Source organism: Alexandromys fortis, unplaced genomic scaffold, assembly GCF_014885135.2.
Source record: "Alexandromys fortis isolate MF-2015 unplaced genomic scaffold, M_Fortis_MF-2015_v1.1 scaffold_1, whole genome shotgun sequence".
In the NCBI taxonomy this organism is placed as follows: Eukaryota; Metazoa; Chordata; class Mammalia; order Rodentia; family Cricetidae; genus Alexandromys; species Alexandromys fortis.
The window spans coordinates 2134478-2256602 of record NW_026067927.1 but is presented as its reverse complement, the minus strand read 5'-3'; the positions used below and the strand labels follow the sequence as shown (position 1 = coordinate 2256602).

Below are 122125 nucleotides of genomic sequence, written 5' to 3'. Positions count from 1 at the left end.
AAAGAAATCCTCTCTTCAGTTGTTGCTATCTGGTCACAGCAATAAGAAGAGTCACTACTGTCCGCTCTCTTCTGTCCCTTCCTCCTTCTCTCCTTCCTTCCTGACACTAATGTTCCCTGATCTACAGTCCTGGACAAGAACAGTCCTAGGAGTTAAAACTATAGTGACAAATCAGACAGTTCAAGTCCCTCCTTGAGCTCAAGAAGAATTAAAAGCGTAGAGAGAAACAAGCAAAATAAATACAACATGGACACACTGGTAAGTGTTCTGAAGAAAATGCTTATACGGTGACAGCCATAGAAAGTCCCGCAAGGGCCTTGGATGTTGTTCAGAGGCACCTTCTCTGAGGCCTCTGGAGCTGAGATACAAAAAGATCAGGAGGCCTCAGCCTTGTGAGCAGCTGAGGACTGACTGGGTCAGAGGGAGCAGCAGTATCCACCAGTGTTGGTGGGCAGAGGCTGGACATCAAGAAGGCCATTGCATGCAAGGCGCAGATAAGGAGGTAGCTTGGTTTTCCAGCTCCTTTTGGCAATTCCAAGGGGTAGGATTTCTCTCTCAAATTAGTAAGGAATCCATCAAGAGTGTTGGAACTGAGCAGCCTGAATCTGTGTTTAAAGGGTCTGGCCAGTGGCGTGGTGCAGGGACAGGGACTTGGGTGGAGGAGGGGGCCTGATGAGCAGGTTTTAGAGTAGTCCAGGGGAGACAAAGGAGAGGAGGGAGATAAGAGGCTCTTGTCCTGGGCAGAAGGAGAAAGCATGATTGTGATGGTATCCTCAAGTCACCACCCAAGAACAATCTTTGACAATCAGGCTTGAAAATGTATAAGGCAATGCCGACAGGCTGGACAATGGCTCTGTTATTTGACCTTCAGAGATGCGATCCTACTGGCTTGGAAACCGGTGCTCCAGGGAAAATCTCTTTCTACCTTTCAAGCGAGGACCATTCAAAGGCCGCGAGACCCTGAGCCCGCATCTGTGAACATCACACATCGCATCTGACCGTTTCAAGAGCGTGTATCCCAACCTTGATCCTGTCAGCAGGAAGCTGACTTTCCATGTGTGGAACAGAAGACACGGCTTCATTTGAGAGGCTTTCCGTGTTAATTCCCACAGATGATATTTTTAAGGCAGAAGCCCAAGCTCTGCCTTTCCCAGCATCAACATCCCCCTTGTTAATCACAAAAAGAAAAATTACACAGCTCCAACGCGCCGCCGTTTACCCACTGCGTCTGCATGGGATCGCTCTTTGGACCTCGGCTTTTCCCCCTGTGTGATGGAGAGATGGTTTCCCAGCATTCCCTTCTGCTCTTACATCCTAAATTCCTTCCGTAGAGAGTCACCAAATGATGGATGTATTACCTATGATGCGGAGTAGCAGAGACCATTTCCCCAAACACTGTGCCTCCAGCCCCATTGCGTCCTAGAACACAGAAAGGAGGAGAGCCGGGGGCAGGGTCACCTGCCTGCCACAAAGGATTCCCTTATTGCCCTGTAAATACGTTTCCATACTTCCAATAGCTTCCGCTCCTGTTTGGTCACCTGAGAGTCTGTGTGAATCCTTTATTATTTTCTAATTGCTTGATTTCCATTTCTTTCTTATTTTTTCCCCATGTTACCTTCAGAGTGAGTTTAGTTCAATGACTCATCCGTCTGACTTCTTTTATTAATTGATCTACCCTTGAATAATCTCATACACATTTATTACATTGAGGTCATATTTACCCCTCCCACCCTGTCTTATTCCCTTCTTACCCCCATCATCCTCTTTATTCCCCAAAGTCTCCCGACCAACCTCTATGTTTCTTTGTTTAGCTTTGTTTCTGTTCATGAGCCCCTGGGCTTAACCAGGACTACCTACGTAGGTGTGGGGGTGAAGTTGTCCCCAAACAGGGACTATTGTTAGCCAGGAGATTGGATGGCTATTGTGACAGATACACAATGCTTTGGAAGGCAGCCCATCCCATCTTTTGATATCATGATTGATAGGTTAGGATTTGTTTCCCTACATCTCTGGCCTAAGATCCACACAGAATGGTAACAGACACCCAGATCAGTGAACTGACATAGAGGACCCATTGTGTAGACTGAAGCGGCTACCCGTTACAGATGGGGAATGGTGACTTCTGCCCAGAGGACCCATAGAGGACCAGTGGGTTGACATACAGGACCCAGATGTAACTTTGAACAACTTCAGCTACCTGGTTTTTGACAAAAATGTGACATACACCTTGGAAATAACACAGAATCACCAACAACCAGTGCTGGGGAAACTGGGTATCCACACGTAGATGAATTAAATTAAATTCTTACTTCTTAGCCTATACAAAAATCAGCTTTCAGTGGATTAAGGACCTCAGTGTTTGTGGTTGGAGTGTACTTCAATATATGAGCAGAGGCATACTTTCTGAGCAGAATCCTGGCTGTGCAGAAAATAAGGCCAACAGAGCCTAAGGAAACTGCTGCCCAAACCACACATAGCCAGTGAGATAGGTCAGTGGATAAACCTGAGCTCCATCCCAGGACCTATAAGACAGAAAGGGAGAACCTGCCATTACAAGCTGTCCTCTGACCTCGACACACACGCTATGGCTAAAGTATTCACGTGGGGGCACATACACACATTCATTCATTCGTTCATTAAAATACAATTAAAAAGGCTTTTCTTTTCTAAGACAGTTTCTGTACAACAAGGAAATGGTCAAGGCCGTGAAAAGGCACAGAACAGGAGAAACTCTTGGCCAGCGATATAGCCGATAGAGGAGTCACTTCTAGACGAAACACGATAAAAGCCCCACTTGACATTTTATGAATTTTAGACTCCATATCCTCTGTGCCCATTTCTCCTCCCAGTTCCCGGAAGCCAGACTTACATTTAATTAGTCTGCGGTGATCACAAAACACAACGCTGTCAGTCCCCTGTGTTTCCCAAGCCCGTGCCTCTAGAATACAGTACTGCTGGCCCCGTTATTGTCCTGATAGAGCCGTCTTTAGAGACAAAATATGAAGAAATCACAACAAGCTGTGCCCGTTAACACAAGTATGTCATGGCACAACTTTCCGGAGCAGAGGGGACTCCAGAGCCCTTCCCTCCACTTAGCACCCCAAACACTAACCGGTTAGCCCAGGCCTGGATTCCTAGACACACAGAGTGGGGTGGGCACTTAAACGCAGCCCACCCTCGCTTTTGGCATCTGTGTTAGGTCGGGGTCTGTTTCCCTACACCCTTGGCCCGTAGAGTCACACTGAAGAAGCTGATACACAACCACCCTGCAGACATCTGAAGGTAGGAATGACAGCTCTTCCTGCCTGATGGAGGTGGGTCTTGTATCTTATCTGTTGATTTCATTGGTTAATAATAAAGAAACTGCCTCGGCCCTCATAGGACAGAAAATTAGGTAGGCGGAGTAGACAGAGGAGAATTCTGGGAGAAAGAAGCTTAGTGAAAGAGTCGCCATGATTCTCCCGCTCCAGTCAGACGCAGGTTAAGATCCTCCNAGCTTAGTGAAAGAGTCGCCATGATTCTCCCGCTCCAGTCAGACGCAGGTTAAGATCCTCCCTGGTAAGCCAGCTCGTGGGCTACATAGAATATTAGACATGGGTTAGAACAATATGTAAGAGCTAGCCAATAAGAAGCTGGAACTAGCCGGGCCAGGCAGTGTTTAAAAGAATACAGTTTCCGTGTAATTATTTCGGGGCATTAGCTAGCCATGTGGGCGGCCGGGTGCCAGGGACGCAGCCCTGCTGCTCCTATTTCAACACCTGCCCCTCATCAGACCATCACCCACCCTGCTTTCTCTTCATCGGGCCTCTCTGTTTCTGAACAGGTCTTAAGACACTGGTTCCAGAATTGCCTTTGGAAGTCAACAGTTGTCAGGATGGCAAAGCTCATTACCAAAGAGACTATGGGGACACATTTCTTCCTTGCTTCAGCCATTGATGTTCTCAGGCTTCCTTCACCCAATTTGCTCTGATTGTATCCCTGTGAAACATAAGCACGTGCCCTGCACGACCATCCTGAGAGATCTTCCCCTGTTCTATCACCAGGGACAGGCCGTAACCATTGGTGATCACTCAGAAAGATGCCTGAGGGTCACTAAGTGGCTGTGGCATGTCACGGTGCAGGGTAGATCAGGGAAGGACTTACACCTCTGTCACAGGGAATCATCAGCCAGTTCCTTGCTGACCTACTGGAGACCCAGGCATGTTTTATTGTTTTATCTAGTGCGTTTCCAGTTGAGAGATTCTGTATAAAACATCTGAGTTTCTGGCTTCATATAAGGCTTTGGGGCTCTGTTTGGATACCCTGAATTTGAGGGAGGGCGTGAGTTCTCCAGATAGCCTCAGACTCCTTATTTCCCACCTGCCTTGCGTCTGTGCTCCATCTTTGAGATGTTTGAAAGTTCACAACCCCTGTTTTTGACACATCTCCCTCCTCACACCCGCTCTGCCCCAGGATGATGGCACAGTCTGGGGAAGCGTTATTATTGTTTCTGTGTGAGCATTCAAGACTTCCTTCCCATTTCCACCTACCTCCTAGCCATGACTGGCATGCCCCTGCCTATCTGAATGTTGCAAGTCCAGTTGGCCCTTGTCTTTGTACGTTCCGCTCCCTTAAGGCACCCCTCTCCACCACGCACTCTTCGCTGTCTACTAAACACGAGCCCTGCAGGATCAGCTTTCAAGTCATTTTGTGCAGTTACGTGGTACTGACCTCCCTCAGTCTCTCTAGCACTATTGGTGTTGTTGTTGCTCCTGCTTTTACATATTCCCTGCACACAACAAGAAAAATCGATCCTTAGCAAAGCTCACACTATGCATAGTGACATCAGACTGACTCATGCGACACAGGAGAAAATGGATCTGATCACGGTTGACAAGATTCTTAGAGGACTTTAGAGGTGCAGTGTATGTCCAGGCTCAGAGTGCACTGGACATCTATCCAGATGTAACAGTCACAGGCATGCTATAAAATGCAGTGTGTGCCCAGGCTCAGGGTGCACTGCACGTCCATCCAGATGTAACATTCAAAGGCAAATGATGAAATGCAGTGTGTGCCCAGGCTCAGGGTGCACACAGAGACCATCCAGATTTAACATTCAGAGGCAAATGATTAAATGCAGTGTGTGCCCAGGCTCAGGGTGCACTGCAGGACCACCCAGATGTAATGTTCAGAGGCAAGTGATGAAAAGTGAGATGGGCTGAACAAATTAGAACCAGACTCCAAAGTGATGCCCTTGGGAGACTTGGCAGATCTTAAAGGGACGCCTGGAGTTGGGAGGCTGTGAGCCCAGACACAGCTGACGCAGGACAACGCATTCAGTGTCACTTGTCAAGCACGTGCATGGCAAGTTCACTCTTGGATTGGCCAAGAATCTCAATTGCTACACTTTCACTGGGAACCAGAAGGGTTTAGGAAACAGTTCTCATGGGATATCCAGAACATATCTAGGTGTCCACAGTAACTGAAACTGTCTCCACTTTTACAAATGAGATATGCCCAAGGACTAAGGACAAATTCTAATCATACTGCCAGATGAGAAACCTGTACCATGAAATCATGGCCTCTGCCATCTTAGGGGACAGGAGCTGTTCTGTGAGTCAAGGCTGGAGTTGTCCTCATTTCCTGAGAAGATAGAATCTTTTCTCCAAGATAGAGCATGGTGTTCATCCCTCTTCACCAGATAAAACAAAGTCCCCACACAACGTAGTTCTGGAGCACAGAACTCCAAGTGCAGACACAGAGGACGGAACCCAAGTGCAGACATGGAGGAAGGAACCCAAGTGCAGACACAGAGGACGGAACCCAAGTGCAGACACAGAGGACGGAACCCAAGTGCAGACACAGAGGACGGAACCCAAGTGCAGACACAGAGGATGGAACCCAAGAGCAGACAAAGAGGATGGAATCCAAGATAGAATCCAAGAGCAGGCACAAAGGACAGAACTCAAGCGCAGACACAAATGGGTAGATCTTGACAGGACCTTCCTCTAGTGAACTGACTTCTTCTAAATATGGAAGAGAACCTGACAACTATTGGTCTACATCTTCTGGTTGGTTGGTTTAGGTTGTGTGCTTTCCACAAACTTCAAGATCTGAACATTTTTCCTACCCTACAACCTCTTCCCCAATACATGCTTCTGAGGTAGGGTACAACACACACAGAATGAGACCAATTGAGCGTGTTATTTTAGATGCTGAATATTGAAGAACAGGAGGCCCCAGTTGTTATGTCTCTTGTGAAGGACTGATGGTGAATAGTGTCATCATAGCTGGAGTATTGTGAGATCAAACATCAAGAGAAGCCAGAGACTCAGGGCCCAGGCTTGTTCTTTTGATAAAAAACTAACAAAAAGAACCAATGATAATCTTTTTTGAGGGTAGTGCCCCCAATGTTCTCATTCCCTCTCCCCTCCCCTCCTCTTGTAGGTTTAAAAAATACCCAGGTTTAATGGGATTCCTGCACTCTAGGGTGGCCCTGAGGGGGAACCGGGAGACCACTAACTCAACCACAGAGAGGAAGAAAAAGAGACCACGTGATCCTCTTTTGGGAGTTCACTTAAATACTCTGTGGGAGTGGTCCTGATCCCTCCCTGGCCTGCTGGGATTTGGAGTCCAGACCGATACAATTCTCAGGGCTGGGGGCTGGGATAGATGCGAGGGGATGGGGTCTACACTCCCAACTTAACAATGAGCAGCAGGAAACTTGGTTGGCTACTCCTGAAGAGATGCAGTTGCAGCAAACCCACCTCTGAGCTCTGGTTGTATCCTCCCTGACCCGTTCCTTCCTCAAGCCAAACCTACATGGTTCATTCAGATAATGATGTTTAATTTTTTTAATTATACTCTAGTTTTAGGGAGTTTGGAAGGGAAATTTGGTTCCTATTGGACTTGATTTATTAGTAGATGCCAGAGATATATTTAAAAGATACGGTTTAGCTTTCTTTTTTAATTCCAGGAAAACCCAAATGACTGACTTTGGTTCAAGGATTCAGAAGTAAACTTCATTCCTTTTCCTGAGTTTGGAGTTCATCTTCCCTCACTAAAGGGTCCCACTGGACGAGACTGAGAAAAATGCCTGTCCTGAGGAAGGTAGCTTACAGTCCTCAGAAGATGTCCCCAGGATGTGAGCCCCCAGCACACAGTAAGCACTCAGAACACCGCTCCCACCTCCTGTCTACTCTCATTCAGGCAGCCCCAGCATCAACTCAAGTTCATTCCCCTGTCTCTTTTCTCCCCTAAGTCCTTTGGAGGTGGTTGGGCTAATAAATATCCATCTCTCCCACCTTCTGGGGGTATCTCTAGCCCCCTCCACATATCTCCACATATCTATGAGAGAACGTCTTAGGACACTAAAAGGACGGCCAGGCAGAGATTTGTGCAGGAGAAACATCAACTTATACCATCCAGATTCTTGCATTTTCAGAAGCTCACATGATCATGTTGGCCAAAAGAAAAACTTAACAATGACATAAATGATATATGTTTTCCCTTTATTCTCTTGTCTGTATCTCTCTCTCTTTCTGTTTCATACACACACACACACAAACACACACACACATATGCACCTCCCCCCACACACATACCGTTAGTCTGATTTTGATCGTAACACAAAAAAGAAAAATTACCGATGGAAAAACTGAGTCACGGAGAAGGCAAAACCCATAGCAATCCATGAGGAAACACAGGCACTAACACCAGGAGTTGTTCATTACAGCGCCTGAGAGCAAGGCACACTGTGCAGAAGGGATGGAGGGGTACTAAGCTACTAAGCCTGAGGACCTGTCCACATCCATGTCACCTGGATTGTGTCCTTACCCCACCGGCCTGTGCTGCCCATTCTGGGCTCCTATCCCCAAAGTACACATACATCCTGTCTCAAACCTGTCTATCAAACTCTCTTGGGAACAAACAAGGATTCTTTTTTTTTCAACTCCAGGACACTCTCTCCCACCCTTAGTACAGGCTCCACCCTGGAAAGCCCTGCGTCACTGCCTGGGGCCTGGTGACCTCTGCAGGAACTCCTCCATAAATGCACAGACAATGGCACAGGAAGCACCATCCTTTAATGTGCCCGAGGGGCTGCATTCATGCTCCTAGAGCCTCTCTCCCCGCCTGTGGCTTCAGAGTCCTCCCCTATGTCATCTTACAGTGGTCACAGCAAGGCCCTGGGTGCGCGCGAGCCGGTATGATCATTTCTCTTTCCGTGTGTGGAGACAGAGATGCGAAAAGACTCAGTGGCCTTGGGCTGCTGTGTCCCTGAGGTGGCAGTTAGAGATCTTGGATTCCTAGACTTCCTCTGGCCTCAGGGTATGGAACTTCTGTCCCCAGTGTTGGGACCAAGCAGTCGGCTCAGTTTCTTTGTTTGTAAAAGAGACCCATCAATCTTTAGAGACTTAAGAGATCGCTGGTGTGCAAAAGCCAGGTAGATTCTATTGATGGTATTTTTAGAAACTTTTAAACAAAGTCAAACTTTTAGGTACCATTACTGCAATGACCTTCTGAATCAGTGAATGGCAGAACCCAGTGAGGGCTGAAGGAAACTGACAGTTATTAGCAACTCTCCAGATATACCCCCACTGCACCCCTCCCCCACTCTTAGGCCTAGCAAGCTGCAGAGCTCTCCACAGGGTGGTCTGAGTCACTCACGTGAACCGTCCCCTCAACCGTTTGCCATCAGCTAAACTCTGAGTGACGTCTCCAACTTGCACACAAACGCTGCAGGGGAATTGATGGGAGGGAGTAAGCTGCCACAGCAGTTTGGGGGACCATCCACCCTCAAGCTGGGTCTCCGTCTCCCTATCATTTAAAGGAAGAGCAGGTCTGTCTCGGGCATTTTTTCTATCAGGATTTTCAGTGTTTTGTTTGTTTGTTTGCTTTTGTTTTCAAGAAGCGGTTTTCAAGTCAGGAGTATTTGGTTACAGATTTGAAACACCGTAGCTAGGGTAGGTAGGCAAGACATGCAGGACTGGATGGACGCAAATGCGGCAGGACTTGAATGAAAAGAACATCTTGCCTGTACAGGCACAGCCAAGATCACGACAGGGCTGAGGAACTGATCAGATGCCACATTTACTGAAGTGTATTACAGCGTCTACCTACTGTTGTGGCAACGTGCCTAAAATAGCCAGATTACACTGAGGGAAGACTTACTTGGGCTTACGGTTTCAGAGGTTTGGTCTGTGACCACTTCCGGCCTCCGGTGAGTCCAAGTCTCATAGGTCTAGGAAACCTACTCTCCTCATTGCCGCTGAGAAGTGGGGGGGGGGGCGGAGGGGTCCCCACATCCCCTTCAAAAGCATTCCCCAAGGATTTAGCCTCCACCCACTAGGTTCTCCCATTTCCCGAAGGTTCCATGGCCTGGCAATTAGTACCAGGTGTTTGGGGGAACCTTTGGATCCAAAGGAGGCTGACAGGCTGCATCTTCAAAGAGATAAGCTATACCAGGAAGCCATTTTAGCTTTCTATATTTTCCCCCATCCATTTCTTTGGAGATCTGTCAAATCATCAGTTTCCTTCCAGCCTGTGACCTGGAAGGAATTTCAGTGAGCGGTGCTCTGAGCCCTCTGCACACTGTTTACACAAGGCTTGTGTTCACTACTCAAAAGGAAAACAGCTTTTCCTTTTATTTTTTAAAGAACAGTTATATCTAGGGGAACGATTTTTGTCTCAATAATTTCAGCTTATTTATTTTTCCTACCAAATTCTAGCTTGAAACACTAACAAAGCAGATGACTGAGACCACAAAGTCTAAAAACCTTTGTGAATTTATATATTGACTGTTCTTCTATTGAAGAAAACGGTGTGTGTGTGTGTGTGTGTGTGTGTGTGTGTGTGTGTGTGTGTGTGTCTAAGAGAGAGGGGGAGGGAGAGAGGGAGGAAGGGAGAGAGAGAGAGAGAGCGCTATATCCTCCATGACTTCCTCTTCTGTTCCTCCCTCCAGGTTCCTACCTTGAGTTTCTGCCCGACTTGGCCCAATGATGGATTTTAACCTGGAAACATCTTATGAAATAAACCCTTTCCTCCCCAAGTGGCTTTTGATCACCATGTTTATCACTATATATATAATATCAATATAAACCAGGACAGACTTCACGAATAGCACTTGCTTCATCCAGAACATTTTGTTTCGTCTGAAAAAAACACTCCATCCTCCACACCGGGTCTAGCTTCTGCCCATTCCTCCTGTCCCACAAAGCAGAGAGGATTTCCTCATAGCGTTAAGTGCAGCTTGCTTTGTTTCTAAATTAAAAGACTTTAAACCAGTGGTTCTCACCCTTTGAGGGTCGCCTATCAAGTATCCTACATATTAGATTACATTATGATTCATAACAATATAGAAATTATAGTCGTGAAGTAGCAACAAAATCATTTTATGGTTGGGGTCAGTACAACATGAGGAATGAATTAAAGGGTCTCAGCAATAGGAAGGTTGAGAACACTGCTTTAACTGAAGGAAGACAGGGAGAGGGAGGCGGACACCCCTCTTCTGGCTCAGTTACTCCATCATCTCTGTAGCATGCGATTTCACTCCAGTTCACAATTACACCTGTGTTGCTGTGCAAAGTCTCTTGTCTGACTTCGTTTTCTTCTGCTTCCTGTAGCTCATCACGCATGTCACCATGGTTGGATGTCCTTAATATAAAACACTTAGAGCTAGAAATGCTTCTAGATCTTGGAATTTTTTTCATATTATGGAATATTTGCACATACACACGAAGATGCCTTGGGAAGGGACCTGTCAATGCAAAACCAGTTCTGACCTCAAAGACAATGACAGATATATTTTATTCTGATATCAAATATGAGCACACTGGCCCAGGAACTTAGGTTAAAGTTACTTCAATATTCACATTCCAACCTGGCATCGTTTTCATGATGTTTTTATAGTAATATAACAAAGGCATTTCCAACTCAAGGCACATTTGATTTTATAGTGATGGTGATCAGGTGGATTGGGCCCAGCAAAGCAGAGAAATCCTGTATCGGCCTCTGCTGTTACCTGTCATTGGCTTTTGAGCTGCTGCTAGATTTCACCCAATAGTCACAAAACCTTTAGGTCAAATACAGAACTTGACAAGTAATGCCTTTTAAGGGACCTAAGGACATTCCGAGATAATTTGGCTCCGAACATGCAGGGTTCCATGTTTCCACGACCACAGAAGTTCTAATTCATCAACCAGTCTGGGGGTAGCTCCCTCATCAGGAGTTCGACTCACAGGCTTACACTTACATCTTACAACATTTTTACATCCATTTATTTATTTATTTTGTGAGTGTGTGCATACATACACAGGGCATGGTGCGCTCATGGAGGTTAGAAGACAATTTATAGGAGTCAATTCTCTCCTTCCAGCACGTAGGCTCCAGGGGTAGAATTCAAGTCATCAGATTGAGCCAGGGTTAGAACCCGGGACATCAGGCTCAGCCACAAACACCTCTGCCCATTTGTTGACCCCCTGAAGATAATTTTGTAACATCTTGTTAGTGCTTCTGCATGTTCCCCAGGACCTTCTCCTAAGGCCTGGTGTGAACTTTTCCACTTGGGACAGCATGGGTGTGCTCAAAAAGGTTTGACATTGGGGGTATTTTTTATTTCAAACTTCCTGATTAGGGATGCTCAGTGTGTATTCATTTTCAAATATCTGCTTTCTCCACTGTGTCCTGTTTGTCCAGTTCACCACTGTGTCGCTGGCATCTACCCCGGCAGTACACAGTGTGCACAGATATTTGTTCGAAGAATTTAAACCAAGGCAGGTAGGGTGAGTACAGCAGAAGCTGTCTTCCTGCTCACTGCTGCTCCACCAATCTCTATCTTGCATTCTTCCAACCTGGATCACAAGGACACCCGTGTCACCGTTTTAGGTGTCATCTTTGAGGTGACTAGCGCCCTGTACCAGACGTGTGGCCTTTCTTGGGCACTCCTTTGCAGTCTGCAGCCCTCTGCCCTGCCCACACACAGGCTCTTTACAGCTAGCTTCCTCACGGGTGCTTATCAGCTCTGCCCCCGCACACACAAGCACTGACCACAGCGGGAGTGTCTCTGCATTGGCTTGGAATTTATGAGATATTGACGGAGACCTTCGTGGTTAGCCCATGAAGTCAGCCTATAAACTTAATTATGTCTTCCTAGTTTTTTCCTTGTCTTTAGTGAATGAATTCCAATAATGTCTTCAGAATTTCCTCAACGAAGTTCTTGGGAATTTATTTTAGACGATTCACACACGCCACACGCCCTTCTTTAAACCATTTTCTTTTACAGTGGTTGGATAGCAGCCTTGGTCTATTTTGTTCTCTTTCTGAGACAGAGTCTCCCTCTCTCTAGCCCAGGCTGACCTTGAACTCACAAACTGTTCCTTCTGCTTTAGGGTCCCGAGTGCCTGGACTACAGCGGTGAGGACGCCTTGCTCAGGGTAGTGCCCTCGTTAACTGAACCAATTAACCTGTACACCGTTAGGCTAGGGTTTATTTTCCTTTTCCTGTGCCTGGCTTTTCTTGTCTCCATGTGCTGAATACGACTTCCACCGCAACGGTGACTAGGAACATCGGAATCAGGCCTGTAGATTCTTGTCTCCTTCCGGGTTTTAGAAGAATGTTCTCATAAGTGTGCATTTTTCTTTTGGTTTCTGGTACGTGATCAAGTGAAGGAAGTCTCTCTATATACCGAGATGCTTATAATAAGGGGAGGAAGAATTCTGTGAATGTCTTGTTTAATCTATTGTGATTGCTATATCTTGCATCTTCCAAAGCCCACGTGCTAAAGCTTTGCCCCAGGGCCATGGATTATTGGGAGACAGCAGGAGTTTTAGTGGGCGTGGCCCAGCTGAAAGACATCATTAGCATACTCTGGGAAGAGGTGAAGAACCCTAGCCCCCTTCCTTCTTCTCGCTTTTTGCTTGGCATGAAGTAGCTTGAGCCAACATGAAGCACTCCTCACCGTGGTCTTGCTGCCTTTCCACAAGGGTTGTCAAGCCAGATTCTGGAACCTTCAGAACTGTGAACCAAATTCATCTTTCCTCTTTGAAAGTTGGTTTTCATGGTATTGTGTTATAGTAACGGTAAACGGACTAATGCAGTTTCTACACTGTGATGTTTCTTCCCTGAAGAACATAGGCAGACTACTGGACTCCTAACTATTCCTTTCCTGTTTTTTTTTTTTTTTTTTTTTTTTTAAAAAAAAAAACCATGATTGTTTTTGGGGAAGAGTGTTATCATTCAATAATGTGGGGTGACCCGAGACAGGTCCCATGAGGGGCAGTCGCGGGCCACCAGAGGCCTTGGCAGGTCCCCTTGGCGGGTGGGAGACCTGGGTGGGTGAGAGACATACAGATATGCCATCCAGAAAAAGGGCAAAAGGGCGGGGGGGGGGGGGCTGGGGAGAAGGGCAGAAGTGGGGGAGGCTGGGAGTGGGGGAAGCTTTGTCTCTTAAAGGAACAGGGTACCCAAGTGACAGACAAGGCCAGCGGATTACAACAGAGATGACTGTAAATTCACCAGCAATCGTAACACAGAGATTGTGCACTCTGTGTAGCTTTCCCTGGGCTGCCACTTAGCCAAGCTATCCTTCACTGCCACGATCAAGGTGATAGTGTTGACACGGATACTTCCACTACAAGGGTTCCTAATGTTGCTGTTGATAGCTAGTCTACATCCCATTCCCTTCCATTCTTCCTGTCTGCTTGGCCTGTGGTAAACACTGCTCTGTGTTCTATTTTCATAATTTTGTCATTTCAATAATGTTGTGTAAAAGGAATTATCATTTGTCTGTAACCAGTAGGAATTAGCTCTTCTCTTGTGTCATACTGATTCGTCCAGGTTGTTGATTTTATCAATGGTTTGTTCTTTTTCACTCAATAGTGTAAAAATTATTAAATGAGTCTTTTTTTCCAAATTCTATAAAACTTGTGTAAACATGGAATTCCAATCTTTTCCTCACCTCCTAAGACTTTTACATAAATGTCTTAAGGCCCTCCCCAAACTGATAAAATGTTTCTTTACACAAAAATCCCCTCTGCATTCCAGAAATTCATGGCCTAGAGTAGTAACCCCCTTCTCCTTCCTCCTTCATTCCCCTGGAGTCAGTTCTTTAAGAATGGCCAATTGAATGAGACTGTGACAGTCCTTAGCCAATGGGAACAGACAGTCAGCACCTGAATTAGAATAAAGACCAAGTGCATTTCCTGTGTATTTGATTTTCTGAACTTCCCCTCTTGGTTAAAAGTAGAGTTTGTTGTGTCCAGACACTTTCCTTGGAGGAGTGCCTCAAATTTATTTCCTACAATATTCTAAAAACATTACAGTTTATCCACTTCTTAATGTATATTTGGTTTGTCTACACATTTTGGTTATTATTAATAAGGCTGCTACAAATGCTTATGTAAAACTTGTGTGAATAAAAACATTCATTTTTCTGAGGCTAATGTTTAGAATAGTGGTTTGGTCATTGAGTCATTGAGTTTTTTTTTTTTTTTTTTTTTAAGAAGTTGCCAGGTACCTGTTCTCCAGAGTCACAACCAGGTCACACCCGTGACAACATTACATGGGTGTCTAGCGTCCCGCTGCCTTGTCAGTAGTTGATAGTGTCACAAACTCTTATTCTTGTCATTTGCTAAGTATGCAGCAGTGTTCCATTGGGATTTAATTTGCACCTCCTGACATAATAATGTTGGACATCCCTTCATGGACATCCCATCAACCATCTGCTGCATCTCTGAAGTGTCTGCTCGGATCTGTTAACCACATTCTAATTGGATTGTCTTGTTTTTACCAATGGACTTTGGGAGTTCTTCATATATTTTATATATTACTTTTCTAGATATCTGATTTGTAAAAATTTATTCTAAATATGTAGGTCATCCTTCACCTCAATAAGGTCTCATGGAACAAAAGATTGAAATTTTGATGATGCACTGTTTATCAATTTTTGATTTGTGAAACCATGTTTTGAGTGCGAGTCTAAAACTCTATGTCTATTCTTAGAATTCGCTACGTTTCAAATATGCTTTGTCCCCCAGAGGTTTGTGTAATGGGAGGTTGCTCTCCTGTGGTGAAGCTAAAACATGGTACAGTCTTTAAGAGTGGGGCTGCTGTGGGGAGGGGGTTTAGGTCCCTGAGGTTGTGTTCTCAGATGAACTTAAAGTACTCCTGGAGAATGGCCACCCTTTAGCTTCTTGTCCCTCACACATGTGTCCTCTGTGCTTCTGTCTATTTGAGGTAGTTACCCTAGTCAGAGGATACCAAGTGAGACAGGAATATTGGGACACCCATGAGAACAACAGAACCTGTCTTGGGGAGCCCAGGTTCTGGAAAATCAACAGTCACCAAAGTTTGTCTGAGCCAGTGGCTTTCCAGATTTCCAATTCTTGTCTTACCTCAGGAGTTCAAGGTTCTTGTCTTTTGTCCCTAGGATTTTAAAGAATGAAATCCATGGACCACAAAGGATGAGTCTTAGAGAGAAATTTAAGTCAGAGACATAGGCGGGAGCCTAAGGGGATGGGTCTGTGTTGCAGGAGCGGTCTCTCAGTCTCAGCATCCAGTCATATACAGCCTCCAGGAAGATGCTCATTTCGGAGATAACAAAGAGACAGGAACCAGAGCTCCCTTCTGGCATCCCTGGCCTCCAGCAAGGATGTTCTCAGAACCCAACCTGACCGGATTTTACCTCCTGTTCTCATCATCACCACAGCCGATACTGGGCTCTTTGGCTTTTACTCTTGAAAAATAAGAGATTAAGTTACAAGTGCCCAGCAGTGGATATTTTGTTAGAGTAGTAGAATAATACAGAGTCCAAAGAGATCTTAAGCCTACTTAGACAGTTTGGTAGTTTTGCATTTTATTTTTAAGCTTGTGGAAAATTTGAACTAAAGGTGTAGTTTTAGACCAAAGGTCATGTACTTAATTTTAACTAACCTGGACCATGTGATGCTCAAGCAGCTGCTTAAGTAACCTTTCTGCGTATTTCTAGATGAGATTAATATTTGAGTCCACAGACTTAAGTAAATCAGACTGCCCTCTTAAAAGTGGGTGGACCCCACACATTCTCCTAAGGTCTGAGCTGAATAAGAAAGGCCTCCCTAAGAAGAAATGTCCTCCTCCTGCCTGACTGCCTTGGACAGGGACACTGATGTTCTCCTGACTTTTGACCTGAACTGAAACAGTGCCTCCTAGGTCTGAAGCTTACCTTTAACCTCTAGTAACCTGTCAGCTCCCATAATCACGAAAGTTAACTCCTTATTTATAACAGGAGGAGCGGGCTACTTGTCCTCCCGACTGCCTGGCTAGCTTACACCCAAAATACTCACACAGAAACTGTATTAATTTAAACACTGCCTGGCCCATTAGCTCTAACTTCCTATTGGCTAACTCTTACATCTTAGTTTAGCCCATTTCTATCAATCTGTGTATCACCACGAGGTCATGGCCTACCAGAAAAGTTTCAGCACATCTACCTCTGGCTTCGGATCCATGGTGTCTCCCTGACTCTGCTTTCTTCCTCCCAGAATTCAGTTCTGTCTTCTCTGCCTACCTAAGTTCTGCCCTATCAGGCCAAGCAGTTTCTTTATTGACTAAACAATGAAAGCAACACAAACAGAAGGCCCGCTTACACTACTTATTAGCTGTCTATCTGTTGACAAAAAACACCGCCACCTCAGAGGATAAAAATGATACTTTATTCTGGAGCCTAATTGCAGTGGCTATGGTCTGGAAACACAGATTCAAATTTCTCAGAGTCCATGTTCCAGTGTGGTAAGAGTCTTATGCCATTTTATAGTGATACAACAAAAAATACCACACATCGCTTTTCAAATGCCCACAGGAAACACATGAGGCACTGTTTAAATCCACACCGGAAACATAAGGCGGGTTAAAGCAAAGCAGGGCTGAAAGATGGCTCGGCAGTTAAGAGCACTGCTGTTCTTCCAGAAGACCCAGGTTTGATTCCCAGCATCCACAGGGTTGCTCACAATTATCAGTATCTCCAGTTCCAGGGGATCTGATGCCCTCTTCTGGCCTCTGGGGTTACTTCATGCATGTAGTACACAGACACACATGAAGACAAAACATCCATACATATAAGATTAAAAAAAAGGAGTTAAAAAAAATCACTGCCTTTGTAAGCATTTGTGAATGCAGACCATCTCACCACGTGTCCCCCTAGACTCTTCTCCCTTAATGCTAGAAAAACAAAAACAACAACAACAACAAAAAAAAAAAAGCAAGGAAAATTGCTATAGACCTCAGAATATTTGACAGCATCCTTAGCTCATTGGTTGGTTGGAAATCAGGGGTCTGTTCTTACATTCGCTGGATTTACCTAATACTCTCAGGGATGTCAAGTTACATATGGAAGAGGACAATAAACAGCTGTTAAGAAAGTAAAGATGTCCCAGTGTCATTTGGCTCTGGCCTTATCCACATCACTGAAGTTCTAATCAGTCAGATTACAGAAGGTTCAAGGAAGGTGCCACTCTCCTGAGAAATTTTCATTCGCAAACCTCTCATGTACCACCTTCCTTCCGTCTCGGGGAAGTTTTAACCCTCGAGTTTGGGCACGGAAAGCCATGCTAGAAAAAGAGGATTGACGGGGCTTTCTGGAATTTGCTCTGGGTTTCTGGGATAGTTTCTCCAGTGTGATCATATATAAGGATATCAGGGACTCAGTTTCTAGTAATAAAGAGCATGGCAAGGTCATGGCTTGATGTAGCCATGAAGGTGTGGAAAACATCAGCACTGGACTCTCCGAGTCAACTGTTTATGAAGCAAGCAGTTGGCTGCCTATGCATTGTGCAGAGCACAGTCCTCACACTGCAGAATGAGATTGGTTCTTTACTTCTAATGTCAAGGGACAGAAAAAGAAAAAAAAAATATCTCAGGGGTTTGAAATCCCAGCTCAAATACCATATAAATAACCTGAAAACCTTATGTGCCCTGAAGGAGGCTCATCTCACAGGACAGAGACTGCTAATCAGACTCTCAACCCATAGCTAGCCGAACAAGACACAAGGTGAGCTCTTGCCCTTACAGAGAATCTACTATTAAAGTTAAGACACTGGTTAAGAAGGAATGAGTCTTAAACAGTTTAGTGGGGGTGGGAAAGAGAAATAGCTCAGTGATTAAGAGCACTTCCTGCTCTTATAAAAGACACAGGTTTGATTCCCAGCCCCCACATGGTAACTAGTGACCACATATATCTAGTTCTAGGGGACGACAACAGTCTTCTGGTTTCTGAACACTCCCGCATGCATGCGGTGCACATAAATGCATACAGACACATGGACATAAGTAAATATATGAACAAAAAAATCAAACGGACATGTAGGTAGAATCTAATGGAATGGAGACATTTGGCCTCTGAACTTTGACACATTTGGCAGTTATAAAAACAAAAAATTTCCCCAACCTTCCTCACACAGAATGGTAAGATAATTGAATTGTAGAAAAGGAAGTAACAGACCTTTTGAGAATTATTGGACATTGGCTCTGAACCAACACTAATTCTAGGAGACTCAGAACATCATGGTGGTCTAGTTAGTCAGGCTTCTGGAGGTGAGTTGATCAATGCTATTTTAATCCAGTTCCATCTCAGTGGGCCCAGTGGGTCTCAGAAGGGTCTTTCACCCAGTTCTCTTTTGTTTTATTTATTGTACACATGAGAGATAGAGAGAAAGGGAGGGAAAGAAGGAGGGAGTAAGGGAGGGAATAAGAGGAAGGTGGGGCGGAGGGAGAGAGAATACGCAAGCAGGTGCATATATAGTTGCCTTTACTTGTGGCGTCATCTTGCTGGCTCGTTTCCCCAATTTTTGAATAAATGAGAGGTTCATACTTAGTACTCAGTTAAGGAAAAACAGGCTGGGGTCCCCTTGAGAAAAGGAATTTCTGCCTCCAAACTGTACCTGAGTTTATGCTGTAACATCAAGCCTTCCTTGGGTCTCCAGTCTACAAGGGACTTTGAAGATTTTGGAACTTCCAGCCTCTATAGTTGTCTAACAAGTGTTTAAATTCTTTCCCTTTCCCTCTGGATATACATATACACATATTTGTATGTATCTGTACACGTACACATGTACACACACATCTTTTGGGCTTGGTCTGTTTCTTTGGACAGCTCAAACACGATACCTAACATGGTTATGCTTGAAGTGAGTTTCTTACACAGTATACAGTTGTGTATTTCTTTTTTCATTCAAAAGACCAGTTTCTGCCTTTTAAATAGTCCATTTGAAGTATTCACACTCCATTCAGTTGTTAAGATGTTGAGGCTTTCATCTGTCTTTTGTTTGGGTTTGGTTATTTGCTGCTTTTGGCTTTTCTCTTCCCTGACTTTCTGAACATTTTTCTAATTCCATCTCGATTCACTAATAGTGTTTTTAGAGTATCTTTTACAGGTTTTTGAGTGGTTGCTCTGGGTAGGTACAATCCCTTCGTGTCTGAGTGTCACCTACCAGTTTAGGTACACAGGTGTTACTTTGGGGTCCCTTTACCCTCACACATTTATAATGTGACCATCTTCAATACTGCTCCTAGATAAATTTAGAGCTAATCATACAGGGTCATTTCCGATTTAGTTATCAAACATAATTTAGAAAACTTGAGGGTACTGAAACCACTCTCTTCGTTTACCATATCCTTCCCTTTCCCACAATGTCTCATGATTTTTTTTATCATTTCCCAAATTTCTGGAGAACTTTCCGCAGCCATTCATTTTACCAACATGATGGGAATAGCAAGTTTAAACATTGGAAAAGGTTCAACAAAAGAAATACCACCACCACCATGACTGCTTAAACATGAGCCAAACAGGAACAACAATAGCCATGATAGAGTGGACAGGGAAAGCCCAAGAGGCTTCAGTCCTACACAAAGAACCACAGGAGACTAAGGAAGGCTAAGAGTAGGAGAAGCAGTTTTCCTAGGGAAGAGGACACTGCTCTGCCATCCAATACCACGTGGTCAGTCGCAGAAAAAAAACTATAGTCATGTCTTTAGGAACACACACATACACACATATACACACACGTGTGCAATGACAATGAAAAAAGAATAAGGAAAAAAGAGTATGAATTTGAAAGACAAGGAGAAATGGGAGAGTTTGGAGGGAAGAAAGGGAAGAGAGAAACTATAATTATATCATAATCTCAAAAATAAAAGAAGTAATAAAAAACAGACTCCCTAGACACATACAAAAAGAAAGAAGATCACATCTAGGTAAACGATACTAAAATTCTCTAAGACCAGAAATAAGAGAAAAATGTTGCAAGTAGCCTGATGATAAGAATATAATATAGAGATGCCTCTATAATGGGTATATAACGGTTATGAGCCCTGGTCACATTTCCTGAGGGTCCAGATTCAATTCCCAGCACTCACTGGACAACTCACAACCATCTGTAACTCCAGATCCAGAAGACCCACGGCCCCTTCTGGCCTCTACAGGCACTACACATACACGGTATATAGACATATATACAGGCAAAATACCCACACACAAATAATAAGAATAAAATGAAAACAAGAGAATTCATTCCATAGGATAAAACTATGATGAAAATTGCTGTTAATTGTTCATCAGAAACAGGAGGAAGGGTAACAGTGGGATCTCTAAATTCTGAAAGCGCACACGCTCGTGTGTGTGGAGGGGGGCAGGTATAACCTAGGATCATTTATCCAGGAAAAACATATTCTTCAAAAATGAAGACAGAAGCCTAATCAAAACAAAGGAAGCTGTAAGAATCATTTTCATAAAGCTGTGTTGTTCAATAACATTCTGAAGTAATGAAAAGGCAGAGAGATACAGGGGGAGGGAGGGAAAGGAAGGAAACAAGCCAGAAATAGGGACTAGATATGGAAATAAATATAAAGGAGCTTTTCTTCCCCTCTCAGATTCTCTCTCTTACATACAATTTACTGTTTAGAATAAAAATGGTAAACCTGTTCCTTGAGGAATTTAAGACACACACACACGATACTTGACGTCAGCACCCATCATGGGGTGGAATATGTCAAAGAATAAATATCGTGAGCGTCCCGTGTTAAAGGCCTATTATTGTTTGAAGTCAAGCTGCATCAAGTCCATTATACATAAACACACATCCACACATACAGGGTGAGGGGAGGAAAAAAAACTGTAAGGCAGGATACATAACCCAAGACCCATATGGACTATAAAAGACTCATTTCAGATGTATATTATCTTCATAAGTGCACATGGGACATGCACCAGGACATATATCAGACTAAGAAGTGAGTCCCCATACAGTTAAAAGACTCGAAATGGAAAATAAATATATCAGCTGTCACTCTGCATTCTAGTACCCAAGATGAGAAAAACTCTCCTCATTGTATTCCTTAGGCAGAAGATGAACTTTCTTTTTCAAGTCACTCTTATACCGAGAATTTAGCAAACACATTCTTCTCTGCTGAGATGCCTGTTCTGATTCCCCACCACCATAAACAAAGTCTTACCTTTTGCTTCTAGACCCTCTTCCTTAGCAAGCCTGGCACGTGTCCACAGGACAGCTGCAGTCTTCATCCCCTCCAGTGGCCTGAGTCGTGGCTCTTTTTCTGTTTTGGCACTGAGGACCACCCTTCGAACACTGTACCCTCATCTGTGTGTCTGCATTCATGCTTGTGATGGTTAGCATTCTAGAGGTTTTGTGGCGGAGGGGTTCTCAGATTATCTAGTTTCCATGTTTCTGGAAGCCTCGGCCTGACATGTAGTTCCTTGGTTATTTTATCGGTCCAGATTACATTAGCTAAATCAGAAGTCCTCTCATGGTGAGCCAGGCAGCCTTGGGTTTGAATTCCTACCCAGTGCTCAGTTACGTAACTGTCAACAAGAAGTAACTCTCTGACCTTGACTTTTATGTGAGCTTTAGAGACAATAAGTCTAGATTTTCAAGTTTGCTGTGAAGACTTTCTCTTATACCATGCGAGGAACAATAAACGAAAGATAATGTTACCATTATGTTTCCAGCAAACATCACGGGTCAGGGAAACCTAGACACTAGAAAGGGCGGACGGCAAGGATGCACAAGAATAACTCACTTCAGGTAAGTGTAACAAGAATGGGTGTGGGACTGAGAGTGCCCATAGCTTTGCCTAACTGACGACGGGCAATTCCCAAAGACGATATGACATTCGATTTAAAATCTGAACGCATACGACAGTGTGATAACATTACATCATGGTGATGATGGTTACCCAACCCCGTGAATAAACAAAAACAAGCATTGTACGAAATGTGAGCTGCACTGGGTGGAGCTGTTTTTAAAACCCGAAAAACAAAGTCATGGAAGATAGATCAGGGGAATAGTCTATCCAAGAAGGCAGCAGAGCCACTCCGAGACTGGAAGTGGCTTTAGCCAGCTTGCAGGAAGGCAAGAAATTGGGTCGGGGATTTGGTGAGAAAGGAGACTGAGGACAGCTGAGATCTAGCATGCAGCGAGGAGTCAGGCTGTGAGGATCTGTGCACCAGGCTGAATGTTTTCCTTTACCAGTATTGGAACTGCGGTCTTTCCTAAGCTTTAACTGGAGAAGTGATATCTGGCTCATGCTATGAAATGATTGCCACGCTTCCTGCACGGCAGACATATTCACGGGATGGGAGGAGCACCAGCAGGGCAAGTAATATCCCCCAACAGCTGGAATGGATGCCTTGACCCTCAGCTCCACCTCTGGGCTCTTCTGTGACTGCAATGGCACCATGGCAGAGGGTGAGAAGTGGAGAACCCATGCTCCAGCACTAACCCCAGGGGCATGCTTCTGTAGCATCCTGAGGCTCACCTCACCTCTTGTTTACAGAAACCTGGAGAATTCACACAGGAGGGTGGGACCATAACAAAGGACATTTTCAAAGGATAGAGGTGTTGCCCTCCCTAGCCTGCAGTTCCTCTGCCTTACCCATCTCAATCAGGGCTCACTGTTCAGACCATTCTCTCTCTCTCTCTCTCTCTCTCTCTCTCTCTCTCTCTCTCTCTCTCTCTCTCTGCTTTAAATTTAATTTTCTTTTGTGTCTATGAGTGTTTGTCTGAATGTATATTGCTGGTGCTCATAGAGGCCAGAAGAGGGCATCAGATCCTCCAAACTGGGTTACAGCTGTTAGAACCTCCACCTCAGAGCCCAGAACCCCCAAAATGCTCATTTATCTCTCCAGTCTGGGTCCCACAACCATTCTTAATCACATCTGCCTTTTTTTTCCATTTAAGAACGAAGTCACAATATGATATCTGGAACCTACAAGTGAGAAAACACAGGGCAGATCTAAATCTGTAAATCCTGTATAGCAGGCAGCATGGAGCGATACCTCACGGTTAAAAGCACAGCTGTTGGAATCAGGTAAATTCTGACTTAATTGCACATGTAACAACTTACTGAGTTCTAGTGTTTGCTCACTGAAACTAGTGACAGAATACCCATGCTCCACTGAGTGTTCAAATGAGCTACTCAGGATTAAGAAGCAGACAGGACAAGAAGCTGGATCAGACTCTAAACCTCAAGGTCTCTCTCTGGAGATCTAGCCCCTCATTGAGGTTCCATCTCCTGAAATTTGCGTCACCTCTCCAATGGTGGCCAAATGTTCAAATACAGAAACCTATGGAAGGCATTTGACCCCTAAGACATAACAGCGATTTAACCAACAAGACCAAAAAAGCCCAGAAAGTTCATCCAAGTACAGGGAGGGAGAGATTAACACATCATAAATATGTTTGCTTTCCTAGCAAAGGGCTTTCTATAAGTATCTTATCTTCTTTGATAATCGCCATATAAAGACAAAACATCCAAAGGCTTCCATAGCAAAAAGCCTGTCTATTCCATACAGGTCATGTCCCTCTGTTGGAGAAAAACACATTGCCTCCAATTAACTACCCTGTATTTGGAATGATATGATGGGGAGAGCTTCCGAGGCTGTGAATCAGGCAGCTTTGCCGCTGTACCTCATGCAGAGCGCAGAACCCATGCCTTCGGAAGGGAGTCAGTCACTCTGCACTGAACTCCGGGGGCAGAGGTGGGCGGGTGAGATGTTCACTGAAGAAAGGCACTTGTTGCCAAGTCTGATGACCTGGGTTTGCTTCCCAGAACTCACATGGTGGAAATAGAGAACCGAGTACAGTAAGTTATCCTCCGGCATCCACACAAGATGGTCACAGCAGCCTTTGCCCCCACCCCCAAATAAATTAATATGGGTTCTCTGTTTGCTTGTTTGTTTGTTTGAGACAAGGTTTCTCTGTGTAACCCTGGCTCTCCTAAAACTGGCTTTATAGACCAGACTGGCCTTGAATTCAGAGCTCCACCTACCTCTGTCTTCCAAGTGCTGGAATTAAAGGTGTGCTGTTGTAGCGTATTACTTTAAGGTGTGTTACATCTGTTTATGCTCTGGAACATTTGTTTAACCATGTAAAGAGGTGTTGCTTTTGTTTCTGCTGCATTTGTTTGATTCTGTGAAGCTATGATTCTTTGCCTGTCTAAAACACCTGATGGTCTAATAAAGAGCTGAACGGCAGGAGAAAGGATAGGTGGGACTGGCAGACAGAGAGAATAAATAGAATAAGTAAATTAATAAAATGTAGAGAAAATAAATAGAATAAATAATTAGAAGGAGAAATCTGGAAGGAGGAACACAAGAACAAGGGGAACTAGGAGAGAGCAGGATGCTAGGGCCTAGCTACCTAGCCAGAGTAAGAGGGTCAGTAAGATGACAGAAGCAAGAAAAGGAAAAAGCCCAGAGGCAAAAGGTAGTGGGGATAATTGTTAAGAAAAGCTATTAAGAAACGAGTCAAGTTAAGGCTGGGCATTCATATGAAAGAATAAGAATCTGTGTGTGATTTATCTGGGAGCTCGGTGGTGGGTCCCCAAAAGGGACAACAGAGCAGAGAGTAAAACCAGCAGCAGTGTGCGCCCACATCCAGCCGCAAATGTAAGTTAAATATATATCCAGTTAGAGCTATCACCACTGTTCATCACAGCCGGAAGAGGAAAGCTAACCACACGTGATGCAAACAACCGCGGTCTCTAAGCAACTTGGTACATCAAAATCTCCCAGTAGAACTATTTTGATTGAAATATGCTTTGCTTACTAAATGTTTTAAGAAATATCATTTCTCATTTTCCCCTCTACAAATTAATATATATGACCATAGTGGATTGCTAGATTAATTTCTAACCTTCAATCTGAAGAGGAGAAAAGCCCCTCTAGAGGAAATTGGCAGGGCAGGAAGGTCCAGGGCTGCTCAGTAAGAAATGACGGAGCATTCAGCCAGTCAGGTCAAGCTCCTTAGGAATAACCACATGGCACCAGAGAGCTGGCTCAGTGGATGAGAGCACTGGCTGCTCTTCTAGAAGACCCAGGTTTGCTTCCAGCACCTACATGGTGATTAACCACCATCCATAACTCCAGGCCCACAGGATCCTCTTTGGCCTCCATGGGCACTGCACACACATGATGCCCAGACACACAAGCAGGCAAAACCACCCACATAACATAAAATAAAAATAAATGTATCTAAAGACCAACACTACTACAACTTTGGGTAAAGTCTGGGTTTTTTGCAGTAGAGCATAATAAAATAAATGAAAGAAAACGATGAACTACATCCATAATTATGTAAACTCACACTCAAACTGTGGTATTTTTAAGTAAAAAAAGTATATTTGAGATAAACATCATAAAACCAGAACCTTGTAGTTGCCAAGTTTTACATTGCAAATTTGTTTGTTCATTGATGAAACCGTAAAATAGAAACACCATACTGACAGAAGCTGACGTATAAAAACAAGGAAATGATGGGATCATTTCTGAGAGCCTCACAGAAAGCTTCTAATTCCGAATGTTACTCTCCTGTGATTAGTGGATTAACATGTGGGCTTCCTGGGCTTACCTGAGTACGTCCATCTACTGTGTCTGGCAGACATCAGTGTAAACATTACTTAGCATAATTAATTACTTAAGCAATTGCTTCAGCTCCTCTAACGCCTCTTAAAAGTGCTTTAATACACATGAAAAGTAAATAATTACATATTCTTAAGGATAAAACTTTGCTGCTCAAATATCCAAGTATGTATTTAGTTGTTAACTTAGAAAACACCTGCTTCGTGTGTGAAAGTAGTTCAGAATCTTGGCCCTTGATTAAATGTAGTCTTCACCGCGTCCCAGAAACTTCAGAGCCTCAAAAACGGACTTGAAAACTCTAACTTAAGGCAGACTGGCTAGTAGATTCTGAAACCTAGCCAGAGCAAAGCATTTGGTATCAAAGACTAAATGCAGAACAGTAACCAATTATTTTTGTACATTCTTTTAACAAATTGGTCCTTCATTCGAAAGTGCAAATGCAAGTGATATTAAGAGCATGCTGACACGAGTCCCCATAAAAATGGAATTTGGAGAAATTTTCACCTAACATAGAGGGGCTATGTTGCTGTTGGATTTCTGCCTGGCTGTAGACTGTGGCCACGCATTGACAAACCAAGCTTTTGGATTTCTTGGCTGTTGGTGATACATTGGAAGCATCTGTTTTCCATGTGGATAGTTCTGACAAACTCTAAAGTTCGAGAGGAAAATTAAACACAATAAAACTCTCTCTTGAATTGGATGGTAAAATATACTAATTTGACCATTATATAAATAGAACAAATCTGATTTATCTGTTGGGAAAGTGCTACCTTCAGAACCAGCCAACTCAAATTCAATTCAACTCTGTAGCAAACAATTCATTTTCCCATTAGGCAATCACTGTTCCCTTTAATAAGGCAATTCCCACTCAGCTGTGGCCACTGCGGTCATTTTGAAACACGGTCCCTTTTATACTATGGATAGCAGAAAAGGACCTGCTGACCTTAGGAGGCATTTGAAAAAAAAAAACAAACTTGCAATAGAGATGCATCTCAAGGGGAGTGTGCACTCTTAGAAGGTGACATCTAGCTAAGGATGCTCTCCCTGCTCCTGGCCAGTGACCGAGGAAACTGAAATCTAAATGGGAAAATAAACCTGCAAAGATAAAATATACAAAATTCTGCCATGCTTTTCAGATTCCTTATCCTTACTTCCAGAAAGGGAAGCAATGAGAAAAAACGCAGTATTATTATATGTGGAAGAACTGAAAATCATTTGTACTTGCTAAACTCACAGTGTTGACCAATGCTGGCCAATACAGAGGAAGACCAGTGAGTTTATTATGAAAACTGAACTGAAAATTTCACAAAAATATACAGTATTTATTGCCAGTTAAAGCAACCAGTAAGAGCACAATGTAAGACAAAAAGAACTTACTTGATATATGCAGCTTAATAAAAGCATTTTAGGAAGAAAATATGTCATTTCAGTAAAAAAGCTTTCTGTTTTGAACATCATTAGTTGCTAAGCACATGTCCAATGCTGTCAACAAACACCTTCCCAGCGACAGGCAGGAGGAGAGCTTTCCTCACGGGGACACCGACTCAATCGACCTTTTTGTCTGACGCGCCCTCCTCATGCTTCTCAGGGCTGACTTTATTACTAGCCCCAGAGTGAGCTGTCTGGACTTCATCTGGCAACGAAAACACATGGCATGTCTGGAGGTCTAAGTACGTTGTAAAGATCTTGGCATATTCTGGGTGTTTTAGGGCAAAACTTTTGAATTCCTCTGGAAGGAAGAAAAAAGTTCAATAAATTAGGGTGTTTCTTCTTTTGGCATGATGAAACTTAACTAAAGATCTTAACTATACAATGACTGGAGAATACTGTTACTCGACTCAAAAAACTTCTGATGACATCATAAACCGTACAACCACTCTGCAATAGTCAAGTTACAGACACATATTTTTAGCGACTTACTAATTCTGTTCTGAGGTACACAACCTACGGAAACTGTGAAATCCCCGTGGAGACAGGTATGAGAATATTCCTGCCAATATCATTCATAACAGGGAAGAAAGAAAAGAGTTCAGATATCTTTCAACAGCAGCAACGAATGAAATTGTAGCATAGTCTTGGAGCACAATGACCGCAATGCAAGCGAGTGGCCGCCAATGATGATGCATTAGGACTACATGCGCTGAGTGAAAAATGCCAGACACAAAGGAACACAGATTATAAGGGCTCACTTATAGGATGCCCAAAAACGTAGACCAAAGTAAAAAATGTCAACGCTTAGTTTAATAACTACTTAAATTCCTCAAATATTTTGTAAACTTTGGATGAACATAGTATTAGGGGAAGGGAAAGAGTGTGTGTATTCTGAAAAGAAAAAGGTTGAAGTGAAAAACAAAACTAAACTCTAGCCACTGGTAGATCACCAGACAGCCCATGTCCCAGTGGACGGTCCCACACCCATGTGCGTTTGTGCGGTGCTAATCGGGCTCAGTGGTTAGTCGCAAAAAAAAAAGGGGGAAGCAATGTTGGACGGGAGATGCACTGAGAGGGCCTGGAGGGAGTTAAAGAAAGAGACCATGAGAGAGGACTATGCTAAAAATTATCTCTATCTACATATATATATTCAAATAACTGTATTATTTATGATCAGAATATATTATATTAAAATTTTTAATTAAAAAAAGAAAAAAAATCTCCTGGGACTGGTGAGATGTCTCATCAGTCAAGAGCCCTTGTTCTTGCAGAGGGCCTGAATTTGACTCCTAGCATCTACATGGCAGTTCACAACCGTCTATAACTCTAGGACCAGGAGACCCATTGCCCTGTTCTGACTTCTGTGAGCACCAGATATGCATATGGTCCACAAACATCCATAAGCAACTACAACTCCTATACATAAAATAAATAAATCTTTAAAAAAAAATTCCAAACGATTTAGCATAATTCTCTAACAGATTATTAAGCTAACCAAAGTATGGCCATCACAAATAATTTTAATATAGTTAAAAACTATTATTTTTCAATGAAACACTTTGTCAAAATTTGGTGGTTCTGGGGGTGGAGAAAAAACTCAGTGGTTCCCAACCCTCATATGTTAGCTCACAATTAGCTACAACTCCAGTTCAAGGGGATCCGATGCCCTCTTCTGGCCTAAGTGGGCACTGCATGCACATGGTGCGCGCAAACTCATGGAGGCACAGAAATAAACATATACATACAAAAATAAGCTTTAAAAACTGGTATTTAGAATAATAGAGAGTATCATGGAAGCAAATGCCCAAAGAAAATTTAGTTTACATGAGTTTTTGAAGGTTTTTTTTATGACTTCAACAGATTCATAGCCCTCTATATGTAATTATCTAAAAGAGAACACGGGACAGACAAAAGGCCAGTAACTAAACACAGAGTCGGAGAAGTATCTGACCTGATTTCCCCATCCCGTAAGCATGAATAAGCTGAACCTCTGGGAACACCATCAGGGCAATGTAATTAAGTAGTTAGTGTCCCTCCAGCCGGAGGCGAAAGCTTGGGGAAGATAAGCTGGCCTGGCATCCAGGACCACATCAAAGCTAAGCAGGAAACAATCACCTAGGCCTCCACATTTCTGAAAGACCACAGAGGGAAAAGGATCCACCACCATTGTTTTGATGTATGGTTCTGAGCCATCAGGATGAAGGAGAAGCCAGCGCACAGGTCTGTATCTACACCACAGTACCATAGGCCTTCTTCTGTCATGGCCACTCCCTCATGGGGGTTGCTCTAAGATGACAAAGACAAAGGCTGCCCATATAAACTACTACATGGACCTTCATAAGTCATTTGGCTACTACTGCCGTGGTGCCTTGGGCCATACCCCTCCTGCAGTTACAGCCTAGCTTGACTGACTAGCTCACTCAGGGCAGCCACACTCAGAGCAGATAGGAAAGACACTGAGGTGTCGTCAATGGTACAGGCTCTAACGCCAGACTCTTAATTTGTGAACCCTGGCTCTGACAATCTTCAGGCGGACAGTCTTCAGAAAGCTACTTAAATCTTTCGTTCTTCGCCAAACACAGATGTGGAGAAAACAAAAATAAAATAAAATAAAAACCAGGACACTGATTAAACAAGTTTATAGACACAAAATATAAAAAGAGAACCTGGTGTGCGAGTCTTCAATAATTAGCTGTTACTATCACCACCGGAACAATGCTGTAGCCACCATCGGCATTTCTGTTACCAATAGTCAGCCAAGGGAACCCACTCATCTGACTCTCAATTCAAGGCCCCGGATGCTCTCATCATAAATGAGTGGGAATTGGGATTGCCTACTCACCATAGGAAACAGAGTCCCCGTGGGCAATTTCCCTGAAGAGACCGGAAACATCAAGGTCAGGCACTCCAAGAGAAGCCTGCAGAATGGTGCAGAACTCCTGCTCTGTTATGTAGCCGTCCTCGTCAACGTCGAAGAGCTGCAGGGGAAACAGCACACAGAGGTGGCAAAGTAAAGCCTTTAATAATGGAAATAGTTACTGTACAAGATATATATGCATGTATGCATATGCATATATTAATGTATACACATGCAAGAGGGGACAGGGAGAGAATGGTCTCTGCTCTTCTTATAAGACTTAAATGCCTACAGTAGTTTGGTAGTGGAAAGAGACAGAACCAGAATTGGGGCCATGCCAATAGTACGTACTAAAAGACATGGGAGCCCTGGAGGGACCTGATGACTTTCACCCAGGGAGGTCCACAAAGGCTGTCATTACAGTTGGCTCTCATAATGTAAAGAGAAGTTCCCAGATGATAAAAGAAATGGCAGGTGAGTCCCTGGGACTTAAGTCTGATGGAGGAGCTAGATCCAGATCTTGGTGGATGTATAGGGCCCCACCTAATACTTGCAAAGGGAAGAGGTTAATCACTTGCCTTCTGAAGGAGGCCTCTGAAGCAGACGTAGTGTGCAGGACAGTATGGGGGCAGGAGCCTTTCCCGAGCAAGAAGACCAAGTGAGGCTAGGGTGGACAAGCAGGACAGGAAGGACAGATTGTACACACAGCACAGACATAGGCTGCAGAAAAGGTTTGCAGTGATGGGAAGGAGCCAAAGAGCCAGAGTTTTCTAGTTGGGTAATTGAGGAAAACAGGTGTAACTACTGCCAAATGAGATAAGAGCTGTGCCTAGAAAAGTTAAATCTGAGTTAGAGGTGCCAGGAGTAAGTAAGAAAGGGGAAAAAAGAATCAGCTATGAACTCAAGTTTCCAGGTAGAAATTCGGGTAAAAACTGAACCAGGGGCGTGTGCAGCTCGTATGCAGAGAGGGTATGGAGTGAAGAACCAGCCCTGGGCCAGCCACCATTGAGAGGTGGGCAGAAGAGGAACTGAGGCTTAGAAGGATCAGACAAGTGTGTGCCAACTGAAGCTAACAGAGGGTTTAATAGAACAGGACTTGACGGTGGAAACAGACACCAGGCATTAGACAGGTGTGTGTCAACTGAAGCTAACAGAAGGAGTTAGTAGAGCAAGACTTGACAGTGGAAACAGGCACCAGACTACAATGCCAGAGGATGACCAGGGAGAGCCAACTATTTGCTAGATTTGGTAAGTCGGAGATGAGAAGCTTCCAGTTTGAGAGAACCGAAGGGGAAGTGGTAATGAGAGTCAAGGGACAAACAAGAGATTGGCGACGGCAGCTGGCATGGGCATTTCTAAGAAGTTACAGAAGAGAGGGCAGCAGAAATGAGCTAACACCAGGCACGAGAGGCGATTACATTTATAGGTGGAAAAAGCAAAGCAGTGGGCTGGGAAGGCCAACAGCCAAGCAGTGGAAGAGGAGTAAATGCTGGATAACCAATAATCAAAATAAGAATATTTAATTAGAACCTATTCTTTACAGGCACTGGTCAGAGGTATCCAGTTCCCTTTACATGTACGAATCCTTAATGCTCCCAATACACTTTGGCAACAGGTGCCAATGTTAGCCCTCTTTTACATGCGGCAGCTGAGGCCCAATGAAGGTAGCAGGTTCTGTCCCAGGGCATGCAACCTGTAGATGGCAGAGCTAGCAAAAGCTGTCATCAGTACGGAAAGGCCCCAGTGCTTGGCATCTATATTTCTGACAAACGTTAGATCAAAGACATGGAACAATTGCCATTAGTGAGGTCTGATAATCATGGAAGGAAGCACTCGGGAGGCAGAGGCAGGTGGATCTCTGTGAGTTCGAGACCAGCCTGGTCTACAGAGCTAGTCCCAGGACAGGCTCCAAAGCCACAGAGAAACCCTGTCTCGAAAAAAAAAAAACAAAAAACAAAAAAAAAAAAATCATGGAAGGAAGCATAAGTGAATAATTAACAGTGGGTGAGAGAAAAAAAGCCATAGCTCGAAGAAAAGCCATAGCTCGAAGAAAAGCCATAGCTCGAAGAAAAGCCATAGCTCGAAGAAAAGCCATAGCTCCAATTTGGGATTGGTTACCCCAAAAAGGGGAACATGCTTCTGGCCCATTTCCTGCTGTTGAGTTTTTTGTTTAACTGGGGGTGAAGGTGGCTGGAAAGAGATGTGAACTGACAGGTTTTCATAAGCTGTAGACCACAGGTTCCTAATGCATCCTAGACTTCGAACAGTAACTGCCAGGCTCAGCCTCACCTCTACTATTCTACCTGTAGAGCTCAGTGTAAAGAGGAAAGAAAAGATGGGAAGTGAGCTATAATGGGCTTGCCACAGAAAAGGATGTGACGGGATTCTATACACTATGAAAGTATGTAACTAACTGAAAACAATAAATACGTGAAATATTCTCAAAACAAAGCATACCAAAAATCAGCTTCAGATAACCTAGTGTGAGCTAGGTGTGGTGGAACCTGTAATCCTAACACTCAAGGGGCTGAGATAGAAGCACGTCAAGTTTGAGCCAGCCTGGGCTACAGAGTGAGATCTTGTCTCAAAATAATAAAAAAAAAGGAAGATAATAAATACATAAAGAGACGTAAATTAAAACCAATGTAAAGCATGACCCTTGCCATAAGAAAAAAATGAGCTAATTATAGATGTTAAGTCTTCCTTGCTTCCCTCTTCCATCATCAAACCAAGGTCTAGGCTGGTCAAGGTTTTCATGGTTTCTTTAAAAACAGTCATTACTGTGATGAAGGGCCAACTTTTCTATTGGGTCTTTCATTGGCAAACCAAGAGTGACCATTTGCTCAGCTAAACGTGTAATTACACATACAACCCCAAAACAGAAACGGAGATGTCTGGATTGGAATAAGTTAGCTCTATGTGTCATTTCAGGTTTTTGATGAGTAAGTCTAAAAGCTGAAGGTTTGACATTTTGGGAAAGGATCTGCCCCCCCCCCCCCTCGCATCACGCTCATCACCCGTCACCCGGGGTTCTTTACATCCAGTTCGCTCAGTTTAAAACAATCTGCAATGGAAAGTGTCCTCAGGGGTACATCCAATAAGGAGAGAACACCATCCCTGGTGGCCTCTAACACACACACACACACACACACACACACACACACACACACACACACACGGAGTCTTGGCCAGATAGTAGAGAAGGGGAAAGGCTTGTTGGAGCCACAATGGGATCTGTTTTAGAGAAAGCCAGGGAGAGAGGAGGAGGAGGGGGTAGGAGAGAAGTCACTGGTTTTCATGCTACATGGAAGCTGAGACTACCACTGAACAAGACAACGAGTTCAGCTTCGCGAGGTCAGTGGGGAGATGAGGGCAGTTGAGCGAGATGCCCCATGAGCTTAGAACTCGAAGGAAAAGACCACGACGAGACGCTAACAGATCGTGGGTCTCCACTCCCGGGACATGCGCTATGGCGTATAGCGTGTGCGAGCGGCAAGGTCAGTCTGGATCTTTCCTCAAGCTTTGCTGGGGATAAGAAAGACTTCTCCCCTCCTAATTTGGATCCCCGCACTACACTGGAAATATGTCGGATATCACAGTATAAGATCAGCAGGGTAGACTGGGACATTTATGGTGATGGTCTGACATCACCACACAATATAAACTCCACCACTTGAATAAACTCCAGCCAACGGAATGATCTAGCAGATGCAAAATAAGGACAGATCAGAACTTTCTAGATGAGTTAGGATGCGGGGCAGGGAGTGGTATTGATCTATACCTATCTATATCTATATCTTACTTCAGAACTTCAAAAGAGGCCTGAAAAGAAACAACTTTAATTAGCTAAAGCACCTGCTCTTCCATCCTGATGCTCACACCTAGGCTGCTTCACAGCTGTTTAAATGGATGCCTGTGTTTGCTTTAGTCTCAGTGGCAATTGACTTAATCACATTACCCTCCCGAACATGTCACAGCAGATCTATAAACTCGGGAAACAGATTCACCGATTCTTCCAGTAATGGAGTTAGAGTCAACACGTATTTCCAAGGCCAGCCGAGATGTGGTCAGTGGGGTTGGCAGTACCTTAAATGCCACCTGGATGATCTCTTCCGTGTTGGCGGGGTTGCACAGGACAGCCAGGCCGATCACATACTCTCGGAAGTCAATACTGCCGTCATTATTCTGTGAAGACAGCCATCAGTTAGGAAGGCGGTTATCGAATTAGCGCTAATCACACGAGGCGAAGCACAAGCATGCTGTGTAGCATGGCAGCATCATGCGCCGGGACACTGCAAAGAGAAGTTTTCCTGAGAAGGACGGCGAGGGAAGGACCGCCCACTGCCACTTCAGTAGAGTTATAACCAATAATAATGACAAATACTTACCCCTGAGGCCACGTAAAGTGATACACTAACACTCACTGTGGTTCCTAAGTTCGGAACTGCTTTGATGAGGACCCTTTGGGGAAACAGGGACTAAGACTTTAATCCTTAGTGGAAATAAAGCTTTGAGTCCATGGTGCAAACGGTCCTGCCAAGATGGCCTGCACCAGAGGATTCCCAAAAGGCCCTGGAAGGTTAATAAACAACCTTTCTGTTTATTACCACAGAAAATGGAAGTGAAAGGAAAAGGGGACACTGAGGTGTTAATTAAGATGCATTCTTTAGTTTTCTGGCTGACTTTGGAATAAACCAGGAGCTGATATGGCAAACCCAACAACCTCTTGAGGATTTTGAGGGTTTGTGGTTCCAGAAGCACCTGTACTGTGGGGTGAGTGAACACTAAGCCTAACTAGCAGGATACAGACCAGGAAGGGTGTCATGACGACAACAGAAAGCACAGGATGGGGGGGGCTCTGACCCAGGCTGGCACACACATAAACTATCAAGAGAACGAGAGCTTACAATAAAGGGAAAATAGAACGAGGCTTGGTGGTGCGGTGCCCAGTACTCAGGAGGCAGAGGCAGGTGGATCTCTGAGTTCAAGGCCAGCGTGGTCCAAATAGTGAGTTCCAGGACAGCCAGGGCTACAGGGTGAAACCTTGTCTCAAATAGGGAAGAAAAAGAAGGAGAGGGGTTAGAGCACAAGGGACAACTCAGGGGGAGAGAGCAGACACCAGAGGAAACAAGGGAGAATGAGACAAAGATGAGCAGAAAGATGGAAGAGGGAGGAGGTGAGCAGAATTCTAGAAGAATCCTAGATGTGAGCATCATTTTGGCGGCACAACTCCCAAGTGACGAATCTCCCGATAAACTCCCGATAAGCAAGGCCAGAGCAACATTCAATCTCACAGATTAATAAAGGGCGCTCGGCATCATCAAGCATGGGTCTTCATCTAGACACAATCAGCAGGGACATTTGAGAGAAGGGGTGTCTGTAAGGCCCCGACGCGGTGGGAGGTTCTCTGAAAGCACATTTTCTAGGGAGGTCCCCCCCCCCCCCCCGCCTCTCAATAGCCAAACCTCAAAAAGTCAAATCACTTTTTTTCCTATTACTTTATCTTACTGCAGGGCGGAAACTAAAAAGAATAATAATCTCATTTCATGTTCCCACCAGAAAAAGCAGAAACAGAAATTTTAAGATTTCCCCCAAGTATTAGGGTTCATTTCTAAGACAAAGGCTGAAGTCATTCATCTTCTCTATGTGCCTAGAAAACACCTTGAGAATAACTAGACTTAAAAATTGATGTTACTGCTGTATAAGTTACACCCAGCTGGATGCACCTACATGAAGTGTCTAACCCATATCACATACTCCAGGTAGTCACTGCCACAGTGAACATCTGGACGCCACCACCACGGAAGTGTCAAAGAAGACAGCGTACGAAGGAGCACAATATACTCCTTGTGCCATCACCACTCAATTCCCCATGCATTGTACACAATGTTTTTGGTGAGTGTTAGACACCGAGGAGCTCATCTGGACCACGGCAAAATTGCCCAACATAGCTAAGCTTCCTACACAGTTGACTTTCCCTGAGCAAGAATGGCGTCGTGAACGACCAGTCTTCCCTACACCACTGGCCCTGTGAGGAACGCAGGTCAAGCACCACGGCTCTTCTTGCAGAAACAAAAACATAACAGACCCTTCCTATGACCACTAGGAGCAAGGCAATGTGCTAGCGCCCAAATTTACACTAGTATATGGCAGCTAAGCAGTCTTCAGTAGACACATTTTTTGATTGATATGATCATAATATGGTAGACCCTTGACTCACATGAGAAAGAATATGCAGTTTTTCTTTCCAGTAATGTGAAGGAGGAAAAACCAGCATGGAAATTACTTGGAGAGATTATTTTATTGGATTAATAACATACTACTTAGGCTTTAAATCAGTATAATAAACTTCAGAACTGGAGGAAATTGTAGAAACCACCAATGAAGCTGACACGTGTTTCATTTCAAGTTAATAAAACTCACTATTTCTATAACTGCAATTAAATTTAAATTTAATTTGATCATCAACCATTCAAACTTAAGAGTTTGACAAAGTATATTTTTAAATGGACAAAACATTATATAACAACGTGCATTCTTTGAACTTTCATATTTTTGAATCGGTTTTGTGATTTTTTTTTAAAAAATTGTTCCATAAATCTATGGCAGTTTCCTTCAAACTTCCCCAGGAAGAATTATAAACTTAATAACAGCACCTGGTCTTAAAATGTATTTCATAGCTACATGTAAATGAAGAAATAAACCTTTCCATGGAAGGTCCTAGTCATTTCTTCACATCTTTTGCCAAGGCAGAGCTGAGAAATAGCCAGAGAGCTACCCTGAATCACTGCAAAAAGAAGCATGGCCAAGCTTCAGTGAGCCCTAGCTGTGGATTTTGTCCCTTTCCTGGAAGTCAGCAGCATCAGAAAAGAGTATGGGAGGAGGCACAGTGAATCCAGTCACCCAGCACCTTTGACCTGCTGCCCTGGCTTCTAGGAGCAATGGGAAGTCCAAGTAACTCATCTTTATATTAACTGTTGAAATCTCAGGAGTAGGCCCAGGAAGACCACTCTGCAGTTGGTATGGAATATCCCTACTCACTGTGTGAATAAAGAAGCTGACTATTCAAGAGCTGAACAGAATAAGGTTAGACGGGAGAGCCAAACTGAGAATGCTGGGAAGGAGAAGGAGGAGCCACAAGCACATGCAGAGAGAAGCAAGACGAACATGCCATACTGAGGAAAGGTACCTAGACATATAGCAAAGTATAGATAAGAAATATGGATTAATTAACATGTAAGAGTTAGCTAGTAACACCTGAGCTATTGATCGAGCATTTGTAATTAATATTAAGTCTCCACGTGGGAAAGAAACATCCACCAACATTTCAGAACACTGGCTGCTCTTCCAGAGAACCCAGGTTCAATTCCCAGCACCTATATGGCAGCTAACAATGAATTGTTAACTTCAGTCTATGGGGGAAATCTGATGCCCTCTTCTGGCCTCTTCAGGTACTGCACACACACGCTACTTAGACATATACACAGCAAAACATCCACACACATAAAATTAAATTTTAAAAAAATCTCAGGAGGAATAAATGGCCTGATTCTCAGGCATCAGTTTTTCGAGGCTATTCTACAACTTAATGTATTTAGTCATTTAGAATCAGATTTTTTTTTTTAGGATATGATTTTGAATACATCTTATAAGGGGTTATATCCCAAGGACAGTTTTTCTTTTTCCCTTTGTTATGTTACAATGGATAACATCTTTGAGAATGAGAAATAACCAATGCTCTTAGAGTAACAGTCAAAACATTCCCATAAAATATAACCTACTTGTCTTCCTTAAGTCTCCACCCGTGATGACACATTATTCCCTGAGGAACACTATTATTAGGACACTGTCTGTCTCACTTATCAAAACAGCCAAGGAAAGTTGTTCCAATCACTTGGGTATTCCAACTGAGAGTATATTTCTATCACATATATAATAACACTACCCATTTTACTGTACTTAAACTACCTTAATCTACTTAGCATTATGTGAGCACTTTCAAACAGTAATTCTGCCATTCTTCAAGATCAAGTCACATTCAGTACAGGGTCGCTATGGGCATAAAGCTTTAAAACTAAACCATATTCCTAAAGTGACCTTCAAGATGACATACACATCATGAATTTTTTTTTGGAAATATCTTGCTTTTGGATACATAGCACACGTTTTCAAAGTTATTTGCAGTTTTTTGACATGTATGTTTACAGTACAATTTTATACATTCTTCTCACTATCATTCTCAGCTTACTGCTTTGATAGTATTCTTTAATGTTAGACACTCGCTGACAATGGAGTAGATGAATCAGAAGCCTTCGTCACAGGCCATAAGCAGTTTTCCATACAGAAATGGGTAATTTTTGCATGGGAGTTATAGGAGCTGAGACAGGGTCTCATGTAACCAAGGCTGGTCCCAAACTCACTAATTACATAGTCAAGGCTTGACTTGAACTCCTGACCCCAGCCTTTGTCCCAAGTGTGAAGATCATAGACAGGCATGTGACTCCATGACAGCGACGCAGCACATTTTTTAAAGCTGCAAATTAATACTTTCACCTTGAAAGTGAAGTTGCAAACGTTAGTTATTGAATGAAAACTAAGAAATTCAGTCACTGTTCGAGCTCTTGATTCATTGCAACAGACAAAGATTTGCCTGCTTAGGACAATCTTGAGGGTGGACCGAGTCTTCTAGTGTTCACAACGGTGAATGGGGTTACTAGGATAAATTTTATATGAACATAGAAGATGGCAGAAGAGAAACTTGGGCGGCTTCTGGATGTATTTCACGCACATTAGAGGAGAATCATGAAATAGGTATTCCCCAAGCTGGGGACGGAGGGAAATACTTAAGGCCACTTCTATCATGCGATGACAGCCTTAACTTTTATAAGGCAGTTATGATGAAATCTGGAGCGAAAATACAAGTTCTGGGGCCTGCAGAGATGGCTCAGTGGTTAAGAGCATTGTCTGCTCTTCCAAAGGTCCTGAGTTCAATTCCCAGCAACCACATGGTGGCTCACAACCATCTGTAATGAGGTCTGGTGCCCTCTTCTGGCCTGCAGGCATACGTNAAAAAAAAAAAAAAAAAAAAAAAAAAAAAAAAAAAAAAAAAAAAAAAAAAAGAAAATACAAGTTCTGCATTGCCCCTTCTACAACCACAGTGTGGAAATCAAATCAGAAACATAGTCCAAGTCCTGATAGACATCTTGGCAGCTTTCTCCCTTTCCTGGCTACTCTCCTGCTCCCATGTCCGATGTATTAGTGGGTTGATTCTACAACGCTGAGGTTGGTAGGAACGTGAGGTTGCTGGCAACAGCCGTCTCATGCTTACACGCCCAGAGCTGGTCTAAGCAGACTATCAGACCAAGTTAAATTACAAGTTCCTTCAAGAAAGCAGATGTGATCTCTGTGCTTGGCTCAGTTCAGAATTACATGTGTGGTAGTTCATAAATACTACACGAAAGAGGTGTTGGTACACGTGGTGGCCAAATGCCAACCTCTCCCAACATCACTGGGGCTTTCTGACATGAGCTCCAGACCTCTTAAGAGGCCAGCTACATCATTTCCATGGCTACAACTTTATTCTAAGTTAGTGTTTATCTCAGAAGGACTCTCCAAAGTGGCCCAGGATGGAAAGAATGCACTAAACATTGCAGAGAGTGAAAAACACTGAAGACCGGGGAATGGGTGGAGAAAGACTTGCAACCCAGCCTCTTCTGGGTCCTTGGTTTTGCTTGAAGTTGTAACAAACAGCTTGCACCAAATAATAAAACCAGGCAAAGAGCTATATACCAGAAAAGACACGGCTAACTCAGCGGCAGGGTGGTAGGCTCTCACTTTTCCTAGTTTCCCTTTCTTGAAGGGAGGTGGCACCGACTCACCTGCTCGGCAGTTCTGGCAAAGACAGATTTGAAAAGCACTGGGAAGTAAGGTATAATCTACAACGCTTAAGTCTGTCACCTCGGCACTGGCATGACCTGAAGAGCTTAAAGAGGGTTCTGAAGACAATCACTTCATCTGGAGGAGGAGTCAGCCAGGCACTGCTAAAGGCCTCTCCCTGCAACGCTAATCTACGGTCAGGACCTCAAGCCACTGTGAGAAAAGTCAGCAACCTTCGTTGTCTATGCCGCTTCATGTTCCACTTCACTGAGGGTTAATTATGTGTTTTGCCTGGTCTTTTTTTTTCCCCCTCCCTGCCTGTCATTTCCAAAGATAAGCAAAGGAATTTTCCTTGCTCTTAGGTTGGGCAAGATGGGACAAGAGCTGACTAACATCCCCTGGGTGCGCCTGGTTTTGTCTGAAGTAAACATAAGAGTGATCATTTTGGCTCATTAAGATGGCTAAAGACATTCTGAACAATGGGAATACCTTTGCATTCCTCTGGTCCTTGGTTCTTTACAAACACCCAGCACAAAGCTGCTCTGTTTGTCTCACTAGGAAGCAGCCAAAGGATGCTAGACTTTTAGGGAGGTGCTGTCTATTTTTTTTAATAAAATGATAACCCTTGATAAAACTGCCTAATCTTACATTTTTTTGAACGTATTGCTATACACTATAGAAAGTTCTCTGGAAAGTAGACGTCTTCATAATATAAAGACCAGATGTGAAATTATGAGTAAAACAGACATTAATCTTTCCTTCTCGGCTTTCCAAGGGGAAAAACCTAGTCCCTGGATGCTTTCTTGATTTATTCCAGGATGGTAAACAATGCTAATCCATTCATCAATAAGCAACAACCTTTTAAAGTCAACTGGTACTTCCTCATCATATACACGTCTCGTCTCTACAACTGCCTCTCAAAAGTCATTATACAAACTTGGAACGCTTTTTCTCCAAAATTAGTTTTAATTAAGCAGTACAGTATAGATGAATACTATATTATCAAGAAGGAATATGAAGCATTATAAAAGACCTCCCCCCTCCCCAGGAAATGGTAGCTGTGGGTAGAATATGAGCCGTGGTGCACACAGCCAGGCTTTCGGCAGTCCTCTCTTCCATGGTGGGCCTCACCCTCTCTGCACCCATTTCAAGAATACATGGTCAGCTGCAGCCACTCTCGGAGGGACACCTGAATCTGGCCATCCGCATCGCGGTCCAGAGACTTGAATGAGCGAAACATGGCATCCAGCCGGACCAGGCAGCTGATGAAATTGTTAAAATTCATGCTGCCGTCCTCGTCGGCATAGCGGCGGACGACCAGGAGGTAGAGCTGCTCGTTGAGCTGGAAGCCTGCAGCCTGCACAGCCCCGTGCAGCTGGGAGCTTCTGAGAACGCCGGAGTGGTCGCTGTCGTACTGCTTGAAGACACACTGCCATTTCTTGATGTTGTTCCACAGGTACTTAAACTCCTCAAAACCCAGCTTCCCGGTCGTGTCGCTGTCCATGACGGCCACGATGCTCCTGCAAGTGTCAAGGCTGAAGCCGTCGGTCTTCAGATCCTTGTGCTTCGCAAGGACTTTGTTGAGAATATTCTTCAGGTCACTGGCACCCACCTCCATGTCGGGTCCAGCCAGCTGTGCAAACTGTTGCCGAAACCGCCTGACCTCCTCACTCTCCGAGGCCTCCACGGTGGTAAAATGCCGCTGCTGCGGGGGAGGCGGCTCAGGGGTATACTGAGCTGCAGCAGCCTCGCTGATAAAATTGACAATCCCCCCAATAATCCCTCCGATGTTGCCTCCGGCTCCTCCTCCTCCATGACCACCTCCTCCAAGAAGGCCTCCAAGAGCCCCCCCAAGACCCCGATCGGCCCCTTCCAGGATCGCCTTTGCCAGAAACATGCCTGCGGGTTAGCAAGCAGGTGTGAACGCTGCGAAAATCCTGGAGACAGTTTGGAGAGAGCTGCAATGGAGTCAGAGCAGTGCACAGGTGGAAGAACTGGCTTTTCTGTACCTGCTTAAAACTGTACCACACCCCAGGAGATGGTTCATCTCCAACTGAAGTTGCTGAGTTCTGCTGGGTCCTAGCACCAGTCATATTTTCATGGGCCTCAATGAAGTTCTTTTTCCGTGTCTTTAGATAGTCCATGTTAGAATACTAATTTAAATAGGAAATATAAAACTATAAATTGCTATGGCCTTGTGTTCTGACTTTTGCTAGCATCCAAAATAGGATATGAATTTTCCTCACAGGAGAAGGTAAATGATTCAAATCAACTTTTTAACCAAGGAATATTTACTGTTAGGGATCGAACTGAAGAAAATTCTTGGGAATTTGATAAAGATGCTGTCCTTCTTTTAATCCAGAATTCAATTCTTAAAGACAACTTGGTAGGGGGGTCTTCTTCAGTCAAAGTCTCCAGATCCTACCCTCAGAAATTAATTCCGTCTGGAGGTCGGCTATAGGACCTTTAATTACTATTTTGGGGACCTCTTGGAGGCTAACACTTATACAAGCTATGTATGTATATGCCTCTGTGGAACCGGTGGTGCTGGAGTCAGGCATCTGTGAGCTGCTGATTGCCTGTCAGAGGTGAATGCGTCCTCCACAAGAGCAGAATGTGTACGTGTCATAGCCCACAGTGTGAATTCTTATTTGAACGTTTGAAGGAATTCGCCAGTGAAGCCATATGCCCTGGGCCTTTCTTTGTAAAGAAGTTACTGACTTGGGTCCAAACTTAACTCCTTTAGGGCTAGAGGGATGGCTCAGCAGTTGAAAGCAAGTAGTGTTCCTGCAGGGAACCAAGTTTGGTTCCCATCACCCCTATCAGGCAACAATGTCCTTTAACTCCAGTTTCTGGGGATCTGATACCCCTTTCTGGCCTCAGTGGGTATTGCAGGCATATATACATAAACACGCACACACATACACACACACACACATACAGTTACAGATCAAATAAAATCTTTTTTTTTTTTTTTAGGCTGCTTCATTAAGTCATTAAAAGAAAAGGAACCTTAGGTCTTTAGAGGTTTTTCTGAGTCTGCAGATTCAGTCATGGCACGCTAAGTATTTCTAAGAATGACTCTATGTTCGTTGTCTAAGTTATCCAGATGGGTGGCACACGGTTGCTCTTGCACTAATTGCTATTGGTGTAAAATTAGCACTTAGGTTCTCCTCCCATTTCCACTAATTTGTCTGGCTTCCTTGTCTGTTTTCTTTCTCCAATATTACATTTGTGAGATTTAAGTATATATATATATATATATATATATATATATATATATATATATATATATATCTAACAAGCATTTTCAGAAGTCAGTGTGTGGTAGGTGGGTCTCAGACAACACTCTGAGGAAGCCCACCTTCGATATGCTACATTTGAATATACGTCCTCCATGGAGCTTTGAGAGTTCCACTGGTGAATTCAGAGAAAGATGGCTAGGATTTAATGGTTAAACTATTGTATCGCTTAATGACTAAGGAGATAGTTCAGTCAGTAAAGTGTGGAGAAATCATGTAAAAACCCAGGTGCCACAGCACACACCTGCCATCCAGCTCTGGGGAGGGAGGTACTGACAACAGGATCCCTGGGCTTGCTGGTCAACCAGTCTGGCCGAATCAGTAAGTTTCAGGTTCAGTGAGAGACATTGTCTCAAATGGTAAAGTAGAGGGTAAACTGAGGAAGACACCAACATCAACCTCTGGACTCTATATGTACACACACTCACATAGTCGTTACAGTCACAGTTACTCACACACACACATAATTACTTAGTAATTATTTCATTACTTATTTCAAATCTGAAAAATGATAATAAGAGTATCTTCCCTGCCTGCTTTACAATGGTTCAATCTAATTTTGTCTGTATTGGGTCAAGGGCTAGGCGGTTAGGATGCAAAAGTAAATAAGATAGGACTGTCATGCTCAAAGTCAAGAAGATCACAGGGCTGATCGTAAGTGTAAGCTTGTGTCCATTTGCATATTTCTATTACTAATACTAAACAATTAAGATTTCATACATCATAGTTTGGTGTTAAGATTTCATTAAATTCTCCTGGAAGATAAAAACATATTCTAAATAAAGGAAAACTCAGAAAAGGTACCACGTTCTGAAGATGATTCAGGTGATGGGCTTTATACTGAATTAGCAAACTAGCAAAGCTGCCCAAAGAAAATCAAGGATCCCGCTGAGACAAAGGAAAGATAACGCAGACGCCTGACTATGAGTGGAGTCACCTCCCCATGGACGATGACACAAAGGGACAGCATAGCAGACACACAGGGAAGCAGGGGATGCGGGGTATTCGGGAGATAGTCAACAGCAGAGAGCGATGAAAGCCTGCTCAGACACGTGGAAATGATGAGAGAGAGAGCAGTAAATCAGAGCGGGACTGGAAAGGATTGGGGACTACCGTGTAAGAGGGTCCACCTCACAGGTTACTGCAGAACCATCACAGCTCAGAGTGGAGTCACAGTGAGAACAGATGTGAAACTACCGTGAAACTGCACAGTTGTAGAACAATGAGTGTGCGAGCCGCTTAGAGGAGAACGGTAGGTAGCTAGAGAATCGCAATCTCTCCCTCCCTTCCGAGCCAGGAAGACCTTGCCGTTTCAATTCTCCTGCTTCAGCTCTGGAATGTTTGGATTATGAATCTATGCCACCACACCCAACTGACATTATTATTATTTTTCTGTTTTGTTAGGTCATGGAACAATGTCTTCAATATCCTATTTCAGCCATACCCAATAACTGGCCTTATTTCTTAGGGGCACAATGAAATTACTTGTGTGAACACTAAGGAACAAATATCCTTAACTGCGTAGGGAAATGTACACAGAAATGACGGCTTTCCTTTGAAGACACGCACAGGGCTCACTGTGTCTCACACGGATTTATACCTATTTGTAAAGCTTCTTTTTAAGAGAGAAAATTTTTTATTTTTACATTTTTAATTTATGTGCTTTGGTGTTTTATCTGAACATTTTTGGACCATATGCATGCAGTGCCCATGGTGACCAGAAGAGGGAGTCAGATCTCCTAACTGGAATTACAGTTGGGGGCCACCCTGTGGGTGCTGGGATTCAACTCTGAGCCCCCAAGAAGAGCAGCCAGAGCCCTTAACCACTGAGACAACTCTCGATTTTTTTAGTGTTGCAAATTAACTCAATGGCAACTAGTTATCTTATACAATGTACCTCATCTTACATGTTACTTTGTTATTTATACTCTATGAAGAAGGAGGGTATTTGGCTAAGAGTTTGTCGTAAATCATCACAGTGCCCAAATGTATGAAGCCAGGAGGCAGATTAGTGGCAGCCACCTAGGTTCTAGGAAGGAAGCATGTGACAAAAAAAAAAAAAAATCATAGAGTAAATGGCACAAGGCATCATCTGAGCTTGACAGAAATGTGCTAAAACTGATTGACAGTGAGGGTTACACAGCCTGGTAAATAAAGCGAGGGAAGACGCATTCTTGAAGGAAGCGAATAACAGGATTTGGAAATCACACCTTAAGAAGGTAATTGTTCTTTAAATCCATGGTCACAGTTTAACAGCAAAAAGATCACAAAATGTTTAGTTTCCATGGTGCAATTAGCCAGCTCTGTGGCCATGAGGTGGAACTTCCTCCCTTGGCCTAGCTGCTTACCACAAAATGAAGAGAAAGGGTGGAACCTAAGGCCTCAAGTTCTACAGTTGTGTGTCTGGCCTTTTTCTTTGTTTTGGGTTTTGCTGTTGTTTTGGCTTTTTCGCTTGTTTGTTTTTAGAGATAGGGTTTCTCTGTGTAGTCCTGGCTCTCCTGGAACTTGCTATGTAGACCAGGCTGGCCTCGAACTCACAGAGATCCACTGCCTCCGCCTTCTTAGCGTTAGGTTCAAAGGCATGCACCACCACCACCCAGCATGTGTCTGGATTTTCACGTCATGTAACAGTGACAGAAGCAACATTCTTCCATTCATTTTCCTTCTGCTACCTACACCTCTTTCTGATACACACATCTAATCATCTGTACCTTGAGTCTGGTTCTATTAACGTGAAGGGCATGTTACTTTACTCCTAACCCTATGTTTACACGGGGCCTCGCTTTCAAAAGTCTGCTGAGTACATTACTCCTCTAAGGGGGACCTCCAGGTCACAGGAAGGGACTGAGTCTACATGGAGGACCCCCAGTTCCCATCTCAGGTAAAGCCTTTCTGTCAGGTGTGGCCTTAGCTACTGCAAGCGTGATGTGGAGTAGACACTCTGAATCTGGCAATCGTTCGTTGATGAAAAGGTCACGCTGGATGAAATGAAAAGCTTTTCTAGAGTCTATGTGAGCAGGACTGATTTTTCCCTTATGCTGAGCTCTCACTCTGTCCAGCGTAGGGGATGAACACAATCTTTTCCTTACAAAGCCGGCTTTTTACTTCCCTACGCTCTCGGGGGAGGCCAGCAATTGCTCACTTGCTACAGTGCGGAGGTTTGGACTGTTTCAGCCCCTCTTCTGTTTCCTTTCCTAACCTTCCAGGCACCCAGGCACTAAGAATGTAAAAAATATGATTCTTATGTCTAGATACATATTTATAATATTGTAACACTCAGAAAAACACTATGATAGTTGAGATGGGAAAGCCAAGTCCACCCAGGAACTAGGAAGAAATGCTTAGACGGAGGACTGCCAAACTTTCAAGACAACTGAGCAGAAAAGTTCACCTATCCCCTGAGCAGAAAAGTTCACCTATCCCACCCAGAAGTTGTAGCCCTTTCCTTCAAATGATATGGAAATTACAAGGTGACTTTCATAGAGCAAAGACTGCATAGCTGGGCTCTTGTCATACAAACTATGAAACATTGCGTTACTTAATCAAAACTGGCACAGAAGTCAAAAAGATGGGAATTTTCTAGTCTCTCTACAAACATTGAAGGTACCCGTGTCCTGACTTTCACCAGGAGTAAATCCTTGGACCACAGCACCTTGCTTCTAACAGCAAGGGCAAGCCAGGCTGTTTGTTATTATTGGCATCCAAGACTTGCCCTTGGATGCACACCAAGAACAGGGTAGATGGGAAGAAGTTGGAAGAAAGAAATACATTCATTCCACAGAATGAAACAGTAATAAAAGATCTGCAGATGTTTACAACAGCCAGAAAGGCTGGTTTGCCAGAGTGCTAAAGTATATATAAACCCTTCCTGAGTCATACTTAAACAAAAGACATTCTGCTTCCGGAAGATCTCAGGGTTAAACACAGCAGAAATGGAAACATGATACTTGTCAATGTTTTCTAAAGAAGGGAAATAGTAACCATGTAGCCTTACTAGTCACGGTCTGTGTACAGAATCCTATTGGTTAGTAAGATACCGAGCTCATGTCAGACTAGACCCAAGGAAATAGAAATCAAGTTCTCTCATTCTTTTCCTAGTGTCTGTGAGGATTGTTGATATACTACTACTTCAAACTAGAGGAGGAGGGCTAGCGAGATAGCCCAGAGGTTAAGAGCACGGGCTGTTCTTCCAGAGGACCCTGTTTTAACTCTTAGCACCCACAGGGTGGCTCACAGCCATCTGTAAGTTGAGCTGCAGAGGATCTGATGCCCTCTTCTGGCCTCGGTGTGCACCAGGCATACATGCGGGACAATGACATACACGCAGGAAGAACACCCTTACACATATTTTTTTTTCTTTTTTAGTGTAGGAGGATATTAACAAGAGGTACTTTGCAGAAGATGAAATCATCACTGCTGTTATGGTCCTGGCAAGACATAGTTATAGCTGCAGAAATGACTGTCCCATAATTGTTCCTGATTTAGCCAGTATTATTGCTTGACCTCATTAAATGCTCTTAAGTTTCTTCACATGTGCTAGGAAAAAATTTAGTACTTAATTTGAATTATTAGCAAAAAATATTGAGACGCCAATATTCTAAACCATTGTCTCAGACTTATCTGGACGTTTAATTAACTTTCCAATTAATCTTTGATATGAAGAATTCAGTAAATAACCGTGAGTATTAAACAAGCTACATTAAAACCAAAGATAAAAAGAGTCTTTTGTTTTTGTCCCTCAAAGAGATGGGACCTTGCCAAAGGAAATTCCTCCAAACTAGTAAACAATGACAGCTCACCTTTGGAACATTTAAGTGGTCTACAATCAAATATCCGAGAATCTAAAGAACATACTACCAATAGCATGTTTAGGACAAAATGATAAAAATAATTACGCAGTTTTTGTAGATTAGCCAAGAAGAAAGAGTCTTAGGGAAACTGAGAAGGGAAAAGAGAGCAAAGGCACATAGACAGTGGTGGTGGGGTTTCCGCACAACAATGCCCAGCTGCTAAGGGTCAACAGGAACACCCGGCCCGCATTAAGCATTACTACCTAGCTACTGAGGGAAACACTCTTGGAGTTGCTGGACCTCCTTGCTCTCCCATCAAATATTCTCCAGCTCAATCATTTCACTAGACTGAGGAAACAGGCCTGGCGTGTGTGAGTGTGTGCGCAAGGTGTGGCAACCATTACACAACTCAGCTTTTTCAAAACAAAGACACTTCACAGGCACAGACATGCGGCTGCATTAAACACACACACAGACAGACAGACAGACACATACACACAGAGGCACGCACGCGCACACACACAGAGCAAGCGAGTGAGAGAGAGAGACGGAGGGTAGGCAGATAGAGACTATCTAATACATTCGTCATTAATTCTCCACACTATTTTCCCTTCTAATATGCGGCAGGCAGAAGACCAGCTTGGGTACTGAAAGCCAAGTACAGAGAAGCACACTGACGGCTGTAAGGGTGAGGGAAATCTTTCTGTATTGCATGAATTCCTTCCCCAGCTTCGGTGTCTCCCCAGCTGAACCTGCTTCTATTTCTGAGGACTTAGTCTTAAGCTCCCTGTATAGACCGTAACGCTCCAGATGAATCCTGGGCCAGCCTTCATTTCCTTGTCTCTTCTTTGAAGACACCTGCGCAGGGAAATTTCTCCCTATATTTTTTAGAGAAAACAAATTTAAAAGTCCTCATCTCATATCATGGCCTGGAGCCATGTAGCCCCATCTCCACACGGAGTTCCTCGTGTTCATTTTAGTCATGTATATGACTCATATTATGGGACCTACCATATAGTCTTTTATTTTTAGCATAAAATGGAGATCATGCTGTACAAATTGACACTTTGGATTCTTTTTACCAATGTGTCATAAACATTTTACTGTATCATAAATAGATTTTCAAAATCTCAAATGTCCTGATGACTTTCAATGTCTCATTAACTTTATTGTACGAAAGTAAGTACTCAGGTAAACAAGAGGTCAGAAGTCAGTGCCTGCAGCGCTGGGAAGACCACAAGAAAGAGGGTGGAGTCGCTCTACAAAGCAGAGGCAGGACAGCTAAGCAGAGACTATGGGGTTCCACTGCTCAGTGAGGGTAAGCAGAACATAAGCGCATAGGAAGAACCCATGAGTCGGCCAGAGTCAAATCAAACATACACCGCTTAAGGGGCCTAGGAGCAAGAGTGCATGTTTGCATTAGCCATATGGGGTTTTCCAGCACAAAAGGAAATGAATGCCAGTTCTCGTAAGAAAGGCAAATAATAAACAAGTAAAATAAACACGACACCTACTACAATAGGCCATGGAGAAATGTGATTGGCAAAACAGGCAATGGTTCTCACTGGTGTTCTTATGCCCAGGACCGATTGTCTTCTCTCGGCTGGAGTGACTCGATCTGTCGGGTGGTTATTCTAACCCCTGCCCCTTTCGCATTCCCAAATCTTCCCATATTTAAACATGACATAGAAACAGCCAAGGTGTTAGCAGGTGTCACCAATCAGACCTGGAACAATCCTGCATCTGCCCGTGGTGTGGCACCTGAAGTATAGGACAGCTTTTACAAATGTCACTCTAATGTTGATGAAAAGGTCCTGATGCTGTCTAAAGAGGTGCCGCCATCGTCCCCTTCTGTCCCTGTATTTCCTCATCTCCTTCCCTTATTTGTATGTCGCTGCCATATCCCGCCGACTGCAGAAAAACGTCACTGGAAACTGCTTGTGTATGGCTTTTGAGCCGCCGTGAATGCTGCGACGGAAATGTCACAGAAACAGTGGTTATAAAGTGAAAAGCACCTCTGATTTACCAACTTTCATAGTTAATGTCCAATAGTCTTTCTCTCTCACCATAAATCTCCATTGCGCTTTAAGCATACCACGACATTAATAAGCTATTTCACGTAGGCGTGCATGTAATTTGAATATTGTAGCAAGCCCAGAAGAGACACGTAGGGATTTCATACAGAGAAAGGGTGGTGACCCGTATCATGTTAAAGACTAGTTGATTCTACAAGAACACAAAACAAATCACAAGGAAGATGAGCATGCTGGGGGAGGAGAGACACCAGGGATGGAGAAAGCTTGCTCTGTCTTTCATCAGGCATAATTTCCTTGAAAAACATCTTTTCTTGGTGGTGGTAGGTAACTGAGAATTCCAGTATTAAACAAGAGGAAGTCAGACCCCTTTGAGCTCTCTCCCCACTAAACGACAAACCATGGGCAAAACGCAAAGCAACCAACTGCCCCTGAACAAAATGCTAAAGGACTGGTAAAGGTAGTCACAGCTCAGAGGACAACCAGGAAGGTTATGAAGCATGGAGGCCCGAAGGTAGGAGGATGTGTTTAAATTGCCCCTACTGGACACAGGGCAAATACTCCTCAGTTGAGGAACAGTTAAAGGGAACACATTATTGCCACATTCAACCCAGCGGTTGACTAGTAAATACAATATGCTAGGCTAAAGAAACCATAATCGAGATGTTAGTACTATGTGGTCCCATTTAGATGGAGTCTTGAAAATACATACTGACCAGTACGGACAGCAGCATTTATTAACGATAAAAGGAGTTAAAGGTGGGAGGGGAGTTAACTAGAAATGGATAGCTCTACAGGAATTATTATTTTAGTATATTTTTAGACTAGAAAATTTAAGACTATTTGTCTTAAATGTAATGGAAGCAACAGGTTTCTACGCATGTGCTAACTTAGAATTATAACTAAAAAAGTTCATTTTAACACTTCATATACTAAAATAACTTTTAAAAGAAAATCTGAAATCTTGATAAATTTTTCCTAAAGAAACTTTACTGATAGGTCAGTTAACTAGCTGCACACAATTACATATTTACAAACGTTGAGGAGTTTAGTTGAACTCTGTCCGGCAATTTCATTTAAAAATAAAACCCACTTGGCCTTCATCCATTTTGGAGACAGTCCAGAAATGTTCAGAATAGAACACTACCACCCATGTCACCAACGTATTATAATAATAATAATAATAATAATAATGACGATGATGAATGTATTCTACATACATTTAAAAATTCCTCTCAATGACGTAAACATCTCCAACTCTACATCGCAGTTGTGACTACGGCAGTTTTCCCTTCTGAACTGATGCTTAAATTAATAAACACTACTAATGTTGCACTACGTATGCCCCCAGCCCTACTTAGTAGTCACACTAAGGGGAAAGTCAGTTCATGACATCACACCACACTGGTTCTTCTCGCACCGGTCTGAGAAGGTTGTCAGTGCCTGCTTTGAGGTCTGCAGGAACAGGCTGAGAAAAACGTTCAAGATAAATTTGAACATACCCTGTCAAAGAGTGCAAAAAGTTGTCTCAGGACATCGGAAACAGGCAACTTTAAGTATTCTGCAAACTCTTCAATTCCAATTCTGCCTCCTTTGGAGGAACTGGCAATAGAGGCATATTCATCCAAGTGCTTACGAATGCAGTCCCAGTCTAACCTAAACAGAGAGTTGTAAGGACATTGTTAGCTCTTTCTAAGTCACACGTACATTGTGTGACCGCTACTTTATCAACTTGTCTATGGGAAAGCATTCGATGTTTTAAAAGGCAGTGAAAAAAAAATATTTGAGAGAACATATCAAAGGTGTATGTGACTACTTAATTTTTAAAAGTGTATCAGTAAAGGTGACCAAAAAATTCCATAAAATATTGGAAGGAACGTAAAGTAAATACAAGCAGTGTGGCGAAATAGGAAGAGTCCCAAGAACTTGAACCTAACACTATCTAGAAAGTCAACGGCTGCTTATTGAGCTGTCATGAAAGAAATAATAGCTATTCTTTCAACAAGCTTTTGAAATGTTGCGATTGGGTGATTCACTAAACTATACCCATCTCCTCAGAATGACAAAATATTGGAAAATACACTATGCTTACATCACCTCTTTGCTTTGAGGAATTAAATATGTGATCGGATACATACTTCTACAAGCAGGTTCAATGACTGTATCACTTTTCAAACCTGAGGAATATTGTGGACATAGTGCTAGCACAAAAGCAAAATCTTATTGTCATCTAAAAGACAAAAATATTGTCTATATAACTTATCAAAATCCATTTCCATAAGAAACTTTGAAAGGAGAATGAGTTTTACAGCAATCGCCTAGGGAGGATGACAACATTTATTAAGTCACTAACTACTGTAAATACGGAATTAACCATAATCAAAGAAATATGTGAGAGTCACACCACACAGCCAAATTAGTAATTCCAAATAGTTCAAACAAGATTACAAATACATGGGGGCTGGTGGAGGGGGGTCTGCCTTAGCAGAACCAAATCAAATAGGTAATCAAACCAATAAACAAACAAACAAACAAACAAACAAACAAACTATGGGAAGGCTGCTTACAAGATGACTCATTGGATAAAGGTGTTTGTCATCCAGCCTGATGACCTGAGTTCAACCTCTGGCTGGTGGAAGTCATGGTGGAAAGAGGATTATCTGACCTCTGCAAGTTGTCTCCTGACCTCCACACATGCGTTCTGGCAAGAATGGGATGAATGTGTATGGGTGTGCGCATATATCTTGAATTATACTTACTTCAATTTCCGGCTAATCTTAGTGAATTCTACCAGCCCAGCTTCCATAGGCAACGTTAGCTGTCCTGCTGAGATCATCAGCCTGCAGTCTTCGTAGGTGTGATCCGTCACTGGTATTGCCAACGCTCTAAAAGCAGTAAGGAAGAAAAACATGGCATGAAACACTCATGTTCCACCAGTCCTGTGCTGGTGAGCAGGTCGTGGTGATGAGAAAGGTATCTGTGGTTCCTCAGATGGTTGGTTCTCTTGCTTTGCTCTACTTCCTCGATCCACTCACTGGAATGCCTTCTATCTTTAGGTTTCTGTACAGCTGAAAATTCACAGTTTGTGTTCTCACTGGAAAAAATACTTTATTAATAGTAGTATTGCAAATTATGCAACATAATAATTAGTGTTGTGGGGTTTGGCAATCGGAAGTGCGGATCTGAGTCCTAGCCTGCCATCATCTCACAGGATCTGGGGGAAACTGCTTAGGAAGCGGCCTACTGCTCTCCTTGCCGCAGGGCTGCTCTGAGCACAAGCCGAGATAATATGCATAAAGGGCCTTCATAGCACTTGCTTTGAGCCTTTCGTATCTTAATACAGGGATCAGAGTGCACACCAAGCTGGCATGACGTCACCATCCCCAGCCTCTTGAGAGCTGAGATGAGCAGGCACATTTAAGACTCAGGGTTTATTTTGCTTACACTTCCAGGTAGCAGTTCACCACTGAGGGAAGTCAGGGCAGGAACTCAAGCAGGACAGGAACCTGGAGGCAGAAGCTGATGTAGAAGCCACGGAGGGGGTGCTGCTTACTGCCTTGCACCCTAGGGCTTGCTCAGCTTGCTTTCTTATAGAACCCAGGACCACCAGCTCAGGGACGCCATTGATCACAGTGAGCTGGGCCCTCCCATATAAATCAGTAATTAAGAAAATTCACTGCAATTTAATGTAATGCAATTTAATTTAATGTAAAGAAATGTAATGCTGAAAGTGGGAGAAACTGTCTTCCCCAGGGATGAGTACACCACCTGGTTATCCAATACCAAATCGTCAGTGACATTATTCAGACTGAGTGCTTGTAGGCATATATTTAAACACACACTAAAGCGTGCATGCGCACACAAACAAGCACAATACTTAATGCAAAAAAAAAAAGAGTACATGAATTTGAAAGAAAGGGGGAAGTTATGGAGGTGTATTAATCTTAAAAACTAAAAGAAATAATTTTTAAAATCCTCCCACCAAAAAGAAAAGAGAAAAAACCGCACTAGACTTGCCTATAGGCAAATCTCACGGAGGCATTGTCTCAATTGAGAATCCGTCTTCCCAAATGATCCCAGCCTATGTCAAGTTGACAGTCAATAAAACTAACCAGGGCAAAGTCAAATTTGGAGTTCCTATAGAGTTTTTACTAAAAGGCAAGGGGGGGAAATCTGTGTGTTTATCAGTCCCAAACCTCCTATTGGGGCTCCTACTGGGGGTCAGAGAGGGAAGCAGACCCTGGGTTAGGGTATACATAGGGAGGGCCCAAAAGCTGCCTGAGTGGTGGTGTACAATAACACATTTTTTGTTACAAGTCGGGGTAATTTATCTAATTAAAATACTCACCAGTTAAAACCCCCTTAAGTGCAAGAAATACACTGTCCAGTTTGTAAATGCTATTATAGCCGTTCTTTCATATGGGAGCTCTTTTCCTTCTCTGTGCATCCCACAAGCAAGCCTTTTCCTTTCTGATAGTATAACCATTAATACTTTAGAAATGGTCAGCCTTGGGAAGTTCAGGGGATGGAAAACTAGCCTCAGTGAGGGTGCCTGAAACCACCCTCCCCCAGACACTAGCTGGCCTTTCGAGCAGAGACACACCATGATCAGCTATTTTGCTGACTGTGTACCTTAACACACCACCGTACCTCCCACATGAGCTCACGATTGAGAACCATGGGGGGGGGGGCGATGCTTTAAGCTATATTAAGTAGCATTTTACCAATAATTTTCAAATTGTTTATCAGTTAGAAGCTCTAAGACATACTTACTCTGCCATTAAATTCCGGACTCTACTGGCAAAAAGAACAGGATCGTTTTTTTCCTCATCACTTGGTGCTTGGACAGGCAGGAACTGAAAGACAAACACACCTTTCCACAGCGGTCCTTAGGCCCAGGACATTAAACACTAAATGAATTCCGTTAAATGACCAATCAGCATATCTCAACCTTGGCCTTCCTGGAGCCCTATGTTCCATGTCATGCGAGGGACTCTGGGCTCAGACTTGGGACATGGGAGCCTCCTGTGTTAACTTAGCTTAACTGCCTTCCCAGTTGTAGAAAGATGGCCATGGTCACCTACTAGCCTTACCCTGATTCTGAAGAAGACTGATTCCTGGAATTCTAGAATCTGTAATGTAGCAGTGCCTAAAACTTCAGCTGCAGAGCTGGATTTTTTTTCATTCCTATTTTAAGTGGAAAAGGCCTTTAAAAAATCTTTTATACTATCATATATTCTGTCCATTCCAATATTAACAATACTTAAGTTATTTGATTGAAAACTATGCTTTTTTTATTTTTCCTACTTTAAAAAAATTAAACTTCAGAACTGGCTTTCTAGTCTTCTGTCTGTCACACTTTATTGTTGCTTTGTATTTTTCTTTGTTTGTTTGTCTGTTTTCCTTCATCATTTTTAACTTTATTCTCCGCCTCACATTGATGCCTGACTTGTGCTGCCCTTGTTTATTTTTAACTTGCTTGTGTGAATGTGTGTGGAGTGTATATGTGCACGTCATGTGGGTGTATGTGCTCATATGTGTTTCTAACACCGAGAAGGCTTTAATTCCATATCAAAATTATGTAACTTTTCTGATCTTACAATACTCCAGACAAGATTCTTAGGACCCTTTTTTCTAAGAAGTCCCACATCTTAGTAAGGCAGATGAACACATCATTGCCACCCCTCATGCTAGGTACAATTACATGCAGTGTTTTAACTCTTAGCTCACCTACCCAGTGTTAGAGAATTCACATGGCTCAGGTTTGGTCCAAGACTTGTCAGACTTTTATTTTCTCCCACCAAACCATTTCTCCTGGAGTGTGAGAGCAAGGATCAGGAGACTATGAATTTTGAGTGAGGGTGGGAGGCAAAGAGATGTAGTCAGTGCAGCAGATGAGGCTAGGGAGAAGGTTCCACCAAAGAGCTAATTCTGTTGAGAGTGTGCTACAGAAACCCAACCCTTCATCATGGCTTTCCAAGGGTATGTGCCATTTTGCCCATTTCGCTAGTTTACTGAAATAAACCTGTGAACCTGGGACTATGCTATGTGTTTCATATGCATCATTTTATTAATTCTTATTTACATCATAAAGAATTATAATATATAAAGGTTAAATGACTCAAGGTATCATGATTCGCATTCACTCAACAGATATTGGTTGAACATAGACCTTTCATGGGCCGGTCAGTATGCCATGCCCTGGAGATTTGGCACTGAAGCCTCCAGGAAGTTCTCCATGAAGTATGGCAGATATTTGTTATACAATGAGCTAAGTCAGTATTGAGTGCTTTCATAAGGGGCTTTATAATTAGCCCTCTCAGCTCTGAGACAAGCCCTACCATTTAATATGAAATGTTAGCTTTTTAACTTATGATGAAAATGCGACTTTAAAGACTAAATAATATAGCCAAGTCCACACATAAATGGCAGGCCTAGAACTCAAAGGGCTTTTTTCAGATGGACCTATATTCAAATATTGCTAAGCACACTATGAATCTTGAGACACTGGTGACTCAGATGAAGTTTGAGCAAAGCGGTGAGACAAGACAAAGCCTAGGGTTATTTCGTTGGCTTTATTTTGTGGGTTGGTGTTTTGCCTACATATATAAGGTTGTGCGCCACATGTATGTATTTGCCATTGAAAGCAGAAGGGGGCACTGGATTCTCTCAGACTGGAGTTTCCAGAACATGTGAGCCACTATAGGGGAGCTGGGAATTGAACCCAGGTCCTCTGGAAAAGCAGCCAGTGCCTTTAACAGCTGAGCCATCTCTCCAGCCCTGATGTCTGAGTCTTTGAGCAACAGCTTGTGTGGTTGGGTACCAAAGATGAAAAAGTTGGGAACAGAGAAAGAAGAGTCTGGAAAATTCTGCAATGGTCCCAGGAGAGACGCTGGGATGTGGAAGAGGAGGAATGAAGATGCAGAATGGGGCTGGGATGCAAGAGACCTTCTGAGGATAAACGTGAAGGATTTACAGAAGAAAGTGCTATGTGTCATTGTGCTTTTCATGTTTATTTTATTAACTGGACATGGAAGCAACAGCACTTTGGAGAATGGTCCTGCTGTGCGATCCAGGGAAAGGCATTTAGCTTCTTTGGGGCTTTAAGTCCTTCTGTCAAATGAACAGCGTTGACTCCACAGTCTCTAAGGTTCTTTCTAATTAGAAGTCTCTCTGCTCAGCACCTACTTCTTCAGGGTGGATAAACCAATTGAGCCACCAGAGGTCTCCACAACACTTACTATATCCAGAACAACACACTGCAAATCCTCTGCCCTAACCTAGCAAAACAGACTACACTTACATAATATGTAATTCAAAGAAGAAAACAGGAGGTTAAAAATGTTAGTTAAATCTCTAACAAAATGATAAAAGGAAATCAAGTTTTAAATTGCCAAACAATTCTTTAGTTTTTAGAAGTTAGCGGCAATTTACTCTGACCTCCAGAGGAAGGCAGCCCACGCCAGGCGACTTTACCCGCCCCCAGCCTCACAACTCCCCTTCCCTCCCTGTTTAAATAGTCTCCAGTTTTACACCACGCTTGACTTTGTCTCTGTTAGAAAGCGTCCCATTTCCCAGCTTCGGGCTTTGTTTTTTTATGGTGTCCCCCTCTTCTCAAGCTTTAAACTGTACACAAGAGTCAGGGAAAACACCTGGCTGTATTAGGTACATTTATCCCGTAACGAGGACCAGGCCTCCCATCAACACCGAACACCAGTAAAACTAGTTTGCTCATTATTTCGTAACCACACCAGGAACGCGTCCTTCCCATTGACTAATGAGTAAGAAGGGGAAGACTGCTAAATGATGACACTATGATCGTCTTATTTTTCTTTTGTCCTAGAAAACGAAAGCATCGCTAAGTCAGCTCTAACGATGTGAGACTGTATGCTTATGATTCCTTTTCTAAATCTTCAGAGAGAAAATGCACAATGAAGGAAAGACTTTTACCAATACCACTTGGTGTTTCCTTCCCGGTGGGACAAAACTGCCAGATGAGGTGGGAAGCGAAAGTTAATGCGTAATGAACGCTTACCATGTATGTAGCCTTATTAAATTTCACAACCCTATAAAAAGGTGTTACTATCCTCATTCACCAGTGAGAACATAGATTTAGAGAAGTTGAAGTACTTTTCACACATGTAGGCAAGCAGCAAAAACCTGGAACGATCTGATATTTTTTAAAATACTCATGTCTACTAATACATACAAACTGCAGAATTCTGTCATGTTCCAGAACAAAGTTTCTTTGTTAGAACATACATGTGGCTGGTGTATGTTTATGTGAAGGTGTAAAATCTGGATTTTTCTAAAAGGCCTGCTTTAGATTCAAAATTACAAATAATTTAAGGTATTTAGATATTTAAACAAATTACACAAACATACAGGCACAGGCGGTAAAACATGATGTGCAGCAATGGGACTCATATATAATGATGATCCTGTAGGATTGCAATGGAGCTGTCGATACATGTTTTTAGCTGTTCAAGTATCACTGTGACATAACTGCCTACGGCATTTAACACAGCAAATGCTAAACAGGTTTGCAGCTGAGAATCACCAGGCTCTACCCTGCAGTCGAGAGAACCTATGTGTGAGGCCTCTTCCGTCTAGATTTGTACAAGGGCAGCCTATAATGTCTACATAAAATACATTTCTGTGAACATGCCTAGCTGTTATTTAATACATGACCTATTCAACCCTCCCTTAAGTAATTGGCTTTTTGAAGACTTTTTTTAAAGCTATATAATATACAATAATCATTGTAATAATCCACCCAAAGTTTACTTTTAAAAGTATAAAACGAATATCTTATTCTTAGATAGCAAGTCTTAGATTAGGTTACTCAGTGTTGAAGATGGTTTAATAGCACATTTACAAAAATAACAAAGATTTCCATCAAACAAACAAACAAATGAACAACCTCCCCCAAGCTAGAATTGTTTCTGAACTGCCCAGACACCTACAATCCCAGGGACAAATGACCGGAGACCACCCCCCTCCAACAGAGCTCCACGCGGGGCAGGTCAGCTGGCTACAGATGTTTCAGTGGGAAAGGCTGAGCCTTGGAAACAAAGCCCGGATTATTAGTCTGTGCTAGGGTGTGGCCACGCTTAGTGCCGGAAAGGCGCGGGGATGCATATCTGAGTTAGAGTCAAAGAGTAGAGAACTAAAATCTTCAAATGTTATTAAGCTATTAGACCCATACATGGTGGTATACATCTTAATCTTAACTACTCAGACCCTGAGGCAGGAGAATTCCAAGTCTGAGGCCAATCTGGGCATCTTAGCAAGATTCTTTCTTAAACTGAATAAGAAATACTGGGGGAATGTATACAATTCCCTGGTAGAACCCCTGCCTAGCATGTGTGAAACCCTGGGTAAAATTCCAGTATCACAAAACACAAAATAAAGCAGTCAGGAGCTCCACGTGTGGAAGAACTATAAATCCAAAATAAATATAATAAAAAACAAGAATACTAAACTTCAAACTCATAAATTCCAGTTCGGCACCACCATCCAAATACCTCAATTCAGTTCCCTTACTGATCCAGCTATTTCCAACAAGCTGAAAGCCACTTCGCTTGTGAAGTTATAGAACAAAGAATACGTTCTTTCCTTTGCCAGATGGAGAATGCATTTTTTTTTTAAAGAAATAGTCGTGACACAGAAAGGAAATGTGGTAATAGCAGTCAGAGGCCACGATGAGGAACTGACGTACCCCGTTGTAATGCAGTTTCACCACGGACATGTACGCTAGACAGGAAAGTACATCTCTGGGTGTACTTCTGCATTCGGAGCTGGGTTTTAGGTTTGTCTGGAGAAGGGTCAATTTAGAGGAGAGGACACTTATGGCATGTGGGGTGGGTGAGTGTGTGTGTACGTGCGTGTGCATGTGTGCATGTGATAGCTTCCAAATCTGCAGAGGTGACAAGGTTGTTTTAAGTACAGGCTTGTTGGTCTTTTGTAGAAAAAGAAAATAGAGCTAGACCACACAAACAGTTATTAAAGAAGGAAGAGCCGTGCTCAGGGCACTTAGGGACAACAGAATGAACCTGCCCATCCTCTGTGGAAGAGTTCTGTGGTCTAGCAGTTCAAAGGCTCAGAGAAAGACCCCAGTTCACTGTATTTGCCTGAGTGCTTCCTGAACTTTCTGGGACACAGATTAGACCCTGACCTGCCCTGTCCCCCACTAGGATTAGCCCACCAGTAAGTGTCCTGCTACATTTTATGACAATGTTGATAGATGGCAAGCTGATTTTAAAAGTGGGTAGGTGTACATAAAGACTAATAAAAAGATATCTTTCAAGTAGGCAGAGAGCAAGCAAATCTCCAAAGAATTCATGAGAGTTTAAACGCATTTTAAAGTCTGGTTTACTCCTGTACATCACTTGATATTGCTAGTTACCTAGATGGTTAAACAATTAAGCTATGCAGCAAGTCAGAATTGTATTTTAAATGCTACATTCCTGCCCCTTAAGAGCACAAGCCTCCATTCAGAATTCAGCAGTATACATAAAAGTTTAAGCTATTCACTGCCTAATCCACAGACGCAATGGGGACACCAGGCTAGAGCCTTAGGTCCCAAAACTTTAGCCTTCACCCTTCAGTCATGACTTAAGGGTTTCACTTGTTACCTGAAACCAATTCTTAGGGTCTCAGAATTTGGTCCAAATTTTGAAAATGTTCTAATTATTTATTCACTTCCATTCTTCCCCTACAACTCAAAGACCATCTCGTGGACTATGATGTAAGCCACACAAAACTTCTTCAGCGTTCCCAGGTGCAAGCGCACACTCTCCCTGAAGGCATCTACAGCTGGTGTCTCCGTCATAGGCATTACCTCTCCGTTTTCACACTACTCTTAAGATAGCTGGCTCCACCAGCTACCGCTGCTCTTTTAGTCAGGTGTGGGACAGACGACGAGGTATGAGTCGGCATTAGAATGTCGAGGAGCGAGAAGGAGGAGGCAAATTTTACCTGCCCGAGTGATTAGCATGTTGGCGGTTCTCAGAAGTTACATGCATTTGCTGGCTTGATTCCAAGAGCTAAATCCGACAGCAGGGACTTAGGAAGGCAATCTAGGAGATGGGCGGGGGGGGGGGGGGCTTTTAACGGTGTTGGGCTGCCACCCCTAAGCGAGGATACAGTCAGGGAAGAGACTACATCTTAATGACTTACCTCAACTTCCACCTTTGTGAAGAGCTGACAGAAAGTAAGCACACACAACTGGATGCTGAAAAGAAGAAGAGAGAAGGTATTCTCAGACAGCCAGGCAGGTACCATCTGTGATTTACACCCAGGCATCCCCACATCACACTGCATGCATAGCTTGCATTTAACTAGGCTGCACGCTAGCCAAGACCCCTCTTTTTCTGGGTGAGACAACTATTCTTGATATTGAAAAACTAAATCAAAACCACCATCACTGTGTCAGATTGGTGGAGGGCAAGGAATAGCTCAAATAGACCAAACCTCAGGTTTACAGTCTCCTTGACAGCACACGCTCACTCTAAGTCTTGAGAGAGAATACCCAGAGTCTACTTTTGTTGTTGTTGTTGTTGTTTGTTTGTTTTTGTTTTTTTTGCTTTAATATATGTAAATGTGGTTGGGAGACAGAGCTGGGAGACTGCTCTTCCAGAGAACCTAGCTTCAGCTCCCAGCATCCAGATGGCAGTGTGCACCTGTCTGTAATTCCAATCCCAGATGATCCGATGCCTTCCTCTGACCTCCCTGGGCAATAGACATGCGCGTGGTACACAGGGACACACATGGGCAAAACACCATACATGTTAAGTCAAAATTAAAAAGTCTAAAATAAGCTATAAAGGCTTATAAGTGTGTTCACAGGAATGCGCCTTAGTACACTGGATTTCTAAATTCTTTGGGTAACAACTTTATAAATGTCAGCAAGATTTTTTTCCTTATAATTACAAATTTTATCAAAGTTGTCTCAGTAATAAGGTTTGAGCTATGGGGAAATGTCCTGAAAACTCGCAAATTTCATTGTAAATCTGGACAAAGGGCTTCTCAAAGTGGTTGACCAACCCATCAACAATAGTTTTTTGAGACAAATGTCCTTCCTTACAGCTTTCTGAGATTTAGATGCTGAGCCAGATGTCTGGAGGATTTTCAGTTTAGCCTCTTTAGACAGCTGACCCAGAAATCAGGCAGAGTGGATTAGACCATGGGTTTGAGAAAACAACCAATCTTTTTTTTTTTAATTTTTATTTTTTGTTATAAAAAATGAAAGAATAATTTACCTGTAAAAATGATCTGAAGGGACTAACTGAAGTAAGTTAGGATTCCCACCAAGGAATACTGGCTACAGATGTGGATGCAGGGTGTTCAGTACCCTCAGCTATGTACCCACTGGTCAGTCCACCAGGCTCCAGTGGACAGTTATAAACCCGAGGTCATACAGACAGCTCTGGTTAAACTCAGTCACAGAACAAGCAAAAAGACATGAATGTAAGAAAGGGGACTTGTACAGAGGAGGACAGGTTGATGGGGTGGGGAGGGAAGAGGGTGAGGAATGACATACTCAGAATGCATCATGTATGAAACGGCCAAAAAAATTTAATGAACTTCCTATCTAAAAAAAAAAAAAGAAGGGATTTGGGATTTCCATTTAGGAGTTGTAGAGTTAATTATGATGTGGAAATGTGACTGTGGCCACACTTACCATCTGAAAGGGGAAAGGAAGACTTTTTACTACACTTAAGCTCCAAGTCACACCAACGTTTCTTAACCATAATCAAACAGTCTTCTCTTAAATGTTTTCTATTATTATGTTGTATCTGAGTGTTTTGACTGCATGTATGTCTGTGCACTGTGTGTGTGTGTGTGTGTGTGTAATACCCAAAGACACCAGAGAGGTCATTGAATGCCCTGGAAATGAAGGTGCAGACATTGATTATGAGAGGCCATGTGGGTGCTAGGAATTATACCTGGGTCCTCTGCAACCCCGTAGGAGGAAAAGGGCCCCAAGCGCACCCAATTTTATTTTTTCCTTCATTAAACACTCCCCAGGCTAGCAAGCTGTATTCCTAAGCCACTCTCCGTTCTTCCCCTACCCACTTCCAGGAAACGTTCTACTTGACCTTCACAATCACCCAGACCGCTGCACGATGACAACGCCACGCTCTCCACAGGGCACCTAGCCTAGAAGTGCCCAATGGATGGCATGCATTAGAAGATACACGTTGGTGCCCACTGAAATTCCAGGCACTGTGTTTCTGAGATGGTCATGTACCACTTGTTTCTTTGAGGGCTTTTGTTGTGCAAGAGTTAAAAACTAGCAATTCAAAGCTAGTAGTGGCATGGAACGTCAGAGGAGTGAAACTGGCTCCCTGAGAAGTGGAAGATCACACATTCCGTACATTATGTAACACATATCCTTCCTCGTGTCTTGTTTCTAGCACTACACGTGCCAGAGTCGGTGAAGCTCAAAAGGAAAATGTGTGTTCTATATGCAGTGACGTTTGTTCAGCTGCCCTTACGTTATCTTTCTGATTTACATACTATTTCAGAGAAATGTCTGCACACACACAAAAGGAGAAATACACACACTCTCCCCCTCTCCGTTTTCTAAAGGTCAAGAGAGTGTACACATGAAGTGTAAGAAGCTAGAGCGTGCTAGAAAGCATTGCAGATTTCCTCCAATACTCCCACTGGCAATGTTACTTGAGCTCTGCTGCTAGCATTGTCAAAACTGGGTAAGGTCCCTGGGGAAGATTTTAAAACCCACATTTGCATGGCTCTCACTGAAATTTAAGTAGGCTCACACCAAACAAAAGGTCCTGGAAGAAAGCTGGAGTCTACCTGTTTCGTTGACTTCAGCCTGTTTAATGGTGAAAACACGCCTCACCTCTCTAAGAGCTCCAGAAACTGCCTATCCCTGCGCTTTCAGGATCTGGGAATGGAACAGAAGTCCTGGGGAGCCATTTCCTCAGCAAACAGATGTGCCACACCAGTGTCGGATCCCGAAACTGATGTAATCTAAACTGCTTAAACTAACCTCATAAAATCCGAACAGAGGACGGGATGCTAAATCTACAGTGGGAACGAGAGAGAAAGATTCAAGCTAAAGCATGATGCAAGCCAGGGCCCTGGAATGTTCCCTACAAACTGGTCGATAAAATCGTGAAGCTGACAGACAGCTAGTTTTCCTCAAATGGTATAACAGACATGAGTCTCACTGGGCAGTTAGTAGGCGAGAAAGTGATACTGTTCCTAGAGATATGGCTAAAAGATTAAAGATTGAAAAAAAAATAAAAAAAAGATTAAAGATTGATTAGAAATGTTTACTTTTACAAAAATAAGACTTTTTTTTTTAAAAAAAGAAGGAATAAATACTATTTCTTTTCTTCATTAAGATAGTTTGCATAAACTATTAAACTATATGGGACTTACAATGTATATCCTTGCCATGTCCAGGTCACAGTATCCTAAAACAACAGATGCAGTCAAACAGTTAGTCTAGACTAGGACAGACACCTGTAATCTCAGCAGAGGAGAGATGCGGGCAAGAAATCATTTTTTAGCTACACCATGAGTTCAACACCAACAAGGGCTACCTAAGACCCCGCCTCAAAAATAAATCAAACAAAACAAACAAAAATTAAACAAAATAATAAGGCTTTGTTTAATATTAAGGTTCATGTTTCTTGGAACAAAAGCAACGTATCAAAAATAATAAATTTGTAATTATTAAAGGATGTGAACTAATGTACAAATTCCTGAACTACACAGGTTATATAGCTACATAGAGATCATTTCCCAACTTTATATGCTTTCATGGAACAACTTGTTCTGAATTAAAAATAATTATTGCACATGTTCAGTTATTTTTTCCCCAAATGAGTATATCTGAAAAATTAATTTGTGTGCATATATGTGTAATATATATAATTTCTCAAGTATAAAAATGATTATTTAAAAGAAAACATCAAAGCATCATATAGTAAAAGAATTTTAATATATAAAAATTCAAATATATAGGCAGGAGCCAGAGTAGAAGCTTGACGGACTTTAACCCCTTTTTTACTGGACATGCTCAAGCTGAGAAACCAGCCACTGAACAGAAAGCTGAACTGGCCAAGAACTTGTAATCTTAACTAGTATGCATTACAGTTACTTCTGCCTTTTTATAACCCTCTGGTAGGGTCCTTTCAGGATGAACCCAGCGTCAGGGGAAGGGCAGTGAGACTGATGATATCCAGAGGATAACAGTGTGACCGCAGTGTCTGGGGAAGGGCCGTACAACTGATGTCCAAAGAACAATGTGACCCCAGTGTCTGGGGAAGGGCCGTACGAATGATGTCCAGAGAACAGTGTAACCAGGTGATGCAGAAGACACTGTTTCCTGGAGCAGCCTTAAACGTTAGAGAAGAGGGGAAGTTCTCTAGGACTTAATTAATCACACTGCTTCCAGAGGCTCTGGCCTGCACTTACTTCCTCCCCCGGGGGAATCCTCCTCTACTTCCAGCCTTCCTCCCACTAAGTCACCTCTGTATCTGGAAAAAGGTTCCTTGTCATCTCCACAAAAATCACAACTTCCTGCTGTCGGGTATAAGCAGAGCCTACGTATGAGACATAATCTGTCCGTCCATAACAGAGATGGCACAGCAGAGACCAAGCAATACCCTCTTGGAGCTAAGTTATACAGAATGACACTTAGTTCTGCTATCACAGATAGCCGTTTATCTTGCAAAATTAAAAAAAAAAAAGCCAACCCAGTGGCAGGTGGCCTCAGTCTACCCAATTGCTTCTTTCATTCAGCCATTCATCAATCAGATATTTAAGAAGGTCCCAGAGAATAAGCTATTTGGAGAGCAGAATTCTTCCCTTACCAGGTTGTTTGGGTATCTGAGGAGGATGGGCTGCACTGGAACTCCTGGAATGAAGGCTCCTGGAATCACATCGGGATTGTTAGCATGGTTTGTACAGGAACAAGAAGTATATAATAGCAAAAATTGTATAAATACACTGATGGCTTAGGAGTAGACAAAACATGAACCATGCTGAAATATTTACCAAAATGAGTCATCACAAGTCAGACCTAAGGCAAACATTAAATGGTATGCTCAACCGCGTAAGCATATCTTTATTCACTGTTTCCTTTGATAAAGAAAATTAAGGACATTTATTTCAAAACAATTCTTTAGGATATATATAACTTGTACCATTTTTATTTATTTTAGGGGTTATTTTCATTTCCTAAGTGTATGCTACCCAACAACATAAGAAAGTCACGGCAAAATCAAGGAGAGAATAAAATCCAAGAGAAAATAAGAACTAAAATGCTGGAAGCAAAGCCATTACGCTGGCTTGAAGTGAGGCACACCTTTGGTGCGGAGCACACCAGCAGCCAACATAAACAGCCTAGAGTGTCCCAAGTTAAAAGGCACATCCATGGCTGCCCTCTTAAGATAGAAAAAAAAAAGAGTGAACTTTGGAAGTTTGGAAGGCATATAAAAACTTGAATGATATTAAGGTAGGCTGCCCACTACATGACAGAAGACCCCAGGTATCTATGAGGGTCCTTGGAGGAAAAAGAAAAACGTCAGTGCCTTCTGAGCATGCACGCACATATATACAAACAGACACACATACACAAACTAACACACACAGACACACACTCACACACACATACACACACCCCACTGAAAGGAAAAGCCTATGTCAAACAGGAGAGGAAAGGAGTAGCTAGGAATACGTTCTGTGGAATCACAGCATCAGAAAGGTTTTATAAGAAAAGGAATGCCAGGAGCAACTGAGTTGCATTGTGCATCACAATCAAATCATTTGAGAAATCTCAAATACTACATTGTTACAAGGCATAATTTAATTTATCTCACCTGGTTTAAAAGTAATCAAACAGGAGCGATTAGTACAAGTACCTTCTGGGAAAACAAGTATCTTGGGAGAAAAGGAATAAATTTAATATTTCAATCTAATTAATAGGCTACCTCTTTATTGTCCTATGACGTCACCAACACTGCTAATGTTTCCAAAATTAAATAAAAAGCTAACTCATGATTCTAACAAAAACTGGAATCAGATGGTTCCATCTTCCTCGAAAAGGGGTACAGTTTGACAAGTCTAATAATTAGAAGACAATTAAAGCTTTAAATAAATAAAACTCTTAGTTTACAGAATATGTGGCTTACTTCTGCTTCCTTTTACATTTGTTTCTGAAAGTTTTTATTAGTGATCTGAATAAATTTAAAAGAAGACATATAGCAAGGTTATATCCTTAACCTAAAGAAATCTTTGTGCTTTAGTTTTCTCATTAAATGCTATTTATTCTCAGTCTATATTTCGGGGAGGCCTTGAGAACAAAGGAGGAAAGGCCTGCGACACGCCTTCTGCTCAGCTGCCTTATGCGTGCTGGACAGACGTCATAGCTTGCTCTGCCTGTCCTGAGGAGGCATTTTAGCTGCTAATGTGCTACTTGACGTTTTCTCTGTGAAAGACATACAAGCACTGTGAGCTTCTTCTCCGTTAGTTAAGACACAAGATTGGTTTTCTGAGGCTTTTAAAATTTAGTCATGAGTTAGCTGCTAAGTATATAAAGCCAAATCAAATCCCTGTACTCAAAGCAGTTAGTGATATATGATCTACAGTAATTAGAGAGAGAAAACATTGGCTCAAACTACAAACTAAAAATTAATGAGTGGGCAGAATTCCATCCCCTGATTTATAAAATGGGTTTCCTGTGACAAGCAGACACAATGGCCAACAGTTTTACTTGGCATAAATCCACACTTAGCTTACTAACAAGGAATGCTAACAAAGCAAGGCAAAATCTCAGGGAAGACGGAACAGTCAAAACAGCCTCGTGGCTCTAATGTTTAAATTATTTCCACCAGTCTCCTACCCTCACCAAGTGGCTGTGACTCAGGACCTGAGAAGGATTGCAAATCAGGCCATTTTTATCCCTGGATGGGGAAAAAGTTCTGCAAAATGAGAAAAAAAAAATGAGCTGAAATCTATCTTCTTGTTATCTCTCGCCTACTAATCTTAGACCTAGTTCTTGGATCCAAAGAGAAAGTCTAACTTTTCCAAATGCCACCTCACTTGTTTTTAAGCCCTACCTCTGTTGCCTTGGTTTCTAAAGCCTTCGGGGTGGGTGCACTTGAATGTCTATGTGTTACCATGGGTAGGCCAACCACTGTAGCACATTGTCCACTAGAGATCATGTGCTTAACGTCTATGTGTTACCATAGGTGGGCTGACCGCTGTAGCACTGTCCACTAGAGATCACGTACTTTCATCTGGGCCAAGACACATGGGTGTTTGTCACAATCATCCCTGCTCTATGCAGTACTGACGTCCAAGGGCCTCCCAGGGAAGGGGTGGGAGTTGGTGAGGTCTGATAGGTTTACAGGCTATTTTAACGTGCCCTTGAATGGAAAGCTCCACTTAAACATAATTCAGAAAAGATTTGGCACACTTAGGATATTTTTCATCAAGTGAATTAAATTATAGAAAATATTTATTTTATTTAACAGGAATTAAATTCAGAGAATCATTTGTTATAACCCAGAGAAAATATCAGGTGACTAAAAGGGAATGGTACGTGCTGGGGCGGGGTCTTCACACTGACTGGTTTGTTTATTCTGCGTCTATTATGCTGTAGACACGTGGCGTGACATCTCGCTCTCTGTGAACCCTAATGAGTAAGTCTACAGGCACACAAAAGCTCTCCGTGTAGATGAATGACTCCTGCATCTTACCTGGGGCCACTCCCCTCCGGATGTCGCCCGCTTTCTGATTTCATTTATTGTGTTTTTTCGGGAATCTGGGTCAACACGGGACACCAAAACTGGCTGCACAGCCCGTAACAGTCCTTGAAAACAAAGTCATAACCCAAAGTCATTTTTCTCAAGTCACCATGGCATTAACACCGGGTTCGCTGACAGAATCTGTTTACAGAAAATGAAAATGTTAGCAAGTCTAAAAGGATGATACTTTTCAAACCGAATTCCAAGTTGCCTAGTTAGATTCTAATCTCAAAGGCAGAGATAGGTATTTCTTCATTGATTTTTACAGAAGTTAGCAGAAGGGATGGGGGCGTAGAAGGGGAGGAAAAACAATTTTTGTTTCCTAAGAGTCTTTTCTCTTAGTGGATGTTAAACTGTGCTACTAAGCTTCAAACTATCACGTTTGATTTTAGGAGGACCTTAAACGCTCGTAGTATATGAATCGACAGTGTGCGTGAGCAGAGGGCAATTATGACTAATTGTTACTCAAATCCCTCTGAAGAGATCGCTTCCCATCACATGCTAAATAAACGTGAAGTGATCTGCAAGGGAAACGTTTAGGAAAAAGCCATAGTGCAGAAAGCATGCCAGTTGCACGCTGAGGAAAAAGAAGTGTCCCCACTCAGTGACAAAGCTACCAGGACTACTGTTCTTCCCGGGGAACACTAAGACAACATCCGGCAGCTTTCACACCCCCTCGCTCAGCGCTCGGTGCTTGCGGTAACCTTGGGACAACCGGGAGCAGTTACTTGGAGACTGATTCCTCGGGGAGAGATAGCAGCATCTGGCAGGAAAAACACTTCACGCGCTTCATTATTTTTTATGGCAGGAAGCACTTATTGTTCCACATCATAATTTTCAAGGAGTTACACAAATGCCCCTCGGGGAGCTATAGGGGCACAATGACTTAGAAAACAGAGCTGGAAGAAAAGACGTAGCACATTCATCAGCCTAATGCCACGAAGAGAGGTTTGTGAAACAGCATGCGACCTGTATTTTTCAGATTCTTTTAAAACAAATAAATAAGCATGTTTAGTGTCCGAAATCTGATTTTCCTTACGACACGTAGGGACACAAAGATATGGCGGCATTGCAAAAGTACAAGTTCCCTAAACGTCTAAAGATTAGGGAACATGTCTAATTTTTTTTCTTTACATTTAAATAAAAGGGAATACATTTAAAATCTTTTAAAGTTTTATTTTCAACTGGCTGGGAATTTTGCTCCGTATTAGACCACTTGACTTGCATGAACAAGATCAGGGGTTGACTACTCAGGAATGAAAGCAAATAAGTGTACAGAAAATGATGATACATGATTCTTTCTACGTAAACTGCGCACATGATAAGATCTAAGCTGTTACCCTATGGGTACTTACTGCCAACCACAGGGGTCTGTGCGTTCTCATTGCGTGACACCAGAGAAGGCAGCCCAGCTACAACGCAGGCAATTCCATCGAAGAACGTTGAATGAGGGGCGACGACAAAAATGGGGGCTTCCGAGGGGCTCGCGATCTTCCCCTTCACGGTCACCATAAACCCCATCGAGAAGAACAAGGCACGGCCCAAAAACTTCAAAGCTGGATGAGCAATCTTCCTTTGAAAACAGTGGTAGAGAAGACGTGTTTGGCTTTGCTTTACTCTAACTCTGGTTATCAGGCTTGGCAGCAAGCATCTTTGCCTTTTGAGCCATCTCGCCAGCCCCATTAACCTCATTATTCAAATTTAATCTTATTTATATGTAGCTTTATCTGTGTATGTCACAGACATATGGACGCCCAGGGAAGCCAGGAGGGTATCGGATTCCCTGAAGCTGAGTTACAAAGGGGAGGTCAACGACCCAGTGTTGGCCTCTGGAGGAACAGCCATGTCCTCATCTTGAGGCTAAGAAAACCGAGGCACAGAAAAGCAATTTATCCAAAGATGCATGGCTAATAAAGAACTCCATTATTCTCTAAGCCTGAAGTGATCATAAAGAATCTTCAAACTACATCCCACACTGAGATCACCAACATCAGTACTGGCCGTAGGAAGCAGTCATCTTGGGAATGAATTCCTCCTGCAAAATGAATGTGCTATTGTCTACCCAAACAAGAAGTCTCATGCTAAACTAATTTAGGAATAATTCTTAGAGCCTTTAGGCATCAAGATATAAAAATAAATAAAGTAATAAATAATAAATAAACTCCACTGTTGCATTTCCGCCGAACTTAGATACACAAGAAAGTCCAGAAGCCTCCTTATTTTTTTTTTTTCGAGACAGGGTTTCTCTGTGGTTTTTGGAGCCTGTCCTGGAACTAGCTCTTGTAGACCTGGCTAGTCTCGAACTACTCACAGAGATCCGCCTGCCTCTGCCTCCTGAGTGCTGGGATTAAAGGCGTGCGCCACCACCGCCCGGCTTCCTTATTTACTTTTTAAAAACATTTTAAGATAGACTAACATTAAAGATTAATTATCTGAGCTGGCAAGATGGTTCACCAGGTAAATTGATTTGCCACTAAGTATGATGACCTACGTTCAATATATAGAACCCACAAAGTAGAAAGGAACCAACTATGACCTCTGCATATGTGCAGTGGCATGTGTACACATGCATACACACATATACACACAAAATAGTGTAAAAAAGATTATCACCACACTGTGCAAAGAGCTATGCTGGACATTTAAGACAAGTAAGGTCCAGTCTCTTAATTAACACGCTTAAATAAACGGGGAAGCTGAGTTCCAGGACAGGCTCCAAAGCTGCACAGAGAACCCCTATCTTGAAAATACGAAAAAATAAAATAAAAGTAAAAATAAGCAAATAAATAGAGAATAAAAAAACATTCTCATATACATTTAGACTCCAAAGCACAGAATGGACACCTCGGATATGAGCAAACACACGTTATGGGGCATCCAGACATGGCATGGCTCTTACTGTCTTGAAATAAGAACAGCTGTAAGCCGAATGGTGGTGCTCGCCTTTAATCCCAGCACTCTGGAGGCAGAGGCAGGCAGATCTCATAAGTTTGAGGCCAGCCTGGTCTACAAACCTACAAACTGAGTTCCAGGACGGCTAAGGCTACACAGAGAAACCCTGTGTTGAAAAACTAAACAAGAAAAAAAAAAAAAAAGACCAGTTGTAATGATCCCAACAAGCCCCTCACAGACTGGGCCCACTGTACTCCCTTATGGAGAGGCGAGACACGCGGAAAGCGGCGCACGGAAGCTTCAGGCTCGCTAACGGCTCGCTTAAGTATCCTTCCCTCCAGATACAGAAGCGAAAAGCAACTGCTGGGGTGGAAGTGGGGCTTGCACCTTTTCTGTGGTGCCCTCGCCTCCCTTAACTGTACCTTCCATAGGCAACCTCTTCTCCATCCTCCAGTAAGGATCCCCCATTAAACTCACTGCTTCCCTAAGCTAGACTCGGGTGGAGAACCATCTCTTTGGTCTGTCATCAGTGTCCTATCTGCATGAATAGACCTTTGTTCACATCTCTACTTAACAAAACAATACGGCTTTTCATGGAATGTAAAATAAAATACGCACAGCCGTCCTTTAGTAATTGTGGAGAACAGACTCCACAGCCTGGCAAAGAGCAGCATCCACAAACGCACAAGCCTTTCATAAAATGCCATGATGCATATGCTACCCATACTGTCCCGCAGACTTTCAAACATCTCTAGAGTCTTGATAATACCTAAGATAATATCAGTGCCATGCAAACAGGTCTGATAGTATATTGTTTAGGGACCATTAATAAGTAAACAGTATATAACTGTTCAGTAGAGATGCAACCGTTTTTCTGAGCTCTTTGCTCCACAGTTGGTTGAACTGCAGATGCAGAACACACTGCTGACTATAGAGCACCCATTAGGTATTGGAAAGAACTTGAAACACTGAGTTTCTAATTTTCTTGGCCAGTGAAAGTCTTCTAGTAACTAGCCAGGGAGGAAGCGTCTGCGGTGCTGACCTCCCAAGGAGTGAGGCAGGCCCAGTAAAGCACAGTGCTTTCCGGAGGGCACGGGTAAGTGTGACAACCTCTACCTTTAGCCTAGAGGCGAGCACTCTACTCATAGAGAAAGAACTCTGCTGTGCTTGTCATGCTACAGCAGTACAGCTTCTAAGAAGCATGTTTCAAGAAGTCAGACCCCTTAATGACTCCTATGTACATGTATTTTAAAATGCACAGGGGGAAAGAGCCATGTAAACCTGATGACCTGAGCTGGAGCTCCAGAACCCACTTAGAAGCCAGAGCTACAGCAGGGTGCATCTGTAATCAGAGCACATCTATGGCGGGACGGGAGGTGGAGACAGTGAGCTAGTGAACATGTGCTCTCATCACAGAGACATGACACAGTATACCTCAAACAAGGGGAAAGATGAGAGTCAGCTCCCAAATGTCCTCTGACACTGGCATACGTGCTGTGGCACACACACAAACACAAGTATGTGCACGCACAATTAAGAAAAAAATTTAATAGCTAGAAGTCTTGGGCCGCGTAATAACTTCAAAATTATTTGCATGAGAGGAAACAGAGATGCTGATTTAACTGACAAAAGTACCAGTTTTCTAAAGCAAAATCAATAAAATATCGAAAAGAACACTTTTCTAAGTTTTTTATAGATTCTTAAACTATTCCTTCCCTCGCCCTACATTTTTGTGAGCCAGCGACTCTAAAACCAAAGAAAGAATCTGAAAGCAGAGTGAATCATGGAAAGCAGCCCATGAAGCATTGCTTTATACTGTGTATCCTCGAGCTATAAAACAAAGAAAGGCGATGTGCAGGGACTGAGTTTTCTCTGGGGCGCTGCCCACACTGCATTCATTTCCACTTCAAACCAGCCTTGTTTTCCATATTCGCATTTGTTCCCTGGGACAAGAACCAAACAGCAAACCGCACACGTCTGTTAAAAGCTGTAGAGCAGTTAGTTCTCAGTCACTCTGGAGGGCATAACCGCATTTGAGATCTGCATAGAACCAAGAACACATCCTTGCATCTGGAAACCGCAAGCAAGCAAACAAACACCATGCACAGTTTCAGGAGTTCATGAGTGTCCTAAAATAAATGCAAGGGTTTGCAACCTACTGGAATCCATGGCGTGCGCAGGAAGCAGGGCCATGTGCAATAGGTACAGATGGTGATAACCCGATCCTGCCAAACAGTAATGGCTTCCACCAGTATATTCTAGTTATTCTTGCCCAGGCTGCTATCTAGAACCATCCTAATTAGATAATTCTAGAAATTCTAGAAAAGCAGTTCCATTCGCCTTAGGGCTAACATTCGAAAAATGCTAGGCTGAGTGGTAATAAAAGTTAATATTAACCACTAACATAATTAATAAAAAATAATATAATCAATCCACTTAACTGCATTATTGCAGAAGGTGCATTGTTGTTACCTCGAAGGAAAAGTAAATGTGAAAATTTGGAAAGACAGAAGAAAGCCAAGTATTTTATAGCTATAATGTTCCAAAGAATACAACAGACTGTATTAGTCAGACTGCATCGGTGTATCACAAGGCCCAAAGCAAGCAGCTAGGAAGGAAGAAAGATTTATCTTTTAGCTCATGGCTTTAGAGGTGTCAGTTAACAGTGACCAGTTGTGTTCCAGGGACACAGGGAGACGGAGCTTCACAGTGAGAGAATACGGCAGATGCTACTCACCAAACAGTAGACCGGAAACACAGAAAGCGAATATAGAAAGGGGCTATCTCCTCCTTCCTCAGGACACACTCCTAGTAACCTAATTACTCCAACTAGGCTAGGCCCTTCCAGATTTTCACTACCTCCTAATCATGCCGCCATATTTTGATCCATCAAGAGATTAATCCTTTAATGAGGGCACAGCCCTCAGGATACAGTCACTTCCCATTGGCTGCCAACAAAGATGCTAGTACATGAAGCGACTGGAGACATTCATTCCATGTAAAAACACAACACAGGGACTCTTTCACAACCAAAGGTGCATATCCTTCACAATAATTCAGAAAACAAAAATATTTTAACATTAAGAAATTATACTTCTGTGAGTTCAAGGCTAGCCTGGTCTACAAGAGCTAGTTCCAGGACAGGCTCCAAAGCCATAGAGAAACCCTGTCAAAAAAAAAAAAAAAAAAAAAAGAAAGAAAGAAAGAAAGAAAGAAAGGAAAAAGAAATTATACCTTGAACTGAATATTATCAGAATGTGCCTACCTATGTGATAATTTCTGAAAAAAAAAATCAAGGTCATTTTCATGCAAGAAACAAATATAAACTATGAAAACTGAGAAGCAGCAAGCTACTGAAGAAAGAATAACCAAATAGTCACTGAAGAAACTAGAATCAAAACTTAAATTTTTGACTTGTGTAATATTTGGATATAATTATCTCTTACCTCCTCCAACCACTGATCGGATGGGTCAACTTTTCAGGGCAGCATGCTGTTGCAATTGCAGCAAATGGCCATGCCAGGAACAAAATTAATGCAACCAATATTAGACGGATTGGAAGCAGAATAATTCCAAGAAGAAAAATCTGCAAATTAAAGTTGAGCAAAAAAAAAGATAAACGGATGTTATTTAAATATATCACTACCAAACACAAAAGCGCAATAGGAAGGTTTTGGCTTCATGCATATACTCAAGAGGAATTAAATGTTGTCTTGTATCACTCACACACACACATACACACACACACACACACACACGCACACACAACATGACATTTGATCTCAATGGACTACTTCTTGCTGGGCATTGTAGTATGTTAATCCCAGCATTTTCCAGGTAGAGGCAGGCAGATTTCTATGGGATCTATATGAGTTAGAGGCCAACCTGGTCCACATACTGAGTTCCGGGTCATCAGGGCTACATTATGAGACCCTGTCTCAAAAAACAAAACAACAACAATACAAAAGGCAAAAGAAGCAGTGAGGAGAACCATGGGATTCTGATATGGATGTCCATGAGAGGGAATGGGGGATGCTGGTAGAACGAAGAAAAGGTGGTGTGACTTAGGAGCCAGAACAAGCTTCCTGGGGGAGTGGTATCCTGAAGAGTCCTGCAAAAGCAGAAGGTGCTGCTGAGCCTTTGGCTCTAGCTACTGGAGAGGCTGAGGCAGGAAGAACGAGTTCAAGGCTGCCTAAGCTAGGAAGAGAAGGAAGCTGGAGCTCGATGCCTCAGTGAGAAAGTGCTTGCCTAGCATGCATAGCTCCTGCAGTTGGTCCCAAAGTGCTTGCCTAGCATGCATAGCTCCCGCAGTTGGTCCCAGAGTCCTTGCCTAGCATGCATAGCTCCTGCAGTTGGTCCCAGAGTCCTGGCCTAGCATACATAGCTCCTGCAGTTGGTCCCAGCATAGCTAAACACAAAGCAAGCAGATGCTAGCAAGGCAAGACAGTTACACTGTTTCCCAAAAGCTACACAGGAAGAAGAGTGGGAATAAAAGCATTAGTGAAAGATGGATTGTTCTGCTTCCCATGCCTGCCAGTGCCATGTAACTAAGCAATAAGGAACTGGAGAATGGAATAAAAATAAAAAGTAAATAAGAATCAAGAGTACATGAATAAGACCAGTAAATCATACGTAAACCTTAGTGTGTGTCAGGTATATGGCATAGTGATTCATTTAGTTCTTAAGGTCTTAAATTGCTTTACATGAAAAGAATGCCATGGATAAATTAAATCACAATAAATCATGTTAATATCAACAGAAGTGGGACCAAATTTATATTTAAAACCTTTGCTCCTAATCCTTACACCATCCGGCCTTTTAGGTGAACAGTCATTATGTACCATAACCCTTTTTTTCTATAAATTAATTACATGATCCAAACAGCGCCATCTGTCTTCTGTCTGTATTGTCCTCAATGAGAACCTAAACATCATCAAATAACTTGCAAAAATGCCCACACTTTTCTAGTTATCTTAGTTGCTGCAGTTTTCAAGTAGGACTTCAGTTCAAGGGGTGGTGTGTGATCTCTATGTTTTTCTTCTTCACCTTATTTGAAGATATTTCTAGATTCTCAAATTTCCATAGAAGTTTAGAATTCCTCATTCTACATACATACATACATACATACACATTTTTATTGAAATTGCAATGAATTTGGAGATTATCTGGAAGGACTTGTCATACAGATAATACTGGGCTTTCCAATTTATAAATATGCTACATTGACATGTCTCAATTTCTCAAAGCACTCTTTTGTTGTTTCTAGTATAGCAACCAGACATGGTTTTAACTAAGTATACTTCTAAATATTCTTCTTGCTGTTATTACATATAGGATTTTTTGCAATTGTTTGATGTAAATACAAAATTGGTTTTTATATGTATGGGGATTTTTTTCAAACATATGGGTCATTCATTCATTCATCGAGACAGGGTCTCCTAAGTAGCCTGGCAGCTTTTGAACTTGCTATGTAGACCAGCTAGCCTTGCGCTCACAGAGTTCTGCCTGCCTCTGCCTCCTGAATGCTGGCATTAAATATGTGCACCACCACACCCAGTCAGTTTTTGATCTCTAATATAATTTGGTACAGTCAGGGAACATATTCTGTGATATGTCAATCCTTTGATATTTTCAAGACTTCTTTCCTGCCCACAGTGGGCCTGTTTTGGAAATTACTCAGTATCCTACAGCTGCAGGAGACAGTACCCTACAAATGTCCCTTTAGGAAAGGTGTTCACTATTGTTCTTCAGCTCTCAGACTTTAATAATCATCTCCTCTTTTTTTTTTCTATCAGTTACTAAGAAATGAGTGTTGGTATCCTCAAAGTGGAATTTTCGTTTGTTTGTTTGTTTGTTAACTAGCCCAGCTCAGTGTGCCACCGAAAATGCTGGAATGATTCCTTAGCTAAACTGTCTTGTAATTTTGGCCAGCAGTTGCTCTGAGGATGATAGTATATACATTGAATACACGACAACTCAGAATTATAGTTTTGCACCAGTTCACACACAGTGCAAGACAAACCAGAGCAAGTCCATCCTTTCAAAATTCTTCGTGATGCTTCACATCTACACATATGTAAACTCGAGAAAATACCGTCAGATGTCTGCATTAAATGTCATATTTTATAGTTCTTTGATTAAATTAAGATGAAGAAAAATGAGTTTTATTTACTAATTCCAAAGCATTATTCCCAGTAGTCTCCATCCTTTCCTGTGGATCTCTGCTTTGATCTGATATGATTTAGCGTGTTCCTACAACTGGAAAAATGTTCTTTATCTCTTTCTTTTACAAAATTCACACCTACTTATTTATTTGTGTCTGTGTGATATATGGTGCATATGTATGTGGTATGGTGTGTGTGCATGTGTGGTAAATGAAGCACGTGTGTGGGGTGTTTGTGTGTGTGCTGTGTGTGTGGTATATGGTACACGTATGTGTTTGTCTGTGTGTGTCAAATGTGTGTTCAAACGTGTGTATGCAAACCATTGCACACGTGTGGAATTCAGAGTCAGTTTCTACCACCCACGTTCTGAGAAAACCAACTTACATAGTCAGACTTAGCAGCATGAGACTTTTGCTAAGCCATCTCCACAGCTTTTTTTTTTTTTTTTTTTTTGTAATGAAAACTGAATTCAGGGCCACAAGCAGTTTGACAGTGTGGAACCAGTGAGCTACACATCTCCAATCCCCAAGCANCAGGGGAAGGGTGTGCACGGATGCTCTGCTGGTTTGCAAATTTACTAGAATACAAGGATATTTACAGTTCAATTTTTAATTTTAGCCAGGCAGTGGTGGTGCACGCCTTCAATCCCAGCATTCGGGAGGCAGATCTATGTGAGTTTGAGGCCAGAACACAGTGTGTTCCAGGGAAGCCAGGACTACACAGAGAAACTGTCTCAAAAATAGAAAAAAAAATTAATTTTTTTTTTCATTTTAAGGCCTTGACTTAAAGTTTAAAACTTAAGCTATTTTTATTTTTAAACTTTTGACTTGTTTTTAAACTCGGCGACTTCTCTGGGCCTAATGAATGGCCTGGGATAGACACTCCTTCAACTCGACTCGAGAACAACAGAATGGCCTCGTTACTCAGCGTTAGTCCTACTTTATTCCAACAAAGCAAAGAACGATGATGAGCAGTTGCCGGAAGGAGGACTCTTGGCAACCGTCATGAAATTATTGTTGAGGTGAATCATCTCCACCGCTGCTAACTTTCCCACTGAAGAACTGTTCCCAACCGGGGAAGGGGGAGACAAAAAATATTTCCAGAAAAGAGATTTTTGTTTTGAGAAACATTAAAACATTTTTTTTTTAAAAAGAGAACATGAAAATACAATCCTACCAAGAGTAGTAGAGTTCGTTACGTAGGAACTGATGGAGGCGACAAAACAAGCAGGTATCTCCACACACCGGAAGGCCGCAGGCTCTCCCGGAAGTGAGGTTGTGCACGTGGTGTGGGCTCTCAGGCTTTTATGAGATGGAAGAGGGGGACCCTTGGGGATGGAAGCGTCCATCTGCAGGTCAGTCCCCCTGCAGTCTGGAAGTGTGTGGGCGCCAGCGGGGTTGGCGGTTGGCTTCCACAGGTGTTAGCAGCCAAGCCAGCTTTCCTGTCTGGAGCTTCTCAGCCCGCCTGACGCTTTTAGGTCAAGAACCCTTTGGCATTCATCATTTTGTTTCGATTTTCCCCTAGGGTTATCAAAGTATTCTTATAATTACACAAATAAAATTGTTATTTGCCACTTAAATTTAACTTTGTAATTTAAATTTCATCTGTAATTTAAAATACATCTGCTTGTACTTGTGGTATTGTTGAAACTTAATGCCTCCCGAGTCCTGGCAAGTAGGGAAGACTATCCCAGGAATGCTGTTGGCAGTCACAAAAGCAATCTGCTTGGCAGTGATCATTTCCCTAGACGCCCTCCCCCACACCTACACACTCTTCTCCCCTGACTATGTCTGACATTTCCAGCCTTTCTTCTTCCAACCGGTTTTTTTTTTTTTTTTTTTTTTTTTTTTTTTTTGAGAGAAGGTTTCTCTGTAGCTTTGGAGCCTGTGCTGGAACTGGCTCTGTAGACCAGGCTGGTCTCGAACTCACAGAGATCCGCCTGCCTCTGCCTCCAGAGTGCTGGGATTAAAGGCGTGCGTCACCACCGCCTGGCAATTTACCATTTCTTATGTTCAGTCCTGTCAGGGGCTTCCACTTCTGTTCCCCATTTTCAGCCCACAAGTTGAGGCAGCACACATTGCTTAGGGGCGTGTGGATTGAGGAAAGAAACAGACAACAGACACAGTTGGGGTGTGGGGTATGGTGGTTTCCAGTAAATACAAGTCGGAAGAAAAAAGCCAAAAAGCCCCAAGTTTATTACTCTCAGTGATAAACTTATATATCCCAAACAAAAGGGGGAAGACGCAAGACTCCCACGAAACAAAGAGCAAGGAACCTTAATTACCTCCTTACAGCTCCAAACACCTGGTAACCACGCCCTTAAGTCAAAACATCCTGTTGACTGGCCTTTGGGTGAGGCATCCAGTAGCCACACCTTTGGTCACTCTTGTTGTTTGTCCTTGAGGGGCAAGAACAGGTCTGAACTCTAGGACCTTCAGTCAAAACTGTGGACGCTCACACTGTTCTTACAGCAGACTCTCACCATTTTCCTTCTAAAACTATCTTCATTTTCTTTTAATTTCTAAGTCAGGTTTTCTTTTTATATCGTATTCATTCATTTATCTATCTTCTATTGTGTATGTATAGGCGTATATTGTATGTGTGGGGGAGCTTGTGGGATGTAGTGCGTGTGTGGAGGACAGAGGACATCTTGTGGGAGTCGGTCCTCTTTCCACCATGTGCATCATGGGATTGAACTTGGGTTATCAGGTGTGACGGCAAACACCTTTACAAAGGGAGTCATCCCTCCAGCAGCCTCTCCTCATTGGTACTGATTTCTAGATTGACTTGCCTTTTATTAATGAGTCCTAGGAATGATTTACACACTTTGGATACTATACCCTTAACAGATATGTTATGTAAAAGTACTTTCTCAAATCTTCTAGGTGATCACTTTAATTTCTTCTTTCATTAAACATGTATACACGGTGTCCGTGCTTGCTGTGGGCTCATATAGGGTGGAGTGGAGGTAGGATGCATTGGGAAGCCTAAAGTCAATGGTAGATCCCTTTCCACTTTATTTACTGGGGTAAGGTCCCTTATTGAATCCATAGCTCACTACTTTAGACTAATCTAACTGGCCGGCTTGTCCCAGGAATCCTGTCTCTGCCTTATTAGTATGGAATTACAGGCACCACACCCGCCCAGCTTGCTCCAGAGACCCAAACTCAGGTTGTCATGCTTACGTGACAAGGGCTTGAGCCACTGAGGCATCTCCTTGCATCCTTTAATTTCCTGTATATTTTGAAACACACAGCATTTAATTTGACAATACCATTTATCGATTTCTCCTGCCCCACCTCGTGTGCATGTGTGTCTGTGTGCATGTGTGTCTGTGTGTGTGTGTTTGCTTATTGTCTATTTTAGAAATGAATGACTAGTCCAAGGTCATTAATATTTACACCTATGTTCTTGCTTAAGCCTTTCATCATTTTAACCCTCATATTTTCTCATATTTAGTTCTCTTATTAGCTTAGGCTGTTTTATATGATATGACGTGAGCTTAATTCTCTTGAACACGTTAATCCGTTTATCCCAGACTTACTGAAAAGACAAGTCTTTCTCCATTGAGCTGCTCCTGCACTCTTGTAGAAAAATCAATGGCCATACACATGTGTTTGTTTCTGCACCCAGCTTTCTCCCATTGATCTGTTTAGCCGGGGACTTCTGTAATTTAATTCTGTATTAGATTCCTTGTCGTGTGTGGCTACTGAAGCCTCTGATCAATTTGATAAATAGTTAATGAATACAGGAATTTCCTTTAGTGTAGGAACTAACAAATCTCCCAGTACTGGCCGAGTTTTTGCTGTACATACTGAGGTATGTGTCAGTACAAGTGGCAGCTCAAAACTTAGGCTGATGCTTGCTTATACAGATCCCTCAAGTCAGTCAGAGATGAGACCTTAGGGTGTCCTGGGACCTCTCCAGAGCATGCGCACAGGATCTTCTCTGTGGACCTCTATATGTCCAGAGATCTGTACTATATTATAGGCAGCAAACAAATATTTTTGATATGAGCAAATAACCTCATAATTTTAACTAATCATTTTAATTCTAAATTCTGTTGCAGCAATAACAATTAGGCTATTTTTTTCCAAACCCCAAAGTAGCAAAAGACCCTTAAATGGTTTTTAAAAATACATAACTAGGGGCTAGAGAGATGGCTCAGCGGTTAAGCGCATTTGACTGCTCTTCCAGAGGACCAGGGCTTAATTTCCAGCACTCACGAGGCAACTCATAACTGTCTGTAACTCCAGTTTCAGATCAATACCTTCACACAGGCATAATGCAGGCAAAACACCAGTGCACATAAAATAAAAATAAACAATTTTATTTATTTATTTATTTATTTATTTATTTATTTATTTATTTATTTTGTATACAATATTCTGTGTGTATATCTGCAGGCCAGAAGAGGGCACCAGACCTCATTACAGATGGTTATGAGCCACCATGTGGTTGCCGGGAATTGAACTCAGGACCTTTGGAAGAGCAGGCAATGCTCTTAACCACTGAGCCATCTCTCCAGCCCCAAAATAAATAATTTTTAAAAATACACAAAGAAGGGACAAATTTAAACTATAAGCCCTGTAATAAATGCTCAAGTGACAATAATCTTTAAGAAGTCACCAATCATAATTTAATATTAAATTTAGCCTGAACCAAGTATATTGTTTTACCTAAGTGATAGCAAATCTGTATTTTAACTAGATAGAATAAACATTCAACTTTATCTATGCCTATTCAAATTTTTCCTTTATCCGTGCCATTCATGTTACTGAAACACCTATGGTAACACTGATATTATGGAGAAAGGAAGGAAGGAAGAGAGAATGTCCTGATTATATCACAACAATTTAATCTATGCAGCAAATTTCAAGTATAGGATACAATTACAGACACACAGTAGATCAGCAAACCAGACGGGCAATAGTGACACATGCCTTTAGTCCCAGCACTAGGAAGGCAGAAGCAGGTGGATCTCTGTGAGTTCGAAGCCAGCCTGGTCTACAGAGCGAGTTCCAGGACAGGCTCCAAAGCTACAGAGAAACCCTGTCTTGAAAAACAGGAAAAAAAAATTAGCAAACCAAACTACATTATGTCACATATTACCTCAATTAATTTAACTCTCCTATTAAGATTGTTTCATTTTAATAGATGAGAGAATGTAATAGACAGGGGAGGTAAGTGACTAGGCCAAATTTACAGAACTAACAAGTGACCAGTGCTCTTTGCATTATATGTGGTTCTACTGGAGTTCTTAAAAGAGCGCTCTTAGAAGATTTTTAAAAACTAATAATCTACTCAAGGTACAATACAGAGATTTAAATATGCCGCTTTGCGCCTCCCTCCAAACTCTGCACCCAAAGAGAGAGAGGTACATTTTCATTTGAATAGAACTTATGGGTCTGAAGTTCATTAAAAAGGATGGCAATGTGCTTGCAAGTGTTGCAGATGATCCAAGGCATAAAGAGGAACTTTGTAAACTTACTTTCTCCGCATCCTTTATCTTTCTCTTCCTCTCACCCCTTCCCCCCCCCCACTATCATTATTCTAACCACTACCACCTCAGCCCACTGGACACTTAGCTCAGTGCTTCACGGGTCCCCTCTAGAGAGGTCACTAGACTTAGAGCTGTATACAAAAACAAGGCAAAAATAGCCATCGCTTCAATCCAACGTAACAAAAATTATGAGATGGGCAGGGAAGTGTCAACGTTTCCATCCTCTATCTTGTTCTCCAATCACTATCCTCACCACAGAGGAAGTCAAAAAAGTGAACTAACGGTAAAAGCTGTCCTTTGCAAGATAAAGACAACTTCCTTTGTGGTGGCTATTTTCAACAGTGGCTACCTCTCCTGTCATCTTTGGATCTAGAAAAGGTGCTGAGTGAAGACCGATTCAAATAAAATAAAAACAAAAACAAACAAACAAAAAAAAACCTCTTGACAACCTTCATGGGTCTGTCAGTTGTCTCTCTGCTTTGCATCCCTAATTACAGCTCGGTTGTCCCTGCTCAATTAAACCACTACAGCTTTACCTGTGTTTCCAAGGATAGACCAGGTTCTCAGCCTCCTCGCTTACTCTACTCAGTACAGACGGACTCACCTTTTTACAAAAGGCATAAAAAGGAGAGAACGCTGAGAGCTGGTAATTCTCAATTGTCTGTGCTTCCACAAATTCGATACAAAAATTCCTGTCCCATCCATCCCTTCTCAGGCAAAGAATAGTCCCCAATATGGGATCTTCCTTGCTGACATCTGTGCCTCCTTGCCTTCACGTCCCTGGGGTCATCCCATCCCCCAGTGTCCCCAGTTCTCACATCCTCCTGTCTGCACCCTCATGACCCTTCCCAGTCAGTTCCTCAGGTCTTCCTCAGATGCTTTCTCGTACTAGACTCCACACCTCAGACAGCCTCCGCCTTCAGACTCACTGTCTCCTCAGATGTCTACCCCATCGGAGTTTCAATTCCTCCGACAAATTCTGAGCCAGACACTCTGACCCCTCAGAGGCAGACCTCTGATCTCTCCGTACGTCTCCTGCTTCAGATTCGTAATCCTCTTAGACACCTCCTCCGTCAGACCCACGATCCCCTCATATTCCCTCAGACTTGCGATCCTCTTGGACACCTTCCCTCTCAGACCCGATGCCCTCTCCTCCCAAGCCTCCTCCGTCCGACCACAACCCCTCCGCCTCCATTCGCACTGCGCCTCTACCTGCAGCCGTCGGGCAGCACTGATCCGTGTCTGCTGAACGAAGGGATTGGGCACTGGCGGCGGGAAAAAGGACGCTTGGCGGGGCACCATGGGTGGCCGCAGCCCCGCGTCCCCGACGCCTGAGCCCGGCACCGTGGCCGCTACCGCGGCCGCCTCGGCGCACCGGTTCATCGTGGATCCCGGCGCCTGACCCGAGCAAAGCTAGGGACCCAGAGCGCGCGGGTGAACGCTGCTGCCCGGCCTCGGCCAGAGACCCACGAGAGTACCAGCCCGCTCCCGGCTTCCACGCGCAGGCGCCAGAGTCACCTAGCCACTGACTGCCCCGCCCCCTGCTGTGGCCACGCCCCTGGCTCTGGCCCCGCCCTCCTAGGTACCTGCTTTCAGAACACAGCACCTGTTTTCCTAGCAGGCAAGCAAGGACCTGAAGGGTCCTAACAGCAGAGACACTGGTCTCTGCTGTGCCGTCAGGATTTTCTGTGCCTAAACCAAACCGCTCATCTCTGTGACCCACATTTGCCCGCTCAGAATTGAGGCGACACAAACACCCCTGGGCCAACCTAGTAAGTAAACTAATAAATCCGGGTGGGCTTTGCTTATCTCTGCTCGCTTTCCAGTGTGTGTTTCATTTTTTGTGTAAACCTGTTTGATTTGGGAGTGTTTGTAGGTTAAGATAAGAGAGACTTGAGACAGGAATTGGCAGCAGAGCGGTAGACTCTGTCCCACTCAAAGCATGAATTAGCGGTGTGAGATGGCTGTCTTTCATGGAAACTGAACCATTATTTAGAAAAGGCAAAAACAACTGGCTTCCACTGTGGATGAGGAACCTGACCCAGAGACGGGAAATGGCCAAGGCAGTTTCATACTGAGGAAATATAAGGCCAGTTTGAAGCTGTGTAGGCTGAAGGCAGGGGAAGGGGAAGACCAGGGTTGCCTGGGACCTTAGGCCAGTTGCTAGAGGGTAGAATCCTGACTGGCCAGGGTTGAAGAATGGAGTTAATGAATCATTCACTCTGCTTCCAGAAGGCATGGGGTGTGTGTGTGTGTGTGTGTATGTATGTGTGTGTGTGAGGGGAGGGGTTTTTGGCCTAGTCGGTAAACTCCTCTGAGCCAGTTGCCTCCTCTAAGGGTGGGAGAGTAATTCTTACCTCATAGGGCTGTTGTAAGAATTAAATAATGCGTTGTAGCGTTCATAGTGAAACACTCAAGACATGGTGTGGTGGGAAGCAGTCGAATTCTCTCCGAATATGTAACAGAGAATCTTACTAACAACGAGCTTCTGCTAGGCTGTCAGCTTCTTAGCCTAGAGACTCTTCAAACAGGGCTGCAAATCCTTAGCCAGCCACTTGCAAGAAGGACCGTCAAGAATCGGAACTTGTGGGCTGGCCACGGAAGAAGTGATTTCCGACCCACTGAGATCTCTTCCAGGAACCGGATCCACTCCTCATTCCATTTCCTAATCCCAAAACAATAGACAACATCTGTTTCTAACAGCTGTCTGACCCCGGACAAACCACTGTCCTCTGGGTCCAGCTGCCCCTTTCCAGGGGTCTGTAAAGTTGATCGTAGGGGCTTTTAGAAGATGAGGTTTGTGTGGTTGCTGTTCCTTGCTATCGGCACTATCATTAGGATGTCTATCAGTTTAAGAGCGTGAGAAAGTGAGAGGAGGGAGGGGGACCCCCAACAGACCCCATAACTACAGCACCAGAACCGCTCTTCATGTGGTTCCTGGTTTGGCAGCTCTGATCTTCCCAGCATACATCATCTGTGCCTTGCATTGAGCAGAGGTTTGCCTTTTAAGTTCCTCCTTCTGGCCATGAGCTGCTAAAAACAGAGGCAAACACTGTCACTCAACTGGTGTCTTTATTTATCTTTCTTGGCCGTTTCCCATGGGGAACTGTTAAAGGGAGAAGCAAGAAGGCTGAGCAGGAAGCGACTGGTTTGGTTTTCCTCCATCCAGTGGAGGAAGAGACTGAGGAGGCGCTAGAATGCACAAGGAAGCATGTGGGCTGAGAGGCACCGAGCAGTGATGTCAGACGACTGGAGTCCTTGCGTCAGGAAGTGCAGTATGGTGGGAAATGGAAAAGCTTGAGGGAAATGAAGGAAGCGCAGGCAGAGCAAACCGCTAATGTAGTGCAGACACGAGGACGGCCGGAAGTGAGAAACCAGGGGTCTCCGACTTCCACCTGGATGCGCCTGCATCCCGCTGCCCTGTGCCGGCTGTTGGGCCACCAGTGCCCTCCTAAGACAGTCTCTGTTGACTCTGACAGTGCTGTGAGCCACAGAAGATCAGAGATGAGAAGAACCTCAAGTGTGGAGCACCAGGGCAGCCCAAAAGAGGGCTGCATCGAGAACATCCAAGCATCCCCGAAGGGGCGGGGGAGGGGGTGGCGGAGAAGCACCTGGGAGGGGTACAATCAGCACCTTTCTCTGGGCACACACACACACAAAAAAAAAAGCCACGCTCTTAAATCTTCAGTCACCAGGTGAGGGGGAAGGCTGATTAACTACAGAGCTGAAGGCAGGGCAGCCAGGCCCCTCCACATCCTTCCCCAGTATTCTGGGCCTGGTGTGCGGTGTTGATTGCAGGGCCTGTGGGAACAGGGCCAGCTCAGCAGCCCAGCCAGTCTGATTTGATGCTTCCAAACTTCACACTCTTCAGACTTTGGTTCTCCAGCTTCAGGTAATATGCACCTTTGAAGAAGTAGCTGTGACCTGAGAGAGACAAGGAAGAGAGACTGGACCTATGCTGATGTGACATGGCACATGGAACGTCTCTGGGAATGGTCACCTCTACCTGGCATAGGGGAGATGCTTTTCAACCTGGGAAGACCTTCTGGGCTGGAGGAAGAGGAATGGCTGGGAAACTGGGTCTTGTAGTCATTGACTGCTCGCCTCTGAGCCAGGGATCAGGACCCAACCTCTTAGAGAAGTGGTTCTCAAGGGTCACAGCCCCTTTGGGTTCATATATAAGCTATCCTGCATGTCAGTTATTTATATTATGATTTATAACAGTAGTGAAACTATAATTATGAAGTCACAACAAAAATAATTTTATGGTTGGGGGTCAGCACAACATGAGGAACTGTGTTAAAGGGTGGCAGCGTGAGGAAGGTCGAGAACTGCTGTCTAAGGCTTGTTAGGAGAGTAAGTTAGTAATACTTGCTCCTGGCGACTTCCTGAGCACAAGCACCAAGCCAAGCACTCTCACACATCAGGGGATGGGAAGTAGGAGGCCCCCAGGCCTATCAGGTTTATTAGGTTCATACAAATGTTTGCTTCACTTTGTCTTTAATTCTGAATGACTTGCCAAGGTATAAACACATCTGGCAATGTCACATGCATGTGCAGATGTCTGGCCTCTCTCTAAGTCTCTAAAATGTCTAAAAACCACAAGGCTCTACTCTTGCATGTCTACAATCAGACTCTGAGAAGCAACCCTTCCCTGCCAACACACACACACTCCCACACTCCCACACTCAGGCCCCTACACCCACACACACAAACAAACAAGCATACTCACACATTCAGCCCCCCGCTCAAATCCACTTAGCCACCACAGATACACACACACAAATTCTCTCTCTCTCTCACACACACACATACACAGCCTCCCACATTCATACACACACACATTTAGACCCACACAAACACTTACACGTATGTGCATACTCACACATACACTCATGCACACTTACATGTGCACAAACACATTCTCATACACACACACACACTCACATATGCATAATTTATTTTCTACTGTTTACCCTCCTGGTCTCTAGAGGCTTTAGAACTTGTGAATTCCTTCAAACTCACATGATCCCGTTTACCCCATTTACAACCCTAGCTCACAGTATGGACCTGAGAGATATTTGGTTGACGGTAACCCTTAATGGAGCACCTGATTAGACACTGCTTTCCTTCTGCGCGTGAGACCTCAGCATGGGAGCTTACATGAACGTTGCAGATGGTAAAACCACACACATACACACACACACACACACACACACACACACCACATTAAAAAAAATTAAAACTTTTGTGAATCTGAAGTAACACCTCCTCTAAAAAGCCAAACTGACTTCATTTCCAGCACCCCAGGGAGTCACAGAAACCTCCCTGAGAATATGGTTTCAAATCCCAGATGCTATCCTGTGCTGACACGGCAAAGAAGCAAGCCGCTGAGTGGGAGATCACTGCCACGGGAGTGACAGAGCATGACAAAGTCTGCCTTGTCTCAAATAGAGCCATGCTTCTGACAGGAGATGGTCACAAGGCCTCCTGAGAAACCCAATACAGCCTGGCTCAACCCCCAGAATGAATCCAGGGCACCAGGCCATGTTCCTGGTCCCTGGAGGTCTCCCAGGCCTCCTCTGCTGTGGCTCCAGGCTCTGCAGCTGTGAGGGGCCTTTCTAGGTCTTACAGCCTGGAGTTTGGCTGGGGCGGCAAGGGTCAGGAGTCTGGCTGCCTTCCCAGCACTGAGCTAAAGGGACTGGTTTGTTTTCCAGGACTGCATGGCTGCCTTGAGGAGTGTGTACAAAGGAGGAGCTGCTTCCTGGCTGGGGGGCAGGCAATCCTAGAATGCCAACAGAGGCCTGGGTAGCTCACCACTGCCTTGCAGGTCCACGACCGCATCCAGGTTATCGGGGATGGCGTTCCAGGAATCTGCGATGAGCTTAGGGAAACCAGGATCCATTTTCTTCTTCACTTCATTGTATCTAGGGAAAGAGACAGGGAGAAGCAAATGGCCTCTCTGAAGGCCAGTCCCCACTGCCCACTCTCACCCCCTCAGTCCTGGGGAGAAGGATCCAAGGGATGGCACAGAGAGGGTCTGGGAAAAAAAGACTTGGCCTTTCAGAGAGGAAGCAGGCAGCAGTGTGGGGGGCCTAAACCTGACTCTGAATCCCACACTACTAGCTCCTGATTCTTGAGACGATACAGAAGAGCAAGTGTCATTGCCACCAAGAAACACATATTTGTGTCTCTCCCATGTCTGGTGTTCAGCAGGGATTTGGGAATTGAGTGTTCCCTTACCAACTTTTAAAAAAAAAAAGTTTCTTTTAAGATTGATTTATTTTTAATGTGTTTAGGTGTTTTGCTTGCACATATGTCTACGCACCATGTGTGTGAGTGCTCTCAAAAGCCAGAAGAGGGAGTCAGATCCCTGGAACTAGAGTTATAGATAAACGGTTATGAGCCGTGTGTGTGTGTGTGTGTGTGTGTGTGTACTGGGAATTGAACCCAGGGTTCTGGAAGAGTGCACAATGCTGCTGACTACTGAGCCATCTCCACAGCCCCTCCCTTACAACCTTTTGATTCCCGGCTACAGTCCAAGGACCAATGGAACAGACCCATAATTCTTTCACTGTGTGGTTTGAACAAATTGCTGCTTTTTCATCTGTCGAGCAGAGATGACCAGCCATGTCTGGGAGTGAACCAAGGCTCAGAGAGGGAGGTTACAATGCAATGTGGTGGGTGTGAGCTCAGGGCCATGAGTCATTCACTGGCAGACTGCATGCCACCCCAGTCCCTTCTGGGGCTTGTCTTTAATCCAGGTAAATACCTTGAGCATTATGAAGTCTTTCTCCTTGGCTGTTTGTTTTAAGTTTCTTGGAGAAACCTCTGAATGGCTGTCCTTTTTATTCCTTTGCTTTACGTCCCTCTGCCCCTCAACCTACTCATTTCATTATACAGATTCAACACTACGTAAGCTAATGTGCTCCGATTGTGTGCCTGTGGATATCTCAGTAACAAGATCAAGCCTCACCTTTGGGCTGAAAGTTTCTAAGCAGATCACTTTGGATCCCATCCTGGTGATGGACAAGCTTTCTTTGCTCTGCACAGCATTTTGGTTGGCTCTCCTTTTCCCCTGGTGGCAGCTGTACCACCCCCATCAGGGGTTCCAACCATAGACTACCCTAAGGCTATTTTTATAGGGGTTTCGCTTTCAACTCATCACCCAAGACCTGCCACTAACACCTTCAAAACCACAGCTTCATCTGAAGACAGTTTCTTAAGAAGGCTGTTTCTTCATGGCCCAGGTTACCAAAACTAAGTCCCCTAGCTTAAAATTCCCATGCCCCCATCTGACCACTACCAAGCTCACCGTAAATCCCTGGGATTAAAATGATACAGAATTTGTGTCCCAAGCCCCAAGGACTTTCCTTAGCACAAGCAGAGGGCAGGAATCAACCCCACTGTATACGTGAAGGCCAGAGAGACACCAAACAACTTGCTTCCTGAAAGTTCTTTTCATCCAAGAGAGGTGTCACCTCCTCCCTGTCCCTCTAGCCTCATGATCTGGGCAGCTGATCTACAGATGTAGAAGGTGCAATACCAAGTGTCAGAAGCGACATTTGAGTCCCAGGTTTTCCATATGTCCTTGACCTACTTCAACCTTGGTATCCTTGGTCCAGAAAGTGGAGCTGATAACAATGTGTGCATTAAATGAAAAATCCAGATGATATGCGTAGCCTCCACCCAGAGCAAGGCACAGGTCGGAAGGAGTCACCAATGTGAGATGCAAATGAATTTAAGTTGTGCACAGCACATAAAGAACACTGAACATGTATTTGTGGTCTTGGTGAAAACTTCGAAAGGCAGTGGCTGAGGGCTTCCTGGCATGCTGGGGACAGACAGTGGCTCACCCTGGTCACTCCAAACACTCTCTTTTTCCTGCAGTCATGGCCCAAGAAAGTGTCTCAAACTATTGTGCTGTTTTTTTTTTTTTCTGGGAAGGATCTGTCTCCCGTAAATGCACAGTCCAGAAGCTAGGACCAACTCTATCCACTCTAGCCTTTACCCAAGGTTCACAGAACTTCCTCAGCAGAGGACGGTATTTGTTCTGGCATCTAGAGCTGGAGGAAGGCCTTGTCAAGGAAGAGGATTAGAAGAAATCAGCAAGGCCTTTCAGGGCCTGTGAGTCTATGCATGCGTGCACACTCCTGCTCATATGGGACATGCCTGTTCTTGCATGTGTACACACAGAGGGTGTGTAGTAGAAAGACGGTGAGAATGCTCCCCGCGCACCACAGGGGAATCACCTGGGCTTTAGAAGTCTGAGATTCCTGAACCATGTGTCTGTGACTTCTCTAGCTCACCACAGGCAGAGTTTAAAGATTTAGAGTGCCCATGAATTCAAGAGCCTGAGATGCCATTCGCAGTACGTGGTTGTGCTGGGGAGTGTTCCGGAGCCCATGGGCTAAAAGGCCTGCTCAGTGGTTTCCTGACAGACTGTTTTTCTTCTCGAGGCTTGAGATACCAATCAGCTTAGGTTGTTAAGGATCTCAGCAGAGCCTTCAGAATTCCACCCTGCCACGGGCAGCCGGGGGACAGAAGCAGCTGCTGAATCAGGGCAGTTTCGGGTGAGGTGAGGGGCAGAGAAGGAGGAGGAGACTGAGGCCTCCGAGGGAAGCAGGAATGTTTGTTCAGGGACAGCAGACAAGGTCTGAGAGTTCCTTCAGTGGCTCCTGGGTATGGCCTGGCTGCCTTCACAGCCACAGAAGCTGGGAGGGGAAGGGGAAGGAGACACCCGCAAAGCTTTTGTTTGCCTACCCTTTTCCTCATTGATCAAATGACCCAGAGCACACAGTGAAGGGGGTACAGGGGAGAAAGAGGAGAAGCAGATTTAAATATAGCTCCAGGCCAGAGCTATGCTTACACGTAAGTGAGCTGACCAAGTCCTTTAGCTTCTTGAGGCCTAAACTTCCCAATGGGTAAATTGTGAAGGATGATAAACATAATCCTGTGTTTGGGCTATGTCCAGGGATGCTGTTTTCTGGCCCATCATTCAGACCTTTGCTTCTCAGTGCTAGAGCCTTCTCGCCAGAGGAGCTGAAGCAACTGCTTCTAAACTACTCCCCTGCCAGTTTTCACCACTGGCCAGGCCTGTAGGCATGAGGGAGGGTGCCTGCTTCAGACATGGGGAGGGTGCCTGCTGTAGACATGGGGAGGGTGCCTGCTGCAGACATGGGGGGGTGCCTGCTGCAGACATGGGGAGGGTGCCTGCTGCAGACATGGAGGAGGGTGCCTGATGCAGGCATGGGGGGGGTGCCTGCTATAGACATGGGGGGAAGCCTGCTGCTCACATGGGGAGGGTGCTTGCTGTAGACATGGGGGAGGGTGCCTGTGACACCCCAGGGCCTAGTTTGGATCTTGTCTTCCTCATTTCCCTCTGCTGCCTTGCCTATACCTTCCCTCCCTGGGTCTCCACTGTATCAGGAAGAGTACAGAGGTTAAGAGCACTGACTATTCTTCAGGTTGCTCCGAGTTCAATTCCCAGCAACCACATGATTGCTCATACCCATCTGAAATGAGATCTGGTGCCCTCTTCTGGCAGGCATGCAGAACACTGTATACATAATAAATTAAAAAAAAAAAAAAAAGAGTAGGACATTCTCCAGGGCCAAGAGGCTCAAAGCCTGGTTGTCACTCCATGGCCATGGAACCTGAAGTTAGTTATTTAACCTTTTGAAACCCTGTTTTCTTCATGTGAAAAGTGGGAAGAACAGTGATTCCTACTTCATTGGGCCTTTGCAATAGCAACTGGCTTACAATAGCAACAGTATCAGCTACTACCTGCATGTGTATCACCAACTCTACTGTGAGTTGCTGTAACATGAAGGTCTAGACAAGGTATTTACAGGCCCAATCAGAGGCAGCTGAGAAAGGAAATGGGGATTCTGGCCAGAACAGCCCTAACGGTGTCATAAGGAGGGTGCATTGTGTGGTGAGGGCCGGCTGCCAGGCAGGCTAAAGACCAGGGAGCGGGTGTCTACCCACACTGTGTCTATCAAGCCACAGAGAGTCTTGCCCCATGAAACTAGCCATGCCGCCATCCTACCTGGGGCCCCCTTACCTCCAGAACTTGTCTCCAGCGAAGATGTATGTCTTCTTGTTCTTACTCCAGTTAAAGGCAGCGTCTACTCGCTGGACATCAGGGGGCAGGCCCAGGCTGGTCAGTGGCTTGGGATACCCTCGCTCCAGAGTGCTGGCAGAATAGACCCAGTACTCATTCCCTGAGGGAAGGGACAGAAGGCGGGTCAGTGGCTGTGAAGAAATGCCTCAGGCCCATCTTGCCCTCCCTCCGCCATCATCTCTCTGGCAGAGGAGCCTACTGGGTCTTTCTCAACAGGGAATGGCCTCCTGCTCATGTCTTAGCTCTGTTTCTAGAAGCAGGCCTCACCACACAGTTACGTTTTGTTTCATTTCATTTTTGAGACAAGAGCTCATATAACCCAGGCTGGCTTTGAACTCCTGATCCTCCTGAGTACTGGGATTACACAAAGGCAGGCTGTCCCACATCTGATGGGAACAGTGCTGAGAACGGAACTTCCAGGCTAGATAAGCACTCTACCAACTGAACTACATCCCCAGCTCGTGCACACAGTTTAGGCTGGTTACAGCCGGTTACAAAAGGCGGCAGTGAAAGGAGGCTAGCAGCCCATGGAAGTGTCACGTCTGCCACACGAAGCCCCTCTATCTGGCATGTATAAAGTGCCCTGGGAGTCAAAGCTAGCTTGTCCAGGACCTGGGATCACCAAAGACGGAGGTGGAAGCTGTCCATATATGGGACAGCTGATGCCCAAATCTTAGCTGCACCATCAAAGTCAGCCTGGGCTACACAGCGAACGCAAAGGCCAGCCTCAGTTATGTCATAAGCCCTGTCTCTGAACAAAGACAAAGGTAACAAGCCTAGTAAAGAATGGTGCTGGTTTGGCATCTAAATACCATGTATAGAATAGTTTGTTTGCATCCTGTTTTCAGATGCCACCCTACTGGAACTACTATTCAAACCAATGCATGTTACAAAGCATTGTATGTTAAAAATGAGAGGCTGGGGCTGCAGGGATGGTCTGGTGGTTAGAGTGCTTCCCGTTCTTCCTGAAGACCAGAGTTAGATTCCCAGTAGCCAGGTTGGGCAGCTTACAACCTCTGCCTCCCGGTTCCTGCTCTGACTTCCCTGGATGATGGGAGGTAAGATGAAAGATGCCCTATAGAAATCCTAAGACACACCTGTACCTCCACCTCAGGGGGACCAATGCCTCTGACCTCTATGAACACCCTCACTCAAGTCCACCCCAGCCCCCCATACACAGACATGCACACACAATATACATAATGTTTTAAACAGTTTGGGGTTGGGCTGTGGCTTGGTTAGTAGAGAGCTATGCACAAGACTCTGAGTTCCATTCACGGCATCCAGTTGAAGCAGATGTGATAGCAAATGCTTAATCTTAACTCTTGAGAGGAGGCAGGAGGATTATAAGTTAAAGGCCAACATCGGCTATGCAGCAAGTTCAAAGCCAGCCTGTGTGTGTGTGTGCATGTCTTTGTCTGTCTGTCTGTCTCTCACTTTCTCTGTCTCTCTTTCTCTCTTATTTTCTCTCTCTGTCTCTCTCATTTTCTCTCTCTGTCTCTCTCTCATTTTCTCTCTGTCACACACACACACACACACACACACACACACACACACACACATACACACCACACTAAAGGTCTAACTAAAGCAGCTACCAGCCAAGACTCTAGCAAGGGAGTGATGTTAGGGAATCATCACTGAAAGAAGACTGTTTCCTTTAGGACAGGAACTAGGAGATTGACAAAGAACCCAGAGGGGAGGAAATGTCCCTGCTGCAGGCATGGCTAGTTGATGCTAAGTATCTAGACCAACCTCCCAGAAAAATCCCGGATGTGTTGGCTAGCTTCCCCCTTTTGTCAACAGGACACAGCTAGAGTTGTCTGAGAAGGGGAGCTCTCGGTAGAGAAAAGTGCCTCCATCTGCTGGCAAGCCCTTGACACATTTTTCTTAATTACTGATTGATGTAGGAGGTCCCAGCCCACTGTGGGTGGTGCCACTTCTGAGTGGGTGGTCCTGGAGTCTATAAGAAAGCTGGCACAGGCGGAGCAAACACCGTGGGGAGCAAGCCAGTGTTTGTCCATGGTTTCTGGTTCAGTTCCTGCCTCGAGTTCCCGCCCTGACTTGCCTTCACGCTACACTACATCTGTAAGCTGAAATAACCCTTTCCTACCCAAGTTACTTTTGAACATGGTGTTTTATCACAGCAATAGAAACCCATCTAAGACCCCGTGCTTTGGGAAATCACATTGAGACAGATCTTTAGAGAAGATGGGGTGCCTGGAGGAGTGGATCCAGTTAAACGGGATCTGAGGGCCAGCAAGACCCTCCCACACACCTGCGAAGAACACAGCTTTCTCTTCCTGCGGGGCCTCGTACACAGCATCGATCTTTTCTGGGAGCTCAGGCCAGAACGTGGCCACCAACAAGGGCCCTGAGGGCTTGTCACGTGGTGTCACGGTCCGCCAAATAAACCTGGGGATAGGAATGGGACATAAGAAGTCACACCTTCCCTCCCTCTAAAGCTCTAACCGCCAAGTCCAATCAGAAACATGGTAGGGCAGTGGAAGGTGGCAAGATCTAGAGAAGGTTAGAGGGGGACATTGGGGAATAGGAGGAGATTGCTCTGCAAGATGCCACCCTCCCTCTTGCCCCCACCACTCCAGGAAGCCTCCCCAGACTGTCTCGGCTTACTGTTTCCTTACTCAGGGTCTCTCCGAAACACCAGCGCTGAGTGGTTGGAGCAGGTACTGTTTATCTATCAGTCCTATTTGGTTAGAAGCCAACTGAGTGAGGCAGGGGCTGAAGGCACTTCAAAGCATTTTCTGAACTTCAATGGAATGAAGCTGGGTGTCTTGGCAAACTAAGAGCTGCGTTTACTAAGGGTATACAAAGAGCCAAGCACTTGTACGAATGAGCCTTGTAAAATGTAAGCCTCAGGACCGCCTAACATGTGCGTGCGCTTGATGAGCTATCTGCCCAGCATCCAGCATCTCTCTCACCATCCTTCCTCTCAGCTCCACACTTCTACCCATCCTTTAGTACCACGAGTCCCTGCCGCCCATGACCTCGTCCCCATCCTAGGGATGAGTCCCAGGTGTCTCCAACCTTTAGACACTGTAACATGACTTAGCACTGCATGACCAAAACAAGAGCTATCTTCAGCTGCAATGTGGCCCTAGTGGCAGGTTGGTCACGGGTGAGCCACTGGCCCTCAAATTGTGATCCTCAGGCCAGTGGGCCGAGCAGCACCTGGGCATGTGTCAGAAATGCAAATTTCTGGGCCTGACCTGAGATCTGTAGAGCAGACTTCTCTGGCTTATGATTGAGACTCTGTTTGAACAAGCCTTCCAGTTGACTGTGTTTGCCAAAGTTGATTAGCTTAACATTCCTTGCCATGCGTCTTATTAGCATGACAAGATTGAGCAGATAGACCAGTATCTCACCTCCAGACATCTCCCTCTCCCTCACACCTCACCCCACACTTTGGCTGGATGTGGGAAACCTGTGGTCCTAACTGCCCTGGCAGTCATCTTGGGACCCAGTCTTGGCATAGGGGCCATGTAAAAGTGCCAATGGACAAAGACAAGTCGCTGTCCCTCCTCTGCCCTTTAAAACAAACAGCCTTAGTCTGGACACTATACCATGAAAGTCCAATTTTTCTTCCACTTTTTAATTTGGGGCAGGAGAAGGTGGCATCTCTGTTACTTGAGGGAGCACAAACAAAGCAGGGTTATGGCCCTAATTTGCCAAACAGCACTCAGATTATGATTATGATATCATCCGGACTGAAGTGCATGTCCAACTCCAAAATCCGTATTCACAGACCCTGTAGTACTGTGCTGCCCTCCCAGAGCCTGGCACCGATATTTGTGTATGTTTACTGTTTACTTATTTACAGCAAATTAGCTCAGTGAAGCACTGAACATCCAGTTAGGTTCTTTGGTAGAGACTGTGATGCTGTGTCAGAATCTGCTCTGGCCTGGGCATGGGCTCAGAGCCGTGTCTGCGACTCTCGCTTCTGACAGCTCTACACTATACTTGGTCACAGTTTCTATAGTGGCAAGTGCTCCAAGCTGGGGACCTTGCCGGAGACTAGAGTCCCCACGCACCTCTTCCCCCTCCCTACAAGGTGCAGCAGCACACCAGGGGAATCTGCAATCACTAATACTGGCATGGGCACTAAGACCTAACTAGAATTGACTTACCGTGTTTTGATTCTCACTTCTCTCTCTACCTTCTTGTTATTGCCGACTGGCCAGTGGTATACGCAGTGAAGGGCAGAGCATGCGTGTCCCATACCTGCCCCCATGTCTGAAGAGAAGCCCTTTGTGGAACAGAAGACATTCCTGGAATATCATTTAGCCTCCCCAGGCTCTCTGTCCTACAGTGTTTAACTCAGGAAGTTTTATCTGGCTCTGCTTTATGGCTCCTAATCTGCCACTACTGTCACCACCCAACCAAATGCTGTTTCCCCTTAAAGGCCCTGTTGAGAGGACACCGCCACTATGAAGCCTTCCTTGCCTGGGACATCTAGACAGAAGCTCTTTATATTACTGTCAATTTGCTATGGCTTTCTTTCCCTAACCACACAGTGGCACACACCATCAAAGAGCGTCCGGATCACTGGGGAAATTTGGTAAAATGCAGATAAGTGTGCCCTGCCCAGAGAGTACAGTCAAAGGGCTCAGGAAGAGGGCAGAAATAATATCCCCATTCCAGGTGGTTCTAGCATAGGAGGCCTGTGCACTTCACTTCTCTTGAGAACAGTAATGTGACTTTAAACAGACCCCTACCCCCACCACACATCTTCCCTTCCTCAGCTGCCATTGAGGCAATTGGCACACAGGCTGCTAAACTATGATTTGTTGAGGTGACGGCTAATGGGACTAAACAAACACACTCTGTGCTGGCCTTATTCTAAGCACTAAACTCATCTGATCCTTATTTTTGCCCTATTTGATAGGGTAAAATGTTAGTCCCATCTTAGAGATGGGTAAACAGAGGTAGAAAGAAAACGATTAGCCTACTGGTAGCCATACAACTTGTAGTTAGCTAGTGTAGTATTCTACGTCAACAACCCAATTTTCTAACTATTTTACACTATGAATGGGTGAGTGGATAACTGGATCAATGTATGGAAGGATAATGGAGGTTAGATGGACAGAAAAAGATGCTTGGTAGATAGACAGACAGACAGATGAATAGATGAATGTAGCGATGGATGGACAGATAGATGAAGGACAGATAGATGAATAAACAGACTCTTTGATGAGGTCCTAGACAGTTCCTGCTATTACCCAGAGATCTAGGGCACTAGGGTGACTCTCAGCTGTTTGTCATGACCATTGCCTTGAAGAATGAAGGAAATAATTTCTCTCCACCTATGGTCACTTGCTTTCTATACAGACAGCAATTTGGCCACTTGAGATCAATAACACTCAGGGAGAAAGCTAATGGAAGACTGGCTAATCCCCCTACATTCTTCGTTCTAACCTACTTTAGAATCATGCCTGGATGTGCTTTAATACATAACAACACAACTCCATCTTTTATGGCTGGGCTAGGGTGAACTGGGATGCCCAGTTTAGCCATGTTCTTAGATTTCATTGGTAAGAGATTCTCAGATGTGATGTGTATCAAATCTTTATATATCCGCGAATGGTTTGATTTGGCCTCTTAACACCCTGTCATCTGCCACAAGTATCTGCTAACTGTAGGAGAATGAGTGTCTTGTGGAATGTACCTGACCTCCTACTGCTACAAAAGCCTAGACGCCTGGTAGACCCAGAATTCGAGAGAGCCACCTATGTGTAAGCCACCAAGATCTGCAGGTAGTGAGGCACACAGCAGAAACCGCTTACTGCAGGTCATTTTGTGAGGTCCTGGGGTCCTCAGCAAACAGCGAGAACACAAGAAACATAAAAGCAGCCTGACTTACCGGTCCTTGAAGAAGAAGATCTCACCACGGATTTGGGCAATGCCATCAAAGACAATGTCCTGTTTGCAGATCTCGGGAGTGACAGGTCCCAGCGTAGGGGTGGGGCCAGTACCAGTGTCAGTATCGGCATCAGGGGAGGGCCCTGGGGGGATGGGGTGACAACTGAACTTAGATTCTCCCCAGCAGCAAGACTTCTCAGCACCAGGTTAGACCCCAATACTGCTCACTTAACCCATAAAGGCTAGAAGGAAGAGACATCTGCCTCAGGGGCACCTGCATGTAGATGGGGGAGCTAAAAGAAGCCTGACTCCTGTGTGGTCTCTTACTGTAAGAACAGGAAAGTCTGGGTCCTCTCGGGGCTGTGGCACTTTCTTAAGGACTCACTTGCTTATCCCTCCTGATGAGCAGCCACATCTGAGGGAAGTCAGTCTAGAGAGGACCGCAATGCCACCCCTTACCGTCTGGATCTCCAGTTCTTTCCCAAGTTCAGTGTCTCTAGGCTTTCCCACTCAGGTTCTACCTTCACTATTTTGCCTGATCCAGGATCTTCTAGATCCTGAACCCTACCTGGTCACTGAAACCTAGTCTTGCCTTGGGTTGCACACCTAACTAATGGAGAGCCCTGGAAATGGTGAGCCAATAGGGTCACGAAAGACTCATTTAAAAAGGACAGGGCTGTGTGAGTGGCCCTTTGAAGCATTACTCCGAAGCCCAAGGACCAGGCACCATTCATGCCCCCTGACCATTCTGGCTAGATGAGATCTGGAATTTTCCACTTCTGTGGCCTCCCACCCAGGCTGTGGGATGACTGTAAACACCTCCACCTGCAGAGGCCCTCAAGCCGAGGCTTACCATAGAGCTCCTGGATCCCCTTAATGTCGTCCTGGGATAAGCGGAAGTTCTTGGTGTAGGTATAGATAGGCGCCATCAGAGCTCCGGGGTCCTGTGAGTGCTCCAGCCCCATTGCATGGCCGAACTCATGGGCTGCCACGAGGAACAGGCTATATCCTGATGCCAGGGCAGGGACAAGGGATAGAATTTGAGACAGAGCGACGAGACTGGCATCAAGACTTGCCTCATATGAAGAAAATTTTGGGGGGACATCGCCGGGGTGGGCCTAAAGTTCTGCAAGTGGTGTATTGATTTCTTCCTTGTCCTGAGAGCTCTGTTGCTTTTGAGTGGGTCAGCCAACATCCGCTTGCTCTTTCCCGGTGATGACTGCTTGTGGTATGAGGGAGAGAGAGAGGAGCATCTGCTTCGAGGCTCATCTGTTAAAAATCATACTTCCTGGCTCTTTGTGAGAGTGGAGGTCAAAGCTGCTGCTTGGGATCTCAAAGAAAGAGAGCCAACAGGACAGTCTGGCCTGAGGGCTTCACCACTTCTGCCCAGGGAAGGGAGTGCAAACCACTCCCCTGAGAGTGTGACTTGATGATATTGCAGTATCTCCAGTCCTATAGGGAAACTGAAAACATATCCGTGCCTGTATGTGTTGCTCAGGCTTGGCCATGGAGAGCAGACAAATGATGTACCACACCCTGTTATCCCACGGGCCCCACTACCACACACAAATACACACAAATTCTGTTCCTGGTTATCTAGGACATGTGATCTTATTTACAGATGTCATGAAACTGGAAGGCAGGGCCAAGAGTGGTGTTATAGGTCTATAATCCCAGTACTTGATATGCTAACGTAGGAGGAGTGTGAACTTGAGATCAACGTGGACCACGTAGTGAAACCCTGCCTCAAATAACGGATAAGTTAAAGCACTACCACATTGCAATGGAGAGACTCTTAACCCAGTGTGGCTCATGACCTCCTAAGAAGAGAGACGAAGAGACAGACGCAAAGACGGACATGTAATGACAGAAGCGGACGATAAAGTTATACAGGCTCGGAGGGAACACTTTGGTTTTAAATGTCCAGCCCAGCAAAGAGTAGGTTGATGCTGTTTTAAGGCACCAATACGTTATGCTTTGTACATGACAGCCCGAAGGGCCACAGGCTCTCCACAGGGATGGAGATCCCACCTTCGGCAGAAGTTGCACAGAGCGGAGATGTCAGCATCTCTCCTAGCATAGGATTTGGGGCAAGAAAAACTCCTAAGGAAAGCTGATTTGTCCAGTTGCGCCATTCACTAAGGACAATAGTAATAGGACTATACTGGTTAACATTAACCATCCACGAGACACAGCCAAGAATCATAGTTCAAGACTCTCAGTTGAGTAGTTGCCTTTATCAGGTTGTTCTCCGGGCATGTCTGTGAGGAACTGTATTACGGTTAGTTGATGAAAGCGAACGCAGCCTCTATGGGCAGCTTCAGTCCCTGGGCAGGTGACCTGGTCTATAAAAAGTTGGCTAAGCATGAGCCTGTGAGCCAGATGATGAAACGGGCAAGGGGTGTTCTTCATGGTTCCTGCCTTCGGGTTCTTTCCTTAAGTTCTTGACTGCCCTGGATAGATTGCAACCTGGGAGTGTAAGCCTGCCTGTGACCATTTCCTTCCGAAGTGTTTATTCACAACAACAAAAATCAAACGAGGACAGAGGCTCGCTTAATTCTGGCAGGTCCTAGATTTGCCCGAACGTTTTGGGCTACCTGAAAACTGAAACCCTGGGCCTTTTGGGCCCTGAAAGCTAGGCCCAAAGCACCCTGCTTATAGTCCTGATGACAGTAAGGCCATTGACTGTCTCCTACTAGTGACAGTCCTGCAGGGAAGGGTGGCTGGAGCGGAAGACAAGAATGGAAATAACAGGGCTGAGACCCACCCAGGACCAATGCCTAGTAAAGGGGTCTCATTTTGGAAGCTGTGGGAGTGTCTGACTGAATTGGCTGGACCTTAGCAAGGAACCTGTCTTCACTAGGGCTCAGCGGAGTCTCTACTCAGGTGGGGAGGTCTGAAGGCCCAATGGGGGTCTCTTGTGGTAGTCTGAATGAAAATGGCCCTTGAATGGCGTGGCTCTAGGAGGAGGGAGCAGCCTTGTTGCAGGAGGTATGACACTGTGACAGTGGGCTTTGAGGTCTCTTTTGCTCAGGCTTCCCTCAGTGTGACAGTCAGTGGACTTCCTGTTGCATGAAAAATGCGGCACTCCCAGCATCAGCACCATGTTTGCCTGCGCGCAGCCATGCTCCCTTTCATGATGATAACGGACTGAACCTCTGACTGTAAGCGAGACACCCAAATTAAATGTTTTCTTTATAAGCGTTGCCGTGGGCATGGTGTCTCTTCACAGCAATAGAAACCCTAACTGAGGTTCTTGTCAAGAGACGACATCTGTGCTGAAAGTCGCCTAATCCTGGGAATGTTCTAGCCCAGGTGTGGAAGAGTGCAGGGACTCATACCTTGGTCGGGACAGAAGCCCCACTTGCGGTCATCATCATAGGTAGCCGTGGTGGCACACCATACCTTCCCATCATTGCGACCGGCGCTGGTGCAGCTCTCGTATTTGTTGCCCAGGAAGGTGAAGGGGAAGACGCATGGGGCACCTTCCGAATTCCCACCCACGGTAGACATAGCTGTGGGATAAGGGACACAGGTCAAGGGGCAGCAGAGGATGTGAGGTCACTGCTAGGCAACAATGACAAGATGCTGACATTAGCATCCACTCCCTGGGTACCGATCCATCCTGTTCACCCCGCCAACAACCCTGGCATGGTAGGCACCCCGTAGTAACATCTCCATATCATAGATGGGAAAAACCGAGATTTGAAGAACTTAAGAAACTTGCTGAGCAGGTAATGCTAGAAATTAAGTATCAGAAGCCGGCGGTGGTGGCGCACGCCTTTAATCCCAGCACTTGGGAGGCAGAGGCAAGTGGATCTCTGTGAGTTCGAGACCAGCCTGGTCTACAAGAGCTAGTTCCAGGACGGGCTCCAAAGCTACAGAGAAACCCTGTCTTGGAAAAAAGAAAGGAAGAAAGGAAGGAAGGAAGGAAGGAAGGAAGGAAGGAAGGAAGGAAGGAAGGATCAGAGTCAAGGTTTAAACACAGGCAGCCATGGTTCAGAGTCCAGAGCTGGACCCCAGTAGGAGCAGAGAGCCCAAACATCCAAAGGACTGAGCAAGCTGATGGTCTCAACACTCTAGAAGGTCTCAATGATCGTAGATGAGTCTTTAGGCTCAGTCTTAGAGACCAATCGCTGAGTTAGCTTCAAGAAGCAGGCTCAGTAAACATAGGTTGCAGAAAGAGAAAAGTGAGAAAGGATGAATAACAGACAGAGAGGAGATCTAGCCAAGAGAAGGTGAGAGGCGAAATTCAAGGGCAGAGGATGGGAGAGGAATACAGTGTCAGAGCTGGAAAACAAGGGGTGCAGGCCAGCGAGCAGGGTGCAAGGTGGCTGGCCAGAAGTCAAAGCACAACCGTGCCAGCTGACTTCCATACTCGTGGTACCGGCAGCTCGTCTCGGGAAAGGATGCTGTGGGTGGACAAACGGGTATTCAATGGCAAAATGCAGTGATACCCACCGGTCTCTGGACAGAATCCATACTTCTTATCTCGGTCATAGTCCTCAGTGGTGCCGCACCAACGGTAGCCGTCTGTGCGGCCCTCGGTGGTACAGCTGTTGTAAGAAGTGCCCTGGAAGCGGAATGGGAACTTGCAGGGCTGACCATCTCCATTGCCACCCATGGTAAACAAGGCTGGGGAGCAGAAGAGAGGGAGAAGATGCCAATGAGAGAGAGATCGGCCTGGGCAGAGCTGGCTAGTCACCCACTTGCCGGCTCATACAAGTCAAATTGTTGCTGTGTTAAAATATCAACTGCGAACAATCTCTAGGCACTGGAGAGATGGCTCTGAGGTTAAGAGCAATGGCTGCTCTTCCAGAGGACCCAAGTTTTGTTCCCAGTACCCAGTTCAGGCAGTTCACAACCATCTGTGACTCCAACTCCAGGGAATTTGATGCCTCTAAGCTCGGAGGGCACCTATACTCTTGTGTACACACACACACACACACACACACACACACCAACACGTAATTTAAAATGATAAAAAAAATAAATCTAAAAAGCCAGTTTCTACTCATTAGTGATGATCTGCTCAGCTGAGAAAGCTCCCGTCCCTTCTGGACAGCTCTTCTGCCGCTGTGGTCCCTGCAGGAGTGCAAGGAGAAGGAGGCAGGGGCAGCTGGGGTCCAAGCCTCCCACGCCGATGACCCCAGGTAGGGCTAGGACTGGAGAACAGGGAGAGACAGGATCAAGGTCAGCCTGTCTTGGGCCCTCCCTCCCTCCACTCGAGTTACAAAATGGTGTCTCTGGAATTGCCAACAAGCAAAACCACAAGTGCATAACAAGGACCATCTGTGCGCAGCCGTGCCAGAGGTGACCTCACCAGGCCTGTTAACTCTACCACAGGTTGAATGGAGTCCAACCCCTGGCCTCCCAAATTCAGAACTCTCTATCTGTGTCGTTCTGCTCATCCCTAACCAAAGACACCATTCCCTGATGAAGCAGCAAGTGTGGGACCTAGGGAAGAAGCAAAGTGAATCCCAGAGACCCTGGTGATTCCGAGTGGGGAAGGGCTACGTGATAGCTCGGATCCCACCAGTTCTGCTCCTGCCACACAGAAGCCCATCTCCTCTGGGATCAACCCTCCTCCCGAAGAGAAGGTCAAGGAGCAGACACTGAGTCAGCCATCAGGAGGGGCTGAGTAATCAGAATTGTTGCCCCAGACCCGAGCACGTGTGCACTATGCGTACTTGCACCTGGCTATGGACCAAAGGAGTGGCTGGTGTCCGACACAGAGGAAGCCTCTCCAAGCTCATGAAATGGGAGGCTGTTTCCCTATCTATCCACAAAGACTGTTCTAACAGAATGGCTGACTCAAAAGTTTCTGTCTTTCCTCATGTCCTACTGGGAAATGCAAGGCACAGACTTTCAAAATCTCTGATTTACTAACAGTCAAAATAGCTTGAGTCTTAGTACAAAGTTTAGCTTCCGTGACAAAAGCGTAAACAGGCTGTGGGTAGAGGCCAGTGTTGGAGGGAGCATGCCGAGCATGTGTGAGGCCATGGGTTTGGATCTTCCAGACAAAGAAAGAAGGAAGAGAAAGATGTCAACAGGAAGACAACCAGAAACTCTTTGTTTCTTTCCTTCTGTCTGGATGGTTGGTAATAGTGTCGTGTTGTGAGAGGGACAGGGAGAGCCACAAGCATATACAATTATATACAATTATAGTCGTTCTTCACCCCAAACAGACTGTCCTCAATCTCTCATCCAGGAAAGTCTTTATGGGCCGGGAAATAAGCTGCTACTTAGAAGTATGTTTGTATTTTCTCCCGCTCCTCCAACATTTTCTGGACTTCTGATCTTTATAGCCATCAAGTGAGATGGCCTGGCCAAGTAAGAAGTCAGGCATATTCTTAAAAAGAGTTATGATTAGACAGTGTGTCCAGGATGTTTTCAAAGTTGACTGAGTGTGCGTATCAACACCCTTCCCTTTCCACACTTTTACCCCAAGCGATGGTAGATGGGGAAAAGAATATTTTGAGCTTGAATGAGCACTTGAGCATGTACACACACACACACACACACACACACACACATGCACGCACACATGCACGAGTGCACACACAAATACGGAGTGGAGCTGGAGGCCTTTGTCATGACACAGGGATAGAAGGCAGAGTCCGATGTCGTAGCTGTGACCACTTACACTGACTCTCGTTGGTACCGTGGGACCAGTGTGGGAAGGGGGGGCTAATATTCTCAGACTGGAGCCCCTACTTCAACCAAGTACCAGCTTGGACTGAGCCCTGTTCTCGTCAATCCATCTCTGTGCCTCAAGTTTATTCTCCCGACCTCCTGCCATCCTGTCCTACTGTCCTTGAGCCCTGGGTCTTGTTTGGAGTGTAAAGTGGCCCCAGAAACAACCATAGGGTCTGTGAACACATCTAAGGTCATTCTCGTGTATATTAGAAAAAATAATATGCCCAAATTCATGATTTCACAAATAATACTGAGAAACTTAAAAACCTGAGGTGACTTAAGTAAATATGAAGTAAGTACATATGGTCTTACACCACAAAAGTAACATTTAAGTCACAACAGACCACACGTATAGTGGCGATCCCATGTGACAGTGGTCCCATAAGGTCAGACTGGCTGGTAACTCTGTACCCATCCCAGCTTGTTTAAGGATGCTCTGTTCCCATGGTGATGATGAACCTGGACAGCTGTGCATTTTCTAGAACTTGTGCCTGACATTAAGCAATATATGTTATAACTGTAGAGGAGGCTGACCTCAGGATACGGGATGAGGGTTAACCAGTTGTGGAATGTGGAAGGGGAAGGCATGGCAGAAACACATGTAGGCTGGGGGCCAGGGTAGGATGAGGGTTGAGGCCAGGGCAGACGCTCACCTTCATGGGGGCAGAAACCGTACTTGCCATCCTTCTCAAAGTTGTAGGTGGTGGAGCACCAGAGGAAGCCATCGCTGCGGCCAGTGTCGGTGCAGCTGTTGTATTCCCGGCCATTAAACAAGAAGGGGAACTTGCAGTACTCGCCGTCAGCGTTCCCATACTTGACCCGGACCACTGTCGGGGACACAGAGCCGGACACCTACCTCTCCAGGGCCTCCATCAGACACCAGGCTGTGGGCTCACCCTGGAGGCTGATTTCCCTCCCCCATCTCATCGTCCTCACCCCATCACAGCAGATGAAGGGCTTAAGGTTGGCTTTGCTTGCTAGGGGACCGGGAAGCGTACCGGTGGAGGTCATCTTACCTTGCCCTTCCCCCAGAGTCCACAGTTCATCATCATCAAAGTGAGAGTCTCCCCCAACACCAGTGCCGGGGGCGAAGGCATGCGCCAGAAGTCCATCTTTGCCATCAAACGGGTATCCATCTCCATGCTCTGAAACCCGCGCTGGCAGTTAGCTTTTTAGCGTTCCCCAACCCCAACGACTTGGTTCTTAAGACCAGCTACACCCTCATCTGTGTCTGGAATGCCTCGCTCTGCTGAGCACCTGTCCCCGACCCTTTTCCCACTGGGGTTCTCGAGGATAGGTATTGCAGGGAGTTGCCGGGAAGGCTCTAGCTTGGTTGCTACCATGCGGTGGCCCCACCACTCTCAAGTCCACAGGGTGCCCTCACCTGCACCACTGACCTCTGCTTCCATCGCCAGCAACAGCACTGGGTTCACCCATGCGTCTCCAGTGCCACGAGGTCATGCTAACCACATATCCTCCTGACACCCGTGCCTCCCATCAGCACCATCTTCCTTGCCCTACTCTCACGGCAGACTGTCATCACTCCCCAGGGAGCTAGCCCTCGGGCCCACGGTGACAGCATGCTCACCTTACTCCCAAGTCTATGCTCTTCCTCCCCCGCCCTCCGCCTTCGTTGCTTTACTACCTTGTACCTACATCAGCAGCCTTCATATTTACGCTGCAGCCGGTTCAGACCAACAGCTTAGATGATGGTTTGACCCAAGATTCTATCCCACCTTCTCCCATATTGCTTTTGTGAGAACTGAATTTTAATTAAAAAGCCTTTTGTATTACTTTAAATCCAAGTCGCCATTTAGGGGCTGTCATTTAGAGGGTGCGGTAGGTTTTCACTGCATGAAGGGTCGGTTCACTGCGGGGGCAGCCTCTGCTCTCATAGTCATGGCTCTCCAGTGTCGGGCCGTGTTCTGCCACTTCCAACTAACTCACGTCCAGTGTCTGCACCTTCTTGGTAAGCTTCCTGCCCTTAGGATCCCCGCATGTCTCAGATGTCTACATGGCCCTGCTGCAACACCCTCCAGTCCCTCTCTGCCTACCCCAGCGGCCAAAGTTGATCATGATGTCAGCTTCCCCATCGTGGATGCGAGTGAAGCGCAGAGGAGTCACGTCACTCCATACTTGTAAGGCCCGAGCAAAGGCATCATCCACCGTCTCGGGATCCAGGTCGGGTGTGTAACCAATGATCCTAGAAAGGGTAGAAATGCATACGAGTGTGCATATGTCCATTTGTACAGCTGTCTATGTGCACAGTGCGTGTATGTGCAATGTCCTTGCACATATGTGTTGAGCCAAGCTAAGTACATCCTCCTATAGTTATTGATCTTTCCAGAATCCCAGACCTCCTCAGCTCTCACTCCTGTCTGGGACAAGGACACCAGGAACACAAACAGTGCAATATTGGACAAAAGGCAGAGCTCTCCCCATAGATAAATGCCAGCCACACAGAGTGGAGCTCTTAGCTCTATTAGCAACAAATCATAACGAAACTATAATATTAAGGGCTTGAGAGATGCCTCAGAGGTTAAGAGCACTGGCTGTTCGTCTGGAGGTCCTGAGTTCAATTCCCAGCAACCTACATGGTGTCTCACAACCATCTATAATGAGATCTGGTGCCCTCTTCTGATATGTAGGTATACATGCAGGCAGAACACGATACACATAATAAATCTTTTTTTTTTAATTATAATATTAAAACCACAATTATCAGCTGCTTATCAAGCTTCCTCTACTCCAATAATCCAAATGATAATAACAATCACCAACACTTATTAGACACTTTTTCTGTAACAAACTTTGTGGAAGCCCTTGATTTATATGTAATCTAATTTAGGTTCTCAATCACCCCTTTAGGAAAGGGATTTTTTACTCTTGTTTCATAGCCAAGGATACCAACTCAAAGTGTGGGAGAACAAGACCAGTGCCCTGTGGTTAGTGAGTATGAGACTCAAGTCTAGTTCTCCCTGGCTCCCACTCACCAAGAACTCTGTATGTCCCTGAATGCCCAGATCTCAGTAATGACACTTTGTGGGATCCCTGAATTAGAAAGACAAGTCCCAAGGAGACTCACATCCCTCAGGCTGCTGGCCCAGCATCCCCAGCCCCTCCTTGGCACCTGTATGTGATCTGGTTCTTGTCCCACTTGGGCTTTCGGGGAAAGAAGTTGTAGTTGGCCACATCTGGGTTGCCGCAGCGTGGCTTCCGCATGGTCTCGATGGTGTTCTGGTCCAGGTCACCTGTCTCGGGCAGCCCAAAGAACTTCTGCATCTTCTTGAGGGTGTCCTTCAGCACGAAGAGGTTGCAACTCTCCTTGGGGCAGCCATAGAAAGTATTCAAGTATTGCTGAAAGAGACAGGTGGTCTCAAAGTCAGGAACCACAATGAGATGGCAAAGCACACAGTCCCAACAGCTCCCCAAATACCCCCTACTTGGGACAGGATGGAATTAAGGAGTTCAAGGACGCTGAGTGAAGTCTTAGGCCCTCAAATAAGTTCTGTCACCCACCAACTGGGTGGTGCGTCTATAAATGGAATAGCTGCCACCTTTTATTTCCCTTAATTTCTTAGATGTTATTCTATGTACTGCTCAGTATACATAAGACAGCTTAAGGGACGTGCTGAAGCTGAAACCACACACAGATGGCAGATCTGGATTTGATTCCAAGCAGTCATGCTCCAGAGCCCATCATGCTTGAACCCTAATACTCCAGCCTCTATCTTACTGAACCTCCCGACAGATCTGGGCATACGTCGTCTTCCTTCTTTTTTCATTCTCTCTCTCTCTCTCTCTCTCTCCCCCTCCCTCCCTCCCTCCCCCTTCCTTCCTTCCTTCCTCCCTCCCTTCTTCCCTCCCTTCCTTCCTTCTTTTCTTCCTTATAAAGAAATTCAGGAATTGTGTGCATGGGATCTGGTAGCAGACCTGAGTTTCAAACCTTCCATCTGTAATCTCTAAACAGAGAATGGTCTTCTTCAGAGGGTCTGCCTCAGACTACCAGCCAGCAATGATAAATGCCTACCTACCACATGCCACTCCTTGGGCTACTGCTGGGGACCTGCACTTCAAACCCAGTGCAAGAATGTGGTTGGATCACCAAGAAATGCGGAGATTAAATATGTGGGAAGGACTGGTTGGAACAGTGAAAAGAACCAGAAGTGATCCGGGCTGGGTCTCACCTCCTCGGCGACAGTACCAAAGAGGGAAAGGAGGGCATGGCAGACAGCAGAGGTGAGAATGGTGGTGTAACAGCAATAAGGCCTGGTGTTGACTAGTGCTTCCCAGGTGCCAAACACTCTTCTAAGAACCTAAGAGCACCTCCCCATTCATCACAAAGATGGGTGCCTTTCTAACCCTCTGACTCCACAGAAATGGCCACTGTAGAAGTTCCAATCAATCTTCAGAGCTCAGTGCACTCCCTGAGAGGAAGCAAGGAGCAGTAGAAGCTCAAAATCCCCTCTGTTCTTTTTCTTTTTTGTCTAGGATCTTTTCACTGTAAAGCCCAAGCTAAAGTTGAACCCAGGACCCTCCAGTCCCAGTTTCCCCAGGCTGGCTTCACGGGTGTGCACCACAGGGCTTACCCCCCCCCCCCACACCCTTATTAAGCTCTCTTCATTAGCATGTGCCTCTAGGTCACAAGGGCTTCTTTAGGCTACAGAAGGCATGGAGACCCAGGTAACTGCTCCTAAGTTGCACTCTTAGTCAACAAATAAATCACTTTAGAACCTTGGGGGGGGGGGGAGGTAGCCCTCTAAATATTTTAAGATCTCCCAACCCATCTATCCAAACAGGAGGACTGTGGAAAGAGAGTTGGTGTCTCATACAGCAGGGACATCCAAAAGCTATCCAAGAGCATGTGATTCCTACTTCTGGGTAGACTGGGGAGGAGGCTGGCTGGAAGATTCATTCCTACAATGGTTGAATAACGGCAACAAAGGTACAGATGTCTTGAGACCTGCCATCTAAGCCAATTCAAGGCCCATGGATGGCGAGAGGTGCCTACTCCTGGCTGGGTCTTGCCTGGCAGCTGTCTTCCAGTCTGGTTTATGCAAAGCTGCTACCCGGGAGCCCCAGAACCAGGCGCACGCTCACACAACAACATCTGAGCCGCAGCTCGGATCCTGGCCAAGAAGGAGGTCATGCTGGCCGCTGGCCGACCCTAGCCCAGCTCAGTCCGCCCCCGCCCCACGCGCCCTGGCCCTCTGCGCTTGCTCCTCACGCCCGCCCACCAGCCTTGTATCCTCTGACCTCAGAGAAAAGTTCAAAGAAACTCAGCTCAGACCCTCCTGGTCAACTTCTGCCTTAAACCAAGGCATCAAAATGCACCTTCGGCTTCCCTCCAGTCTCTTTGATTTGCCAAATGGGCCCCTCCAGAGTCTCACCAAAGGCCTGTCTCCAGATGTGTGCCAAAGTTTCCCAGAAATTAGCCAAGCCTTACTTTGGCTATCTTTCTATGCGCAAATGCTTATACAAATTAAATATGCCAAAGCACACTCCTGATTTTCAATAGATTCCCCTTAAACTGGGTGTACTAAAGGCCTGCCAAGATACTTGCCAAGGGCTCTCTTGCCAGTTCTCCTGATGCATCCAAAAAACATTTATAAAGCCCACCTCGGACCAAATCCCCTAGGTACGCAGACAAAGTCTCTGTTATTCACAAAAACAATCCTTTCCAGATGTTTCCCAAGGCAATCATCCCCCTCCTTTGCTCCTTCCTGATCCCTGCGATGTACCTTGAACTTCCCCAAGTTACTTTATCAGCAGCCTCCTCTTACCCAAACCCTCTCCCCATCGTTTACAAAGACCCTAGCAGATGTTTTACCAAAGCCCCTCGCGACTCGGTAGGCCAGTAGGAAGTCAGAGGAAAGTTGGCCTCCGGTTCCAAAGTTTGTCTAAACTTTGCTGGATGAAGCCAGCGTAGCAACTTACCACTGCCAACTCTTTGTCTGTTTTGGGGGCGACATCGCCAGGGAACTTGATGATGGGCGATGGCGCAGCGATGGCTCGGCCCAGCAGGCAGCCCAGGACGCAGAGAACCCGCAGAGGGCCGGTGAGCGCTCCCCACGCCATTCCTGCCTCCATCGTTGCGCTCCCGGGCTCTGCGTGTCACCCTGAGGTTGCTGGCTGTGTACTGGGGTCCGCCCGGCTGGAGCCTGCTCCACACGGCGCCGTTCCGAGATCCCCTTGCTAAATTGGCTTGACTTTGCACGGCTCAGGGGTTCATAACGGGGTTCCGCGTCCTAACTAGCCCGGTTACCTCGGGTGCCTGGTGGTGGTCGTGGCAATCCCTTTGTGTATTTAAAGCCCTGGATGAACACACAGCAGCCTCCAGCCACGCTGGGGGGAAGTCTGGATGCAGCGGAAACAAGGGGCGGGCAGACGCCAGATGTGGCCGGCTGGGCTGAACGAGTGCTGGCAGCACCCAACCGGGTGGGGAGGGTAGGGGAGTGAGGCGGGCGAGAGGGGTGGCGCAGTCCGACCCGCCTCTCTCTTCCCCATTCCCATTCCCACTTCTCAGTTTCTTCCTACCTCTTCTTGCATTTCCCATCCCCCTTCCGCCTCCAGCTACCTCCAGCCTTGCTCCATAGCTGGGCTCCTGATCACTGCTGCACCTACAGGCTCCCGTCCAGGAGCACAGCTAAGGACCCTCGCGTTAAACAACTGGTGCTGTAGAGGCTCTTGATATTTAGAGATTGGATGGCGGCCTTGGCTTTGCAGGGATGCTGGGAATCAGTAGACTAAGCTCCGTGGGACAGGGGTGTTGAAAAAGTGATGGTTAGAAGCAAGAGGACCCTGACTTTTATCGATGGTGTGAAGGAGAACTTTTAGATAATCAGCCATGGAAACGCAAGAGAGGAAACTGAGAAGATGTAGAAAGAGTCAAATAGAAGCTAGTAGAATCTAACCTCCTTCCTTCCTTCCTTCCTTCTCTCCCTCCCTTCCCCTCCCTCCCTCCCTCCCTCCCTCCCTCCCTCCCTCCCTCCCTCCCTAGGCATTTGCTTGGTGGCACTGGTAGTCCTCAGTGGACCGCATACAGCAGCGAAGAACACAGCACTCCACCCTGAGAAAGGTCCTCTCTCTTAGGAAAGACAATTGAGTCTGACCTTACCCACTGCCCCCCACACCAACTAATATGGATATTCCAGAAAAGCTTCCTGGAAGAAGTGCCTTCTGAGCTGTTCATGGGAGAGCTAAACCTTGGGGCACAGGGCAGGAGCAGGACAGACATTTCCAGCAAGATATATTAGAGAAGGAAGTACCTTCTTTTTTTTTTTTTTATTGAGAATAGGAAAAAAAAGTTTCCGCCTCCTCCCAGCCTCCCATTTCCCTCCCCCTCCCCCCACTCTTCTCCCCCTTCCCCCACTCCTCTCCCCCTCCCTCTCCAATCCAAAGAGCAGTCATGGTTCCCTGCCCTGTGGAAAGTCCAAGGACCTCCCCCCTCCGTCCATGCCGGACTCTCTGATCATGGCGAACAATTAGGACTGATGAGAAGCCAAGGTCAATGGCAAGGGGGGTTGATCCTATTTCATGATCCGGCTTGGTGGGAGCCTAGCCAGTTTGAAGGAAGTACCTTCTATCTTAAAGGTAGAGGGTATCCTGACCAAGGGGCCAGCAAGGAGAAGTCTGGGAAGAAGAAGGTGGGATTAGGGTAAAGTGGGCCTGATTAAAGGAGCAAGGTCATGGGCCGAGACAGCCAGCATCACTGCCTAAGGTGCTTGGAGATCGTGGCAAAGTTATCCCAGGGCTTGGGAAAGCTCTCTGACTTGGGTCTCAGTGGGCTTCTAACAAGTTCAGGCTTGCCCGGCAGGCCTGGGATGGGGTTGACCAGGGTCAGCAGCAAGGAGTCTCTTGGGACCAGGATCTGTAGGAGGAAGCTGGACCATCTGAGTGAACAGTCCAGGCTTTGGGGAGGAGCAACCTCTGGGGAGGGGGTTGCCTGCTGACCCAGCCCCATTTGGCACCGGGCCCTCAAGTCCTGTGGATAGCCAGAGAGCCAAGTTGGAAAGTGGGTAGAGAAAGTGGAAAAAGTTGTCTCACTAAAGCAGGGGTTGCAAACTCGTGGCTTGTGGGTTGAATAGCATTTTGAAATTCGGGAAGCCTTATGTAAAAATCAGATTTTCTGTTTCTGGTTTCGTTAAAAAAAAAAAAAAACTATCCAAGACCTGGCAACCCCGGGTACCACTTTCCATGTGACAGACACTAGTTACCCACATGTCACCTACTATGTCAAATAGTTAGCTAGATATTAGCTACCTTGAAGGACATTAGGGCTGGAATACTAGACCACGTCGTGGAGACAAGGACCGGAAGTGTGGAATGCTTACAGGCTCAGAGGAATGGGATCTGAATCATAACCCAACAGGGGACGTTAAGTCCTGAGACATCCAGGATTGTCTGCTAGTTATCACTTGTTAAACCCCTTCCAGGACCCCAAAACCTTGCACAATTCCTACCCAGCAGAACCTTTCATGTACCACTGCCTTCTCCGGAAAGGCAGTCCGAATGGGCCTGCCATTCCTCTGGGGATAGCTATCCATTCTAGAGCCTGTAACAGCATGAAGCCTCCCCACAAACGCATCACAGCAGGGCTGTCTACCATCCTGACCCACCCTCATCCCGAGAAGCATGTTTTCCTTTCTTTTGCCAACAACCGTGTCTTCTTCACCACACTCTGCCCGTCTCGTCTGAATTCTTTCTCCAGAGATGGGGACCTGGGCAAATAGAGTGGAGACCAGAATCATGTTCTAGTAACACCCGGCTTCAGTTTCAACCTTTCCCTGAAAGACTTAGGGAGACCTGGAGCCCAAACAGCAGAGGTTTGGGGCTCCTCTGGGGGAGGGAAGGACTTTTCTTTTGAAGTCCCTAGGTGGAACTTGTGGGAATCAGTTGTCTTCTACTATGTGGTTCTAGGGATCAAACTCAGGCCATTGGCTTGGTAGCAAGTGTGGCTTTAACCAACCTGCCTTTACTTGGAGCTCTTTATAGAAGCATAAGGGGATTCATACAGGACTATGGGTAAATGAGGAACTGGCGTGGGAGGTCCTTCTGTCTATGTGTTGCTTTTATTGGTTAGTGAATAAAGAACTGGCTTGGCCTATAGCATGGGAGAAAGAAGGCTGGAGTGAGGGAGAAGCCATGGAGCTGCCAGAGACAGACATGCTGAAACTTTGTTGGTAGGCCATGACCTTGTGATGCACAGATTAATGGAGATGGGTTAAATTAAGATCTAGGAGTTAACCAATAAGAAGCTAGAGCTAATGGGCCAACCAGTGATTTAATTAATACAGTCTCTGTGTGATTATTTTGGCTCTGGGTGGCTGGGACGAACAAGTGGCTCCCTTCTCCAACAAGGAGCTATACAATGAAAGAAACATCCCTCCTGGCCAACAACTATTACCTGTTTATATAATCCTCAGGGAGGGACCAGGTCATCTCTCGTATGCCATCTCAGGAGTCACGCCTGAACCCTCTACACTGCCCTGTGTGCCCCTGGAGCCTTCTCTTCCTCCATCCTCTGAGGGCCTTGTGTGGGTAGTCACAGCTGTTCTGATTCCAAACAGCAGCCACGCCATGCCCAGGGGACATCATTCCACAAGTGTTTGTTGGCCACCAGCTGCCGGAAGAGGTTAGGAAGGCTTCTTTTCTGGGGCCTTCCTGGGGAGCATGTGGCCCTGCAGGTGCATAAGAGGGCTTCGGCATCCAGAACTGGGAGAAGATGACCTTCAGAGATGCGTTATCTATGGAGGATTGTTACATATGTGTTGGTTGGAATGAGAGTTGTACCCTCTAGGCTCATATATTTGAATGCTCAGTCCCAAGTTGGTGAAACTGTTTTGAGGAGAATTAAGTGTGACCTTGTAGGAGGAGGTGTGTCACTGTTGCTGGTAAGGGGGGGGGGGCGAGGAGGTAGAGGTTTCAAAAGCCCATGCTAGGCCCAGCTGTGTAGGAGGAGGGCCAGCTTGTTTATCCCGGCCAACCAGAACCGAAATAACCACACAGAAACTATATTCATTAAATCACTGCTTGGCCCACTAGCTCTAGCATCTTATTGGCTAACCCCTACATCTTAATTTAACCCATTTCTAGTCATCTGTGTATTGCCACCTGGCAGTGGCTTACTGGGTGAAATTCCCAGCGCCTTTCTCTGGTGGATCCATGGCGTTTCCCCTGACTCTGCCTCCTTTCTCGCAGCATGCCACTTAGTCCCCCCCCCACACACACACACTAGCTCTGTTCGCCTACAGCTCTGCTATAGGCCCAGAGCAGTTCTTTTATTAACCAATGAAAGCAACACACAGACAGAAGGACCTTCTACACCACAATTGCTCTTCTCTCTGCTTTTAACTTGTGGATAAGATGTAAGCTCTCAGTAGTCCTCATTGTCTGCTATGTTCAGCGAGACCGGTTTTATCCCATGCTTTTTCAGACCCAGGCCAGCTGGCCTTGGTGAGTTCCCGATAGAGCATCCCCACTGTCTCAGTGTGTGGGCGCACCCCTCGCGGTCCTGAGTTCCTTGCTCGTGCTCTCTCTCCTTCTGCTCCTGATTTGGACCTTGGGATTTCAGTCCGGTGCTCCAATGTGGGTCTCTTGTCTCTGTCTCCTTTCATCACCTGATGAAGGTTAATATTCAGGAGGATGCCTGTATGCTTTTCTTTGGGTTCATCTTCTTATTTAGCTTCTCTAGGATCACGAATTATAGGCTCAATGTCCTTTATTTATGGCCAAGAACAATGGCACTGGGTTTTGATCCTACTGCACATACTGGCTTTGTGGGAGCCTAGGCAGTTTGGATGCTCACCTTACTAGACCTGAATGGAGCTGGGTGGTCCTTGGACTTCCCACAGGGCAGGGAACCCTGATTGCTTTTTGGGTTGACGAGTGAGGGGGACTTGATTGGGGGAGGGAAATGGGAGGCAGTGGCGGGGAGGAGGCAGAAATCTTAAATAAATAAATAAATAAATAAATAAATAAATAAATAAATAAATGATGTAAGCTCTCAGCTACTGCTCCAGCACCATGTTTGCCTGCCTGTTGTCATGCTCCCCACCATGGTGGTCATGGACTGACTCTCTGAAATTGTAAGCAAGCCTCCAATTAAATATTTTCTTTGGTATAACTGGCCTTAGACATGGTGTCTCTTCAACAGCAATAGAGATGTAACTAGGACCTAGGAAACTACCCAGGCTGCACGTGGCAGGTGCCAGGCTATGACAAGCATTTCATTCGTTCACTTACTCATCCATTCATTCACTTGCTCATTCAGGAACTCTGTTAGGAACACGGTTCAAGGTGCTGAACTCCAATGCCTTTAGGCCAGAGTTGGTGTCACTGAGGAAACAGGAATTGCTTTCAGGAGACCTTGGCTCCAGAGGCACCTAACAGGAATCAATCATTCAGAAGGGAAGGAGTGGTGGAGAAGCAAGGACATGACATGATCTGATGTAGCCACAGTGGGATGAAATGGGAACCATCACTTCGATCCCCGGCTTTGGAGTGTTACTAAAACTTGGATGTATATGGAGACAGAGCAAAAGAAGAGTGTACAGCCAAGCATTCATCGTCCAGTAATGGTCTGGTTGATGACTATCTCAGCTCTGGTGTTGGGTCCTGTTGGCTACAGGGCATCATATTAGGGCCAATTTGTTTCTTGTTAGGAGATGATTGTTCTTGCTTTAGAGAAGCAGGCCACTTCCAGTCAGAGGGTGGAAGCTTGGGGCAGTCATTATTCCTGGAATTTGAAATAAGTTTGGTTACAGTCAGAAAACAAAAAACTAGAAATACAGTTCATCAGGACAGCTGGTCTTTCTTCACAGGGACAATGCAATTACCTAAAGTTTGCAAGGGGTGGGCATCTGCCACCTGTGTCTTCCCAGGACTGGGTCCTTGGTTCATCCTGATAGGGTTCAGCAGATGGGACCCACCTCCCAGATCCACAGTGCTGCCTGGCATAGACCTGGATGGAGACTGAGCTCATACCCCTTGGCTAGGCAGACTCAGATGGGCTTTATGAATCAGCCGAAAGCTAGGGGGTGGTGGTGGTGGAGTGCGAGCCTTTAATCCCAGCGCTCCGGAGGCAGAAGCAGGAGGATCTCTGTGAGTTCGAGGCCAGCCTGGTCTACAAGAGCTAGTTCAGGACAGGCTCCAAAGCTACAGAGAAACCTTGTCTCAAATCTCAAACACACACACACACTCACACACACACACACACACACACATAGAGAGAGAGAGAGAGAGAGAGAGAGAGAGAGAGAGAGAGAGAGAGAATCTGTCAAATCCAGCCAATAATACAATAATTCAGGAACATTCATTTGCTGGTCTCTGTTTTGGATGCACCTGACTGTAGTTCTCTGTGAATTTTCCATTTTTTACGTGGCTTATTTTTCTTTATTTCTTTTAATCTATAGCTATCTGTACTCTGTCTTTTTAAAGACTTTACCCTTTTTAAAGGCATTAACTTTATTCTCTATATTCTTTTTCTTCTCTCTCCCAAGCCTATGTATGTCTATCTAACACTATGACCCATTTAGAGGTCTTTTATGTCTGAATCTGTCCTATTGCATTGTCTGTAATTCTTTACTGTCCAGGAACATTTTTGCTTTGCGCCTTTAAATCACTAAGCACTTAAAAATCTAAGCTGTGACATTCCTAGGTCAAAAACAGGTACTGTGGGCTTGCCCTGCCCAGTCCAACATGGCGGAGCCCCTTGTGACTCTGAATCAGTTGTGCCTCTGAGCTGCAGAGTGGCAGGCTGTTCTAGATGTTGGCTCCACCTCTCTTTATTTTCAAAATGGTGAACGTATGATTTCTGCTAGCTCTGGAGCAGCCAGGTAGTAGCCACACTCAGCACTTTAACTCTGAGACTGAGTGTGCGGCACATAAACTCTTTCTATCTGAGTTATAGCCAAACTGGCATTGCAGAGCACTGCTCAGCCTGGAAACATCTCTCTGTATGGTGTCAGGAATCCGCCATGCTCTCCCACCTGCCCAAGCCTGATTCCGCCATCTGCCCAGGCAAGAAGATCTGAGCCACGGGCATGGTCTCAGTTACTTTCCTCCTGATTCCAAGTGCACACAAAACACCCAGGCCCACAAATGCACCATAGCCAGAGTTTGCACCAAGCAACAGGGCCCAGGAAGCCACATTTTAAAATGATGCTGCCTTTTTTTCTGTTGCTTTTGCTGAATCGGGAACTCTCTCTACAGAAGCCCTAGAAAACAGCAAAAAGCTGTGTTAAACTCTATGTTTGTGTCTAGAATTCCTTTTAAAGTCGTCTTAGGTTTTATGTGGAGTTAGTTACAATGTTGGGCGCCACTCTGTAGTAATAGGTGCGGCGGGCTGTGTTCCCAGCACCGGACCGCCGGGCTAGTGTACACCCGAAATAATTACATGGAAACTGTATTCATTTAAACACTGCCTGGCCCATTATATCTATCCTCTTATTGGCTAACTCTCTCATATTAGTTTAACCCATCTCCATTAACGTGTATTGCCACTTGACTGTGGCTTACCGGCATGAGTCTAACCAGCGTCCATCTCGGAGAGGAGAGCCATGGCGTCTGCCTGACTCTGCTTTCTTTCTCCCAGCATTCTGTTCTGTCTACTCCACCTATCTAAATTCTGCCCTATCAAAAAGCCAAGGCAGTTTCTTCATTTGACCAATGAAAGCAACACATAGAAGACCATCCTACACCACCTGACTTTGAGTTGTAAGTGAACTTGGCATGGCATAGGGTAGTAGAAGACCATGGATCTGTTGAAGTCGAAGAGACACAAAGATGGCAGTAGAGTGGAGACTGAGGGAAAGAGGGCAACCTCCTCCTACTTCTCCTTCCCTGCCCCCACTAAGCTGTCCAGCCTTCTGTAAATATCCAGGCAGCAGCCGAAACCTTTAGTGAGTAAGCCAGTAAGTCCCTTTGACTGGCTTTGTTTTGTCTTTGCCAAAATATATTTATATGACTTTGGCTGTCCCCTGAAAAACTTTGGGAAGCCAAGGCCACTGATAGCCTCTTGCTCTCCCCTGTTTTTCACTGTCTTTGTAGGTGGATCTTTTCATCAGGACTGCCAACTCCCAAATAACCACACAGAGACTTATTAATTGTAAATGTTTGACCAATAGCCAGGGTTGTTACTAATTGTTACTAAGTAACTCTTACATCCTAAATTAACCCACATTTCTTATCTATGCTCTACCATGTAGTAGTACCTTTTTTCAGCATGGCATGTTCACCTCTTACTTCCTCTATGTCTGACTGGCAACTCCTGTCACCCTGACTATCTCAGCATCCTCTTAGCTTGTCTCTCCCACCTAACATTTTTCTTCATTACTATTGGTCAGTTAGCCTTTTATTAAACGAATCAGAAGGTGCCTTGGCAAAGACACATCTTCACAGTGTACAGAAGGATTATTTCACACTATGTCTTGATCTCCAGCCTAAGGGACACACTCCTAGCCACCCACCCCTGCCCCTAAGCCAGGGCCCAGAACACACTGCCCCTTCAAGGGGCAATGGTAAAGACTTCACTGGAGCCAGGGAGTCCCAGGCAGATTGGAACCAGCTCCAGCCTTCCACCCCCCAGTGATTCTGAGGGTCTTGGATGTTCTATACAACCTGCACTGACTTCACCTCACTTCCATGGCAGAGCCTCAATCCCTTGCTGTGGCTACAAGACCCTTTAGTAATTCTTAGAGTCTTGTCTTAAGCAGTCAGGAGCTGGGGAGTAGGGATGGAGAGCCCAGGGCTACCCTAGGAAGCTGGGCAGAAACCTGAGGCTGGCCCCACTGAAGAGGGTCAAGTACTGAAATCCTGAAAGAGGGAAACTGAAACTAAGAAGGAGCTTCTAGTGAAGAAGTAGACAAGGAGGTTTCATTCTCCTTCTTCCTCACCCACTTCATTGAACCTAAAGCCAAAGCCAGAGTCAGGGGCCATGCAGTCCAGAGCAGGGCAGGAAGTGTCTGGGTGGGGGGGAGGGTGGTATATGTTTATGTGTTTTCATGTATCTGTGTGTGCATACATAGAAGCCAGAGGAGAATACCTAGTGTCCTACTCTATCTCTCGCTCTCTGCCTTGTTCCTTTGAGTCAGAGTCTCTCACAGAACCTGGAGCTAGGCTGGTACCTGGAAAGCCTGGTTACCCTCTTGTCTCCTCCCTCTAATGCACTGGGGTTACAGACACATGCCTGGCGTTTTAAAATAAGAGTACTGGGGTCTGTGCTCACACAGCCAGCATGCTTACCCTCCTACCTACTCACTCATCCCTCCAGCCCTCAAAATACCCTTACTGTTTTCATTTCTTAGTTCTGCGTTGACTTTGGTGCTAGACTGTTGGTTTCACGCCCAGTAGTTGCTCAATAAATACTTGTTGTCTCAACAATGGCTTAAATGAATGAAAATAAATTCTCTGAACGTGAGCAGAAGGAAAGGTGAATCCGGTACCCAGAGACTGCAGGATTCCTTCAGGGAAGTCAAGGAGGCAAAGGACCGGCAAGTTTGGTCTACACTGAACCAGCTAGGTAGACTGAGGGCCTGTCTGGGCTGAAAGGACATGAGAACAGTTTGTGTCCTTGCGACCTCCACCTTTCTGCCTTTTGTCCCACTCACCTGCCTCATCCCCTTCCTCTTATGTCACATCCCCATCACCTACTTCCCATCACTAGACCCACGGCTTCTGCCTTAGGCTGACCTCTGTCTGAGATGCTCAGGAGGAAATAAACAGCTGAAGTGCTGGGGCCTGGACCTGCCCTATATCCGCTGTTAACAGCACACGCACACTAACCCATGGGAGCCCCACTTCATCTCAAGGGAGGGCTTGAGGTCAGAGGACGCCCTGAGGCCTTTAGGTCATCATGCTAAATAGGCACAAGAGCCCATGAATCATTTAGTTTTTAATTA

General features: G+C 44.9%; 3 protein-coding genes across 4 annotated transcripts; all 3 read right to left on the bottom strand.

Annotated features, from left to right (window-relative positions):
• Positions 1 to 25626: 25626 nt before the first annotated feature.
• Lpcat2 (lysophosphatidylcholine acyltransferase 2) lies at positions 25627 to 85035 on the bottom strand. Of its 2 annotated transcripts, XM_050143459.1 has the most exons (14): positions 84734 to 85035; positions 75301 to 75440; positions 70318 to 70535; positions 68915 to 69027; positions 67034 to 67094; positions 66026 to 66084; positions 64587 to 64621; positions 61353 to 61407; positions 54945 to 55027; positions 52931 to 53056; positions 51674 to 51827; positions 34257 to 34355; positions 30156 to 30291; positions 25627 to 27611 (listed from the first exon to the last, which is right to left on the bottom strand). In XM_050143459.1, the coding sequence occupies exons 1-14, from the start codon at positions 84902 to 84904 to the stop codon at positions 27427 to 27429; spliced, it is 1635 nt and encodes a 544-aa protein (XP_049999416.1). In that variant the 5' UTR covers positions 84905 to 85035; the 3' UTR covers positions 25627 to 27426. The 2 variants fall into 2 exon arrangements, with proteins under 2 accessions (XP_049999416.1, XP_049999417.1); XM_050143460.1 differs by lacking the exon at positions 84734 to 85035 and having other exon boundaries at positions 70318 to 70531; positions 75301 to 75437.
• Capns2 (calpain small subunit 2) lies at positions 41117 to 41943 on the bottom strand. The gene has a single exon (XM_050143464.1). It carries the CDS (start codon positions 41941 to 41943, stop codon positions 41194 to 41196), a length of 750 nt encoding a protein of 249 aa, XP_049999421.1. The 3' UTR covers positions 41117 to 41193.
• Positions 85036 to 86574: 1539 nt separating the features above from the next.
• Positions 86575 to 112641, bottom strand: Mmp2 (matrix metallopeptidase 2). The gene is made up of 13 exons (XM_050143458.1): positions 112164 to 112641; positions 109357 to 109583; positions 108281 to 108429; positions 107243 to 107371; positions 106880 to 107053; positions 103989 to 104162; positions 102869 to 103042; positions 100381 to 100536; positions 99529 to 99670; positions 95926 to 96062; positions 93588 to 93747; positions 89339 to 89448; positions 86575 to 87445 (listed from the first exon to the last, which is right to left on the bottom strand). The coding sequence occupies exons 1-13, from the start codon at positions 112314 to 112316 to the stop codon at positions 87342 to 87344; spliced, it is 1989 nt and encodes a 662-aa protein (XP_049999415.1). The 5' UTR covers positions 112317 to 112641; the 3' UTR covers positions 86575 to 87341.
• Positions 112642 to 122125: the final 9484 nt, after the last annotated feature.

Excerpts from the sequence above, each read along its gene's own strand:
- Capns2 (XM_050143464.1), bottom strand. The coding sequence starts at position 41,943 with ATGTTTCTGGCAAAGGCGATCCTGGAAGGGGCCGATCGGGGTCTTGGG.
- Lpcat2 (XM_050143459.1), bottom strand. The coding sequence starts at position 84,904 with ATGAACCGGTGCGCCGAGGCGGCCGCGGTAGCGGCCACGGTGCCGGGC. Across the intron at positions 61,408-64,586 it reads ACATGGCAAGGATATACATT|CATCCAGTTGTGTGTGCTTA; the intron begins GTAAGTCCCATA and ends TCTTCTTTTCAG. Across the intron at positions 30,292-34,256 it reads TCATCCAGGTGGCATTTAAG|CTCTTCGACGTTGACGAGGA; the intron begins GTACTGCCAACC and ends TTTCCCCTGCAG.
- Mmp2 (XM_050143458.1), bottom strand. The coding sequence starts at position 112,316 with ATGGAGGCAGGAATGGCGTGGGGAGCGCTCACCGGCCCTCTGCGGGTT. Across the intron at positions 107,372-108,280 it reads GATCAACTTTGGCCGCTGGG|AGCATGGAGATGGATACCCG; the intron begins GTAGGCAGAGAG and ends CGCGGGTTTCAG. Across the intron at positions 107,054-107,242 it reads GACTCTGGGGGAAGGGCAAG|TGGTCCGGGTCAAGTATGGG; the intron begins GTAAGATGACCT and ends TGTCCCCGACAG.